A 144,179-nucleotide genomic window follows, 5' to 3' on the forward strand; every position below is an offset into this window, starting at 1 on the left:
AAGAAGCTTTGGCGAGTTACTGTAGTGCATCTTATAGATGATATACACTGCAGCCATGGTGCGCCAGTGGTGGAGGGAGTGAATATTTAAGGTGGTGGATGGGGTGCCAATCAAGTGTGTTGCTTCGTCTTGGATGGTGCTATGCTTCTTGAGTGTTGTTGAAGCTGCACTGATCCAGGCAAGTGGACAGCATTCCATCACACTCCTGACTTATGCCTTGTAAATGGTGGAAAGGCTTTTTGGAGTCAGGAGGTGGGACACTCACCGCAGAATACCCAGCCTTTGACCTACTCTTGTTGCCACAGTATTATGTGGCTCGTTCAGTTAAGTTTCTGGTCAAAGGTGACCCCCAGGATGTTGATGGTGGGGGATTTGGCAATGTTAATGCCGTTGAATATCAAGGGGTGATAGTTAGACTCTCTCTTGTTGGAGATAGTCATTGCCTGGCAGCTGTGTGATGCAAATGTTACTTGCCACTTATCAACCCAAGCCTGAATGTTGTCCAGATCTTGCTGTATGCGGGCATGGACTGCTTCATTATCTGAGGAGTTGCAAATGGAACTGAACACTGTGCAGTCATCAGCGAACATCCCTATATCTGACCTTATGATGGAGGGAAGGTCATTGATGAAGCAGCTGAAGATGGTTGGGTCTAGGACACTGCCCTGAGGAACTCCTGCAGCAATGTCCTGCGGCGGTAATGATTGACCTCCAACCACCACAACCACCTTCCTTTGTGCTAGGTATGACTCCAGCCAGTGGCCCTGATTCCCATTGACTTCGATTTTACTAGGGCTCTTTGATGCCACACTCGGCCAATTGCTGCTTTGATGTCAAGGGCAGTCACTCTCACCTCACAGCTGGAATCCAACCCTTTTGTCCATGTTTGGACCAAGGCTGTAATGAGGTCTGGAGCTGAGTGGTCCTAGTGGAACCCAAACAAGACATCGGTGAGCAGGTCACTGATAACATTTTAGATATGCTTGTTGCTGCTCTTGGCATACTCTTCTGCACACCTCATTGAACTGGGATTGGCCCCTGACTTGATTGTAATGGTAGAGTGAGGGATATGCCAGGCCATAAGGTTACAGATTGTGGTGGAATACAATTCTGCTGCTGCTGATGGCCCACAGCATGAATGCCCAGTTTTGAGCTGCTAGATCTGTTCTGAATCTATAATATTTAGCACGGCGGTAGTGCCACACAACATGATGGAGGATGTCCTCAGTATGAAAAGACGTGACTTCATCCCAATGCTGTCATGGACAGATGCATCTGCGACAGGTAGATTGGTGAGGACGAGACCAAGTAACTTTTTCCCTCATGTTGGTTCTCTCACCACCTGTTGCAGGCCCAGTCTGGCAGCTTTGTCCTTCAGGACTCAGCCAGCTCGGTCAGTAGTGATGCTATCGAGCCACTCTTGGTGATGGACATTGAAGTCCCCCACCCAGAGTACATTTAGTGCCCTTGCTACTCTCAGTGTTTCTTCCAAGTAGTGTTCAATCATGGGCATTTTATGCTGTAGATTGTATCTTCCCAGAACTGGACTAAGATTTTGCAAATCCATTCCATTTACAGAGTGACTCCTGCCAATGACCGGAAGCTGGGTAGAAGCATACTGCACATTAATCTGGAACCGGAAGCTTCTTTTTTTTTTTCCATAGAGCACTTTTCTTTCACTTAAGATTCTTATGATTGGAAGAAAAATGAGGCATTCATTCCATTAGTCTAGGTAGATTCAAAACAGGTTTCCTGAATTAAAAAGCTAATGTTGTAATTCAACTGGGGATTAAAATTTCTTTATTTGATTTAATTTTGGTAAAGGAAATTTAAAACAAAGCCTGAATCCATCCCAACGTGCTTAAAAACAAAAAAAATCCCATTTGCTAAAAGTATCGATTGGAGGAATTTCATTTCCTAGGTCAAGGGTTTCCAACCTGGGGGTCCCCAAGTCTTAGTAACCTGACTCTTAAACTCAGGCAACTTATTCCTATGTGTGTTTATGATGCATTTTTATGGGCCTAGGAAGTTTGCAAATGGCTGTTTTTAACACAGCTGCCTCATTGGTGACCAAATGTTCAGTTAGAACATCAAAATCAATTGGACTCAGCAACTTGAGGAATCTTCAAATTAATGGGAACATGAGAATAAATCATACGTAGCCCCAAGGCTCCCCAAGTCCCAAAATACAGTGGCTTGGACCCTAAATTACACGGCTCCTGAGAGTATGTTATACACATGTCTTCCACTTGAAAGTTTCTAAAATGTATTTAAATAAAAAACCCTGCAATTTCCTGCTTTTATTAACCTCGATAATCTCACCTGTCCCCAAGGGCACAAGTGGGTCGACAAACAGCTCCCAATTCCCTCAGCAATTAGTCTCTAATTGACCTTGTGATGTGTCTACTTGGATCGGGGGGCACGATTTAATGGTTAGTTTTTCCTCCCAAAAGAGTTGTGTCTACTTGGACGATTTTCCAACAGGAATTATCTAAGCCTTAAAGGGACAGACCATTTAAAACAGCTCCATCGTCGCACCTACCCAAAACAATGACACTCCAGACCCGACATTATTATGAGCAATGCCACAGGATATCAGTTCATATTTGGAAATAGTGGATTACCTAAGAAGTAAAATATATATATTTGACTACCATTGACATCCAACTCAACTTCAGAAGTACTAAAAGTACTAGTTATGTGTAATGTTGCAATTAAAACTACAGATATTATTGAGTATAAGGATAGTTTTTCTAGTCTCCCACACACCCAACACTGAACAGAATCACTGGACGTTCCTGTCCTAGGCCATTAACATGGAGATCAGCATCCAGGAGGTCCCAATTATATCCGAAATTCATTGGGCGGTGGGGGAGGGGAATTCCAAAGAATGAAAAGTAAAATAATCATTTACTTTCTGGTTTTTGGCCTGTTCTCCTTTGGTTGGCAGGGATCTAAGGCAGGAGTCAATATCCACCCTATTCCATCACCAGTGCACGGTGGCTACAGTATGTACTGCCTACAGGATGTAACGCATGGAAAGTGTGAGGTTATGAACTTTGGCAGAAAAAAAATCGAAGAGCAAGTTATTATTTAAATGGAGAAAAATTGAAAGTGCTGCAGTACAGCGGGACCTGGGGGTCCTGGTACATGAAACACAAACGGTTAATATGCAGGTACAGCATGTGATCAAGAAGGCCAATGGAATCTTGGTCTTTATTGCAAAGGGGATGGAGGATAAAAGCAGGGAAGCCTTGCTACAGTTGTACAGGGTATTGGTGAGGCCACACCTGGAATACTGCATGCAGTTTTGGTTTCCATATTTAAGAAAGGATATACTTGCTTTGGAGGCAGTTCAGAGAAGGTTCACTAGGTTGATTCCGGAGATGAGGGGGTTGATTTATGAGGAAAGGTTGAGTAGATTGGGCCTCTACTCATTGGAATTCAGAAGAATGAGAGGTGATCTTATCGAAACTTATAAGATTATGAGGGGGCTTGACAAGGTGGATGCAGAGAGGATGTTTCCTCTGATAGAGACTAGAACTCGGGAGCATGATCTTAGAATAAGGGACCGCCCATTTAAAACTGAGATAATGAGGAATTTCTTCTCTTAGAGGATTGTAACTCTGTGGAATTCACTGCCTCAGAGAGCTGTGGAAGCTGGGTCATTGAATAAATTTAATATAGACATAGACAGTTTCTTAACCGATAAGGGAATAAGAGGTTATGGGGAACGGACAGGGAAGTGGACCTGAGTCCATGATCGGATCAGCCATGATCGTATTCAATGGCGGAGCAGGCTCGAGGGGCCATATGGTATACTCCTGCTCCTATTTCTTATGTTGTTATGTAACATACCAAGCTTCCTTCAATAGCAACTTCCTCCCCTGAGACCTCTACTACTTAGAAGAACATGGGAAAAACTGTTGTGGAAACATCACCTCCAAGTCACATGCCACCTTGACTTAGACACATACCATCATTCCTTCATCAGCACTGGGTCAGTATCCTGGAATTCCCTAACAAATACTATCTTGGGGGCACCATCAGCATAAGGACTGCAGTGCTTTAAAGAGAAGGCACACCACCACCTTTTCAGGGTTTCTAGGGAAGGACAATAAATGCAGCTTGGTTACCCACATACAAAAACCATATAAAAAAGCAAAGCCTGCAGTGCCGTGTTTCATCGGTTGCCCCTGAACTGCGATGCTCAGTGAGGCAGGAGGCCAGGAATGCCCACTCCCACCTAATTTATATGGGATCGTCAGGCCTGCACCTACTGCAAGTGTGGGCACAGTGCCAATCTACAGGGAAGCCCTGGAAATCCTGGCAATACATAAAAGGACAAGAGACCTGGTGAAATGGGTCTCCATTTCTGCTCTTTTTTTATCTACCTGGTGTCTGGAGAAATGGCCATTCTCTGGGGGCACAGGTCAGGAAAAGTGGCCCTATAGTATTTAAACACGGCATCCTCACTTCACAAAATGTAAATGATAGTTTCACAAACAAGCTTAATTAGTTCATTATTTTTCAGGGAAAAACATTTTTAAGGTAATCTTTGTTTACAATTAAATGAAAGCATAACAAAATCAAACTGGATGGGTGGCGAGGGCAGGGGGTGGGGGGTGGATTAGAAAAATATATCAATATGCTATAGCCCTAAACAGGGCTGCTTCTGTCCCTTTTAACAAGCTACTACATTATTTCAGTATGCTGCCTGATGAAAGTTCAATTATATTTAAGAAATGGCTCATGAAAGTGAATAAATCACTTTCGTGTGTAGTGAGCAGTTTCAAAATGGGTTGTTTTGAGAAGGTTGTTTTTGGAGAACAAGCGGTCAAGAAATCTCTCATTTTTAAATAGCAGCTTAATGACTTTCCAAAAATGTTTCCCTGAGATGCATGAAACACAGCAGTGTGTCTGCATCAGGTAATTTGAATGACAATTTAATCACCGGAAAGGGACAGTGGTCTGTTGTATTACAAAGTGCAAAGCATTTTCTTACATGGCTCATGGTCTAACAACAATTCCATTATTAATTACAATAGAAAGATGAATCATAATCTTAAGTATGAGCTTAAGGCACAGTGTATGACTTGAGGTATTTGCAAACATCCCAGAAAATTAATATCATGTTAAGCATAGCCACTTTTGTACAAATCTCATATCATGCCCTTGCCTTTTGCCTCGGATCAAATGTGCTCCATTCAGAGGGAATTAATATTGCTACTCGGCTGGGATTTTGCATTGAACTCATGCAAGAAATAACATGAATTTTGGCACGAAAATAATAATATACAGTATCTGAATTGCCTTCTAATAGTATTTTATGATTTAACAGCTTCAACAAGGTCGCTTATATAAGTAATCTGACGATGGAGTATAACAACTACAGCCCGCGCATTGCCCCAGATGCGTATCATGGTGTCACAGTACCACAACATCCATCATGAAACAGTCAAATCTTACCCTTTGGTTAAGTAGATTCATGCTGGGAAGCAGGATCTTAAACCATATTGCTGTTTAAAGCATGCTGCGCACATTGGGTGATTTACTACACCTGAAACTAGGAGCACCCATGCGCACAGAGCCATATACACATAATATCCTGCATTAGGCACTGTGCTCAGTGGCCAGAACTAGAGTCAAATCTCTCCAGCACGATTGACGACATGAGGGCATTGGAGAAAAATCACCTTTCACGATCTCCCTCTCTCCACCCTCAGGAGATTATGCATGGCCTCCTTGGCTCTTGTGGTTCTTTCTCTTTCTCTCCAACCCCGCCTCCCCACCACTGTCCCCCACTCACAAAGTCCTTTTAAAATTACATAGGCAATATGGGGGAGCCACAGAGCTAATCAAGGCCACATAACAGGAAAGGGTGGACTGACCTGGGCAAAAAGGCTCTCTGCCAGGTTTCCCAAAACAGGTGACATCATGGAGGTTCAGGAGAGTATAAGGGTGACCTTTTTCATTTCTCCTCGTCCTGTGTAGTAGGGACACCTGGCTGTAAACAATAAAGAGCCCAGGAGATGGAAAGTGTCTCTTTGCCTGTCTTGATTTTGGGCTGGCCAATTTCCAGCAGAGGCACAGCTCCAAGAATGCAGGCCTAGCCATTTAGTGGCAACTAGTGAATGATGTGAGGTCATCTGCAGCAGTGCTTTGCTACCTTGGACAGAACAAGATTTTGATAAAGTTGTGCTTATGCTCTGGGCAGTGCTCCACTCCAACCGCTCACTAGGGGCAAGCCATATCGGATAAGGAGACCAGCAATTGATGATCAGAGGCACAACCTGGTAGCTTAAAAGGTTGCATAACCATCAGTAAGCTATACAAGTTGTGCAATAATCAACAATAGGTACGGTGTATGGTTATCACAAGAACGTTGATGTGGTCTGTGCCACGGAAGCAATAAATAGCTAATATTTTTCCATCACAGTTTCCTTCTTCACCTATTCTAAATAGTGAAACCTGATGAACAGATGGGAACTAATATGTCCTTACTATACAGTATAAATGCACGCGAGGCCCATACTTGAGAGAAGGTCACTCTTTGACCAGTTACCTTTATTAGCCAGCACTGAAGAGATGAAGGTGTGTGGAGCTTCCCCTTTTATACCTGTAAGTCCAGGTTAGGAGTGTCTCCCAAAAGTTCACACCTAGTGATCAATGTTCTCACGGTGTACAACTTAGGTCAATTTATACATGGGTTACAATGACAGTTAAATACATGACATCACCTCCCCACCAAAGTCTTATTGGGATCACAGGTTAAGTCTCTCTGATGGTTTACGCTCCCTTGCAGAGCGCCTAAGTTGGGGCTCCGGTTGTTGGGCGCTGGCCTGAGTGTCTGCTGTTTGCGGTGCCTCAGGCCTGTCCGGACTGCCCACAGTGACTGGGCTCTCCTCCACTTGGTTCCAGTGTTCGGTCACCTGTGGTGGAGTAAACTCTACATCGTGTTCTTCCTCTGCTTCTTCTATGGGGTTGCTGAACCTCCTTTTTGTTTGATCCATGTGTTTGCGGCAGATTTGTCCATTGGTAAGTTTAACTACCAGAATCCTATTCCCCTCTTTGGCAATCACAGTGCCTGCAAGCCATTTAGGCCCTGCAGCGTAGTTGAGGACAAAGACAGGGTCATTGACATCAATACATCGCGCCCTCACATTCCCGTCATGGTAGTCATATTGTGACTGGTGCCTGCTCTCAACAATTTCTTTCATGGTGGGGTGTATAAGGGATAACCTGGTTTTGAGCGTCCTTTTCTTTAGCAGTTCTGCGGGTGGGATCCCGGGTGTGAGCGAGTGTGGTCGGGATCTGTAGGCCAACAGGAGGCGTGATAAGCGGCATTGTAGGGAACCCCCTTGGATTCTGAGCATTTTGAGGCCGGCTTGAACGGTGCCGCTCTGACATGGTTGATACCATTTCCTGCCATGAAGTCCTGGAATTCAATGCTTGTAAAGCATGGACCATTGTCGCTGACCAAGACGTTCGGTAGACCATGGGCGGCGAACATTGCCCGTAGAATTTCTACTGTGGCAGAGGATGTGCTTGAATTAAGAATGTCACACTCGATCCATTTGGAGTAGGCGTCTACTACAACCAAAAACATTTTTCTCATGAAAGCACCTGCGTAGTCCACATGGATGTGTGACCATGGCTTGGTGGGCCAGGACCAGGGGCTAAGGGGGACTTCCTTGGGTGCATTGCCCAGCTGGGCACACGTGTTGCACCTGCGAAAGCAAAGTTCCAGGTCTGCATCTATCCCTGGCCACCAAATGTGTGACCTGGCAATTGCCTTCATCATGACAATGCCGGGTGCTCATTGTGGAGTTCTCTGATGAACATCTCTCTGCCCATCTGAGGCATGACTACTCGGTTTCCCCATAGTAGGCAATCGGCCTGAATCGAGAGTTCATCCTTGCGCTTGTGAAATGGTTTGAATTTCTCAGGGTACGCCCCGTACGTGGCTGCCCAGTCCCCATTCAGGACACATTTCTTGTCTAAAGACAGTAGCGGATCTCTATTTGTCCAGACTTTAATCTGACGGGCTGTCACGGGTGAGCCTTCGCTTCCGAAAGCTTCAACAGCCATAACCATTTCAGCAGCATGCTCGGTTGCCCCCTCGGTGGTGGCTAGTGGGAGCCTGCTGAGTGCATCGGAGCAGTTTTCAGTGCACGGTCTATGCCGAATTGTGTAGTAATGTGAGTGCCCACCTCTGTATGTGGGCCGATGCATTTGAATTTATGGCCTTGTTGTCGGCCAAAAGGGATGTTAGGGGTTTGTGATCTGTCTCCAGCTCAAATTTCCTGCCAAACAAGTACTGGTGCATTTTTTTTACAGCATATGCACATGCTAGCGCTTCCTTTTCTACCATCCCGTAGCCCCGTTCTGCCTGGGACATACTTCTGGAGGCATAAGCTACCGGCTGTAACTGACCCTTGGCATTAACATGCTGCAACACACACCCGACCCCATAGGACGACGCATCGCACGTTAAAACAAGTTTCTTACATGAGTCATATAGCGTTAACAGATTGTTGGAGCATAACAAATTTCTTGCTCTATCAAAAGCCCTTTCCTGGCTGTTCTCCCAGACCCATTCGCGACCTTTACGTAGGAACATGTGTAGCGGCTCTAACAGCATGCCCAATTTGGGAAGAAAGTTACCAAAATAGTTCAGGAGCCCCAGGAGCGAATGCAGCTCCGTTGTGTTACGGGGTCTGGGTGCTCTCTGGATCGCTTCTGTTTTGGATGCAGTAGGTCTGATCCCGTCTGCTGCTACCCTCATCCCCAGGAATTCTACCTCTGGAGCTAGGAAGACTCACTTCGCCTTATTCTGTCGCAGACCTACCTGATCCAGTCTGTGTAGCACCTCCTCCAGGTTTTGGAGGTGCTCTTCAGTATCACAACCCGTGATGAGGATGTCGTCTTGAAAAGCCACTGTCCTTGGAATCAACTTGAGGAGGCTTTCCATATTTCGTTGAAAGATTGCGACGGCCGAGCGGATCCCAAATGGACATCTGTTGTACTCAAACAACCCCTTGTGTGTCGTGATGGTGGTCAGCTTCTTCGACTCACTCGCCAGCTCCTGGGTCATGAAAACTGAGGTCAGGTCCAATTTTGAAAAAAGTTTGCCACCGGATAGTATCGCAAAGAGGTCCTCCGCTCTCGGTAGTGGGTACTGGTCTTGAAGTTTCACCCGATTGATGGTGGCCTTGTAATCACCACATATCCTGACCGACCCATCCGCCTTGAGCACTGGCACAATCGGGCTCGCCCAGTCACTGAATTCGACTGGTGAGATGATGCCTTCCCTCAGCAGGCGGTCCAATTCGCCTTTTATCTTTTCCCGCATCACGTACGGCACTACTCTGACCTTGTGGTGTACTGGCCTGGCGTCCGGGTTTATGTGAATCACTACCTTGGCCCCCATGAAAGTGCCAATACCGGGTTGAAATAATGAGTCAAATTTGTGCAGGACCTGTGAGCATGATATTCGCTCCACAGAAGAAATTGCATTGACATCGCCCCATTTCCAGTTCATGACAGCCAGCCAACTCCTCCGCAGCAATGTGGGACCGTCCCCTGGGACAATCCAGAGTGGCAACCTGTTCTTTGTGGGTCACGACTACCATGGCGCTGCCTAGCACCGGAATGATCTCCTTTGTATATGTCCGTAGCTGTGCATCAATTGGCAATAATTTTAGTCTCCTGGCCTTGGACAACCACAACTTGTCGAACTGTTTGATACTCATCAAGGACTGGCTGGCCCCTGTGTCTAGCTCCATTGATACTGGGATGCCATTGAGGAGCACTTTCATCATCATCGGTGGCATCCTGGTGTATGAACTGTATATTTGCTCCATATGAACTCGCTGAACTTCAGCTTCCAGCGATTTCCCCCAGTGTCCATTTGACCTCGTAGGGCTTACATTGTCCCCGTCCTCTTCGTATATCAACCTGGCTGCAGGCTTCCTGCACATGCATGCCAAGTGACAGCTAATGTTGCAATTTCTGCTGGTATATTGCTGATACCTGCAAACTCTGGCTGTGTGTTTGCCTCTACACCTCCAACATGAGCCGTTGTTGGAAACAAAAGGTTCTTTACCAGTTGATCGTCTCTGACTGTCTCTGTAACTGTCCTTAAGCACACCATTGACAGGTGTTGATGTCCCCATTACTGGCCACATTGTACCTTGCGATGGCATGAATCGCCGTTCAGCTAACCATTGTCTCTGTTGAATTCCCCCTTTGGGTTCGACTACATGCTCGGCATGTCCGATTGCCCCTGTCTGCCTGGAGAACTGTGTGCTGCGTTAACAATGTTGACTCCCTGTCCATTTGCTGCATTTAAACCAAGATTTTTGTCAAACCTCATTCTGGTCTCTTCCTCCCCTGAGATAAATGTCTGGGCCATCAAAGCCGCTGTTTCCAGGGTCAAGTCTTTGGTCTCAATCAGTTTCCTGAAAACCCCAGCGTGCACGATGCCCTCAATAAAAAAGCCTCGCAGCATCTCCGCTCTGCATGCATCTGGGAACTTACATAGGCTCGCCAGTTGCCAGAGGTCTGCCACGAAGTCTAGAACACTTTGCCCTTCTCGCCGCCGGTGCGTGTAAAACCGGTGTCTCGCCGTGTGCATGCTGCTCGCTGGTTTAAAGTGTTCCCCGATCAACTTACTGAGCTCTTCAAAAGTCTTGTCCGCCGGTTTCTCTGGCGCTAGAAGGTCCTTCATCAGGGAGTAAGTCCTGGATCCACAAACCATCAGGAGATGAGCCTTGCATTTGTCGGATGAATCCTGTCCCAGCCATTCCTTAGTGATGAAACTTTGCTGTAGTCTCTCAATAAAATCGTCCCAATCATCACCAACACAGTACCTCTCGTTTGTGCTGCTAGTGGCCATGCTCGCATGGTTTAAATCCCAGTTTCTCGTCGCCAATGATATGTCCTCACTATACAGTATAAATGCACACGAGGCCCATACTTGAGAGAAGGTCACTCTGTGACCAGTAACCTGTATTAGCCAGCACTGAAGTGAAGAAGGTGAGCGGAGCTTCCCCTTTTATACCTGAAAGTCCAGGTTAGGAGTGTCTCCCACAAGTTCACCACCTCGTGGTCAATGTTCTCACGGTGTACAACTTAGGTCAGTTTATACATGGGTTACAATGACAGTTAAATACATGACAGGAACTAACTCACAAGGATGGGCTGCAGCAGAACAGGAAAGGAATTAATAAATTGTTAAAATGGATAAATAGGGAAATGAAATGTCATTGAAAGTAGGAAAGTAGGGATAGGGGAAATAAAAGCAATCGGAAAATGCAAATAGAGATGATAGAATTAGAGAGGTTAATATATACAAATTAAAAAATTATAAAAAAGGATAACATAGAGAAGGGATAAAGGGAATAGAGGAAGAATTTCAAATTGACCAGTTTTAAGCAGGGAAAGTACTGAGATAAAAGAACAAGATGTTAGGTTAGACAGAGAAAAACAACGGAAAAGCAGTAGCTTTTAATATGAATTAAAAAAAAGAAACAGTGAATAAATTGCTATGTTCAGAGTGTGTTCAATAAACTGTGGGATTAGAAGCAATTATGTCACAGGAAGATACAGATTTAAATGAGCCCAAATTTGGCCAGGAGTTCCTCCATTTTTTTTGAGCAACTTGATTTTTCTAGAGTATCTTAAAAATCCCCATTCTGCACATTTAATTTGCGTGAGTTAGTTAGGATTTTTTTTAGTTTAGTTTTTTTTTCAGAAGGAGGCGTTGCCAGCCACCTTTGCCTGTTTTGGCCATTTAAGCCAGTTTGGACAGCTAATAGTTGCTCCAAACTAACTTAGGCCAGCATAGTTGGCCGCTTGTGGCCGCACAGAAAACCCTTGCGGAGAGTTAAGAAATCAGCGCAGGTAAGTAAAAACATAGAAACATAGAAAATATGCCCTTCGAGCCTGCAACATCATTTAATATGATCATGGCTGATCATGCAACTTCAGTACCCCATTCCTGCTTTCTCTCCATACCCTTTGCTCCCTTTAGCCGTAAGGGCCACATCTAACTCCCTTTTGAATATATCTAACGAACTGGCTTCAACAACTTTCTGTGGTAGAGAATTCCACAGGTTCACAATTCTCTAAGTGAAGGTTCTCCTCATCTCGGTCCTAAAGGGCTTACCCCTTATCCTGAGACTGTAAACCCCTGGTTCTGGACTTCCCCAACATCGGGAACATTCTTCCTGCATCTAACCTGTCCAATCCCATCAGAATTTTTTATATGTTTCTATGAGATCCCCTCTCATTCTTCTAAATTCCATGACTATAAGCCTAGTCGATCCAATCTTTCTTCATCGGTCTGTCCTGCCATTCCGGGAATCAGTCTGGTGAACATTCGCTGCACTCCCTCAATAGCAAGAATGTCCTTCCTCAAGTTAGGAGACCAAAACTGTACACAGTATTCAAGGTGTGGCCTCACCAAGGCCCTGTACAACTGCAGTAAGACCTCCGTACTCCTATACTCAAATCCACCCGCTATGAAGGCCAACATGCCATTTGCCTTCTTCACTGCCTGCTGTACCTGCATGCCAACTTTCAATGACTGATGTACCATGACACCCAGGTCTCATCGCACCTCCCCTTTTCCTATTCTGTCACCATTCAGATAATATTCTGCCTTCCTGCTTTTGTCACCAAAGTGGATAACCTCACATTTATCTACATTATACTGCATCTACCATGCAATTGCCCACTCACCTAACCTGTCCAAGTCACCCTGCAGCCTCTTAGCATTCTTCTTACAGCTCACACTGCCACCCAGATTAGTGTCATTTGCAAACATGGAGATATTACATTCAATTCCTTCGTCTAAATCATTAATGTATATTGTAAATAGCTGGGGTCCCAGCACTGAACCTTGCAGTACCCTACTAGTCATTCCATGCCATTCTGAAAAGGACTCGTTTATTCCCACTCTTTGCCTCCTGTCTGCCATCCAGTTCTCTATCCACGTTAATACATTACCACCAATACTATGGGCTTTAATTTTGCACACTAATCTCTTGTGTGGGACCTTGTCAAAAGCGTTTTGAAAGTTCAAATATACCACATCCACTGGTTCTCCCTTGTCCACTCCATTAGCTCCATCCTCAGAAAATTCTAGAAGATTTTTCAAGCATGATTTCCCTTTCATAAATCCATTTTGACTTGGACCGATCCTATCACTGCTTTCCAAATGCGCTATTATTACATCTTTAATAATTGATTCCAACATTTTCCCCACTACCGATGGCTAACTGGTCTATAATTCCTTGTTTTCTCTCTCCATCCTTTTTTAAAAAGTGGGGTTACATTAGCTACCCTCCAATCCATAGGAACTGATCCAGAGTCTATAGAATGTTGGAAAATGACCACCATTGCATCCACTATTTCTAGGGCCACTTCCTTAAGTACTCTGAGATGCAGACTATCAGGCCCGGGGATTTATTGGCCTTCAATCCCATCAATTTCCCTAACACAATTTCCTGACCAATAAGGATTTCCTTCAGTTCCTCCTTCTCGCTAGACCTTCGGTCCCCTAGTATTTCCGGAAGGTCATTTGTGTCTTCCTTAGTGAAGACAGAACCAAAGCATTTGTTCAACTGGTCTGTTATTTCTTTGTTCCTCATTATAAATTCACCTGAATCTGACTGCAGGGGACCTACATTTGTCTTCACTAATCTTTTTCTCTTCACATATCTATGGAAGCTTTTGCAGTCAGTTTTTATGTTCCCTGCAAGCTTACTCTCATACTCTATTTTCCCACTCCAAATTAAACCCTTTGTCCTCCTCTGCTGAATTCTAAATTTCTCCCAATCCTCAGGTTTGCTGCTTTTTCTGGCCAATTTATATGCCTCTTCCTTGGATTTAATGCTATCCCTAATTTCCCTTGTTAGCCATGGTTGAGCCACCTTCCCCATTTTATTTTTACGTCAAACAGGGATGTACAATTGTTGAAGTTCATCCATGTGATCTTTAAATGTCTGCCATTGCCGAGCCACCATCAATCCTCAGACCGTTGAAGTTACCTTTTTTTAAGTTCAGGATCCTAGACTCTGAATTAACTCACTCTCCATCTTAATGAAGAATTCTACCATATTATGGTCACTCCTCCCCAAGGGGCCTCGCATGACAAGATTGCTAATTAATCCTCTCTCATTACACAACACCCAGTCTAGGATGGCCAGCTTTCTAAAGCACCAAGCACTAAATAAAACACAAAAATAATCATTCAATAACAAATAAAAAATACAAGGAAGCTGAGAGGACCTGCATCAAGACTTACAAAGCATTAAACAAAGCACAAAAAGTAATAAGCAATTAATTGACAAATAAAAAATACAAGGAACCCTGCACCTAAAGCACCAAGACCAAAGTAATAAGCAATCAATCAATCAATAACAAATAAAAAATAGAAGTCCTACCTTTATGTGAAGGGAAGGTAGCGGGCCGCCGATGAGGGAGCCCGTTCGGCCAGGGATTGGGGCGGCGCGCTTCACCCCTCCCACATAGCCTGCAGTACACTCTCACAGATTCTGGGGGTGAGGAACTACTGCGCATGCGCGCACACTCTAGCGCACATGTGCAGAGGTCCCGACACTGTTTTCAGCGCCGGGACCTGGTTCCTTCCCCGAATCCAGCTACGCCAACGTCGAGGAGAGGCTGGGGAGCGGCCAAACTTGGCCTGAAGATTTTTGGTCCCCTTGGAGTTCTACAATAGCGGCGCACGTCTGGCGAGTGCACCAGAAATCTGTGCTGGCCAAATTTGGTCCCGTAAGAACTAATGGAAACGACTGCAACCTGGGCAGGAGTGGAAAATAAACAAATTGGATGATAATATTTTTTATAAAACAGAGATTCCGCTGCCTGGGCAGGTGTGGTGGGGTCTCTGCTGCATTCTCCACAAATCTACAGAGGAACCCTTGCAGCCACCTCAGGAGGGAGACGTGAAGGAGAAACATGACGAGGATGAGCAGGGAGAACAAGGTCCAGCAATGTTGCCAGCTGCCAGAGCTCTACAGCAGCAAATCATTGATGAACAGTCCCATTGAATCACCCTTTTGGTAACTTGAAGGATGAAGCTTACCGGCTATCGCTCCCAGGATTAGTTCTATCTTCTTTTGTTAAGATAGGAATTGTCATGTTTGTAACCTTCACACAACTGTAACCTTTATGTAACAATACTGTACACTGTATACACCTGAGTAATGCACACCTTGACCACAGGGGGTGAACTTGTGGGAGACACTCCTCACCTGGTCACCCAGGTATATAAAGGGAGGTCCCTCGGAGGGTGATCCCTCCTTGGTCCTGGGAATAAAGGTTCAGGTCACACAGTGACCTTGTCTGCAATACATGCCTTGTGTGATTCTATAGCAGGGTGTAAGGATACCACATTTGGCGACGAGAAACGGGAATGAACGACCCACGAGGATGACCACCAGTAGCACAGAGGAACGGTACTGTGTCGGTGAGGACTAGGATGACTTCATTGAGAGGCTCCAGCAGAGCTTTGTCACGAAGGACTGGCTGGGAGAGGAAGTGGCTGGCAAGCAGAGGGCACATCTACTGACCAGCTGTGGATCCAAGACGTATGTGCTGGTGATAGATCTGCTCGCATCCGAGAAGCCGGCGGACAAGTCCTTTGAAGAGCTCAGCACTTTGATCAGTGAGCACCTCAAACCGGCGAGCAGTATACACATGGCCCGGCACCGGTTCTACACACACTGGTGTCGGGAGGGCCAAAGCATATCGGACTTTGTTGCGGACCTTCGGTGTTTGGTCAGCCTCTGTAAGTTCACAGATGCCTGCAGGGGGGAGATGTTAAGGGATTTCTTCATTGAGGGCATTGGTCATGCCGGGATTTTCAGGAAGCTTATTGAGACCAAGGACTTGACTTTGGAAAGGGCAAAGTTGATGGCCCAGACTTTCATGGCAGGGGAAGAGGAGACCAAGATAACTTACGCGCACAGCCCTGGTTCCAATGTGGCGATGGACCAGGGAGTTAACATTGTTAACGAGACTCAAAACCCTACAGGCAGGCAAGGGCAATTCGACACCTCCCAGGCAGCAACAGACTTTAGGATGGGCCAGAACAGAGACAATGGCAGGGGGATCGGCAATTCACGCTATCACAAGGGACAATGCGTCCCGGGGTGGGACCATTGACACTCAGCAACAGAGTGCTCAGGAGTAATCAAAGAGACAATCAGAGAGGAATGCCTGTTAACAGTTCCTTTGTTCACAACAATCTCAGCTCATGCTGGCGGTGCGGTGGCAGACATACTGGGAAAACCCTGTAAGTTTTCAACAATTTATCTGTAGAAACTGTAACTTCAGTGGACATCTGGCCAGAATGTGCAGAAAGCCCGTAGCGAGGCTAGTTTACGAGGCAGAGGAACCAGACAAGGGGTCTGCAAGACAGGATGATGCTTGGGGCCAAGCTATGGACGCTGAAGTCCTGAGGGTTCATGTAGCAGACCTCCACAGCTCGTATACCAAAACGCCACCTAAGATGATGAAAGTTCTATTAAATGGCATCTCGGTACACATGGAGCTGGACACAGGAGCCAGCCAGTCACTTATGAGTGACCAACAATTTGAAAAACTATGGCCACACAAAGCTAACAGACCCAAATTGGAACGCATTGACACGCAGCTACGGACGTACACCAGAGAGATCATCCCAGTACTAGGCAGTGCAAACTTGGTGGTCACACACAATGGATCGGAGAACCGGCTGCCACTCTGGATTGTCCCGGGGAATGGTTCAGCGCTCTTGGGGAGGAGCTGGTTAGCCGAGATGAACTGGAAATGGGGGGATGTGCACGCCATTTCATCTGTGGTGCGAAGTTCATGCTCACAGGTCCTACAGAAATTCGAGCCACTTTTTCAACCAGGTGTCGGGACTTTTAAGGGCACCCAAGTAATGATACGCATCACCCCGGACACCAGACCAGTGCACCACAAAGCCAGAGCCGTGCCGTATGTGATGCGTGAGAGAATTGAGAGTGAGTTGGGCAGGCTGCTAAGAGGGAGCATAATTTCGCCCGTTGAATTCAGTGACTGGGCAAGCCCCATCGTTCCTGTCCTTAAAGCGGATGGCTTGGTCAGGATTTGTGGCGACTACAAGGCCACCATCAACCGAGTGTCACTACAGGACCAATACCCGCTTCCAAGAGCGGAGGATCTTTTTGCCACACTGGTAGGTGGCAAGTTGTTCACCAAGTTGGACCTCACTTCAGTCTACATGCCTCAGGAACTGACTGAAGAATCCAAGCTTCTGACCACCATCACTACGCACAAGGGGCTATTTGTTTACAACAGGTGTCCATTTGGCATTCATTCAATGACCACTATCTTCCAGTGGAATATGGAAAGCTTGCTTAAATCCATCCCTGGAACAATCGTATTCCAAGATAACATTCTAATCACGGGTCGCGACACCGAGGAACACCTCCGCAACCTGGAGGAGGTGCTACGCCGACTGGACCAGGTAGGCTTGCGACTAAAAAAGTCCAAGTGTGTGTTTTTGGCCCCAGAGGTCGAGTTTTTGGCAGGAGGGTTGCTGCAGATGGGATCCGGCCTCCGAATCCAAAACGGAGGCGATCCGTCGTGCGCCCAGGCCCGGCAACACCTCAGAGTTGCGTTCATTTCTGGGACTATTCAACTATTTCGGGAACTTTCTACTGAACTTAAGTACATTGCTGGAGCTGCTACATGTGCCCCTGCCTAAAGGTTAAGATTGGATTTGGGGGGACTTTCAGGAACGGGCTTTCAATCGGGCGTGGAACCTGCTTTGTTTTAATAAGTTATTGACCCTGTACGACCCTGTAAGAAATTGGTTTTGACATGTGATGCATCATCCTATGAGGTTGGGTGCGTGTTGCAGCAGAGTAATGGTGAGGGCCAACTCCAATCTGTGGCTTATGCCTCCAGGTCGCTCTCCCAAGTAGAAAGGGGATACGGGATGGCTGAAAAGGAAGCACTCGCATGTGTCTACGGGGTGAAAAAGATGCACCAGTACCTTTTTGGCAGAAGGTTCGAGTTAGAAATGGATGTTAACATCCCTTATGTCCGACAGCAAGGCTGTCAATGCCAATGCATCAGCCCGCATACAACGAATGGGCTCTCACGCTGGCTGCATATGACTACACCATACGGCACCGGCCAGGCACCGAAAATTGCGCTGACGCGCTCAGCAGGCTCCCACTGGCGATCACTGAGGGGGCGTCGGAGCAAAGCGCGGAGATGGACATGGCCGTTGAGGCTTTCGACACCGCAGGCTCCCCCATCACAGCCCACCAGATCAAAATCTGGACCAACAGAGACCCTCTCCTATCTCTGATAAAAGAATGTGTCCTGACTGGGGATTGGGCGCCCGCACACGAAGCATGCCCCGAGGAGGTCAGATCGTTTCACAGACAGGTGGATGAACTCTCCATCCAAGCTGACTGCCTGCTATGGGGCAGCCGGGTAGGCATGCTACAGAAGGGCAGGGAGGCATTCATCAGGGAGCTCCACAGCGAGCATCCAGGTATTGTACTAATGAAGGCCATTGCCTGGTCACATGTATGGTGGCCGGGAATTGACTCAGACCTGGAACACTGGATTCGCAGGTGCACGAAGTGTGCTCAGCAGGGTAATGCCCCCAGGGAGGCCCCACTCAGCCCGTGGCCCTGGTCCACCAGGCCTTGGTCATGTATTCACGTAGACTACGCGGGCCTGTTCATGGGAAAAATTTTCCTGATTCTTGTTGATGCATGCTCGAAATGGATCGAGTGCATCATATTGAATTCGAGCACGACATCCACCACCGTGGAGAGTCTGCGTACGGTCTTTGCGACCCACGACTTGCCGGACATCCTGGTTAGCGATAATGATCCGTGAATCACTAGCTATAAATTCAAGGAGTTTATGTCGGGTAATGGTATCAAACATGTCAGGACAGCACCGTTCAAGTCGGCTTCCAATGGCCAGGCGGAACGTGCGGTGCAAATCATAAAACAGAGCATGCTCCGGATTCAAGGACCCTCCCTTCAATGCCGCCTATCGCACCTCCTGCTGGCCTATAGGTCCCACCCGCTTTCGCTCACGGGAGTCCCGCTCATGGAACTACTCATGAAACGCACGCTTAAAACGCGGCTGTCCCTCATTCACCCAGCCCTGTCAGACATTGTTGAGGGCAAGCGCCAGTCCCAAATCGAGTGCCATGATCGCAACTCAGTGGGGAGATGCATAGAAATCGATGACCCTGCATTCATTCTCAATCATGCTTTGAGATCCAAGTGGCTTGAGGGTACTGTAATTGGCAAAGAGGGGAATAGGGTCATAGTGGTCAGACTTAACAATGGACAGATATGCTGCAAACATCTGGACCAAGTAAAGAAAAGGTTCAACATGGACACTGAGGAACCTGAGGAAGATCATGAGATGCCACCCACACCACTGCCAGAGAACGAGCAACAAGGACATTCATCAACATGCACAGTCCCTGCGGCCAGGCCGGAGAGGCCGGAATCACCTCAGGCGACAGAGATGCATGCCAAGGCCCAACCACCAGCGCCCCAACTGCGGCGCTCCACAAGAGAGCGTCGACCGCCTGAAAGACTCAACCTTTGACCCAAAGACGTTGGGGGGAGGTGATATCATGTTTGTAACCTTCACACAACTGTAACCTTTATGTAACAACACTGTACACTGTATAAAAAGGGAGGTCCCACGGAGGGTGATCACTCCTTGGTCCTGAGAATAAAAGTTCAGGTCACACAGTGACCTTGTCTGCAGTATATGCCTCGTGTGATTCTATAGCAGGGTGTAAGGACACCACAGGAATTACATTTGTTGTCTGCCAGTCCTCTGTCACTATTCTTTTTTTAATTTAATTTTTATAGATGGCTAATGGTGCCTCTGCTATCTCCTCCCTATTTTCTTAAAGAATCTGTAGGTGAAATCTATCTGGAATTGAGATTTTCTACTCCTTAAGATCAGTTCCTTTATTTCTATCTTGACCTCTGCAATAGAAACAATCAGCACTGGCAAGAACTTTTATGAGTTTTAACCATCATTTAGTAATTTATTTCTATCCAACTGGATCCATTTACATAAATACGCAAAATATCATTTAAGGATTTTAAAAAAACTGCATGTTACAAATGGTAAAGAGCAATTGGTATATATAAAATGAATGGACCAGGCAGCTTTTCAAAGAGGTTTCATCTCTGTTTACATTTTAGAAATGTAGGAACTGTCATGCTATCACTCTGCTTTCATACAAGTGTCAGCACATTTTACACTTGTCACTTTCCCCCTCTGGAGATGCTGAGCGTTTGCAATTTAATCTGACTTTTCATTACAGAAGACTATTTTCAACAGCGATCTTCTCTGATAGAATTGTGAGTTAATACTTAAATTTTACAGTTCTCATTACCTATCAGTTTTAAATGACAGGAAAGGCTGAAAGGTATTTTAGCTTCTAATAGATAGGGACATACGTGTCTTAAAAAGTTTATGTCATGACTTACGGTTTTAAAGCCACAAAGTTTGCTTCCAAAGGATAAAGCATACTGTCCGTGCTGAGTTGATCTCTGCTGAGGTGGTGGTAGGGATACACCTGGGCTAGTGAGGTAAAAATTAATGTGTGTATATTATGTATATAATACTAAATTTCCAGAATAAACTGCAGCTATAGAGAATCAACACTAGTATATAAGCGTAACTATACTAAACTTCTAAAGTCGTCTCTGACTTGTGCAGTATACAGCATGCATAATCTCATCAACAATTAAAAATATGGTGTTAGACAGTCACATTTTTCAATCAATTAATTCACAATATTGATGCTTTAGGTTGACAGGAAGTCTCTTGCTCTTCATTAGATAATGATTTTGAGGGGCCAAATTTCCCCTGTTGTGCACCTGCAGTTAGCGCCTCTATGGGGTGCTAACGGGGTGCGAAAGTGTTTTCACCTGGCGGGGGGGGGCGATTCCACAAAGTTACACAGGGGGTTAGCGGAGACGCAAATCCATTAGTGGCATGCCCCGCTGGGCCACTGTGCCGGCGATGATGACGTCATTGGCGTGCGTGGCGTGCCCAGCAGCAGAAATTGACCAGTGCCCTGTGAGGCTGTCGCAGGTGATGCCCACGCCAGCCTCGTGGGTCGCGAACCGGGCCACACATCCATCTCAGGGCGAAACTTAAAGGGGAGGTGCGCTGTGCTGCAGGCCGCCATTTTTGGTTCTTCCTGACTTATTGGTCGGGCCGCCGTACTATATTGTCGCAGGGTCCAGGCCGCGATCGTGCAGCCACGGCACTCCTTAGCCCTGGTGGCCCAGTGGAGGCCATCAAAGAGTCTATTGATCTCGCAGCATCCCTCCCCTTTAACTGAAGGGGAGGGGCATTGAAACGCATCAGTGCTATGTGGAGAAGCTGCGTAGTGTTCTACGCTGCGCCCGGGATGCACGGCCCGATCCCCCTCCCCCCCTGAAAGGAAGTGGAGCATGTGACATTGCGCTCCACTTCCGTAACTGCAATTTTATTTCTGGGTGGGACTTCTGTGCCGGGTGCAGAATGTCTGGCCCCGGAGAGGTTACCGTCCCCAATTGGGACGATAGCCAATTTCACCCGTGTCTCTCCAGTCTGTTGGCTCTATACTGTATTTTAACCTAACTCATCCCCATTTCTACTCGGATTCACTTAAGTCAATCGCATAAGACAATTTTCTTCCAATGGGACACAGTTCTTGTGAGTTTAGGGCCATCTTTCTCTGCAACTTGCAGCGGACCCCTTTTTGTGTGCCACGGTGTTTAGCAATAGATCTGGAAGGGACAGTTTTCCTTGCTCACAGCTTTTCATTATTCTCCTTCCTTGCCCTCCAAATTTTGAACATTGCTTCTCCGGTCAGCATATTCCTTCATTTTGTAGTTCGACTGTTTTTTCGATCATTCTGCTTTGCTTTGCTTTTCTGTGGTAAATTTGTTTCTCATTATCTGACTGAATGTGGCCGCAGAGAGTGCTTGAACTGTGCCCTGGTGTAGAGTTTTTTCATAAATTTGCACAATTTCCCTTCAGTTTGGACTATGGAGACTTTGGGGGTAAAAGTGGAGGTGGGTAGGGATGCAAAACAGACAGCAGCGTATTGGTTGCCCGTTATATGCTCTGCACAATATTCAGTTCCGTGGACTTCAATATAACTGAATATCAGGTACGTCCTATAACGGGCGTGATAAGTGATCCCGCCTGTTTTGCCTACCCGCCTGTGTCTAATCTCACCCCCCTATGTCTGTATGCGTTCTCATGTATCAGTTATCATATCTTTTTCTGAATACATATACAATCACCAAATCTAAATTTAAGCACAACAGCTGATACAACAACAAAAAATTGGTATTTATGTAGTACCTTTACTGTAGAAAATATGCCAAGGGGTTTTACAGGTGGGGGAAAGAGAGAATCAATAAATGGAATAAAGAAACGGGTGTCTAGGTTGAAAAGATAGGCTTTGAGAACTTTTTTAAAGGAGAGTGAAGTGGAGAGGAGGGGGTGGTGTATATAGACATTTTCAGAGAATAGGGAAGGGTGGAGGGGGAATACGTAGAAGGCTAGATTTGGAGAGGGCGTAAAGTTGGAAGTTACACAAGTTAGGTATGATGAGGCTGTGGACAGATTTGAAGATAAGGATAAGGATTTTAAGTGCAAAGTGCTGGGCGATAGTCATTGCAGGTCAGTGAGGACAAGGGTGGGAATTGATTCTCGGGAGGAGCAGTCAGTCTCGTGGAAGACCTGAGCCTGCAGTGGGGGGGTGGGGGGGGGCTGCGGTGATGTTGAGGAAACAACAATGCTATCACCTTGGTAAGGTATCATCATGTGACTGGCTTTTTTCTAAACAACCACAGCCTTCAGGAAGAGAGGTTAAAAACAAAAAATAAAGCACATTGTAAAAGGATTTAGAAATAAAAGTGGAACCTGAGCTAATTGTTCAATATACTTTATTGACAGAGGATGATTTTAATCCTACTCGCTCAAGCATAAACTTGGTGGGTGGGCAGTTAAAATCACCCTGGCTCCTACACGCCCAAAAGCCGCGATGAACACAACATCTACAATTTTATCCTGAGCAGGCAGCAAAGCCACGCACCTGGAGCCAACAGGGTCCCTGTTTAATAAAAACAGAAAATGCTGGAAATCTCAGCAGGTCAGGCAGCATCTGTGAAGAGAAACAGAGTTACTGTTTCAGGTCTGTGACTCTTCATCACAGACTCTTCAGGTCACAGACCTGAAACGGTAACTTTGTTTCTCTCCACAGATGCTGCCTGACCTCTGAGATTTCCAGCATTTTCTGTTTCTATTTCAGATTCCAGCATCCGCAGTATTTTGCTTTTGTATTAGGGTCCCTCTTTACATATGCATGTTGCGGCCCAATGATATCATTGAGACCTGACTGTAATTTTAACTCAGGCCTGAGCGGGGAATTGACCTGAAGTTAAAATTGGGGCCAAATTTATTTCTGTGAGCCGATAAGTATTTTCTTATATGTGTCATCCATCTTGAGGAAAATTAGAACCAATATTTGAATATTAGGTTATTAGATAAGGCTTAAAAAGAACTGTCTCAAGTTACAGTGCAAGGCAATCTAGACAAGCCAATTCTATCAGAAGTATTAGCTGGTTTCGAATTTTAAATGTTTCCATCCCAGTGCTACTGCCTTTGATTTGAGCCAAATCAGCTGCAGACACTTAAGGCCGCTCTTCAATTATATTTCTGCTATTATGTGTGAGCTTTCCACCACTGAGAAAGAAAACCAGCTCGCCCAGCCTTCCATAGTTTATGCTCGTCAACTGAAGCACACCGAATGCACGTGGTATTGAAAATCAAGCAGCAATCTGTCGACTCTTTGCTTGCTCACCTGGCCAAAGGAAGTCGTTGTTTGAAGAGAAATGACATAACAGAGAATGAAATGTTGAATAACACTGGAAGAAATCATGGTTACTGATGGCAGGAGAAGACTCCTATCTAATGTTTGAAGTATTGAATCTTTTGATTTAAGTTATGTCACTCAAGAAGGACTGGAATAAATTCTTTACTGACCAAACAACATATGAAATTTGCACACTGCCTTAACTGGGGATATTTTCTGAATTTACACTCCCAGTGGAAGCCTTGTCCACTAATAACAACAACAACAACAACTTACATTTATATAGCACCTTTAACGCAGTAAAATACCCCAGGGTGGTAGTAGGAATCCAGCTTACATCAGCCTTCCTACTGCTGACGATACCAATGGGAGGAAAAGAAATGTGTGAGGACACAAAAAATCTGCAAAAGGACATAGGCAGGCTAAGTGATTGGGCAAAAATTTGGCAGATGGAGTATAATTTTGGGAAGTGTGAGGTCATGCACTTTGTCAGAAAAAAAATCAAAGAGCAAGTTATTATTTAAATGTAGAAAGATTGCAAAGTGCTGCAGTACAGCGGGACCTGGGGATACTTGTGCACGAAACACAAAAGGATCGTATGCAGGTACAGCAAGTGATCAGGAAGGCCAATGGTCTTTATTGCAAAGGGGATGGAGTATAAAAGCCGGGAAATCTTGCTACAGCTATACAATGCATTGGTGAGGCCACACCTGGAATACTGCATGCAGTTTTGGTTTCCATATTTACGAAAGGATATATTTGCTTTGGAGGCAGTTCAGAGAAGATTCACTAGGCTTATTCCGGAAATGAGGGGGTTGACTTCTGAGGAAAGGTTGAGTAGGTTGAGCCTCTACTCATTGGAATTCAGAAGATTGAGAGGTGATCTTATCGAAACGTATAAGATTATGAGGGAGCTTGACAAGGTGAATGCAGAGAGGATATTTCCACTGATGGGGGAGACTAGAACTAGAGGGCATGATCTTAGAATAAGGGGTTGCCCATTTAAAACTGAGATGAGGAGAAATTTCTTTTCTCAGAGGGTTGTAAATCTGTGGAATTTGCTGCCTCAGAGAGCTGTGCAAGCTGGGACATTGAATAAATTTAAGACAGAAATAGACAGTTTCTTAAATGATAAGTGGATAAGGGGTTATGGGGAGCGGGCAGGGAAGTGGAGCTGAGTCCATGATCAGATCAACCATGATCTTATTGAATGGTGGAGCAGGCTCGAGGGGCCGTATAATTTACTCCTGTTCCTATTTCTTAAGTTGTTATTATGTGCTCTCAGTTCGCGAATTTTCCTGCTGGAAGCAAGAAATGAGTATATGATAAAAGGAACTAAAAGCAGATTGTCACTTTGAAAAAGCTAATTCCTGAGTCCAGCAAACAGACAAAAAATTGCATACTTCACAATGTTCCCCACTAACTAGTGCCTGCAGACAAACATGAAAGATTTGCATTTATTTCACCAATTTTTATTTTTTTAAGTATAATCCGTGAAGCACACCTCTCAATTCCCGACTAATTCACAGCTCTTCCATCTTGTTGGTCTTTTCCATTCCTTGACATAAAGAGAAGAGACGAATGCCTAGAAATTGGACATCGACAAAAAAACAGCTGATGTCACCGCGGTCTCGAGTTTTTGGCCGCTGCAAGTGGCTGCAGCACTACTGGGCAAAGATTTGCGTTAGCCCAGCGTTAAGTATCAGTGCAATGCCCTCCTGGGGGCGAAACTGGAGGCATCCGACCCAAAGTTCTCGGGGAGCGAGGCTGTGGCATTAGCAATGAATTGTGGGCAATTAAAACGGCTATGAATTAAAGGGACATTGTGTTCAGAGCTAATAAAAATTAAAATCAAGTGAAAAAATGCATTGTTCAGCCTTTGCTGCCTTTCAAAAAAGAAGTCACAAGTAGGAGTCTTCAGCGCTTAAAGTTGAATTCCTTTCCAAACCTCAAAAAATGGAAAACGTGTTTCAGCACCAACACAAATGTCTCAGCAAGCCAGGGAAGGGGTACCCAGGGTCTCGCACGCAGCACTCCAGCTTTATGCAGGGGGTCAACACTGCAAGACAGGTCCTATACCCATAGGGACCAGGAGGCTCTCCAGAAAGAACGATGTGGAACCACATCACTGAGGCTGTCACTGCCAGCAGTGTCGCCCTCACCACCTGGCTCCAGTGCCCTAAGAGGTTCATGACCACAGACCACTGGTCAAGGTCAGTGAATGCATCGTTGGAAGATGTCACCCACCAACTGAATCACTAGCCTCACACACAGCTCGATGCACGACCCCCGCCCCCCCCCCCAATCACTCATTTACCAACAGCCTGTACCAATCTCAAGGCACATCTCCCATTCCGAGGCTCACCTCATCCCCTTGGAAGAGACGGTGCAGGCCATTCTTTGCAGGGTCATGGCTGAGCCCTTGGCCAGCGATGGGCTGAAAGGATACAAGATGCTGGTATCCTCATGAGTTATGCTCCTTCTGGCATGCACCACTTGCTTTCCCACCCTCCCCTTACCACAACTCCACCCTTGTGTCTTCCTCATTTAACACACCCAGGAAATGCAGTCTGCCCAGCCAGTGGTTGGCCAAGATGAGGGAGAGGAGAGAGAAGAAGAAGATGTGAGAGAGGAGAGAGAAGAAGAAGGAGAAGGAGGAGGAGGAGGAGGAGGAGAAGAAGAAGAAAAAAAACACCGTCACTTGATTTGACACTTCCCTCCTCAAGCTCCTCAAGGTCGGCCAGCAAGGCCATTTGCAGTGACCTCCACAGAATGTCAGCAGCCTTCCACCAGCCATGCTACTGTCATTGGGGTAGCGCTGCCTGACATCAGTAGGATAGGCAAAGGCACACACAAGATAGTCACTAAGAGAATGCATAAGGGTGATGAGTTTATTTCATAATGTCATATTGGATAGATAGATGTATAAAGTTGGATTGGAAAGTTTGAGTTATGGTGGCTTTTATTTCAGCATTGTGGCCAAGAGAATGAACGCTGTGATGGTCAGTAATAGAGGGAAATGTTGAAAGGCGAATATGGGTTGTGGTCACCGCAGGAAGATGATTCCTCCCGGATATGCCGGCCAGATAGGGACTGTCTGGGTTGCTTCTGCTTCCTCCTCTTCTGCTTCCTTCTCTTTGGCTTCTTCCTCTTTTGTGTCTTCCTTTTCTCTCTGCGAGCGGATGCTGGAAATCTGAATTGACAGCATAAGATGCTGGAAATACTCAGCAGGTCAGGCAATATCTCAACCTGAAACATGAACTCTGGCCGGAACTTTCACCTTAACGCTGGGCTGGCCACGGCCGGGCCACGTATGGGCCAAAATGCAATGTTCTGAGCAACGCGCTGCTCAGAGCGACTTTCACTTAATGGCCCCAATTGAAAGAGTCATGTGCGATTCCTGGACCTATTAAATGCTGCGGGTCCAATGATGTCGTCGATGACTTGTTTCCAGCAGCCATATTTAAAACAGCCTTGCACTCAACTCACTTGATGATTTCCAGAGGAAGGTGAAAGGTTTGAAAGAAAGGCCACAGCAGAGATAAACATTTTGAAAGATGGATAGCCAAATGCAGAAGGCTGTATCCTGGCTCTCGGATTCTTCCTTGCATACTCTTGTGGAGGCTGTCAGAGCAGGCGGGGAGGTCTTCTTCCCTGATGACAGGCTAAGGAGACCTCCACAAGCAACAAAAAGAGCCTGGCTGGATATTGCTGAGGAGGTCAGCAGAAGGGATGTGGTCAGAAGGACCTGGATACAGTGCAGGAAGCACTTCAATGATCTCAAGAGGTCAGGAGATGTGAGTGCAACCCTCACCTTCATCCTGAAGTGCCTGTCAATGCATCCCCATCACTCTGCCTTCCCAAGCCTACCCCTGCACATCATTACTCACACCAACATTGCACATCCACCCATCCCCCTTTCTCTCCATGTACATACATCCCCATCTGACTGACACCCCTCACACTTATCGTCATCCTAATGCAATCATAGCAAGTAACACCACAGAAGGAGGCCATTTGTCATTCGCACCCCACTCCCTCATAGTCACCCTCTATAGATGTAACCCATCCATTCCTTACACTAATTCCATCACTCTCGCTCAAACTTCTTTTCTTTTCCCCCTAGCAGGAGAAAAGAGCCATAACAGGGAGAGAGCGATAACCAGAGGTAGCCCTCCAGTCCTTGCACATCTGACAGTAACAGGGGAGATGGCTCTGGAAATTTCAGAGAGATGCTGGCATTGGGAGATGGAGAGAGGGGGACATCTCAGCAACTTGATGACAGAATCACACCTCAAAAGCCACATGACATACAACAATCACCTATACGGTGGCTCATGTCAGCAGCCAGTGAACCTCAATCATCAGCAAAGTGTTGGAAGGTGTCGTCGACAGTGTTATCAAGTAGCATTTACTCACCAATAACCTGCTCAATTAATCCCAGTTTGGGTTCCACCAGGGCCACTCGGCTCCAGACCTCATTACAACCTTGGTCAAAACATGGAAAAAGAGCTGAATTCCAGAGGTGAGGTGAGAGTGACTGCCCTTGACTTCAAGGCAGCATTTGACCAAGTGTGGCAACAAAGAGCCCTAGTAAAACTGAAGTTAATGGAACTCCGTGGGAAAAGTCCCCACTGGCTAGAGTCATACCTAGCACAAAGGAAGATGGTTGTAGTGGTTGGAGGTCATTCATTTCAGCCCCAGGACCTCGCTGCAGGAGTTCCTCAGGGCGGTGTTCTAGGCCCAACCATCTTCAACTGCTTCATCAATGACCTTCCCTCCATCATAAGGTCAGATATGGAGATGTTCATTGATGACTGCACAGTGTTCAGTTCCATTCGCAACTTCCCAAATAATGAAGCAGTCCATGCCCGCATGCAACAAGACCTGGACGACATTCTGTCTTGGGTTGATAAGTGGCAAGTAAAATTCACGCCATCAAAGTGCCAGATAATGACTATCTCCAACAAGCGACAGTATAACCACCAGCCCTTGATGTTCAATGACATTACCATCACTGAATCCCCACCATCAACATCCTGGGTGTCACCATTGACCAAAAACTTAACTGGACCAGCCACATAAATACTTAGCTGCAAGAGCAGGTCAGAAGCTGGGTATTCTGTGACGAGTATTTAGATTTCCAAAAGGCATTCAATAAGGTGGCACACAGGAGGTTACTGCAGAAGATAAAGATACGTGGAGTCAGAGGAAATGTATTAGCATGGATAGAGAATTGGCTGGCTAACAGAAAGCAGAGAGTCAGGATAAATGGGTCCTTTTTGGGTTGGAAATCGGTGGTTAGTGGTGTGCCACAGGGATCAGTGCTGGGACGACAACTGTTTACAATATACATAGGTGACCTGGAAGAGGGGACAGAGTGTAGTGTAACAAAATTTGTAGATGACACTAAGTTTAGTGGTTAAGCTGGTTGTGTAGAGGACACAGAGAGGCTGCAAAGAGATTTAGATAGGTTAAGCGAATGGGCTAAGGTTTGGTAGATGGAATACAATGTCGGAAAATGTGAGGTCATCCACCTTGGAAAAAAAAACAGTAAAAGGGAATATTATTTGAATGGGGAGAAATTACAAAATGCTGCGGTGCAGAGGGACCTGGGGGTTCTTGTGCATGAAACTCTTTTTGGAGTTTATCTGCAAAACATAAAACATTAATCGGTGCCACCCGACCTGGATGACACACCAGACATTTACAAGGCCCCTTTTTTTTTTGTGTTTTTTTTTGTGTTTTTTTTTTGCCACTAAAATCACATTTTTTCCTCCAGTGCCCCCTATAAAAGGGGAGGGGGACACTAAAAGCACCGGCAATTAAAACAAATTAAACTTTAAAACGTAAAATCAAATTAAAATTTGGTTGCCGGGCGTGATGATGCACTCCAGTCCCTCCGGTGCCCACCTCTTTCTTGTGCATGAATCCCAAAAAGTTAGTTTGCAGGTGCAGCAGGTAATCAGGAAGGTGAATGGAATGTTGGCCTTCATTGCGAGAGGGATGGAGTACAAAAGCAGGGAGGTCCTGCTGCAAATGTACAGGGTATTGGTGAGGCCGCACCTGGAGTACTGTGTGCAGTTTTGGTCACCTTACTTAAGGAAGGATATACTAGCCTTGGAGGGGCTACAGAGACGATTCACTCGGCTGATTCCGGAGATGAGGGGGTTAACTTATGATGATAGATTGAGTAGACTGGGTCTTTACTCATTGGAGTTCAGAAGAATGAGGGGTGATCTTATAGAAACATTTAAAATAATGAAAGGGATAGACAAGATAGAGGCAGAGAGGTTGTTTCCACTTGTCCAGGAGACTAGAACTAGGGGGCACAGCCTCAAAATACAGGGGAGCCAATTTAAAACCGAGCTGAGAAGGAATTTCTTCTCCCAGAGGGTTGTGAATCTGTGGAATTCTCTGCCCAAGGAAGCAGTTGAGGCTAGCTCATTGAATGTATTCAAATCACAGATAGATAGATTTTTAACCAATAAGGGAATTAAGGGTTATGGGGAGCGGGCGGGTAAGTGGAGCTGAGTCCACGGCCAGATCAGCCATGATCTTGTTGAGTGACGGAGCAGGCTCGAGGGGCTAGATGGCCTACTCCTGTTCCTAATTCTTATGTTCTTATGTTCTTATGTTCTGATGTTCTTTTGAGTGTCTCACTTCTTAACTCCCAAAGCCTTTCCACCATCTACAAGGCACAGGTCAGGAGTGTGATGGAATACTCTCCACTTACCTGGATGAGTGTAGCTCCAGTAACCCTCAAGAAGTTCAACACCATCCAGGACAAAGCAGCCCACTTGATTGGCACCCCATTCACCACCTTAAACATTCATTCGCTGCACCACCGGTGTACTGTGGCTGCAGTGTGTACTATCCACAAGATGCACAGCAGCAACTTGCCAAGACTTCTTCGACTGCACTTCTCAAACCCGTGACCTCTACCACCTAGAAGAACAAGGGCAGCAGGTGCATGGGAACATCATCACCTGCAAGTTTTCCTCCAAGTCATACACCATCCTGACTTGGAAATATATCGCTATTCCTTCATCGTCGCTGGGTCAAAATTCTGGAACTCCCTCCCTAACTGCACTGTGGGAGTACCTTCACCACAAGGACAGCAGCGGTTTAAAAAGGTAGCTCACCACCACCTTCTCAAGGGCAATTAAGAATAGGCAATAAATGCTGACCTTGCCAACGATGCCCACAACCCAGGAATGAATAACTTAAAAAAAAATTTCATCATGTACAATAACGATAATGTTACCCATTCTTATTATAACAATTTGAATTCACCTCTGTACCCTCCCACCGATAAGGTAGGGAATGTTTTCCCCTTTAACTTGATGTGTGACAGCTTGTCAGTTGTTATGACATTATACCAGATGCTGCTTCCAAACCAATCGCTTTAAAATGACAAAACTGTCAATGAAAAATGATGAGGTATTTACTTTTGTTAAAATTCCTGTTCAAACGTAAAAGGGGTACTAAATTAATTATACTTGAAACTTACTTCTAAATCATTGCAGAACTCTAAACTATAAACCTATTTATGGAGGAATGTCTTTTAGTCTACAATAAAAAAACACATTTGCTTATTGGGAGCAGTAAGTGATCTGATATTTGGTATTGAAATTCCAGCTCAGTAAGTACTGTGATGGCCAACATTTTAATTTGTTTCGTTCTACATTGTGTGGCTTTTGAAAGTCTAAGGAGGTAACTTTAACTGAACCACTGGGGGTAAACGAGCACTTTTGGGTCGTATACCTATTTAACACTCCACCCAATTTTACTCTCTATTGACTTCAAAGGTGTCAGTGAAAATCAGGCCAGGTGTAAAACCGGCAGCCTTATAGAACTCGTCTGGGTTAAGTTCAAATGTCAGCTGTAAACTCAGCAAACTGTATAACCTGAGGAGCTCACATCTGAAAACAGCAGAATTATAGAATCTGGCAATTAATTATGAAAGATGTTAAGATATATTGATATTTTGTGGTTCATCTGAAAGATAATAAACTAAACTAGGCAAAATGAAATTTGTGGGACACGTGCAGCAGAACTAGTGTGAGCTGGCACCTGTGCTCTCCTTTCCCCTGGCCATGGCTGCAGTGCACTTGTGCCCGGTATCTCACCACGTGCAGATCTTGCCTCTATCCTGTCCTTTAAATTATGCGCAGTGTCAGTATCTGAGCTGGTGGCTGAAAGCGTGCAATCGAGTGACCGTGTGTCTTCATCTTCACTGTCTTCTTGCTCTTCCTCCACTGCCTGGGCAGGATGCAGTTCTTGTGTATCGGAAATGAAAAAGGGACAAGGTTTGGGTTGTAGTGAGGGGAGAGGACAAAGTAAGAAGTGTATGCGTACATCTTCAACAGCTTGTAAATCAGAAGAAATTGAGGGATGAGATGATGTGGGAAGGAGATTAGGTATGAGGATGCCATTATCTTCAATGTCTTCAGCCCCACTGGTGGCCACGGCCTCAGCAATGGCCCTTCCCATAATGGCCAGCACTGCCTCCTCCATGGGGGTTCAAACATGCAAGCGAGCCTCTGCCCCTGCTGCCTCGGTTGTGTTCCATATTCTCCTGCAAGAAAGAGGAAAGTGTGTCAGTGAGTGTTCTGCAATATGTTTGGCTGATATGGCTATCAAGGTTGAATTGCTGCCAGTGTGTGCAAGCTGTGAGATGTAGGTATGAGGCTTGCAACAATGCTAAGTGTGTGAGGATGAGGTGAAGCATATGAATGTTAGTTATGAGTCCTGATTGATAGAGATTGTTGGTAGGTGAGTGATGGGGGTGTGGTGAATTGAGCAGTGGCTGAGGCTGGTGGTGCAGTTGATAGGATATGAAGATACATTCACTGACTTTGACCACTTGTGAGCGTTGCATCCAGGTCCTTGGGGCTATACGCCTGGTATTGATCTCCACAGCTATCGTGGCAACTGCTTTCTCATCATGTGTCTGGACGACCACCTGCCCTCCTGAGGATACAGCACATCTCTCCTCCACCAAGCACGCCAGTGCAGCACTTGAAAACCTGGGAGCCCGCGCTCTCCCATGGTCAGCCATTCTTCACTCTTTCCCAGAATTACTCCCAGTACTTGCTCCAGCCACAATGCACCTCCCCTTTAAAAGGTGCAGGCTAGCTTTAATTATTGCAGACTAGCTTTAAGTAGTGCAAGTTAGTAACGATATTAGGCACCCCGCAGATGCATGCAGCCAATGAACGATGCGGGGATCATTGGCTGCATGTAGAAATCATTATAATGAACAGGCATCAAAAAGTTGGTGTGCTGCCTGCATTTCACTCAGAGGGCGGATTAATAGAAACATAGAAAATAGGTGCAGGAGTAGGCCATTCGGCCTTTCGAGCCTGCACCACCATTCAATGAGTTCATGGCTGAACATGCAACTTCAGTACCCCATTCCTGCTATACTCCCAGGTGTTGGTGGGTGTTGCATTTTACCAAGGAAGCTTTGAGGGTGTACTTGAAACATTTCCTCTGCCCACCTGGGACTCGGTTGCCATGAGTTTCGAGTAGAGTGCTTGTTTTGGGAGTCTTGTGTCAGACATGCGAACAATGTGGCCCGCCCAACGGAGCTGGTCGAGTGTGGTCGGTGCTTTGATGCCGGGGATGTTGGCCTGATTGAGGACACTAGCGTTGGTGCACCTGTCCTCCCAGGGGATTTGCAGGATCTTGCGGAGACATCGTTGGTGGTATTTCTCCAGCGATTTGAGGTGTCTACTGTATATGGTCCACGTCTCTGAGCCATACAGGAGGGCGGGTATTACTACAGTCCTGTAGACCATAAGCTTGGTGCTTGATTTGAGGGCTAATCTTCAAACACTCTCTTCCTCAGGCAGCTGAAGACTGCGCTGGCTCACTGGAGGCGGTGTTGAACCTCGATGTCGATATCTGCCCTTGCTGATAATAGGCTCCCAAGGTATGGAAAGTGGTCTACTTTGTCCAGGGCCATGGCATGTATCTTGATGACTGGGGAGCAGTGCTGTATGGCGGGGTCAGGTTGGTGGAGGACCTTTGTCTTACGGCTGTTTAGTGTAAGGCCTATGCTTTCGTACGCCTCGGTGAAGATGTTGACTATGACTTGGAGTTCAGCATCTGAATGTGAGCAGATGCAACACTCACACCCTCACACACACTCACACCCTGACACTCAGATGCACACTGTCATGTATATATGCTTGGAGATCGCATTGCGATCTCCACGCTCGTTTTCGGGGGGCTAACCAACTTAACCCCATGTATATCTATTTTTTTAAATAATGAAAATATTTCCTACTGTGTTGGTTTTTATACTCTGAGATTGATAGAACGACTATATGAATGGACGCATCTCTACATAAGTGGACTCACTGGCCGTACAGACAGCATATGCTGCAGATGCAAAAACATGCTTCCAGTAAGTCTTTCATCAAATGAGCAGAATTTTGTGCATCATGGGTTTGTCCAGGTTAAGGGCAGCAAAGTAAAACATTTGAATTGTAGTCCAGCAGTTAGGAAAGATCCGCTACTTGCCTTACTGACGCTTCATCCATCAAAACAGTAACGAGTCTGCTGGCGCTAAAAAGACATCCACTTTGAAGTCAGATCTAGTAATTGGAAATAATAAGTAAAAATTTGGGTCATTTGCACATTCCATTAGTGCCCTCTGGGTGCGGTGCCTGGGTGCGGTGCCGCTTCTGACTCCTGCAAAATTCTGCGTGAGTTTAGCGGCGATGGTCACCGGTAGCACCCCGCTCCGACCGTTAGTTCCCCATGCCGCTAGGCCAGCGATGATGGCGTCAACACCAGGCGCAGAGACCCGTTTTCACACCCGGAGTGAAATCTTGGTTGCACCCCATGAAGCTGCCACGGGCGATGGCTGCGACAGCTTTGCGGGATGCGTACCGCGGGCTGTAGGCCGCTCGCGGGGCGAACATTAAAGGGGAGGTGCGACCTTCATGTTTGCAGATCACGAGGTCTGTGTAGGATCCATTCCTCACCCCCACTATTGGACTATTAAAGATAAAAATCCAGAACTGCATTGCAGCCTGCAAAAAGAGCTGGGCAGGAAACATTGCAGCGAAACCATGACACATCATAAGAGGCGGTTGGATGGGCACTTAATGTGCAGCAACCTGCAGGGTTACGGACCTAGAGCTGGTAATTGGGATTAGCCTAGATGACTTTTTGTTGGACGAAGCAGATACAGAGAACTGCAGGGAATAGAATACGGCCAGGGTGATCGCCTGGACTAGTTTTGATCGCCTGGATGGGTCAGAGACGAATTTCCCAGATTTTTTTCTCCCTAAATTGGCCTGGGTTTTTATCTGGTTTTTGCCTCTCCCAGGAGATCACATGGCTCCGGTTGGGGTGGAGTGTAGAATGTTTTAGTATAAGGGGATGTCGCAGTTGTGGTATGGCGGATTGGTTGGACTGGGTGCTCTTTGCCTTTCCGTCATTGTTCATAGGTTTATATGTAATCTTTAGGGCTGCTGACCAAGGGCCATGTGGCTCTTTGTCGGCCGGCGCGGATACGATGGGCCGGAATGGCCTCCTTCTGCGCTGTAAATTTCTATGGATTCTATGTTTCTACAATGGTACAGGATATCTGCCATCGATCTAAATCACCAGACGATGGCCATTCACACATTCAATGGTCCCGGCCATTGCAGCAAAACTATGACTCATTGAGAGATTGGACATCATCAGAGCACCAGAAGAGAGACATCCGTCCCTTCAATGGTTTTCTGTCTGGGCCAGGGAGTGGAAGTCAGAGACAATGGCATCAAAAGAGAAACATTCACACCTTCAATGGTTTTCTGTCTGAAAAGATACAGGGTCATTCACACATTTCTCAACTATCGATATCAAGGAAGGTTCTGCATTGTGCTGCACAGCAGGAGAGCTGATATCACAGGCGGGAACAGGAAATCTGTTTTGAGATTGCAAGCCGGTTTTTGGAATAAAGAAGACCCATTTTCAAAGGCACGAGAGCAGTATCGGGAACGGAATTAAAACAGCAACAGAAGCCAGTGGTGTGTCTGTGGGACACAAACTGCAACTAAGAAAAGGGCCTACAGTCAACCTCAGAAGGCAGCCAGGGAATTGGTGATTGTTTGTTTGTTCCAGCCAAATCATAGAAGTGTTTTGTGATTGGGTCCAGTGAACTTTTTGTGTAGCAGTCAAATCGCAGATGGGTTTAACTGTGTCAAGTTGTGCCAATGCAAATGACCCTTTCATAGGGGTTTGTATTCTGGGGATTGTTGGTCCAATATAAATCGTAGTGATTTATACTGGGGAGGTAATTGTGTGCATGTTCAATAAAACAAACAAATCTTGGTTGAGCCAAAACCCTGTGCCAAGTGTATTTTGTTCTTATAAATCCTGATGTCAAAGAACTGTATAACGGGGTCCGGGTATTTAGAAACTCTTACACTTTTTGCCGCAATCTTGCAGCCTGGCACTCCACTTGTCTGCCGGGCTGCTGCCATGGCACCCCGCTCCCTGGTGGGCCAGCGATAGCCCCGTTTCCCGCTCACAGAGTCAGCAGCTTGGCCCTTCCCTTTAATAGAAGGGGAGGGTCCTGTCTATCCGTTGCGCTACGCGTCCCACTGCGTAGTGCTAGAAACTTTGCGTGCCTTTGCGACCCGGTCCCGCCCCTGACAGGAACTGCAGTGTGGGAACACCCGCCTCATGGCTGTTACTGCCCCCAAATAGGGCGGTACTGAATTTTGCTTCGTAGGTGCCTCAATAACTGGGTCACTTGAGTTGTGCAAATGACTTGCTTATCCACTCAATGGGGATAATTTTGACTTTGGCCACTAGAGTAAAATGTGTGATATTGGCTCGACCACCTGTTGAACACCTCTCCCGATTTTAGTTTCTATTGACTTGAGAAGTGTTTAATAGATAGCCATGCCGATATTGTGTGTTTTATACTATTGCCCAAAATCAAAATGACCTCCACTTTGTCTAATCATTTCACATGTACCCGAAATATGATTATTGAAAACCTCTGGAACCACTCGACTCTTCTTTTAAAAGTCATTTACCTATTAATTTTGTCTATCATTTCACAAATACATATATGCTTTTGTCAATACTTTTATATGAATGTTGTGTAAAGATATAGGGCCCAAAATTCAGTACCACTGGAAAGCTGGTGCTCCCCGCTCATTTTTGTGGCCATGAGCGCCAAAATTTCTTTGTGGCTGGACCACCCCATATTCAGCTCCAAAAGTGAACAAATGGGTTCCAGCACTAATGAACCCTTCCAAAGTGGATTTTTCAGCACTGTGGCTGTCTTAATTTGAGCGTTATCACCACTGAGAAATTCAGCATGCAGGTAAGGGTTTCTAATGAGCCAGCTGCTCCCTGGCCTTTTTAAAGGCCAGGGTTTGCAACAAGGCCGTGAGGGGGGAAGGAGTTTGGAAGGATGGCTGGTGTAAGAGGTGCAAGGAGAGCCAACAGGTTCAGTGATATGGAACTGGAGACACTGATGGACGGAGTGGAGGACAGAAGAAGAATATTGTTTCCTGACGTGGGGAGACCTGGCAGACCGCCAGTACATAATGCATGAGGGGAGATTGCAGGGGAGGTGTCATGTTCCTCCATAAATGTGAGGACGCACCCTCCCAGGAGGATGCTGGCCAGTCTTCGCCCGGCCCTTCCAGGGTCGATGTCTCCTAGCTCTGGGACAACGGGGATCCTCCTCCTCCTCCTGCTCCTCCTCCTCCTCCTCAGGTGTACTGCTGGCTTGACCTCCAGTGGCTGTCCCCTCATGAAGGCCAGGTTGTGCAGCATGCAGCAGACCACGATGATTATGGAGACCCATTGAGGAGAGTACTGCAAGGTGCCACTAGAGTGGTCCAGGCACAGGAACCTCTACTTAAGGATGCCGTGCACTGCTCAATGCTGCACCTGATGGCACAATGAGCACCATTGTATGCATGCTCTGTCGCTGTCCTGGGGTTCCGCAGAGGAGTGATCAGTCAAATGGATAGGAGATATCCTTTGTCCCCAAGCTACCAACCGCAATCCTGGTTCGGGCCAGTGAACACTGGTCTGGCGCGGAATGAACGGATCATGGCTGCTGACTCACTTACCCGCTGCCTGTCTGCATGGTGCTGATGGTGACGCCATCTCCTGCGTGCCACCCTGCTTCTGACCAGCTGTACCAGCTGTCGCCCTCCCAACACTCCTCCCATCCTCAGGGTGAACCCGGCCAAGCAGGTCTCTGCAGCCCACAGGCCTCCACTAAAAAGTCAGACCTGAAAGTTGTACAAAAGTACAAGGGTATGTGCAAACCTCTGAGCAGCACTCAGCAGCTTTAATGGAGCCAAAACAATGAATAAAATTATATCAAAAGTTAAATACTGCAGACCATGGAAAATGAAATAAAAACACTAATAACTAATAAAACTATATCAAAAGATAAACACTGTGGATGCTGGAAAATGAAATAAAAACACTAATAAGTAATAAATGATATCAAAAGATAAATACTGCAGATGCTGGAAAATGAACTAAAAACAATAATAAGTAATAAAACTTTTTACCTACCAAAGGGCCCCAGCGGTGTCGTGTTCGAGCACCACATCGAAAACCTTGCAGGGACACTGCCAAGAAATTCCTACCTTTTCCTCGGTGAATTCCGCTGTGGTAGTCCCTTTCCAGGGGCCCTCACGCTGCAGAGCTCAGCGCTGGAAACCTTCCTTTACTGCGGCTTCACCGCGCCATTTCCAGCGGAAGTGAACACCGCTGAAATCCTCCCCAAGCTGAATATGGCTCGGGGAGGGAAAAGCATCCGAACACGGTGGCCGATCGATTTTTCCGATCGACTGCCGAAATTCCGCAGTAGCCGTCCCTTCGGGACGGTGAATTTCAGGCCTGTAGTTTCCACATCAGGCAGTGCCCGAGTTATTATTAATATGAAGTTATTATTAATATGATTTCGTTTAGAAAATGTTAGGACTCCTGAACAATTTCTGAGTTTTTATTATTGATGCGTTCAGACTTGCTGTTAATGCTGTCGGGGTCAATGCACATAGCATGAATAAAATCTTTCTCATGAAAGGAGGAAACATTTCAATTATTAAAATAAAATCTATCTCTCACTTATAAGCCTAAATATACAGTTTTCATTTTGCCTGATTTCGTTTATTATCTTTTCGATGAACCACAAACTATCAATATATATTAATAACTTTCATAAGTAATTGCCAGATTCTATAATTCTGGTGCAATGGTGACACATTGCTAAATCATGTCTTTCAATATGCCGTTCATATTCTTGACATACAGCAAAAATTGCAATTTCTTTCAACAGGTACTAATTGACACAGTGACAGTTGTCTTCTAGTCCAATTTAACTAGCAAACTTTTGAGCGGACAAGTCTCCCATGTTTACAACTCATTAACCTTTTAAATTTATAACTGGGAAACTGATACCTGTCATGTGTAGTGAGCATTACCTTGTGTTCCCCATCCATTCTTTTCCCCACCATTCTTCACGCATGAGCCTAGATGGTGAGAATTGGCAACCTATCTGACGACATGGTATCCCATTACAGCTGAGCCTGGTGCTGCCTTCACCTGATGTGTTAATGCACACATGCTCAGTCTCTCTCTTTTCCGCAAGGGATGCTAATGAGTGACTAGGCCTTCCGTCTTTGGAAATGGAGTCCTAAAACAGGCCCTTATTAGCATATTCATGGGGCCCAACGCCTGTTTTGGGCAGGCTCCCTGGACACTTAGAAGTTGCCTCTGCCATTTCTGGGAGAGATCGGTCATGCAAGATCATGCCTGGAAATTTGTACTCCCAACGGTAATTTATCGCCCAAAGAAATTGGCGCAATGGGGACCATTTTCTTCACCAATTAATTTAATGTTTGCAGAAATACAGAAATATTTTTGTAACTTATGGGACTGTGCTAATGTTAAATCCCCAAGCACCAGTAAAAATCCCAGATTACAATGTAATAGACAAACAGAATTTGATTTATTCAGTCACTGTAAATCAGTGACACTGCATGTACACACCTGTCATCAAACAACATACCTACACAGTGAGGACTGCTATGAGAGATCTGCTACAATTCGAATATATTTTGGTTGCATGAAACTATCCCATTACAATAAATTGCAATCAAAGACTGGGATACTTTTCTAAATCTCTGCAAAACCTAATCATGGTGTTTACATTGTGGATAACAGGATGGATGCGGGGTACTGTAGCATAATGGTTATGTTACTACACTAGTATTCCAGAAGCCTGGACTGATGATCCAGAGACATGAGCTGAAATCCCATCACGACAGTTAGGGAATTTAAATTCAGTTACTTAAATACATATGGAATAAAAATCTTATATCAGTAATGGTGACCATGAAAATACTAGATTGTCGTAAAAACCCATCTATTCACTAATGTCCTTTAAGGAAGGAAATCTGCCGTCATTACCTGGTCTGGCTTATATTGCTCCAACAGCAATGTGGTTGACCTCCAACTGCCCTCTGATATGGCCTAGCAAGCCACTCAGTTGTTACAAACTGCTACTGCAGCAATTCAAGAAAACAGCTTCTTAAGGGCGATTAGGGATAGGCAATAAATGCTGGCCTTGCCACACACGCCAACATCCTGTGAACAAATCAAAAAAAAGGATGCACTTTATGGGTGATTTTCCAGTTGCTGTTATCGTGCAGCAAAGTTTTTCCGTGGACATTCAGCAGGTCTGCATGAGCAAAGTTGGTCAACGCATTGACCCTGGCACAAGTAAACCTACTGTCATTGTTCTGTGTGTTGGCGAGAATGATCATGTTGTCATTTTTGAATAAACGCTTCCTAAACACAACCTGTACCTGGTGTTCTTTACCTGTGTCTGATAGTGCAGGCCGCCTTATAATATGTACGCTTGCCAGGGCCAGTAGTATTCTTTTGATTGCCCTCATCAATCTTCTATACTCACCAGGCTTATTTGTCAGAAACAATAAATTGCTTTCTGAGGGAACTAGCGGCACAGTTGAGACAAAAGGTTCAGGTTGTAGTCTGGCACTCGATCACAAGGAGAATGTATTTTCAGTTGTTCTGAAAGGATCATACTCAGGCCACAGGACCAACGAGGGAGTTCACTTCACTCAAACATTCTAACAATCTTGCATGTGACCCAGCCAGCAGAAAATATTTTCACCTTGACAGGCGTATATCTGCAAGACAGCTTTCCAATTTAGATCTGTTATTTTATCACCAATGGTTTCTTCTGCAGCTGATCGACATGATGGAATACGCCATGATTGACTGATTTTTTTAACTTGACCCAGTCAAATCATCTGTGGATAAGAGAGGGATGAGCTAAATTGGAAATCCAAACAGCTCTGAGTTTTTAGTTGAACTGAAAACAGAAAATGCTGCAACAGGTCAGTCAGCAATTGAAAGGGAAAAAGACCTGGCCAGCATTTTATGTGTAAAGTTTTCAGTAGAATTTCTTTTATCTTGACAATGTTTATCTGAAGTCGTTTTACATAACAATTAGGACACCAGTTTTGCTTATGAGCAAGAGTCAATAAAACACCAGAAGATCATTCAAAATGCTATTCACACTTTGAATTTCAAAGTATTCTTCGTAACTCCAAGGATAAGATTCCAATCACATTGGCAGTAAAGACAGCGATGAATACATATTTGTTTCTTGACACTAGAGAATTCAATGTAGACCCTCCAATCTGATCATTCTGGCAGCATCACCAGGAGAAACCAATACACACCACCATAAAACTAAACATGCTGACCACTGGACCATGAGAAATCCATTGGCCCTCGGATACATTGGGCTCAATTTTCCCCAAGCCCGTTTTCTGGTGCATTGCCAGAGTTATGCCAGTTTTTCTAGGCCAGAAATGCGGCAGAAATATTTTACTAAAGTTTCCCCGATGTACAGTTTGAATTTGGCGCCGCGCAGCATGTCCAGTCGTCTCAGGTGGTGGAGCCTGCTGTCTGCACCAAAAAACAATGCCGCACCTTCTGCGCATGCTCGGGGGAGAAAAAAGTTACATTTTTGACGTTGTTCCAATGGATGCACATGCTCAGTACAGCTCGAATTTGGCAATCGGCCATTTTTAAAGAGCCAATTGTGTGTGTGAGAGAAGGAGTGCTGTGTGAGTGCATTGGAAAAATCGCAGCTACAGCTGTACAAGATGCAACGCAGTGCAAGGGCCAAGAATTTCTTACAGGAAGAAGTGGAGGCAGTAGTTACTGTGACTGAGAACACATGGCAGGAGCTGGACACATAAACGTTCCACCAAAAGAAATGAAGAAACGCTGGAACCAAGTTGCAGAAGATTACTGAGCATTGGTGAACACCAAGAGATATGGAGGCCAGTGTAAAAAGAAATGGCAGGACCTTGGTCAAGTAGTCAGTGTAAGTAATATTTTCATTTATTCAATGCAATTGTAAATGTGACCAGCTGTATATATCCCACCCAGCAGAAAGGCACCCTCTCTAAAAAGTTGCATTTTTATCTCTGCAGAGGAACGTGGCACACAACAAAAGGGAAATAATTCGAACAGGAGGAGGCCCGGCAAATCTGCAGCCACTGACACCCTTGGAAGAGAGGGTCACTGCTTTGATGGGTCCTGCCTGGAAAAAGGCAACCACCACTGCACAAGCTGGGCCCACACTCGAGGGAGATGGTAAGTCCTGCAAATTCATCATAACCCTTCAAATCAGCCTGCTGCCTGGCCTCCACTGTGTGAGCCTACTAATGCCACCCACCCTGCCCCCTCCTCTGCAGCTAACCATTTGACTGTCCTGTTATATTTTGCAGAACTTGAGGCCAACCCTGACAATGCAGAAGATGATTCAGATGCGGACAAGCCAAAAGAGGAGAACATGTTCCAATCCATCTTGGCAGTGAGGGGGAGGAGATGGAGATGGATGAAGCTCCCACTGCTGTACTGACTTTGGAGGAGGTGCTGCTCATGGAGGTGTCATCCCATTCTGTGACTAGTGGTTTGAGTGTTGGTGGGACAGTCCATGGTTTCACATCTTTCGAGGTTGCGGGTCCCAGTGGTGTGGTGCAGCAAGGCACACCCAGGGCCCCACCGTCCCAGGCTGCGGGTTCCAGTTGTGTGTTGCAGCAAGGCACACCCAGGGCCCCACCGTCCCAGGCTGTGGGTCCCAGTGGTGTGTTGCAGCAAGGCACACCCAGGGCCCCACCATCCCAGGCTGCGGGTTCCAGTGGTGTATTGCAGCAAGGCACACCCAGGGCCCCACAGTCCCAGGCTTTGGGTCCCAGTGGTGTGGTGTGAGCCACACCCAGGGTGAGGAGGGGAAGGAGAGCTCGACCACGCTCTCCTGAGCTGCAGGATCTATAAGATGTGATTCAGATGATGTCAATGAGTGCGGAGAGCATTGACCTTACTCGATCACTCCTGGACACCATCAGTGGGATGAGTGATGAGGTAGCAGGACTGTCGGTAAAAGTAACAACACGCTCATGAGAAATGGGAACGATATCCGGGACCATCAGTGAGGGAATAGTGGCCATGAGGGAGGGAATGTCAAAAGTAGTGCAAACCACGTCACTGGCCATGCGGGAGGGAATGTTGCAGACAATTGAGACACTGTCAGGGCGCATGAGGGAAGGCATGTTGGAGTTAGCTGCTGCAATAAGGAAACACTGACAGAATCAACTGTCACTCCCACTCCAATCCCTACACCAGCCTCCAAAGAGCCCAAAGCCGGGCCTTCCAACTTGCCACCTGACGCTGACCCCGAGATGTTAGAAAGAATAAGCTTGGTATCAAGCCCAGAAACACCATGCCACTGCCTACGGGCAGGGGTGGTGGAGTGTGCAAGACCAAGCGCAGCAAGCGGTCTTAGAATAGGGGCATGGGAGATGGGTGGATGCAGCCTTTCTTTGCTGCTGTTGTTGCTATTATTATTGTCACTATTGTAACTGTTCTCAAATTAAAAGATTTTTGTATGTTATGTTAATTTTTAAGTGATCTTAAAGAGTGACCAAAGTAAAGTTTAATACAAGAATCATTTTATTAAAGTTAAGTTATTGTAAATATATTTAACATTAAAACTGAACTTGTTCCATTTACACAACACAAGTTTACGGAATAGCTCCAAACAGTAAACATATCCATGTGGAATAGTTGTCGCTGAGCCCTCAGGGTCTCCTCTCTCTACCCCTCCCCCTTGAGTCTTGTGACTTCTCTCTCTCCCTCCCCCTCTCTGGGCTCCAAGCCTTCTGATTCGCATCTCTCTCTCTCTTTCTCGCTCCTCTCCTGCCCCCCTCCCCCAGCCTTTACTAATTGTTTGTTACTTCTCTCTCTCCCCCTCCCCGGGCTCCAAACCTTCCAATCGGCACCTCACTCGCTCTCTCTCTCTTTCTCCTCCACCCTCCCCCCCCCCACCCCCCCAAACCCCCAACGGCTTTTTTTGTAGCCAAACCCCGAGCTGCTGTGTCCGGGCACGAGGCCGATTCTGCCGGCCAAACCTACAACCCTCCAGGCCTTCTTCAAGATGTTTGCTGGTGGCGGGTGAATGGGTAAAAAAAAAGAGAAAATTTGTGAAATCTAACAAATTTACACTTCTACGTTGACAGGTTAAAAAAAAGTTGAACTTTATTATTGATTTTGACAGTGTTCTTGACTCCCTCCAAAATCTTCGATTTATAAACAATGGCGTCTTTCAGCGTAGATTTGTGAATGTGCGCTGGTTTTCTTAACTCACCAGAAGGTTTTTCGGGAGTGGCCAGATACGTCAACCTAAGAGAAAAAAATGTTGGCCAAACTGCGAACAATTGAAAAAACTGCGCAGACATGAGGGAACATGACATCAAAAAAAATTAGCCTAGAAAAACTAAGTCAGTTACGCCGGCGCAGATCGCAGGGGGAAAGTTTGAAAAAAAGAAATACACCAGAAAAAAAACGGTGCATGCCAAAAAAATGGCGCAAATGACTGGGGAAAGTTGAGCCCCAAATCAGTAATCAGATGCTACCCATCAGATTATTAGACCATGAGACAAAGTTAAGAGACACAACCTAGTTTCTTTCGCAATCACAGATAGCAGCAGTTCACTCAGAGTTCAACATGGTAGTAAGGAAACAAACTGCAGGATATGTAAAATGTCAGAGCACATATAGAATTTTTTTTTTCCTGCTTTGAAAATGACTAACAATTTTCAGATGACCCGCCAGATATTTGCTTGGGCTTAGTGTCACCAGTCACTCAGAGGTGGTTGGGAGCAAAAATAATGTGGCACAGATGTTTTGCCATGTTTTCTGAGTGGCCGGCAGTGGCCACTTTAAGGACCATTGGATAGCCAGTTCTATGCCTGGTACCAATGGGCATGGCACATGCTGCACCCATTATTACCTTAACATTGCATCAGGGTCCTACTCCGATTTGCATGTTGCATTTGGCTGCCGCCTAATACAGATGGGCGTTCAAGACACCCATTTCCACGATTGTTTGGAAATGGTGGCGGATGGATTGATAATGGGAATGGAGCTGTAAATTCAGCACTGTCATTTTCAGGCCCTGAAATGATCCCCATTTCAGGGACTTGTTCTGAAGTGATTTGGGCTTTTTTCTAAACATACAAAACCTGTAGTGTGTGATTCTACTGTTACAAAATTTAAGTTATCCTGCGAGTTTTAAAACTGTTTCATTCCTATGTACCAAGTGTATTGTGTTTCTCAACTTGCAAAACTATTATTTCATATTTAACTCCAAGCGTTGACAGCACATTACAGTCTAGTTAATTGGGGATCAGGGAATCCTATCCAGAATGGAAATATTCCCCTTGATGAACTCGTTTTAATACTTAAATATCCTCATTTGCAGCACTGTATAGGAGAAGTGATAGCTGCTATGCATCTCGCTTTAGATTTCCCTGAACAGCTTCTGAATTATTAAAGTCTGTAATGATCGCTTAGTATTTTGTTCATTAGCAAGGTTGCAGATGTTTTGGAAGGAAGAAAGTCTCAAGTCATTTTCATGTAAGACTGTGCTTCACAATGACAAGACTGTCTCTGTTGTCACAAAACATTCCTGCAGAACTGGACAAGATAGTTCTATTTTCCTGTTAACACCATGGAGGGAATTTTAACTCTCGATTTTAGCAGCATGGGCTTTGGCGGAGATAAGGCCCCCTGCTGGTCTCAGGTGGGAGCCTCATGCGTAAATGTTAATTGAGGTCCTATGGTGCCAATAAGACCCTGATTGTGTTTTAACCGAGGCCTGAGCAGGGGAGCGGCAGTCACTTTCCCACTAGGAAGAAGCAGGTGCTCAGCTGATCTGCAGAAAGAAGAGATAAACCGTGGTAGGTGTAAAACTTTCCTCTGTCGGGGCCAGGAGGAGCAGTCGCACTTCTCCGGGTCCCACAAGAAAAGTCTAGGATTCCAGTGCTGCAGACTCCCTCCACCCTAATCGTGAGACTGTGCCAACCAAACCCACCCGTGACTTACCTGTATGCTGGTGAACCTTCCCGAAGTGCCAGTGGACGACTTCTGGTCCGCCCAGACTTCCTCTCCCACCCACCGACCAGCTGCCACTTACTGCCCATTCTGAGCTGGCAATTAGCAGGTAGATGAGTCCTGGGAGTTAAAATACACTGGGTCTGCAATTTCTGACAGCAAATGCTCAGCCCACTCTCACCTGCCCGAAACCCACTCAGGGTTAAAACCTACCCGCATAACCTAAACTAAGCCACTGCCACTGATCGAGGCTATTATAACTCTCAATAACTTTTATAGTCTGGAAACTGTTGCCATAAATGTTTAGGTCTCACTGTAGACACTCCCATACTCCTGGAATCATGGTGTGCTCCCATCTTCCCATTCTTCACTCTCGATCCACCAAGATCCTGGATAGCAATCTGTGGTTTTGGTTCATTCTCTTTGCTAGGATACATAATCGACGATGGCATTTCAGCATAGCACTGAGGGAATTCTGCGTTATAAGAGGTGGATCCGTTCCTCCCCTCCCAATGGTAAAATTGGACTATTGAATATAAAAACTCAGAACTGTATAACAGCTTGCAAAAAGAGCTGGGCAGGAAAGAGTTAATTCTTACATTGTAGCCAAACCATCAGACATCATGAAGGACTATGATACAGGATATCTGCCATTGACCTGTAAGAATTGACGTAAACATCGACAGTATCAGCGTAAACATTTTGGACTTTAAGTTTTGGACATTGCTTTTTCATATTTCAAAAGCGCTGGCAACATGACTTGGGACAGGTCCAAACATGTTCCATAGGAATACACATTAGGTGGGCGGGGATAGTCTGGGATGGCTGAAGTGAGATGTAATGAGAACCCATCAGTGAGAGATCAGATAAACTGGTCAGTGGTCAAGCCATCGAAATGACTGAGAGCCCTGGAGCGCGGAAACCTCAGGACAAAGGAAGCTATTTTGCTACCCAGACTCATTGGAGCCTTTATCCCCAGGAAGAGCCCAGTAACAAAGGCACAGGTCGGAGATGTGATTCAGTGCTCTTTAGTTGGACTGCCTCAGGCAAAGGACTGGTTTTTGGTGTGAGAATTCAGAAGCATTTTTCAGGTATAAGAGAAAGACAGTTTGCAGCCATCTCTCTCTCTTTCCTTTGCTACGCTTGCTTGCTTCGTTCAATGCACTCAAGGACTGAGCACTCCATCTAGGACCACCATCTACGAGCAAGAAAGCCTCGCTCATCGGGAGAAGCAGCGAGTAAGCCAGAGGGGTAACTTGTGACCATTATCCCAGCTCACACATCCTGAAGACCACTGCTTCGTGTGCCCCAACCAAGCATTAGGGCTTTAGTGGGGAGGTTTCTGCACAGATCATAGGCGAACGCACAGTCCATTGGACAGATTCGGTGGTACCCTATTGAGCCAAGCAGGGGTGTTTTAGTCATGGGTACTTTGCGATAGGGGCCTATTCAGATGGACCAGTGTTGTGTCTTGTACTGTGTTTGTTTGTTTTACACCACCAGGGTGTGTTTTAACTTGAATAAAAGCATTGTGATGGTTGAGACCGAAAGATCTGTCTACAACTGTGCATTCTGTTCACTACTGTAATTCTCGGGTTTAGAACTGTAAGGGGGGGTGTGATTCGAAACCACCAAGGACAAAACCACTTACAGACTTAAATCATCAGACAATGGTAGAAGAAGAGAGACATTCACACTTTCAATGATTTCCTGTCTGAAAAGATACAGGAACATTCATATATTCATTTATGGTAAGTGGTGACATTGTTTGAAGAACGTACCCTGGACTGTGGCTCCAGAAAGGCTGGTATCAGGGTAGGCCTAGACAATGGACCGGACCCTGAGCCACGTGGATATGAATACTAATAGAAAACCAACCTTGTAAAGAACCTCACAACAGCATGAACAATGACTGTAGATGGGGAACAGTTAGCCATCAAGAGTTCACATTTGATGCGGCCATTGTGTTAAATTTGTTCCAAGATTGCAAGTTGGTTTTTGGTATAAAGAAGTCCCACTTTCAAAGGCTAGCAGCAGTACAGAAACGGAAGCCAGCCAGTCTTTGGGACACAAGCTGAAACCAAGGAAAAGGCCTACAGTCAACCTCAGAAGACAGCCGAGAAATTGGTGATTGTATGTTTTGTTTCAGCCAAATCATAGAAGGGTTTTGTAAGTGGGTTTGGGTAACTTTATGTGTAACAGCCAAATTGCAAACGAGTTTAACTTAGTCAAGTTGTGCCGATGCAAATGACCCTTTCGTAGGGATTTGTATTCTGGGTTTGTTAGTCCCACATAGACTGTAGTGATTTATACAGGGGAGGTAGTTGTGTGTCTGTTCAATAAAACGTACAAATCTTGGTTGAGCCAAAACCCTGTGCCGTGTGTAATTTTGTTCTTATAAAAACCTGACGTCAAGAACTGTGTAACAGGGGACGAGGTATTTAGTAACTCTTAGTCCTGTCCTCCAGAACAAATATTAAACTGAAGTCCTTGTGCCTTTTCTGGTGATCTATTCGACAGACATCAGAGGCTTCTCCCAACACCATGATCAACATTTCCCTTTTAACCAACACCATCTAAAACAGAATACCTGCCACATCATTACACATTATTAAAGTAATGTATTGTTTCTGAGATACTTTGAGAAGTTTCTAAGAAAATGTGACAAGAATTATATAAATCTTTCTTTCTCTTTTCTCCCTTCCCAATTTAAGGCACAATGCCTTTTAAGCCAATACTCAGGGCTTCTTTCATCGGGCATCTTCTATTTAAAGATTAATACACTGGTAAGTGTATTACACTCAATAATATTAATAAGCTGTACCATTTTGATGCAAAGGGTTTCTTCTTTAACTAATACTCCACATTCCCCACACTGGACCTGATCCATCTTTCTTTTCGAATAAATTTGGAGTGTGAATCCCATTTTGTTCTGAATCTGCACAAACCACACATTAAATTTAGATTGCAGGGTCAGTTCTGTTATATATTTAATCCTTTGTAACCTGCTTTATACCTGACCACCAGAGGGCCCACCTGTTGGAGTCCCAAGGGACCCCAGCATCCCTTGGGAGCACAGTATATGAGTAGGCCACCCACGAGGTACCTGCACTCTTGAATGTTATTAAAGGAGCTAAGGTCACACTTGCTCATTACACACAGTACTCAGTCTCACCATTTATTATGAGTGTAACAATTGGCGATGAGGTAACGAACAACCACGCGAAAATGCAAAGAACAGTCGGCATCCTGGAGAAGTTCTCAGAAGGGAACGATTGGGAGGCCTTCGTGGAGAGACTCGACCAATACTTTGTGGCCAATAAGCTGGAAGGGGACGAGAATGCTACCAAACGAAGGGCGATCCTCCTAACTTTCTGTGGGACATCAACCTAGTGCCTCATGAAGAATCTCCTGGCCCCGGCAAAACCACCAGAGAAATCCTACGAAGAATTGTATCCGGGGAACCTAAATCCTAAGAAAAGCATTTTGATGGCGAGACATCAATTCTACACGTGTCAACGATCGGAGGACCATGGAGTGGTGAGCTACGTCGCCGAACTAAGGCGCCTCGCAGGACATTGTGAGTTTGAGGGATTCTTAGAACAAATGCTCAGAGACTTTTTTGTACTGGGCATTGGACATGAGACAATCCTTCACAAACTGTTGACTGTAGAAACTCCGAATCTGAGTAAAGCCATAATGATAGCCCAGGCATTTATGTCCACCAGCGACAACACCAAACAGATTTCGCAGAAAAAGAAGTTTCGGCCAGTACTGTGCATAAAGTAATGTCGGTTTTGAGCAGAAATGTACAGGGCAGAACATACACGCCAGTTGCTGTGGCCCGACCTCAATTGACCCAGAGTCCGCCATCATTTGTTAATGTGAGGCAGTTAACACCCCGTTGGCGCTGCGGCGGTGATCATCGGTGTCATGTATTCAACCAACATTATAACCCATGTATAAACTGACCTAAGTTGTACACCGTGAGAACACTGACCACTAGGTGGGAGACACTCCTAACCTGGACCTTCAGGTATAAAAGGGGAAGCTCCACCCACCTTCATCACTTGAGTGCTAAGGAATAAAGGACAGGTCACAGACTGACCTTCTCTCAAGCATGGGCCTCGTGTGCATTTATACTGTATAGTAAGGACGTATCAATCGGCCCTATAATGCCGCTTTAAGCACTATGCGTGCAATGGTTGCAGAACAATGGGACACCTCCAACGAATGTGCAGGTGAGCTGCAAACCCTGCAAATCACCACGTTGCAAAAGAAGATCGATCAGTTTATCAGTCTGAATTGGAAACTCGTACTGAGGAGGCAGAAGTGTACGGGGTACACATGTTCATGACGAAATGCCCACCAATAATGTTGAAAGTTGAACTGAACGGCATTCCAGTATCTATGGAGCTGGACACGGGGACAAGTCAGTCCATAATGAGTAATAAGGTCTTCGTCAGGCTGTAAGGGCGTGGTCCCTGGGGTCAGGTTCACCTCTGACCTACATGAGCGGTTCGAATCCCCCCACTCCCTTGGGTTCTAGACTCTGGATTTATTTGGGGGATGGGATAAAGTGCAAAGGACAACTGCTTTGGTGCAAAAGAACTTTGATTTTATTACAGAATAAGAAAATACAATGTCAAACTTATAATCACTCTAATAAAGAATACATTACACATTCAAAGGGGATTACAGTAAAAATTACACCTCCCACCTCCGAATACCTAATTCGAGCTAGGTTAGACTCCAGGGCAGGCAGGGACTATGCTTACCAATCCTTTCTGGTCAGTTAGCGGTAGTTCATGATTTCGGGGTTCGTTGAATTCTGTAGGTTCTGCTTGTCGTACCCCGAATGTCGGAGAAGACTTCTTGCTGTGCAATCTTCAGTTGGGTTGAGTCCGCTAATGCGGTAAGGCGTGTTTTGGATCTATGGGGTAAGTACCCGGTTTTCTTCATTAGAAATAGGTTCAAAGTATCTTTAGGTAATGTTTTCACCTGTTGGTAGTCAGGCCTTAGATTGTAGAGTGGAAACTTTTTGATTCTTCGGTTTCTTCCTGTGGGAGTTTTGTTTCGCGTTTGATCGATCGCGGTGGTTTTTCGTTGGGACCACGTTGGCTGTGGTCAGTTGCTGCAGCGATGGTGATGCTCTTCCTTCCTTCAGGGCTTCAGGACTTCGATGCTGAAGAAGTTAGTTTACAACTGACGCATTGGTTTGTCTCCTTTCTTGATGACATCAGCGTGGTCTCGGTTGTATGGCAAAGTGTGTCATACCTTCTGTTGAAACAGGGGGCCATTTATATGGTTTGAGTTGTTCTAATCTTCACGCCAAATCAGCTCAAAATACTTTGTTTAAATTTGGCGAGCTTGACTTTTCTTTGTAATATTTTGGCGGGCTCGTTAAAAGTTAATATGTCTTGGGTGGGTTGCATTTCTAAATCTATTTCCTGATGGAAATATTAGCTTGCTAATCGCAATGTTCTTTTGTGCTTGGTTTTTCGCACACAGGCTGTAGTGGGCCCTTTGTTCTTATTCATGTTGAAGATGGCTTTTCTCAGTTTGGTTTGATGGCTGGCCATCTCTGAATTATTGTTGTAATATAAATGTCTCTTGTGGAGAAGGGTCTTTGAATGTCCATTCCTTCAGACAAGTTAACTTGGTCTCAACACCTAGACAGTTCCAATAATCAAGTGGGCTTCCTTAGTTCTTTTAAATTTGGCTCAAATTTGTCTTTTAAAATCCAAAATTCGATTAAAGTTCGTAGTTTCTTTCACAAGCACTTTAGGATTTCAAACTTTCTGGTAGCTAGTCCAAAATTTAATTTCCTTTCAAATGAGCCAAATTTTGCATCCTTCAGTTCCCCCTGTTGACACTCCACACTCTTCAGTGTCAATCAAAATTCCTGCTCACGAGAGTCAACCTTCCCTGCATTTATACTAGCTAAACATTAATGTGCATCCCCCGTTGAAATGCAATGCAATTTACAGGTGAAGACAGTCATTACAATTCGGTTACAGCATAGAGTGGGTACGATGCCCCTCTTTTACTCGAGTTTCACAGTAAAATACTGCATACAATCAAACACAACTTTAAGTAAAGTAAAAAAAAAAGCACATAGTCAAACATATTTTATGTTCAGTAAAAATAAAGGTACATAGTCAAACACATTTTAAGTAACACTCTTACAACACTTGATATTTTGCAGTTTCCAACAGGTAAAATCAAACACAAATTAAACATGGTAGTATGGTGTCACTCCTCCCTAAGCGATTCCCAAGTTCGGCCAAGGAGTCTATAGCACCCTTTGGAGCCTCACTGATGGCCTCTGCGTTTCACTCAGCAAGTGAGACACCACAAGTAAAGAATAATCGCGAGTTGACAGATAACTAAAGTGTGGGAAGCGATTCGAATCCAGACTGGGACTTCTATATTTCTGAAAAGGTTATACCACGGCGGAATTGTGATCTGAGAATCTTTTTCCCTATCTCAATTGTTTTCTGTTCTTGAGTGTAGAAGTGTTTTTGTGAGATAATTACAGCTTTTAGCAGAGCGGAGAGATGTTCAGGTAGAGGGGGAATTGCATAGCCAAAACGTACAACATAATCCTGCAGGTTTGTAATGTTTTCTCTCACAGTAAGGTGGACAGTGGAGGGTTCAGGAATGGGGACAATCCGTTCCTGGGCCACTTGAACTGATGCCTCAGGTTTGAAGCAAAAACTGCTGTCACTTACCGGACACCAGAAGTGCCCATGTTGGTAGTGGGGCGCACTGGTGGTGACACAATATGTCCCACCCTCTATGTATGTTACCTGTGGAGGGACATGGTCTTGTGTCATCACCTCCATGGTGCAGTTAATAGGCTGTGCACCAGCAGCTTTAAACCCACACTGTGACTTTGAATGGGCACTCAAGTACTGGGAACACAGTATTACGTGTGCACCCCGGCTCCGGCACCCGGAGAGGTCAGTACCTGTTACAGCGTGCTCCCACTTTATGACATAGGGTGGGACCGCTGCGAAACGAATGTGTGCACCTCCCTGAACAACTCCAATGTTCTCCACCCGGTATACCGGTGCGGGTCGGGCTGTCCCACACGTGACTGGCATCCTTAGTACGATTCCCATAATGGTGTGGTTAGATTTCCCACAGTCTACTGGGACAGAGTAGGCTTCAGAGGCTCAGTGGAACTGGCATGGGCTTAGTGAACTGCTGTACGGGTGGAGGGCTGTGAGGTGCTTGTTCCTGATCCAAGAGGGGACTAAACCTTGTTTTAAATCCTCCAGGTTGTTGCGGTCCTCGCCCAACAACCATGCCCCATACAGTACACACACCTCGTTCTGTGCAGCCTGGTCCGAAGTGTTTCTATCCTCCTGTATGAGTGCATTCACTGTCTGTGCATGTTTTTCTAGCTCAGCCACTATTTCTTTTAAATGGACAGTCATAGCCTGGTCCTCGTGTAGTTCTGAGCCTACTACTGTGTTCTCTTGTTTCAGGATTTTCCTCAATTGGTTCTTTAAACCGTTTATCTGTGTTTGCAGTTCTATGTCATCTAGGCTATTTATTAAAGAGGATCCTGTATTGTAGGCAGTGAAAACGTCGTTTATGATTTCCCTTCTAGGTCTCCCCGAGCCCATGGTGTCCCTAGCATTTAGGGTGGAGAGGTCTGCTTTATCCACATTTCCAAAGTCTAACTCATAAAACTTCTTGAACATTTCTCTAAGAGGGCCTGGTATAGGAGCTCTGTTTCCTTCGGGCATCATGCAAGTAGGTGTACCTCGGTAAGTTTTAAAATTACTGAAGCTACTGCATAACGTACTCGCTGCTCGCTGGTATAACACCTTTTCGGTCTGGATGAATAATAATCCGTTTCCAGGTCCCTTGGTGGTGGTAGGACACCTTTCTATTACTGTGTGTATTGGTGGGGTTGTGTGCTCTTAATTTGGTGGCGTTAATTGGGAGTGGGGAGTGTGGGACCGCGCACCCGTTTAGGCTAGAATCCCACCCCATCCCTTCCCCTTCATCTTGCCATTGCCTGGCGAAGGCGATCGATATGCCTGCGGGACAAATACTCTCTGATCCCCTCATGCAAATGTAAATTCCTTGTTTGGATTCCCACCATTTGTCCCAACACACTGTTACTCCTCCCCGTGTCCCCGTGATGGTGCGGTACATATCATTACCGAGTCTTTCCCAGTCCGATTCCTGGTCCCATGCGTCCCTGCTGAGTTTCCTGAGCCACCACCATCTTCCCAGGGGAATGTTTCCTTTGCAAGTCAAACATATACTTCTGTAACACTGACTCGGACAGCGATGATTCGCATCCGGGGGCATGGAACTGAGGCCTCCCCGTAGGTAAAACCTTCCTGGTTGGAGTAGCGGGTAGAATTAGATCCCAGCCACCCTGGCCATCTTCCCTCGTGGGTGTAAACGGCGAGTTCTTCCACGCCTGGGGTTCCACGCCTGGGGTGCCACCCCCGGCAGTTATGATCGGTGCTCTTTCTCCTGATCACCCGTAAATGAGGGGTTCTTCCATGTCTCCTTGGTCGCCGCTGCTCATCGCTATCAGGGCGAGCAGGAACAGGATCCTTTCCATACTGTTCTCTTTCCTGTAGGGGCACATAAAACAGATTGTCGAGCCCTGAGAAAGCTCTCTGGCTTGACCAAGGTGATCGAGTTCCAATTTGGGCTCATAGTCTTTAATTGACTGTCTGTCTTAATCAGTTCCTTGTGGACTGATGTCTGCTTCTATCTTTTATCTCACAGCCGCTTCCCTTAATAGTTATACCGGTAGATTCTTTTTACTCCCGGGTATTACCCGGCCTCTGCCTCTTTTAAGAGCTGCACAGGTTGATTCTTTTCCTCACCCCAGTAACTAATACGTATATACTTATCATTACACAGATAATCTCAAACTACTCTAAATTATTCACTAAACATTCTTAAATCCATATCGTACTATATATGTACATCTGCCACTCGTCTCCGGGTGGCCAGGTTAATTCCTGCCTTCTTTCTTTCTTCTTCTTCCGCTGGGTGTCCAGAGAGGTCGGTAATAGGTCGGCCTGCACCGCCGGACCCGGAGTGTCCTGACCGGAGATGGGTTTGAATCCCACACTATCGGCGGAACGTCCCCTCCGGTGCTACAGCACACTGCTCCTTTGGGGGTGGCTGCCTGGTTCGTTTCTTCCCCTGGGGGTTCTGCCTGGTCGAGGGCTACGGGCTGGAGACTCTTACTTGGTGGCTGGTCCACCGCTAACTCTTCTGAGGGTCCCTCGTTGTCCGAGGCTACTGGCTGGGTGTCCCTGCTCATGGGCTGGTCTCTGACCTTAGGTGCCCTTTTGCTGCTGGTCCCTTTCCCGGGGCTGAACCATTCAAATTGGAGCGCTGGTGACCACGGTGTTTTTGGCCGTGGTGTGCGGGGAGTCCTTCTTAAGGCTCTGGCTGCTGGGGGTGTGTCCGGGTCCCAAATGATTGGGGGGATAGCTCCTCCAATAACACAGTCCATCGCCCTTCTAGGTGCAGTCTGTGGGTCTGCCACGTCCCCTGTGGGATTTCCACAGTCGGGGGCTGCTGGCTGGGGGTCCCGGTCTTTAGTACGGTTTACAGTTTTGGGCTGTCCCTTACATTTAGCTGCTGCCCCTGGATTGAAAAGTTTGCACTGATTTATGTGGAACCACTTTGTTCGGCGGGGCAATTTTCTGGCATAGACCATGGGGCTTGCGTTGTCGACAATGTGGTATGGTCCCATGTACAGTGCCACAAAGACCCCTACTCTAGCGTAGTTCCTCACCATAACCTGCTCCCCTATCTCCCACTCATGGTGCTTGCGGGGTTCTAGCAGCAGTCGGTTGCTCCGATGCTGTTTTCCCATGTTGTTAGCAGCCTGCCAGTGAATCTGTTTAAGGCGTTCAAACAGATTCCTGACAAAGCTGTCCCGGTTCACTTCCCTAAGCTGACCTTTCGTGAGTACCGAGGCTAACACATGGGTGTGGGTTCACATGGCTCTGCCGGTCATGAGCTCGTATGGGGAGTACCCCGTGCTCTTTGACTGGCTGGCCCGGATCCCCATGAGGACCAGTGGTAGGACCTCTACACACCCTTTGGGTGAGTCCCCAGTCTCTTTGCGCAGACTTTCTTTGATGGTCCGGTATAAATGCTCCACAAGCCCGGATGACTGCGGGTTGTGGGCGACATGCCATTTCCCTTTGATGCTGAGTACCTTAAGGGTCTCCTGCATCACCTGCCTGGTTGAGTGACTCCCTTGGTCGGACTCCACATATTGTGGCAGTCCCCATCGGGAGAACACTTCTCTGACCAGGATCCTAGCTGTTCCCAGGGCAGTGGCAGTTCGGCATGGGAAGGCTTCCACCCATTTGGTGAATACATCCACCAAGACTAGCAGTACTTGTAGCCTCCCTGGGTAGTGGGTAGGGGCCCTATGTAGTCGAGTTGGATTGACTGCCAGGGTCCCTCTACCCTCCTGATATGTCCCATAGACACCTTTCTTTTCTGGGGGTCGGGGTTGTTGGCCGCGCACACCAGACAGCTAGCACAGAACTCGCGGACATCTTCCCTGAGTCTTGGCCACCACCCTGCCTGTTCCACCCATTGCCAAGTGGTCTCAGTTCCGGGGTGTCCTGCTCCTGGACCCTCGTGGGCCAGCTGGAGGAATTCTCTCCGGTGTTGTTGCAGTACTACCCATTGCTCCCCCCTGAACAACATGCCTTCTTTAATGGCAATTGCTGCGGTGCCGTACGGGCTGTCTATCCTTTCCCCTTTAGCTAGCGTGTTCAGGACAATTTTGAGGACAGGGTCTTGGGTCTGAACCGTTTTTAGGTCCGGGGGCAAAGCAATCCTTGCTGTCCTCATCCTGTCCCTAACTGTTGCAATGGGTCCTGGATTGTACGGATCCCAGAGCTTGCCCGTGCGGGCACCTTGCTTGGCAAACATGTCAGCCTGCTGGTTTCCCTTGCTATGGGGTTCAGTGGTGGAATGTGCCTTCACCTTACATATATAGATGTTCCCTTCCTCCCCAACGGCTGTCATAATCTTTTCCAGTCGGGGCTTAATCATCAGGGGTCTCCCGTCTGCGGATGTGTATCCGTGGCGGGACCAGATAGCTAGGTACTCCGTACACGAATTGCATGTGAACATATTGTCCGAGCAAATCGTGTATGGGGTAGGGAATTCTTCGGGGTGTGTGACTACGTACACCACCGCAGACAGTTCAGCGAGCTGGCCGATCATGGTACTGGGGAGCTTAATCGCCAGGGCAATGCCTGCCTCGGGGTCATAAACTCCGCAACCTGTGAGTCGTTCACCCGCAGATATCGTGCTTGAACCGTCCACATAGATCTCTCGGCCTGTGGGGTGTAACCCAGCTCGAAAAGCGATGTTAATTTCCCATACCCCTTCTACGGAACACTGGTGGGCTGTCCCTGGATAAATCATGTTGGCTGCGAGTCTTGGCTAGCAGAGACTCTTTACCCTTCGGTCCATTTGAGAGAGGAGCAGGGTCCAGCAAGCAATGCGGGCGCTGCTCACTGTCCTTTCCTTGATTCTTCCGTCCAGGAGAATTTGGTTGGGCGTATGGTGGGTAAGGAGTGTGATAGGGGACACCCCTGTGAAGATCAGTGATCTTTTCACAGCTCAGTGAGTGGCTAGGAGGTGCCGCTCACAGTTGAAGTATCCCTTCCCCACATCCGTGAGTATCCTGGAGGAGTAGACCACTGGTCTCAGCCGGCCGTGTCGCTCTTGGAGCAGTACTGTGCTCAGGCTGTCCCCACTCGCTGCTACCTCCAGGAAAAACTCTTTACCCCCATCGATGGCCCCTAGAGCTGGCGCGGTCTGCAGGTCTTTCTTGAGTTGGATAAATGCTGCCTCGCATCCTTTGTCCCATTCCCACTCCACTCCCTTGTGTAGGAGTCGGAGCAGAGGTGGCTGCAGTGGCTGCGTAATCCTCAATGAAATCTCTGCAGTACCCGGTTAGCCCTAGAAAAGATCTTACTCCTGTTACTGTGTTGGGGGCTGGTAATGTCTGCACTGCTTCCCTTCTAGCTTTGTCAATGGCCCTTTCCCCAAAGCGCACAGCCTGTCCAGGAACTTTAATTCCTTCAGGCCGATCTGTGCCTTCTTGGGGTTTACTTTAAATCCCTCTTCTTTCAGCAGCTCCAGCAGTTCAGCCAGCAGTGGGCCATGCTCCTCGCCCTCATCGGTGAACAGGAGCAGGTCATCCACATACTGTACGAGCTGCTGGGGTCTGCTGAAGCTCTTTAAACAGTTGGCCATACACTGATGAATAATACTGGGGCTGTTGTGGAAGCCCTGAGGGAGACAGTACCAAATGTATTGCTGTCCTTTAAAGGTAAAAGCAAACTTGTACTGATTTTCCCTTCTTAAAGGTATGGACCAGAACTCGTTGGAAATATCCAGCACCGTGAAGGTGGTCGTGGAGGCTGGGATACTTCCAATGAGGTCGGCAACAGCAACAACGGTGTGTGCACAGGCGGAGATGTTATGGTTGAGTACTTGATAGTCCACTGTGGCTCTCCAGGAGTTGTCCGATTTCTTAACCGGCCACAATGGAGAGTTCACATGGGTAGCAATTGGTCTCAATACCCCCTGTTTAACCAGCGAACCCAAGGCTGTTTCCATGTCTGCCTCCTCCTCCCTGGGGAAGTTGTACTGTTTCTGTGGTCGGGTCCCCATCTATGCTAAACTCGACCCTGTTTATGAGTCGTGTTTGTGAGTTGCAAAAGCTGCAAGGTTTTTCCTCACATATCCTTGGTATTCTATCGGAGTGTTACTGACCAGTAATTCAATGTCGTAACCCTCATTTGGCTTCATGGTGGCCACTGTCCCTTTTCCATGTTTTCCCGGGATAACCATCACCTCACTCTCCTGTCCCGTGCAGATTGACCCCCAAAGACAGTGGTTTCTTAAATCCAATAGGATCCCGTGGCCTAGGATGAAGTCAGCCCCCAGGATCCCTCTCCCATCCTGTTCCCATTTCATCAGGACACAAGTGTGGAGTGTACCTAAATGAATGGAGAGCGGAACGGAGAATGAGCCAGTCTGTTCAGTGCCTGTGAAACCCACCAAGCTGTAGGGGACCCCGTTAGACAGAGGTGAGGTGGTGGGGTTAGCTGCATAGACAAGGGTGCTTGAGATACCGGTGTCCAGCAAGTAAGTCCCTTTTTCCTTTTACATTTCCATCTTCACGGTTGGTCTCCCCCATGCATCATACTCGAGGGAACACAAGTGGACAGGCTGTGCCTGTCCTAGTCACGGTTTTGGTTGGGAGGGGGCAGATGGGATTTCGATACCGGTGGCTAACTTCCCAGGGCCATCTAACATGGTCCGGAGCGCGGTTAGGAAGGTATCGAATGGGTGGGGAGGGACTGGCTTATCTGTCGCGGCCCTTTTGGCCGGGGCTGGAGAACTCTTTCCTATGCTAGTCTTCCAAGGATTTCTGCAATTCTGTCTCCAGTGCCCACTTTTTCCACACCCGAAGCAGGTACGTATTGTATCGGAGGGGTTGCCCCCCTCGTGGCACCATTCGCTCTTATCTTGGCTAGGTCGGATTTCGTGAACCCTTCCCTTTTGTGGGAACTCTTCCGTCCCTCTGCCGTTTCTGTAAGCTAGGGTCAGTTGCCTAAGCACTCCCTGTTCGGTGGTTTAGGGATCTCTTGGGTCAAACCAGGCCTCAGCCTTGGTTCTTATTTGGGGTAAACTGTTAGCTACTAGGCTTCGGAGCCAGTGTGCTAACTCGTCTAGGCTTAAGTGATCTCTGTTTATGTCCCCACTACAGGCGCTCTGGTACACAGGCCACAGTAGGTCTGCGAACGCCTGTGGGGTTTCCCCTGCGAGCTGCACCGTTTTCTCTACCCTGGAGAAGGGACTCCCTTCATTGCAGCCCATGGCTTCTAAAATATCTTTCTGGATGGCAGCAAGTGTTCTCTGCCTCCTTTTGTTCTCAGTAGAGAGAGACTGGTACAGCTTGCTGTCCAGGGTAAGGAGGAGCATCTTTGCCATTTCTTCATCATTGCACCCATTAATATCCCCCGCCTGTTCCACCTCCATAAAGTGAACCGATGGGTCTCCCTTTGGAGTTAGCTTTCCCAGATGGCTTATCATAGCCCTAAGCTGTTGGGGAGTGTGGGGGTCCACAAACTGACTTTCCAGGTGCCCTGGACCCCCGTTAAGGGTGGGCGGGCCAAACTTCTGTTGCTGGACCAGGCACATTGGCCCTGGTTCTGGCTCTCCCTGTTCTGGTTCGCCTACCTCTCCTCCCTGTTGCCAAGCCGAGCTGAAACTCGGTGCCACAGGTGGTGGTGGTTCACTATCCCTGTCCGCCCCGCAACAGATTTGCCCCTCCTGCTGCTGAACCGGTGTAGTCACCGGTGCCACAGGTGGTGGCCAGGTAGTTTCCTCCTTCTCTTCCAGGTTTACCTGGGGTGCACCTGGGCTTATTAGGCATACCATGCCTTTTGCCTTGGACAGAGCAAGGTTTAGACTTTTAATTTGTTGCTGGCAGGGACCGTGGTGTTCTGATTCAAACCCATTAGTGCTAGCTACTTTATACTCTGCCTGCACATTTTTGTATTTTTCCTGGAGCTCTTTTACTTGTAGGGTGAGGCAAGAGCTTTACTCCCTCAGTGACTTTTCGTTACTTTTTGCCTCGGTACCCTGACATTGAAAATAGTCCTGACTGTTTTTAAACTTTTCCATTATCTGGGTCCTTTCCTGTTTTAGCTTACGGTGTTCTCCCCATAACCTTTCTTCTGCCATAACCCTTCCCTGATAGTTCGCTGCACATTCCCATAACTCTGCCTGTAGGGTCTTATTGATTTTATCTAGGAGTTGGACCTGTTGCTGTAGACAGACCAACCAAATTGCCTTCTCTACTGTTTCTTTGTGATCCTTTCTTGCTGTCCACTGGGCTGCAGCGTCAGCTGGACGCTCAGCGTGCAATTGACCAAGCACCAATTCCTTAGTGACAGTTACCTTTTATACACATAGGAGGAAATCCTCTCTTCTATTTTGGTTCTTTGCCCCAAACCAGCACTCTCCGCATCACATTCCTTGGACCAGAGTCCTGCCGCAGTCGCCATTTTGTAAGGGTGTGGTCCCGGGGGTCAGATTCACCTTTGACCTATTTGAGCGGTTTGAATCCCTCCCACTCCCTTGGGTTCTAGACTCCGGAATAAAGTGCAAAGGACAACTGCTTTGGTGCAAAAGAACTTTGATTTTATTACAGACAAGAAAAATTTCAAACTTATAATCATTCTAATAAAGAACAATACATTACATATTCAAAGGGGGTTACAGTAAAAACTACACCTTCCACCTCTGAATATCTAATTTGAGCTAGGTTAGACTCCAGGGCAGGCAGGGACTATGCTTACCAATCCTTTCTGGTCAGTTAGCGGTAGTCCACGATTTCAGGGTTCGTTGAATTCTGTAGGTTCTGCTTGCCGTATCCCGAACGTCGGAGAAGACGTCTTGCTGCGCAATCTTCAGTTGGGTTGAGTCCGCTAATGTGGTAAGGCGCGTTTTGGATCTATGGGGTAAGTTCCCGGTTTACTTTATTAGAAATAGGTTCAAAGTCTCTTTAGGTAATGTTTTCACCTGTTGGTAGTCAGGACTTAGATTGTAGAGTGGAAACTTTTCGATTCTTCGGTTTCTTCCCGTTGGAGTTTTGTTTTGAGTTTGGTCAATCGCGGTGGTTTTTCGTTGGGACCACGTTGGCTGTGGTCGGTTGCTGCCACAATGGTGATGTTCTTCCTTCAGGACTTCAGGACTTCAATGCTGGAGAAGTTAGTTTACAACTGTCGCATTGGTTTGTCTCCTTTCTTGATGACATCAGCGTGGTCTCGGTTGTATGGTAAAGTGTGTCATACCCTCTGTTGAAATAAGGGGTCAGTTATATGGTTTGAGTTGTTCTAATCTTCACGCCAAATCGGTTCAGAAAACTTTGTTTAAATTTGCTGAGCTTGACTTTCCTTTGTAATATTTTGGCGGGCTCGTTAAAAGTTAATATGTCTTGGGTGGGTTGCATTTCTAAATCTATTTCCTGATGGAAATATTAGCTTGCTAATCGCAATGTTCTTTTGTGCTTGGTTTTTCGCACACAGGCTGTAGTGGGCCCTTTGTTCTTATTCATGTTGAAGATGGCTTTTCTCAGTTTGGTTTGATGGCTGGCCATTTCTTAATTATTGTTGTAATGTAAATGTCTCCTGTGGAGAAGGGTTTTCGAATGTCCATTCCTCCAGACTAGTTAACTTAGTCTCAACACCTAGGTAGTTCCAATAATCAAGTGGGCTTCCTTAGTTCTTTAGGCCTGCCCACAGGCTTGAATTTGTCTTGTCAAATCCAAAATTCGATTAAAGTTCATAGTTTCTTCTACAAGCACTTCAGGATTTCAAATTTTCCAGTAGATAGTCCCAAATTAAATTTCCTTTCGAATGAGCCCAAACACTGGTGGGGGGGGGGGGGGGGGCGGGGGGGGGGGGGGTTCTTGTGAATTTTGCATCCTTGAAGGCTGTGGGGAAAGAAAGCACACAAGCCCAAGCTCAGCCCCATTCACACCAAACTAAGGACTTACACCAAGGAACTGATCCCTGTAATTGGCAGTGCAGAAGTCAAAGTCTCCTATGACAGAGCAGTACATGAACTTCCGCTGTGAATTATACCAGGGGATGCCCCCACTTTGTTTGGCAGAAGCTGGCTGGAAAAAATCCGCTGGAACTGGGACGACATCTGAGCGCTTTCATCCGTCGACGACGCCTCATGTACCCAGGTTTTAAGCAAGTTCCCATCATTATTCGAGCCAGGCATTGGAAGCTTCTCAGGGTCAAAAGTGCAGATCCATTTGGTTCCCGGTACACGACCCATTCACCACAAGTCTCGGGTGGTACCATACATGCGTGAAAAAGTGGAACTTGAGCTGAACAGGCTGCAACGTGAAGGCTTCATCGCGCCGGTGGAATTCAATGACTGGGCCAGTCTGATTGTCCCAGTATTCAAGGAGGACAATACGGTTAGTATTTGCGGGGACCATAATGTAACGATTAATTGTTTTTCGCTACAGGACCAGTACCCGCTACCCAAGGCAGACAACCTATCTGCGACCCTGGCTGGAGGGAAGAAATTCACCAAGCTGGACCTGACCTCGGTCTACATGATGCAGGAGCTGGAGGAGTCTTCGAAAAGCCTCACCTGCATTGACATGCACAAAGGTCTGTTTATCTACAACGAGTGCCCGTTCGGGATTCGGTCGGCCGCGGCGATCTTCCAGCGGAAAATGGAGAGCCTGCTAAAGTCGGTTCCTTGCACAGTGGTCTTCCAGGATGAACTACTGGTCACAGGTCGGGACACCATCGAACACTTGCAGAACCTGGAAGTGCTTCTAAGTCGGCTAGATCGCATGGGATTCAGGTTGAAATGCTTGAAGTGTGTTTTCCTGGCACAGGACGTCGAATTCTTAGGAAGGAGAATCGCAGCAGAGGGCATCAGACCCACCGACGCCAAGACGGAGGCCATCAAGAACGCACCGCGACCACAGAACGTGACAGAGCTGCGGTCATTCCTGGGACTCCTCAACTATTTCGGCAATTTCCTACCTGGGTTAAGCACTCTGCTAGAACCCTTACATGCGCTACTGTGCAAGGGAGATGTCTGGGTATGGGGGAATTAACAAGAGGCTGCCTTTAAGAAAGCCAGAAATTTATTGTGTTCTAACAAACTGCTTGTCCTGTATAACCCATGTAAATGATTAGTGCTAGCTTGCGATGCGTCGTCATACGGGGTTGGATGTGTATTACAACAGGCTAACGAATCGAGGATTTTGCAACCGGTTGCATATGCATCCAGGAGTTTGTCCAAGGCCAAAAGGGCCTACAGCATGGTTGAAAAAGAGGCTCTGGCGTGTGTTTATGGGGTAAAAAAAATGCACCAGTACTTATTTGGCCTCAAGTTCGAGCATGAAACTAACCACAAGCCGCTCATATAAATTTCTCGGAGAGCAAAGGGATTAACACCAATGCCTCTGCCTGCATCCAAAGATGGGCGCTCACGCTGTTGGCATACAACTATGCAATCCGTGACAGACCGGGCACAGAGAATTGCGCAGATGCTCTCAGTCGGCTACCATTGCCCACCACCGGGGTGGAAATGGCACAGCCAGTGGACTTGCTCATGGTCATGGAGGCATTTGAGAACGAGAAGTCTCACGTTATGGTCCTCCAGATCAGGACCTGGACCAGCCAGGATTCTTTACTGTCCTTGGTAAAAAACTGTGTCCTCCATGGGAGCTGGTCCAGTGTCCCAGTGGAGATGTAGAAGGCGATTAAACCATTCCACAGACACAAAGACGAGTTGTCCTTGTAGGCGGACTGTCTTTTGTGGGGCAATCGCGTGGTCTTGCCCAAGAAAGGCAGAGACACATTTATTTGCGAACTGCACAACATCCACCCAGGTATTGTAATGATGAAAGCCATAGCCAGATTTCACGTGTGGTGGCCCGGCATCGACTCAGATTTAGAGTCATGCATGCACCAGTGCAACACTTGCTCACAGTTGAGCAATGCACTCAGAGAGGCACCGCTAAGTTTGTGGTCACGGCCATCCAAACTGTGGTTGAGGATCCATGTAGACTATGCGGGCCCATTCATCGGCAAAATGTTGTCGTGGATGCTTACGCAAAATGGATTGAAAATGCAATAATGTCTGTAAGCACATCCACGGCCACCATTGAAAGCCTACGAACCATGTTTGTCACGCATGGCTTGCCTGATATCCTAGTCAGCAACAATGAGCCGTGTTTCACCAGTGCTGAATTCAAGGAATTCATGACCCGCAATGGGATCAAACACATCACATCTGCCCCGTTCAAGCCCGCATCCAATGGCCAGGCAGAATGGGCAGCTCAGACCATCAAGCAAAGCTTGAAACGTGTGTCGGAAGGCTCCCTACAGACCCGGTTGTCCCGAGTGCTGCTCAGCTACCGCACCAGACCCCACTCACTCACCGGGGTTCCCCCAGCTGAGCTGCTCATGAAAAGGATGCTTAAAACAAGGCTCTCTCTTGTCCACCCTGATCTAAATGATCACGTGGAGGACAAGCGGCATCAACAAAGTGTGTGCCATGACCGCGCAAATTTTTCACGCGATATTGAGATCAATGATCCTGTGTTTGTGCTCAATTATCGACATGGTCCTAAATGGCTCACTGGCATGGCCACAGCCAAAGTAGAGTGTTTCAGGTCAAACTGATCAATGGACAAACGAACAGAAAACATTTGGACCAAATCAAATTGCAGTTCACCAACAGCTACGAACAACCTGAAGGGGACACCACCAACTTTGACCTTCCAACACACACACAAGTGGCAACTGACATCATTGTTGACCATGAAACCGAACTCAACATCCCCAGCAGCCCGGCAAGGCCGGCTACCCAACAGCCCAGTGAAGAACTGATCAACTCACCCACACCAGCATTTGCACCGAGATGATCGACAAGGGAACGCAAAGCCCCAGATCGTCTCACCTTGTAAATAAGTGTACTGTTGACTTCATGGGGGAAGTGATGTTATGTATTTAACCCTTTGTAACCTGCATCACACCCGACCACCAGAGGACCTACCCGTTGGAGTCCCACGGGATCCCAGTATCCCTTGGAAGCACAGTATATAAGCAGGCCACCCACGAGGTACCTGCATTCTGGAATCTTATTTTAAAGGAGCTAAGGTCACACTTGCTCATTACACAGAGTACTCAGTCTCACCATTTATTATGAGTGTAATAGATTCTGCACTTGATCATAATTTCTATTTGATGCAAATTGTCCTTTAAGATTTTTTTTGCAATTTATGCTGAATTTGAGGCTGTTTTCTGCTGTGAATTTTTGTCCACTTAAATCTAGTTTGAGATTGTACAGCTTACTTAATTTGAAACCTTTATCAGCTGCCAAGTGAGGAAGCACCTTTGCCCCATCTGTCTAGGCTGGAATCAAACCAAGATTTTAAAGAGCAAGATTTAAACATATTGTCCCAGCCATTCCCGGGATGAATGGATGTCTAACAGTCGATGTATGCTCCAGAATGGCTACCTTTAATCATTAAGTAGATCGCTTGTTAAAAACGTCTGGTAACATATCTCCAACCAAATTACTTGAATAATTATACTTCAGAAATTCACCTTTTAAGTCACTAGGAAGTTTTTAAATAGGAAATTTACCATGTCAGCATATATTAACATCACAAATAACTTTGGTTTACTTCCACTGTTGTATCATTTTTCTCAGAACTACTTTCAATTACAAAATATGATACTCATTAAGTGAGTTCTAAGCAGATCTACTTCCAGCTTCGTTCTTGTAAGGTAAATAAATTCCACACCAAGTCCGAGTACGGTGAAGGAAAACATCACAGTTTATTCGTACAGAGCGCTCTGGGAGACGTGGGAAACTCCGCAGCTTCGCCACGCCTTCTCTCCAAGTGAAGTTTCCAAGTTACAATTATACCTTTGGAGGCGGTCCCACCCCCTTACACCATTGTCCAATTATCTAACATTTTTGTAACGTCTTACCCTATATGGTAATGCTATGACAATCTATCTTTACATTGTGGTAAGTCAAAGGTTAACTAGCATACGCACACACAAGTGGGGTTATTTTCCTCGCATCAGCAGAAAAACAAGGAACCACCTTCCTGTTATTAGTACAAGCGATATACATCTGTTTGCCTTTTCAACCGCCCATTGCCTTACTTCCCCTATCTCCATGACTCAGGGTCAACGAACGTTGGGGTCTAAGTGTGTCTTTTGTTTTAAGCAGGCAATTTGTTGCTTGAACGTTTACATGGTACAGTACCAAAAACAAGAGTATTATAAACTAAGAGATAATTCTTCCACAACAATTCTCACCAGATCTTTGATCACCATTTTGAAAAAAGTTCTGAGAAATGAAGCGTTGAACTGTTAGAAGTCTGGAATATCAGCTTAGTCGGTTGTAGAGCTGATTGCATATGCTAGCAGTTTAGAGTCAGGTGCAGAGATATGTTTTTTTTAAATGACTTCTTGTGATAATTTTAAGTACTCTTCAATTGTGGAGTTAAGTTTACAGTTACTTTTTTCTTAATTGATAGGCTATGTAACAATGATGACAACAAATCCCCACTTAGAAAACAATTGACATGACATCCAACTCTTGTGGAGGTAGATGAAACAACACTTCACATGCCTTGCCAAGTAGTAAGTAATTCCCCACAACGTTAAAATAAATATTCAATTTTAAGCTCAAAAGAATAATCAGTGAATTGTTGTAATTATTTGCAAATGGAACAACAGCAACTACATTTCAAAAAGCAATTCATTTGTGGCAAAATGCCTTGTGGTGTCTGGAGGATGTGAAAGGCACTATAGAAATACAAGTTTTTCTTCCTTTCGAGCACTACTTTATCCCACCGAACAGGGAGAGTTTATTAACTAACAACTTTGTGATCTTCCTCAATTAGGGAATACAAATGATATCCCCACAACTACTCCTTGAGTCTTTTAATATCATTTTGTGTGTATAAATGTTTTTTAATTGTATTTACAGTCGACCATTTTCTGCATTTTAAATGTGAAGACCAATTAAAATGAATGTACTTAGAACATACGAAGATAAGAATTAGGAGCAGGAGTGGGCCATTTGGCCATCCAATAGGGCTGTGGTTGATCTTTCACCTCCCCCACCATCCCCACATCCCTTGACTCCCTTGTACAATTTGTTTTGCTTGTAGCTTTTATCCTGATTAATGGCATTTTAATGATTACCTATAACAATAGACAATAGAAATGTCATTTCTAACTGGAATATTACAGTGACAATAGAATCGCTGCCAATGTTATTTGTCTGCTGATAGGAAGGCAAGCAAATTAAAGTGAATCATTGTGCTACACTCATTGTAATGATGTAGATTTACAATGCAGGAATACAGTCATTCAAATATGAAAAAGAAAACTCGGAAAGTCAAAAATCTTACTTGATTTTAACTTTTATATTTAAAATTTATACCGTTGAACAAAAGACAACCCGATCATAGATGTACAGAATTGAGGTTTGGACCTCTTCTGAGAAATGAATATTATGTTTCTTTTTTTTTCCCCCTCTAAATTTTAGCGAAAATACAATCCTAAAAATGATCAAACTCAAGTGGAAAATAAACTAGGTCAGCCATGTAGGCTAACAGTTGTGAAGAGGATTAAAATCCCAGGGTTTCCTTTCACTCAAATTTACCTGCCACAGCTGCCAGGAGTTTTGTCAGTTCTGAGCCATTTTTCAGACTGGAACACCTTGCGATACCAGATTGTGTCACCTCGAGGGAAGAGAAATGAATACTGTTTACCTCACCTAGCCACTAATCACAGAACTGTGGATTGGTACTCCTCCTGCTCTCTCAGCAAAAGAACATATGGAAACAAGAGAAATTTAGGCAATAACAAGAAGCAAAATGGAACATGTACAATTTGTTGTAATAACCATGTATTATGTTTTGCTCTGAGGACTATTAATAGCTATCCAATTTAACAACTAGTTTATTTTCTTTGTGTACAAATGTGCTGGTAATTATAAAGCTGAGTTCTGATTGCACAAGTCAACAATTAAAATTCTGATGTGTTTCATTTTTTGTTGACCTGTGGCCGATTAGATAGGATCCACCATAGTACAATTGTTCATTTGAGACTCATGGGTCCTTACATGTAATTTAATATTGAAGAATATAAGCTAAGTATACTTGTTTGTGTGTGTGTGGTTCTGCAACCGTGCAGGTGATGTGTGAGTGAGTTGGGGACTGAAGACATTTGTCAACTGGTGAAAAAGCAACTGAAAATTTAAATCCTGTACTTAAACATTAAAAATGCTTGAAAATGACATGAAGGATCTGACCTCAGGTTTTGCTCTTAATGGCCCAGAAATCCCTGTTTCTTCTTCCCGTGGGCGTTTGCCTAAAACTAGGAGAGAAGATGCGCACCTACCTTTTCGTCGAATGCCCGCCAGAGATCCCAGACTCGAGGCCTCCTCTTCTTGCATAATGGAGCGTGTTCACATTGGGACGTTCGCAGGAGTCATGTGGGCCTGGACATCCAATTGCAGGTAAGTATTTTCTCATTCATAGTAATAGGAGTTTTGTAACTCTGAAACTCCTATTACTGTGAATGAGAACCCTCCAAACACACAAACACTACCTGAAACATTAAAAAAACACCTCACATAAATACACTGATAGAAATTAAAGTTGTTAGAAATGATTTTTAAAGAAAAAAATTTGGCAATTAAAAATGTTTTTTTAAATTATGGTTAAAAATAAATATAACATATTGGGCAGGGTTTTTAAAAATAATGTATTTTTACTTTAATTTACTTATATTTTTGTATTTTTTACAACTCTTATGCCTGTAAAAGTAGGCTATGCGCTTGCTTTTATCAGGCGCAAGAGTTTTGAGGACATTTGTTGGGCAAGATATGCATAAATACCACAATCTTGCCCGTGCAAATGTCCTCGCTCCCGAGATATGGAGGATCTGTCAAGCCGGAAACTTGACAGATAGGAAAAGCCGGTTTTCAGCGCATGTGCATTGCGCGCTGAAAACCGGCTTTTCCGATGCCTTCCAGGGTCCGTAGACACTCTGTACGGACCTGGGAGGCAGGAATATCTGGGCCAATGACTTACTGGCATTTTCAGTCAGAGAGTAAATAGCATTTGGTAACTTAGTAACCAACCGGTCTGAAATTCCACATTTCAACATCATTTTATTTCAGATTGCAAGTTATACTTGGTACTTCCTTTGCACACTTTTTGAAACAAGCCTTCAATATCAATGTACCTCCTTATAATTAGTGCTCGCTTTTAAATAATCGTCGGGTATTGTACAATGAATTTGCAGTGACTTTTCACCATTAATTCTTCAGTACAGATTTCATCAAGCGTGAACTACATGGAGTGTCCTGATCAGTAATGTCTGTCATGATACCTGATGCTGACAAAAAGCACCGACTGAATAGAACTGTCAATCAACTCCTCAGTATTTTTCCCACAGTTCACAACATCTGATATTCTCAGTGAAATTCTTGCTTTTCATCATTCCCACATATTGATTTTTCTTCATACAGTATACATACTACCATTGTTTAATCATGGACTCCATAAAACTCTTGGCACAATTCCAATCACTTTAGTACCATAGCTAAATGTTAGCAGAATGATGTATTGTGTAGTATTAATGCTATTAGCAGTGCTCAAGATACTGAACTATTCCAGGATCTTTGTACTTGCTGCTACAGATGGCAATAGGACAGACCGTGTTCAGTAAATGCAATGGGAAAGCACCTGCTGATGACTTTTTAAAAATGTATTCATTCGCTCATAGTTTGGGAACATTAACAATAACACCCTAGGGAAAGAAAGAAAGACTTGCATTTATATAGCGCCTTTCACGACCACCGGATGTTTCAAAGCGATTTACAGCCAATGTAAAGACAGGAAAGACAGCAGTGATATAGTACTAAAGCAAAATACTGTGGATGCTGGAATCTGGAATAAAAGCAGAGTTAATGTTTTGGGTAGATGATATTTCGAGGGTCATTGACCTGAAATGTTAACTCTGTTTTCTCTCCACAGATGCTGCCTGATCCGTGGATATATAATACTGCCATGTAATAAATTCATAACCTGTATTTAAAGTAGAATGAATGGATCCCTGGATTGATTGGGCTGTTAGTATCAGGTATTTCCTGTGCAATTGCCTGCTATTTTGTTTGCTTCTCTATTTAACACTGCAGGAGAACACTAGACTGCATATTTTACAGCATGCAGGAGGAATGGCCACTGTAATGGTAATTGCCGGTGGTGGCCATTCTTCCTTGATTTGGTGGGAGACTGACTGACTGACTGAAGCATTGCAAAATAATTTTGAAATTAGAATTTTAATATTCATTCAGCATCCCGGAAACTCACTGCTGCTGCTGAATAAAATATATATTTTTTACATTTGTCCCTTTACTATTAGCATCAACACAATTGGACAATGATGATAAAGGGCATAACCTCTGCCGTCATGTTACAGAGCTATAATTCTTCACTCCTAACTTTTTGTGTTTCTTTTCCTGGTATGTTACATGGGATTACATAAGATATATGACACAGAAACAGGCCATTCGGCCCAACCAGTCCATGCCGGCGTTTATGCTCCACTTGAGCCTCCTCCCATCTTTCCTCATCTAAATCTATCAACATAATCCTCTACTTTCTTATCGCTCATATGCTTGTCTAGCCTCCCCTTAAATGCATCTGTACTATTTGCTTCAACCACTCCCTGTGGTAGCGAGTTCCACATTCTCACCACTCTTTGGGTAAATAAGTTTCTTCTAAATTCCATATTAGATTTCTTGGTAAGTTATGATCTTCCCCACAAGTGGAAACATTCTCTCTGTATCCTGTGATGTGTTTGCAGCCATGCTCTGTACCATGCATTGTAGCATGTAATTACATGTAACAGCCAACAGATGGGGAAAGCCAGGGAGGCACACATTACTGCACCTCGTGCTGCCTCCCTATATAAAGCAGGCTCCCCCTGCAGGTCTCACTCTTGGAGTTTACATTAAACCTAAAGGTCACAAGGTGATCAGCTCCAGCAATGGGCCACGTGTGATTTATTATAGTGTTAAGCATATGTATCATATCCATTTTACCATAACCTTTCAGAATTTTAAAGACTTCTATTAGGTCACCCCTCAGCCTTCTTTTTTCAAGAGAAAAGAGACCCAGCCTGTTCATCCTTTCCTGATATATATACCCTCGCATTTATGGTATTATCTTTGTAAATCTTCTCTGCATCCTCTTCAGTGCTTCTATATCCTTTTTATAATATGGCAATCAGAATTCTAAGTGTGGTCTAACCAAGGTTCTATATCGGTTTAGCATAACTTACCTACTTTTCAATTCTATACCTCTAGAAATAAACCGTCGTGCTTGGTTTGCTTTTCTATGGACTTGCTCACCTGCATTGTAACTTTTAGTGATTTGTGTATTTGTACTCTGAGATCCCTTTGTTCCTCTACCCCACCGAGACTCGCAAAAGTAATAAGTGACCTCCCTATTTTTCCTATCAAAATGTAATACTTCACATTTATCTATATTGAACTTAATTTGCCAATTATATGCCCATTCTGCAAGTTTATTAATGTTATTCATGAGACAAGTCACTGTAGAATACCTCTGGCTAAAACCCACAATATGCTTGGTTCTTGAGTCTTGTATTATGATAAAGGTTGGCATATTTTATAAGCAGCTGTGAAGTACCGCACTTGTGCTTTTTGGGCACATTGCTAATGATACTTCAGATCTGTAGGGTTAAACACATTGGCCCAGATAATAATGGTGAGGCTAATAGTGCTCACCATTATAATGGAGTAAATTGGACAGCAACTTCTGGTGTCTGCACATGCGCAGTTAAATGTGGAAATCTGGAAGTGACTGTCAGAGATGCCATGCTCCTCCACAGGGTGCACTGCAACAGTCCTCGCCGATAGATGCAGCACTGAAATCAATGCAATGGTGTGAACTTGGGGTACTTGCCCACTAGTTCCCGCTAAAGACACCAGAAAAGGTTAGGGCTGGTGTATTCAGGAGTAAGTGAATTTTTAACGATGTGATAAGTGATAATAACTGCCAAACAACCTATCTGGCCCTGAAAATTTAATTTTATAAGTGTGAAGTCTCATTCCTTCAGAGGTTAATTAGTGTTGGAGGTTTTTAAAAAGTATATATATTTTTACTTTTTCTGTCCATCTCTTTTATCTCTCTCTCTTAATCACATCTGTCTTTTCCAACCTTTATATCACTTTCTGCACATGATTTAAATCTAATTTATACTTCCTGCTTTATACGTCTGCATGTCTCAGTGAGGATTTTTAAATCCGATTGGTTGAAGGGCCTTGCTGTTTTTTCTTTGCTCACAGATTCCACAGATCCCCTGTAGAGGGTGCCGCACTGGCACTCAAAAGCACAAGGGTTGGATTTTCAGTTCGTTGCCCCACCTCTGTTTTCGCCCCGGAGGGGTGGTAATAGCAGCAGAGAGCATTTCCGGACAGGCGGACAACTTCCAGCGCCCCGCAGGGACATTTGGTGCTGGGTTTGCGGGGACATGGAGCAGTACCACCTGGGAGAGTTGAGCCCAAGTGCAACGTCCCTGATTGTGACACTGGCTCGAAATTTGAAACTCGCCCGATCCTTAGCGGTCCGCAGCGCCCGAGTGGGACCACCTGTGAAAGCCACAGTGAGGGAAGGAATGTCAACCCAAGGTAAGTGTGATTGTTTTTTTTTTGCACTTCCTGTGCATGTGGCGTTAGTATTGGGAATGTTTTTGGTGTTTTTTTCAGATTTTTTTTTCACGGTAGCATCTCTTAGGGTGGTCCAAGGCCAACTGTTTAACTCAGGATTATCATTTGCTCAGCCGGTCTTGCACCCTAAAAGAGGGGTGGAAAGCCTCCCTTAGCGCTCCTCTCCACACTCAGTGCCCAGCTGGTGAATTTTGCAAAATTTACCGCTCCGCCCGGGTTAACACTGCAACAGAGACTCGACAGAATTTCCACCCCAACAAAAACTTTGTGGGTAGCGACCAGCGAGGTGAATGGTGAGAGCCATTCACTCATTGCTGACTGCAAAATCTAGGCCAAAGAGTCTTTTTGCAATAAGTTAAGAAAAAATGATAAGCGTAATTTGCAAGAATTTGCTTTGATAGACCCACTGCATCCCCGGGAAAAGGGCCTCCGCAGGCGGTGAGTTGGGCTATTTGCCCAACTTCTGACCAGCGAATGCCCGTGAAGTTCTTACGCCTGGAAAAAGCCTGCTTTTACCAGCATAAGAGTTTTAAAATACCTAAAAGTAAAATTGTATCAATCATTTATACTTTAAAAACCTGTGCAATAAAGTACAATTATTTTTAGCCCCGTTAAAACATGTAAATTTATTATTCAAAACATTTTAATTTTTTTTTGAATATTTAATTCAATGTCATTTTAATTAATTTTAAATATGTAATTTTTATTTTTATTTATTGAATGTCTGGATGTATTTGTGGGTATATTCCCATTCATACTTATGGGGCTTTACGGAATCCCCATAAGCATGAATGGGGATTCCTTTCTTTGATTGGTTGGGCCAGCCCACGTGATCCCAGGAACCACATGCGCCCCTGCGATACGTGGACCTTTACGCAGGCCTACACATAGACGCCCAGAAGCGCAAATCTCCATGGATCCCGAGGCAGAAGGTAAGTACGTCGATTTTTTGCTGGTCGGAGGCATCCGTCTCCACAAATTCAGCCCTGATATTTGTTCTAGAGAAGGCTGTGTTCTCTGCATGGGCTATGAATGTCGAAAGACTACCGTTAGCGCCCCGCGTAAAGGAAAGCACCTGACAGTCGATTGACCTTGCAATCTCTTCTCCATTACAGTATAATTTTCTGCGTTACGTTTCCACACTCCAGCCAGGAAGTGAGAGGCAGACAGAGTGCTTGGTGCTTCATGATATTGCAGAGACTGTCCTAATCGGCAGTTAGAGGCTGACTGCTCTTGCTGCTGTAGACAGCGCTGGAGAGGAGATGACAGACAGCATGCTGATGAAGACATGCCGTGCGCGATGGAGCTGGCGCGTCCAATTTGTCACCAGCAGAATGCTCCACGGAGCCCTGTTGTCATGTCATTCTGTAACATCGAGAGAGGGAGGGTGGGAATTTAAGATAGTTCAGTAGAAGAAAAACTGTTGCCAATTCAAGGATGTTGTGACAGCAAATTTATTTTGTGCATATTACCAGCATAAAAAGAGCATCATGTGTGACCAGTAGAGGAGCTTCTTATGCTTCTGAAAATTAGGGGTAATTTTACTGGGTCTGCGCCCAGATCCACTGGATTTACTAGAAAATGGAAAGAGAATCGAGTGGGTCCTTTGTATATGGTCTGTCATGTATAAATTTTACATATTTGCTGTGTCCAGGCGATCCAGCTTAATTAATTAATTATTTGAAAAAACTTATTTTACTTAAAAGCCTTTCGGTTTGAATTAACTTTGCTTTCCTGCCACTTTCAACATTCAATCCAATTACTGACTCCACCTTGTATGGCTCCTTTAAGCTGAACACCTTTTTGAGCACATTTCAGACAGTTTACAAGACAATTTCCCTACAAATCTTGAAGGCACACTTCAGGCAATGTACAGGACACATTTCCTACAACAGACACTCATGCTTCGAGTAGAATTTGTGATATAGCAGTCAGGAGCAGGAACTATTTCTTAACTCATGGCCAATATAGCACCCCTACTGCCACACTAGAAGAGATCAGCTAACTCAACAGGGTCTGGTGTGTACAACTCGGAGAAAGAGAGCCAGAGGTTCCACAGATGGCCACGGTTGGAACCAGGCAGCTCTCTGGTTTGGGGAGCAGAAAACAGAGGAGAACCCAGTTCTATTTGGATTCTGTCCCATTTCTTTGGTCCTGTCATTTCCTGCCCATTCCTCCCTTATAGGCAACAGCAGAAGTCTTGCCAGCTGTGTTATGTATGTATGTAGACCTTACCCAAATGTAAGACTTGCCACCAGAAGGCACACCTGAGGGAGACCTAAGGGTCACCCTGGTGCAAGCAGGTATAAAAGGTGACTCACCATGCTGCTTCCTCAATCTAGAGTCTGAAATAAGGAGACCAAGGTCAGAACAGTTTGAGCTTGCGATATAGTCATGTGGATTTATTCTGAACATAACAAATCAGCAATGAGTAACAGATCACGAACTTTCACGCAGTAATGGCTGCCGTTGGTATTCTTGAGAGATTTGTTGAGGGTGATGATCGGGAAGCCTTCATTGAGCACCTCGACCAGTACTTTGTGGCCAACGAATTGGACAAGGCTGAGACGGCGGTCAAGCGCAGGGCGATTCTCCTCACCGTATGTGGGTCATCGGTATATGGCCTCCTAAAAAATTTGCTGGCACCGGTCAAAATAACGGACACATCTTATGCAGAGCTGTGTACGCTGGCTAAGGAACATCTCAAACCAAAGGAGAGCATCCTGATGGCCAGATACCGCTTTTACACGCACCGTCGCTCTGAGTGCCAGAACGTGGCGAGTTTTGTCGCCGACCTAAGACACCTTGCGGGGCACTGCGACTTTGCAGGAACCTTGGGGGAAATGTTGCGGGACTTTTTCGTGCTTGGAATTGGCCACGAGGTCATCCTTCGCAATCTGCTGTCTGCCGAGTCCCTAGATCTGAGCAAAGCCATCATGATAGCCCAAGCTTTCATATCCATGAGCGATAACACGAAACAGATATCTTCACAGAATCAAAGCTCACCGGCGAACACCGTGCACAAAATAATGTTTGCAGCAGACAGAATGGCACAGGGCAGGGCCCAACCGATTGCAGAGGCCAGACCTAGGCCTAGAGTGACTCAGAGTCCGACGTGGGGCGTGAATGCGTATCAATTAGCACCATGTTGGCGCTGCGGGGGCAGCCACAGAGCTCATCAATGTCGATTCAAGCTCTATGTGTGCAAGGCCTGTGGAACAATGGGGCACCTCCAGCGAGTGTGCAAATGACCTCTGACTCACCACGTGGCAGAGTCGGGAGAGGACGACCGATCCAGCGAGGATCAGGATGAACGAGCAGGAGAGGCAACTGAACCTGAGGATGAAGAAGTATATGGGATACACACCTTCACCAGCAAAAGCCCTCCGTTAATGTTAAAAGTTGAACTTAACGGCACTCCAGTCTCCATGGAACTAGACACCAAGCGAGTCAATTAGTCATTAGCCAGAAGGCTTTCGAGAGGCTGTGAGCGACGAAGCACAGCGATCCAAGCTGATCCCAATTCAGGCAAAGCTCTGCACCTACACCAGTGAACTGATACCAGTTATTGGTAGTGCGGACATAAGAATATTCCATGAGGGAGCAGTGCACGAATTACCACTGTGGATTGTCTCAGGTGATGGGCCAATGCTGCTTGGCAGGAGGTGGATGGGGAAGATTCAATGGAACTGGGAAGACCTCTGTGTACCTTCTCTGGCGAACGAGGCCTCCCTTTCCCAAAGGCTGAGCAAACCCCTACTTCCAGCTGAAACAGGCATCGAAGTACAGATCCATTTGCAGATCCCTGAGGCACAGGCCGCTCATCACAATCACGAGGAGGTAAAATTCAACCGAGCAGAGGTACAGGCGCGGTACCCACCACCCGAAGCCGATGACCCCTTCGCCACGATGGAAGAGGCTCCAAGTCGACCATGCGGAGTGGGACTCCGGCCGAAACGATCTGAATGCGTCTTCCCGAGGCCAGAGGCAAAATACCTGGGGAGGAAGATCACGGCAGTCGGCATCACGGACACGGGTGAGAGTGCGTCCAGACCACAGGACGAGAAGGCGTCCAGACCACGGGACGAAGGTGCATCCAGACCACGAACGAGAGTGCGTCCAGGCCATGGGATGAGAGAACATCCAGACCACGGGACGAGAGAGCGTCCAGACCACGGAAGGTCGCCACAATGGAACGGAAGAATGTGTCGCCCAGCAAGGAAGACGACTGGGTTTGGGGCAAAGGTAAAGGGGCGGCCGCGGAGATGGCCAGGAACCCATCACGCTCAAATAAATCGTGTGCGCCATGTAACCCGTGCGAGAGGTCTTTTGCAGCCAATGATGTACCATTGTATGGAGTTTGGGGGACTCGACAACAAGCCAAAGTATCAGGCGAACACCAACCGGTCGTATACGTATCTGACAAGTGAGGTGTTATCACGTGGGTCGGGTGTGTAGTACAGCAAGCCAAAGTGGCGAACCCCGACCAGTTGTATATGTATCTAACAAAGCATTTGTAGCAAGTGAGATGTTACTGCATGGGGTCGGGAGTGTTGTGCAGCAAGCAAAAGTAGCGGGTGAGCCCCAAACTATTGAACATGTATCAAATAAGTTAAACAAAGCAGCAGCCTGTGTTCACGGGACTAAAGATACATACCAAAGAGTGTCCCAATATGTGCTCGCATCAGACAAGCTGTTCATCCCACAAGCTTGGGAGAGCAGAGGCACCATTACCGATGCATTGTTTCGAGAATGTCAAACACTGCCTGTGAACTGTAACATGATCCGCCATGGGCCAGGCACAGAGAACGGCACCCATGCTCTCAGTTGGCCACCGTTGCCCACCCCTGGGGTGGAAACTATTGTGTTCCTAACACAGATGAGGCTGCATGCAGGGAGGTTAAAGTAACAGTGACCTATCTTCAAGAAGACACTCCAGAGTGAGGAACAGGCCTTAGGGGCCGGCTCATATACAGTGCTCCCAAGGGATGCTGGGATCCCTTGGGACTTCAGGGGATGAGCTCCCTGGTGGCGGAACATGGGAGTGCATGCTTTACAGATACACAACATCACTCACCCCCCCAAAGTCAAAGTGAAAACTATTTACAAGGTGAGGCGGTCGGGAGTCTTTCTTTCCCTGGCGGACCGCCTCGGTACAAATGACTGTTCTGGTGTGTTGGCTGTGCTCTCGCTGGGCTGGCGTGTTGTTGGCCCTGCAGGGCTGCTAGGTGAGCCTGGCCTTGCTGGGCTGTTGGGCGTGATGGGTTCGATTTCCTGGTCCGGCGTGGTGTCGTTGATCCTTTGGGTGTGTGTTGTGGGCTCGAAAAAGGTGGTATCTGCTGTGGCTTGTTCAGGGCAGTCTGTGAACCGCAGCCTCGTTTGGTCCAGGTGCTTTCTGCAAATTTGTCCATTGTTTAGTTTGACTACAAACACACTACTCCCTTCTTTAGCTATCACTGTGCCTGCGATCCACTTGGGATCATGTCCATAGTTTAGCACATACACGGGGTCATTCAGATCAATTTCCCGTGACACAGTGGCGTGACCATCGTTTACATTTTGTTGCTGCCGCCTACTCTCTACCTGATCATGTAGGTTGGGGTGCACCAACAAGAGTCTGGTTTTAAGTGTCCTTTTCATGAGTAGCTCAGCCGGAGGCACCCCTGTGAGCGAGTGGGGTCTCGTGCGATAGCTGAGCAGTACTCGGGACAGGCGGGTTTAGAGTGAGCCTTCTGTGACTCATTTAAGGCTCTGTTTGATGGTTTGTATTGCCCGCTCTGCCTGCCCATTGGAGGCTGGTATAAAGGGGGCCGAGGTGACATGTTTGATCCCATTGCGGGTCATGAATTCTTTCAATTCGGCACTGGTGAAACATGGCCCGTTGTCACTGACCAGTATGTCAGGCAGGCAGTGGGTGGCAAACATGGCCCTCAGGCATTCAATGGCGGCGGTGGCAGTGCTTCCTGACATTATTTCACATTCAATCCATTTTGAAAAAGCATCCACCACCACCAGGAACATTTTACCGAGAAATGGGCCTGCATAGTCGACATGGATCCTCGACCATGGTCTGGAGGGCCAGGACCACCAACTTAATGGTACCTCTCTGGGCGCGTTGCTCAACTGAACACATACGCTGCATTGACACTACACAGGACACTAAGTCAGAGTCGATACCGGGCCACCACACGTGGGATCTGGCTATCGCGTTCATCATTACTATACCTGGGTGTGTGCTGTGGCGATCCGAGATGAACGTCTCCCTGCCCTTTTTTGGTAGCACTACGCGGTTACCCCATAACAGGCAGTCTGCCTGAATGGACAGTTCGTCCTTTCGCCGCTGGAACGGCTTGATTGGCTCTTGAATTTCAACGGGGATGCTGGCCCAGCTCCCATGCAGTACACAGTTTTTTACTAGGGACAGCAGAGGATCTTGACTGGTCCAAGTCCTAATCTGGCAGGCCGTGACAGGTGATTTATCATTTTCAAACGCTTCCATGACCATCAACAAGTCTCCGGGCTGTACCACCATCAACAAGTTTGCAGGCTGCGCCATTTCCAACCCCATGGTGAGCAATGGTAGCCGACTGAGACCATCCGCACAGTTCTCGGTGCCTGGCCTGTGGCGGATGGTATAGTTATACGCTGATAGCGCGAGTGCCCACCTTTGTATGCGGGCTGAATCATTAGTATTTATCCCTTTGTTGTCAGCGAACAGGGACATGAGAGGCTTGTGATCGGTTTCCAGCTCAAATATGAGGCCAAACAGGTACTGATGCATTTTCTTTACCCTGAACACACACGCTAATGCCGCTTTCTCAATCATGCTGTAGGCCCTCTCGGCCTTAGACAAGCTCCTGGAAGCATAGGTGACAGGTTGCAACATCCCCGCAACATTAGCTTGTTGTAATACACACCCGATGACGCGTCACATGCTAGTACAAGTCTTTTACATGGGTTATACTATAGAAGCAGCTTGTTGGAGCATAAAATGTTTCTGGCTTTCTCAAAAGCAATTACTTGGTTTTTTCCCCATACCCAGTTTTCACCTTTGCGCAATAACACATGTAGGGGCTCTAAAAGGGTGCTTAACCCCAGTAGGAAGTTACCAAAATAGTTGAGGAGTCCCAGGAACGACCGCAGCTCCGTGACTTTCTGTAGCCTGGGCGTGTTCCTGATAGCCTCTGTCTTGGCGTCTGTTGGCCGAATGCCATCCGTCGCGATCTTTCTCCCCAAAAATTCCACTTCTGTTGCCATGAAGACGCATTTCGACCTCTTCAGCCGCAGCCGTATGCGATCCAGTCGCTGGAGGACCTCCTCCAGGGTTTGTAGGTGCTCGGCGGTGTCCCGACCCATGACCAATATGTCATCCTGAAAGGCCACCGTGTGTGGTACCGACTTGAGTAGGCTCTCCATGTTTCTCTGGAAGATCGCTGTAGCCGATCGAATTCCAAACAGGCATCTGTTGTAGATGGACAGTCCCTTGTGCATGTTGATGCAGGTGAGGCCCTTCGAAGACTCCTCCAGCTCCTGCACCATGTAGGCCAAAGACAGGTCGAGCTTGGTGAACGTCTTGACTCCTTCCAGCATCGCATATAGGCCATCTGCCTTAGGTAGCGGGTATTGGTCCTGTAGCGAGAAACAATTAATAATGACTTTATAATTGCCGCAAATCATGACCGTGCCATCACTTTTGAGTACTGGATCAATCCGGCTGGCACACTCGCTGAATTCCACTGGGGAGATGATGTCCTCGCGTTGCAGTCTGTCGAACTCGATTTCCACTCTTTCCCTCATCATGTGAGGTACCGCTCGCACCTTGTAGTGAATGGGTCATGCCCCTGGGACCAAGTGGATCAGCTGCTTCACCCTGGAAAAGTTTCCAATGCCTGGCTCAAAAAGTGAAGGAAATTTGTTCAGAACCTGGGTACATGAGGCTTCATCGACATGTGATAGCGCTCGGATGTCATCCCAGTTCCAACGGATTTTACCCAACCAACTCCTTCCAAGCAGTGTGGGGCCATCGCCCGGGACAATCTAGAGTGGCAGTTCGTGCACCGTGCCCTCGTAGGTGACCTTGACCATGGCGCTGCCCAGGACAGTGATAAGCTCTTTGGTGTACGTTCTCAGTTTCGTGTGGATGGGGCTCAGGGCTGGTCTGAGTGCCTTGTTGCACCACAGTCTCTCAAACATCTTTTTACTCATGATGGATTGGCTAGTGCCAGTGTCCAGTTCCATGGCTATGGGTAAACCATTCAATTTTAGCATTATAGATGGACATTTCGTCCAAAATGTGTGCACCCCGTTTACTTCAGCATCTGCCTCCTCTCTCTGAGGCTCGAAATTGCTTTGATCCACCATGGACTAATCTTCCTCTGCCACATGGTGGTTAGCAGGTTTTGCAGAGCTTGCAGCTCATTATCAAGCTCGTTGGACGTGCCCCATTGTTCTACAGCTCTTGTAAGCATACTCTTTGAAGCGGCATGAATAGGCTGAATGAAAGCCTACACAACACCAACAAGGTGTGAATTGCCTTGCATTCATCCTTTGTTGGGGACTCTGAGTCATCTGGGTCACCTGAGGCCTGCTGGCAGTTGCAGACTCGTTGGTTCTGCCCTGTACATTTCTGCTTGCAAACTGAGTTCCAGTTAATTTATGAACATTGCTAGCACTTGTGTGCTGAGAGATTTGTTTGCTGTTATCACTGGTGGATGGTCTCGTGGCCAATGCCCAGTACAAAAAAGTCTCTGAGCATTTGTTCCAGGTAGCCATCAAACTCAGATTGTCCTGCAAGTTGCCTTAGCTCGGCGACGTAGCTTACCACTTCCTGACCTTCAGATCGCTGGCACGTGTAGAACCGATACCTCGTCATCAGCACGCTCTCCCTTTGGTTAAGGTGCTCCTGAACCAGTGTACACAGCTCCTCATATGACTTACCTGTGGGTTTCACCAAAGCCAGAAGATTCTTCATGAGGCTGTAGGGCAGTGCCCCGCAGACTGTGAGGAGGACCGCTCTCCTTTTTGCAGCGCTTCCTTCTCCGTCCAGCTCGTTGGCTACAAAGTACTGGTCTAGCTGTTCAACATAGGCTTCCCAGTCCTCATCTTCCGAGAACTTCTCCAGATGCCCACAGTTGGCTACATCTTTGCGTTGGATTCGTATACTTGTCACCAGTTATTGTGTTCCTAACACAGATGAGGCTGCACACAGGGAGGTTAAAGTAACAGTGACCTCAGTCTTTAATAAGACACTCCAGAGTGAGGAACAGGCCTTAGGGGCTGGCTTATATACAGTGTTCCCAAGGGATGTTGGGATCTGTTGGGACTTCAGGGGATGAGCTCCCTGGTGGCGAAACATGGGAGTGCATGCTTTACTGATATACAACAGAAACGGCGCAGCCTTCAGACCCACTCGCGGTCGTGGAAGTGCTAGAAAGCGAGGGGTCAACTGTAACGGCCCCGCAACTTAAGACCTGGACCAGCCAGGATCCCATATTACCGCCTGCCAAAGGTGAACTGCTAGACGGGATGTGGCAACCTATCAACCAAAAAGACGATAGACCCATCCCAACGTTGCAAAGTAAGACAGGGTAGCTACATGCAGTCGGTGGTCCGGTGCCCTCATACCTTGGCCCAATGTCCTCGGGGACCACTAGGCCTCCCGCCACTACCGAAAGTTTCAAGGCCATTGCGGCCATCCTGGGCTTGCCAGACCTCAGGGTCGGCACCGAAATGACTAAACCTAGCGCCACGGATGCCACGGTAGACTCCCTACAGACCTGGCTATCCTGGGTGTTATGCAATCACCAGACAGAATCACTCAGAACCGAACCTTCCGCATGCCATCAGTAGAGAATGCACCATAAGTGCACGGCCCCTCCACGCGACATCAGAATTAGTGATGTAGACCATGTTCTGGGCCCCAGTTGGGCCGCTAGCACCGCATTAGTCAAGGGGGGAATTGAGTGTATGTGATGAAAACGGAGTGTTTAATTGTGAAACCGTGTAGCGGGCTAACGAGTAAAGCAGTGGGACAAGACCAAACTGCGAACGACAGATAACCAGGAACCACACTGAAAGGACCTGGCCCCCAGCGACCCACTAACACGATCCACTTCGCCGCCAAACACAAGGATGAACCCACCATGTCAGGACTTCAATCCAGGTGATCGACCTGGGGGCGCGGGGCGCCAGATCACCTCAACTTGCAAATAACTTGCACAATAAGACTTTGGGGGGTGAATGATGTTATGTATGTATGTAGACCTTGCCCAAATGTAAGACTTTTCACCGGGGGCACACCTATGGGAGATCTAAGGGTCACCTGTGCACCCTGGGGCAAGCAAGTATAAAAGGCGACTCACCATGCTGCTTGCTCATTCTAGACTCTGAAATAAAGAGACCAAGGTCACAACAGTTTGAGCTTACGATATAGTGCTGTGGATTTATTCTGAACATAACAAGCTGAGATCTGATGAGAGTTCTGTTAAAGCCTTTGGAAAGGTCCCACAAACATGGCAGGCAAGGGTAACCAATCCTGGAGATGATTGGTTACCTCTACTATGCCTGCAGTTGGCTTCCTTCAGAGCAAAGGATTTTGTTGAAGAAACTTTGACTTAATATGGGCCAACTATGGACATATTGGTAAATAAATGAGCAAGCATAAATTTAGCATAAGAACTAATCACACAAAGGCAAATATCCCTCTTAATAAACTGTTGGATGAGATGGAATGCAAAACGGGTTTGTGAAAAGATCTGGATAAGACAAAAATATGTGAATGTATCGAAACTTTGAGATCAGGATCCATCTGCCAATAAAACAGTTATTATCATCCAATGTTATGAAATTCTGAAGCATGTCAGAAATCCTGGCCTCCTGTTCCATCTTTATCCGAAGTTACTGTCAAGTTGGCATCACAAAGGGGAGAATCTTTTCAAGCTAAGTATGTACAAGACATAGAGGGTGAAATTGGTCTTTGGCGTTTGTACAAAATGGACAATAACAAATCATCAGCTCTTTTTACATCTTGCCTGGTTTTCTTCTCCATTGTCTCCAAGGCTTCCGGACTTTACATGCAGCCAAAAGCTGACTAAATAGAAAGAGGATAAGTAGTCTCTGAAACCTCATGAGATGCAATAACTGGTAACATTTGAGGGTAGTCCACTGTCAGATGGGAATGAATGGTCAAAGGAGGTTGAAAGGAAAGATATCGATAATCCAGTGTAATAAATAGGACTGCCTACAAAGTATAGCTGAACCATTCCTATCCCAGTGTTGCAGAAGCCCGAAGCTGACTGAAGACACCTGCTAACGCTAGTAGTGATGTAATATGAAGCAAAATCTTAATTGCAATAAAAGTTGCCTTTCAGTTTAATCAAAATTCTAATGGAGGGTTGTACTGCTCACTCAAAAAAATGAATGGATCATTTAACACAAATTACATTTTAAAGTGTAATTATTTTTCATATTATTACTTGAAGATCTGTTACTTGAACTGAATTTAGAGGTAAGTGAAGAGAAGTCTTCAAACTGTAAACTCATTAAATTCCTTCAGGTCGTTTATAATTTCAGTAGTGTTGTAGGAAAATGTCATGAGTATCATTCTTATTTGGAATTAAATTTCATTACGTTTTGTTAATATGGGTGAAAATACATGTTGGACACGACACATTCCATTTGTATTAATACAAACATCTTCTAATTAGAAAAGGCTACACTTCAGTCTTTATGTAGTGTGCACTATCTATTCATACCTCATAACTGTCTGCTGATGTTTTAGAAGTACTGCCCAAATATTAGGCTTAATGTTCTTGTCCATTTTCTTCTTTTCTTTTTCGAGGATTGTAAAATGTTCACATGTTAATTCCAGCAATCATCGCTTAAAAGCATGAAGCTAGTACATTCTTCTTCTACTTTCTTAAACTTGTTCCCTTTCGCCCAATGTTGTTTAATAGATGATCTGGAATATAGGCATTCTAGGCAGTGTAGGTGAAAGCATGAAATTACAAAGGGATATTAATAGATTAAGTGAATGAGCAAAACTGTGGCAAATGAATTTCAATGTAAGCAAATGTGAGGTCATCCGCTTTGGACCAAAAAGTATCGAACAAGTTACTTTCTAAATGGTAAAAAGCTAAAAAAACAGTGGAGGTTCAAAAAGATTTGGGGGTTCAGCTGCATAGATTGTTAAAATGTCATGGAGAGGTACAGAAAATAATCAAAAACGCTAATGGCATGCTGGCCTTTATATCTATAGGACTAGAGTACAAGGGGGCAGAAGTTTTGCTGCAGCTGTACAATACCCTGGTTAGACCACATCTGGAGTACTGTGAGCAATTCTGGGCACCACACCTTCGGAAGGACATATTGGCCATGGAGGGAGTGCAATGTAGGTTTACTCGAATGATACTTGGATTTCAAAGGTTAAGTTACGAGGAGAGACTCCACAAATTAGGGTTGTATTCCTTAGAATTTAGACGGTTAAGGGGTGATCTGATTGAAGTTTTCAGGATATTAAAGGGAACTGATAGGATAGATAGAGAGAAACTATTTCCGTTGGTTGGGGAGTCTAGGACTAGGGGGCATAGTCTAAAAATTAGAGCCAGATCTGTCAGGAGTGAAATTAGGAAATACTTCTACCCACAAAGGGTGGTAGATGTTTGGAACTCTCTTTCACAAATAGCAATTGATGCTAGATCAATTGTTAATTTTAAAATGGAGATTGATAGCTTTTTGTTAACCTAAGGAATTACGGGATATGGGCCAAAGGCAAGTATATGGATTTAGGTCGCAGATCAGCCATGATCTCATTGAATGGCAGAACAGGCTTGTTAGTGAAATAACTTATTCCCCGGAATACGGAGTGAGCTTTGCGAATCATAAACGGTCTATTAAACAGAGCGCTCTGGGAGAGAAGCTGTGTACTCCGCAGTCACAGCAGCCGACTTCTCGTTTAAGCAGAGCGGAGCACAATCATTTATACATTGAAGTAAACAAGTATAGAAAATCTCATTATTGTACAGAAAATCTCATTATTGATAAGAAATCGCCTGACCCATGAGTCATATAACTGCCACCGCCTTTGTCTGTTTACATGACGTCGGTATATGATTATACGGTTAAATGGTTTATGCTAGAGTGTGACCTCATCCCTAGTTGTGCAACTGGGGATTTTCCACCCCCTGCTGCCAAGCTGCCACTTATCTGATTTCCCAGCAAGCTCTATTAACTCCAACAGCCCCTCCTGTGGTTCATGGGGACAGGAGGAAGCTCCCACCCCTCTGAACCATTATGCCCTGGACCCTTCTGCTGATGTAGTTCCTCTTCTGGTGTTTTGCTTGATGTTCAACATGTATGGGGTTCGCCAATCCTGCGATCCCCTGCTCTCAGGCTGTGGTGGTCCTACAGCCAAATTCCTTTCTTGTGAGTGTTAGCAATGTTGGAGTAATCGGATCCGCACTGGATCACTTGTTGATATTCCGCGGCAGCGGCTGGGACTATTGTTTCTCCCATTCTGGCACAACAGCACTTTACCAGCATAACCAAGAGATACAGCACTATTATGACAATAACAATTGTAACAAATCCCTGCATCAGGGTGGTTCCTATTGATCCCAACCAGCTAGTTGGCCATCCCCACAGGGAGGAATCCGGCGTTTGTCGAGCCTTTGCTGCCTCTGTTTGGATGTGGCTAACTAAATCGTGGATAGTCTCCGAGCTATCTGGGATGTAAGTGCAACACTCTCTTCCAATTATCACACATGTGCCTCCCTTCTCGGCTAAGATAAAGTCTAGGGCCATCCTGTTTTGTAAAACCATTGTGTGTATTGCCACGGTTTCGGCGCTTATGCCTTCCAGCGCTTCAGCCATATCATTGACAACTTCTTCGAGTAGGGAGGCCAGGAGCTTTATTGCTCGGGCAACACCATAGGAGGGTGCTATGATAGCAAAGAATCGGGCGGTCTCACTTATGTGTCTTTTTGCCAAATGAAGGTGTTGTGTCAAAGACCTCAGATGGTGTACGTATGGGACCACGTAAGCCAGGTAGCAAGATCCAGTCCACTTCATTGGTAGCCAGGGGTACGCCTTATGGCCACAGACAAAATATGTCCCATTATATGGGCTGTATCGTGTTACCACCACAGGGGCCCATGCGTCAGTCAGGTTGCTACCATCCGTAAGGTTCTGGAATATTATGCGACTATTATCAGCGTCATCAGTTACGTTAAAATACTGGGAGCCCTTACTAAGCCCCATTGTTTGCCCTCCAGTCTGGTTTCTAATGAAACAAACCGACCCGAGTGGTTCCCCTATTGCTGAGGTATTAGTAAGAACCAGGAACGGGGGCTGACAACTTGTACTGTACTTGGGCTGGTCCCATCCTGTGAAGGTTAGAAATGGGTGGCCTGCTTGTTCCCATTCTGCTGCACTTCCCTTCATACTAACGATATACCTTCCACCCCCGGTGGCTAGACTTCTTTCTCTTGTCTCATCCGCGGAGAAGGCGTTCTGGTTGATGTACCATTCCGCCACCTCCGACAGGTTGAGCAGGACGGATCTCAGTGGAATACCTCCCTTAGCGTGACTTGGGACATATGCACATACCCAGCAGCTTGACAAATGTTTATCTTTAGCATACGTATATGACATATACAAGAACATGTTAACCTGTAATTCCCGTTTTCTCCGGAGGGCTGTACCTTCTCCCCATTGGCTAATGCCGAGGAAGCAAAACACAGATAAAGCGGACAGCACTTTCATTTTCATCGTTACTTATTACTCTTCACTTTAACAATCTCCCAAACCCACAACCCGCACGCAACGTGTTGATAGAAGATGTGTCAGGGCCTTCCTGTCAATGGTAATAACGAGGTTTGTTAAGTGTTAGGGCTCATATACTTTAAGCTGGGACTAATGTTTCCATTGTCCCGTTCCCTTAATGTCCACACAAGCACAAGTATCACTGCTAAGCACGACCTCATAGGGTCCTATCCATTTCGGGATGAAGCCCGGTTTTCCCGGTATAACCTTGACCATTACCCTTATTCCCACCGGGGGTACTTCAGGGAGAGTGGTCAACTTAAGGTTATGATCTCTTTCCTTTTGGTCAGAACAAACCGTTTTCCTCATATCTGCCAATTGCTGACTCAATTCGATGAGGTAGGTTCGTATTCTATCTTTCAATGGGCCCACCTCCGTTCCTCCCGTGGCGATGCCCTTGGGCAGCAACATTGCCCGTCCAGTCATCAGTTCATTCGGGGTAAATCTGGTAGTGCGATTGGGGGTTGCTCTTAATTTCATTAGGATTATAGGCAACACATCTACCCATGTTTGTCCGGTGTCCCAGATGGCCTTCCCCAAAGCCAATTTTAATGTTCTATTTATTCGTTCTACCATACCCGAGCTCTGAGGATGGTAGGGAATGTGCAACCTTTGTCTGATTCCCAATAATTTACAGACCGTTTTCATTACCGATCCCGTAAAGTGTGTGCCCTGGTACGAATCTATTTGCAATGGTACCCCCCATCGCGGAATTACCTCCTCTACCAAGATTCGTGCCACGGTAGTTGCTGTGCATTTCCTCGTTGGAAAGGCTTCTACCCAACGGGTGAATTGATCTATCACCACCAAACAGTATTGTTTTCCCCGGGAAGCTGGGAGGGGCCCAGTGAAGTCTATCTGGACGTTTTCCCAAGGTCCCCGCGGGCGTGGCTGATGTGCCATCCGAACCTGTACCGGTTTTCCACTATTGTGCTGTGCGCATATGATACACCTATGGCAATATCGGCCGATGTCCGGCCTCAACCCCGGCCACCACCAGTCTTTCATAATCGCAATTGCCATTGGGACTCGTGCGGTATGGCTCGCGCCATGGTGTAATTCCATTAACATCTGCCTTATACAAGATGGGGCTACTACTCTCCCGTCTTTCCTCCACACAAGGTCCGCTTCCATTTTTGCTCCCTTCTGTGCTCATTCCCCTTTCTCGGCGGCGGGGATGTCAGCATGAAGCTGTACTATATTTATCCTTTCCTGTTCTACTCTTGCAGCCGCCACTTGTTCCACCCATTCCGACTCTAAGGCCGTCTGCGCGGCCTTGTCAGCCGCTTAGTTACCCTCCTGTTCTTTCGTCTTAACCTTTTGGTGTGCCTTAACCTTTATAACTGCTGCCTGTGTCGGTTTACTTGAGGCTTCCAATCGGTTCCTAACTCTTACTTGATGCTTAACGGGCTCTCCCCCTGTGGTGATAAAGCCCCTGTGTCCCCATGCGGTCATATAGTCATGCACTACCCCAAATGCGTACCGACTGTCCATATAAATGTTTACGGTTTTTCCTTCTACTAGCTTCAATGCTTCCGTGAGGGCCACCAATTCGGCTACCTGAGCCGACAGGCTCCCAATTATTCGTCCCGATCTCTCAACGTCTAAGTGCTCATTCACCACAGCCCACCCAGTCCGCGGGGCCCCATCTATATATTTACGTGACCCATCTACGTAGAAGGTGAGCTGCGGGTCCTCCAACTGTACATCCTTCAGCCTTCCCATGTTCACTTCCTCATCTACTTCCTCACATTCATGGGGACTACCTTCCCCCATCATCCCCTCTGCTGGATTCTCCCCTGTGTCTCTGATTATCTTGACTGACTGATCGGCGGGTAGTAACACTGCCTCCCACCTTGCCCGGTGCATGTTCGAGACAGACCTCAGCTTTCCAGTGTTTAACATTTCCACAATGGTATGTTTGATATGTAGGATAATATCTCCTGTCATTACCACTGGTTCACTGACTTTTACCGCCCATGCAGCACAGTCCAAGATGGCTACACATCGCGATAGTCCCTCTTCTACCGGCGACATCTTAGTAGAGTAATATATGCCACCGGCCTCTTTCTATCCCCATGATCTTGTGCCACTACTGCTGTGTAAAATCCTGCATGATTGTTACAGAATATATGTAATGGCTTTCGCATATCTGGCATCCCCAGTCCGGGTGCTGTAATGAGGGCCCGTTTTAACTCCATATAGGCTTCCTGTTGTTTCGGGCCCCATTCTACCTCCGACGTGGCCGGAGGGGAGCCCCTCACTAATGCCTGTATAGGTTCAACTATTTCTGCAAAATCGGGAATAAAGCTCCGGCTGTAATTAAAAAGACCGAGGACCTTCCTCACCCCCCTTACGGACACCGGACGAGGCATTCGTTCTATGGCACTCCGCCGGTCTCCGGGCATGGTTCGTTGTCCCTGCGACAACTGTTGTCCGAGGTACGTGACCTGGGCCAACCCTACCTGTGATTTCTTTGGATTTACCTTAAACCCGCCCTCTAGCAGTGCTTGCAATACCACGACCAGCGGCATGCCGCCTTTCATCCTCTGAAGCGATTAGGAGGTCGTCTACATATTGTAAAACCGTAATGTGGTACGGTATCAGGTCTACTTTTTCTAATAACACGCTCATGGCCTGGTGGGAGATGACTGGACTATTGTGAAATCCCTGTGGGAGTCTTGTCCAGGTATATTGCTTTGTCCCGACTGTGAAGGCTAATTTGTCCTGGGACACCTGGTCGAGGGGGATAGACCAGAACCCATTTGCTATATCTAAAACCATAAAAACCTTGTGAGTGGGGCTGAGCTGGTTAAATATTGTGGCCGGGTTGGCCACAATCGGGTATACCTTCGAGGTGACCTTATTTAGGGCCGTGTAGTCGATCGTAAGGCGGTAAGACCCGTCTGGTTTAGACACTGGCCACACAGGGGAATTAGTAGTGCTTTCAGCGTGTCTCACTATTCCTCTTTTCTCCAGCTCCTTAACTATCTCTTTAACCGCCTGTTCTGCTTCCGTTTTAATGGGGTACTGTCTGTGGGCGGTATGGGCTGGTCCCTCGACTGTAATGGGCGGCACAACCACCTCTCCGGTATCTTGCTTGTTCTTAGCCCAAACTGCGGACAAGGCACTACATACCGCTTGATAGATTCCCTTAATCTTTATCCAATCTTGTGCCAAAACTTGCGCACTTCCTACCTTGGCCGTATGGCAGGTATATTTGGTGAGAGGTGTCCTGGCCCCATTTGCTTCCGGCCAGTGCAAATTAGACTGTCGGGCATTTATCAAGAGGTTAAGGTCCCTCATGAAGTCGAGCCCCATGATGGTATCCTCGTTATTCTTACACACATAGAACTGTGCGGGTATCATTTTCCCATCTATTTCTACCACCTGCACTGTGCTTTTGTACGCGTGGACTCGTTCTCCTCCTAAGCCCACTATCACTATTTTATCCTTGGTTACCGGGAGGGGTATGTTGGTTATAGAGACCGAGCATCCTGTGTCCACTAACATTTCACACTGTCGGCCCCCTATTAGTGCAGACACATACATTCGTTCATCTGACCCCACTTCCCTGGGGGCCGCAGACCCTCAATAGCTGCTCCCTGACTTCTTGAGATATTCCAGGTATTTGCGGTACTCGTTGCTCCCTATTTGTTGTTCGAGGGTCCCAGAGGCCGAGGTTATACTGGCCTCGGCCTGTCCTGCCCAACATTTCTCCGTTAGGTGTCCCACCTTGCCACAATTCTTGCAGACAGGTTTCGGGGCTTTACAGGCCTTTGCCAAGTGCCCGGCCTTACCACAATTAAAACAGGTTCGAGGTCGGGTACCCTGCGCCTATCCCACCGCCCCCTCTCTCTTGTTTTATATTTGGGCCCCCATGTTCTCGCTTTGCCTCTTGGGCATCTACGTAGAGTCCACCAATTGTTTCTCTAATTCTCTGATTCTTTTTGTTTTATATCTATCGTTTTCTTCCGCTATTTCCTGCAACTGTGTATATGCTTGGGCCAACATTATCCCTGCCTTTTTTATTCTATCTTTCTTCTGTTTTTCCCACCAGTCCCGTTGCCCCCGGAGCGGATTGGACGGGTCCCACCCGTCCCGATTCATTTTCTCTCTCACTGTCTTTCTTTCCTCCATAAACCATCTGGTCAAGGATCCTGACGGCCCCGAACTAAATGTAGAGTCCTTACCTGCCATCGTAGTATTTCTACTACCTCACTTATGTCCGAGTGGGTCCCGCTTATCCAGCTTGGACGCCTACTATAATCCGTCGTCAGAGGTGTCTCACTTGTAAACCCACACTTTCCAGGTCTCTCAGAGGTGTCTCACTTGTGACTAATATGTGGCATATCACGGGCCTATGTAACATTTAGTCTTCTGTAAATAAGAAACAATACAGTTACGGAACCGCGGGTCATGACCTATATAAGCCGTTTAAGTCACAAACCCACTCCCTTAGTTCGTTGGATCCGTCCGAGGAACCTACTCACCAGTCCCACGGTGTCAATTTATGGACGGTCAGAAATGTGACTCATCGCCCGGTACCGCGGGCCTAGGTAGAGAGAGTCCTCGACACGGATCCTGTCGACTATGCCAAATTGTTAGTGAAATAACTTATTCCCCAGAATATGGAGTGAGCTTTGCGAATCATAAACGGTTTATTAAACAGAGCGCTCTAGGAGAGACGCCATGGACTCCGCAGTCACAGCAGCCGACTTCTCATTTAAGCAGAGCGGAGCACAATCATTTATACATTGAAGTAAACAAGTATAGAAAATCTCATTATTGTACAGAAAATCTCATTGATAAGAAATCGCCTGGCCCATGAGTCATATAACTGCCACCACCTTTGTCTGTTTACATGGCGTCTGTATATGATTATACGGTTAAATGGTTTATGCTAGAGTGTGACCTCATCCCTAGTTGTGCAACTTGGGATTTTCCACCCCCTGCTGCCAAGCTGCCACTTGTCTGATTTCCCAGCAAGCTCTATTTACTCCAACAAGGTTCCAGGGGCTGAATGGCCTGCCCTTGTTCCTATGTTTCTATTAAAATTGGGCCCAGAAAATCTGGAGCTTTCTCCACTGTTGTTCAAAGGAAAGAACCTTGTAGTTCTTTTGGCCATGTTATGCTTTCTGTCTCTGCATTTCACTATTTATTAAAACAGCAGGGTTTAGAATCTCTTGCCAGATGTTAGAGTTGTTCTACATTTTAATTTGTACGGTATGCATTCAACACATTTTAATCACTTTTCCATTACTCAGGATCTGCTATGATATACAATTAGTAATAATATGTCCACGTAGTTTGAACAAAAGTGGAATATTCTGAGATGCCAGTTATCTTGAGGATAAGACAAATTGCTTTCTAATAGCAAACAGCATACTTCGATGTTTTTTTGTTTGTTTCATACATGTGGAAATACATCACCATGTTTAAGAGTCTCCAAGCCAAGCTACTGAGAAATTAACACATAGGATTTCTGATTGTCTGATATGGACTGCACACAATCTTCCCATTGTGAGACATCCCATTTACCTAAGCCCAGAAAGCTTAGACGCAGGTTGACAAGAGTTACTGCTTTGGGTCCCACCCCATTCCATTTGTGCTGCAATTCTATCAGCTAAACCTGAACAGCTTACAACCAAGGAACACTAGTAAGCTAATCCATCTGGGAAATATCTGGTGTTCAGTGGGAAGACTCCCAGCTCCCACTTATTGCCCTTGCCCTCCATGTTCTATTAATCAGCTAGGCTGGCTGGTCAATTATCAACAGTAACTACAGTATTATGGACATGGCTTGTGGCTCGTGATTAATGAGCCTGCCACAGAGGATTGACATGGTTCCGAACTTCCATCAGCAAGCATGATATTTTGGAGCCACCACAACCCCAAAAATACCTTGATTACCTTGCAGTCAAGAAGGATAGTCATTAGACCGCTAAAGAGCTGGATTTGGGCCCTTGCTATGTGGACAGCAAGTACCAGGATCTCCTCACACACGGGATAGTGAGCAGCACAACTCACCACAAAATGTGTGACTGAGTACATTGCCACACACTATACCCTGTTGAACAGCTGCTCCACCAATTGGAGTTTGGAAATTTAGCAATACCTGCTTGTCTCTCTGTAACCAAATTATACTAGGCACGAAACCCTGAAAAAATGAGCACACATTCTCATATTTCCAATAACAGTTTCCAGCAGCTGCCATCCCAATTCAATGTAAATGTGCGATTGTAAGTTGCAGGATCTAATGGACCCATTATCCTATTTTCCTCAAGGTGCATGAGTATCGCCATGGTAATGCAATGTCATTTCCTGTCGCATAAAAGTCAAAAAAATTATTCTGTTTCTTTTAAAAACTAGTAAATAGGCAGTTTTGGGGTGAGCTGGGTCATAAATATAAAATGGTTTTGTGTACTATATTGATTGTTAATGTATCGATCTTGCCTTGAAGGTACAGCAATGTAAAACTCTGTTTAAATCTTGCTTAATCTTACAAACTGCTATAGTTATATCAGTTTCTGCTAGTTTTTTGGTGTAGGCATTAATATTATTAAAAGCAACATTATAAAAGCAACTTTCATTAGTATTATTGAATATCTCTATTGAAACAGTAAGGGGTGGAGTTTAGGCTTTGGATGCAATCAGCGGTTCCGGCGCAAATTGCGCCCAAAATTACACAAGTTTCCAAATGTTTTTTTCCCCAAAATTTCCACTCAAACTCGTTTGCATATCACCAAGCACAAAATCTACCATGAACCAGCGCAATCGGGCAGCGTTTTGAAATGGAATAAAATTTTGCTTTAAAAATAATTCCTTCGTATATTTAAAAGTGGTAACTTGGTACAGTTTGATTAAAACAGCTGAAAATGGGTTTATCAAAAAGGATATACATTTTTAATCACAATGTTAATCCAACACTGCTGAATAAGCTAATTTTAAATTACTGAAATTTATTTTTAAAAATATATAAAAGTATTTTCTAGTTATATTGGGGTACATTACTCAGTTTATAAGTAAATTTAAATAAAAATGATATTCAAAACTTTCAAAACTTAACTATTAAATGTCCGTGCACCTAAAAGTTCCAGTTTAATTTTTGGAGCCTCCTCGAAGATCTGAAAATGAGTGCAATTAGCGGAAACTCCCAATGTGATGAATTCACCCTGGGGGTGTGGACAGGGCCTGCTTCTAGTGCGATGTTTTTAAAATTAGTGCAAAAGATCACTAAAACTCGAGCAGTGCTGAACACAAATTTCGCATAAAATTCTGCGATCTTTTGCGTTGATACGCCTCTATCGGGGGGATTTCACAAAAAAACTAACGCAATCGAACGAAAACTCCAAGTCTGGATGTTCAATCCGAAAGTCTTGAATTTGGCTCAGTTGACCTTGAGTTTTAGTCTATAATCTGACATTAAAATAAAGCTTTTAGGATTCAGATGTCCACACATCATCTACGTATAAATAAATCATTAATTCCTTTTACTACACACAAAAGTCTTTCTGGTATTGTCTCCTGACTACAATAATCAAGAATTGTAGTCCTGTTATGAAGACAGAAATCAGCCATACCTCATCCTTCTATCTAAACTGGAATGAAAGCAAAATGCTATCGTTTCAAGTAACTGAGATTCAAGCAATTGAGTAAAGTGCCTTTATGGGTAAAATTGAGAGTGAATGCAAACTTATCATACTTGTAGAACAAGCATTTTCATTTGACCACATTGAATGCCTTCAGCACTATTATGGATGTACTTCTTTTAACTAGTGGATTATGCATGCTATGAAATATGTATCTTTTAGCTGACACTAAGATATTTATTAACTATACAGATGTGAATGAAGGACCGAGATAAGAGTTATTTTAAAATGTGCTTTTAAGCTAAAACTTGTTTAAAGGGTGTTAAATTCATGGGGCAACAGTGTTGGAGGTACGTATTGGCTTTCAGGCAGGGCATCAAAAACCAACATTTCGAAGCATTGAGGAATATTTTCACATTCCAGTGCCCGTTCATACTCATTGCTGTGTTGAGAATAGAGTTGCCAGCTCTCCAGGATTGTCTTGGGGTCTCCTGGAATTAAAACGAATCTCCCAAACACCACTGCAAGCGACACTGGAGAAAGATCTTAGGGAATTCTGACAATTAGTATTGAATGGTAAATCAAATTGATCTTGTTACCAGTTTCTCCTTAGTTTCATGTGTTCCTGAAAAATCTATTGTCCAGCTGGTGCTTAAAATGTCAAGGCAACGCGTGTCTGCTCTCTCTCTCAGCCATCATATTGGTGTACTGGCATTGCAACTTGCAATACTGTAAAGCCATTGCTGTCTTGTGATAAAACCTCAGAGAATACATCCAACCAGAGTTGGCAACCCCAGCGACAATCCTATTCATTTGAAATTATTATGGGTCACTGACAAGTTAAACTGATGGACTCTACTCTTAGGGGAGGAACATAGGAACAGGAGTAGGCCATTGAGCCCCTTGAGCCTGTTCTGTCATTCAATGAGATCATGGCTGATCTGTGACCAAATCCATATACCCAACTTTGCCTCATACCCCTTAATACCTTTGGTTAGCAAAAATCGATCAATCTCAGATTTAAAATTAACAATTGACCTAACATCAATTGCTGTTATGGAGGAGAGGTCTAAATTTCTGCCACCCTTTGTGTGTAGAAGTGTTTCCTAATTTCACTCCTGAAAGGCTTGGCTCTAACTATTAGGCTATGTCCCCTCGTCCTAGACTCTCCAACCAGCAGAAATAGTTTATTTCTATCTACCCTATCTGTTCCCCTTAATATCTTGAAAACTTTGATCAAATCACCCCTCAATCTTCTAAATTCCAAGGAATACGGTCCTGGTTTGTGTAATCTGTCCTCGTAATTTAACCCTTGGAGTCCAGGTAGTATTCTGGTAAATCTAGTAAACCTACGCTGCACACCCTCCAAGGCCAACATATCCTTCTGAAGGTGTGGTGCCCAGAACTGCTCACAGTACTCCAGCGGTGGTCTAACCAGAGCTTTTTATAGCTTTAGCATAATTTCTACCCCGTTGTATTCTAGTCCTCTAGATATAATGCCCAGCATTCCATTAGCATTTTTGATTATTTTCTGTACCTGTCCATGACATTTTAACGATCTATGTACATGGACCCCTAAGTCTCGTTTGACCTCCACTGTTTCTAGCTTTTCACCATTTAGAAATTACTCTGATTTATCCCTTTTAGATCCAAAGTGGATGACATCACAAATGCCGATATTGAAATCCATTTGCCACTGTTTTGCCCATTTGCTTAATCTATTAATATCTCTTTGAAATGTTATGCTTCCATCTACACTAGTTAGACTGCCGCCTATCGTGTGTCATTGGCAAACCTGGATACGTGGCTCTCTATCCCATCATATAAGCCGTTAATAAATATGGTGAATAGTTAAGGCCCCAACACAGATCCGTGTGGGACACCACTGGTCATTTCCTGCCCATTATCCCTACTCTCTGTCACCTGCCGCTTAGCCATTTTCCCAACCAGGCCAATAATTTGCCTTCAATTCCATGAGCTTCAACTTTAACTAACAGTCTCTTATGAGGGACTTTATCACATGCCTTCTGGAAGTCCATATACATAACATCCATAGACATTCCCCTATCCACTACTTTAGTCATCTCTTTAAAATATTCAATCAGGCTCGTCAGGCATGTCCTACCCATTACAACTCCTCCGTAAGGCTCTCTCTGATCAGCTGAAAATGTTCACGGTGTTCATGCACTCTATCCTTAGTTTATGAACTCTAATAATTTCCTGACAGCGGATGTTAGGCTAACTGGTCTATAATTCCCTGGTTTCCCTCTCCCACCTTTCTTAAATAGCAGAGTGACATGCGCAATTTTCCAACCTAATGCAACAGTTTCTGAATTGGAGATTATACTTAGAACATTTGCAATGTTCTCACCTACTTCCTTTAAAACCCTAGGATTGAAACCATCAGGTCTTGGGGACTTGTCACTCTTCAGTGCCATCATTGTTATTTTGCTTACGTTAATTTTAATGAGTCACAGTTCCAGATTCAGTAATAGTTTCTTTGGGATGTCCGGGATGCTTCCTTTACTGTAAATACTGACAAAGTAATTACTCATCAGTTCCGCCATTTCCTTATTTTCATTTACAATATCAAGGGGCCCGAATTGCTCTTGATGTCATGTATGTAACCATCATGCAACAGTAATCTTTATGTAACTGTAACCTTCATGCAACTCCTGTACACTGTACTTATACCCTAGAAATGCACACCCTGACCACAGGGGTGAACTTGTGGGAGACACTCCTCACCTGGCTTTCCAGGTATAAAATGGGAGGTCCCACCCAGGGTCAGCACTCCATAGTCCTGGGAATAAAGGTTAAGGTCACGTAGTGACTGTGTCTGCAGTACATGCCTCATGTGAGTTTGTAGTACGGTGCAGGGACACCACTCTTGACCACCCCCTTTTTCCTAAAATTATTGTAAGAAGGTGTTATTAGTTTTGTGTAAAAGCTAACACAGTAGTCCAGCTTTTTTTAAAGAATGTCCAAATGTCAGTTTGGAAACAGGACTGCACAAGTAGGCAGGAAAAACTATGAAAACATGGGACTGCACGGGGAAAAGGCTTTGCTCTGGGCCTCTAGCGATAGGATGGAGAGGGGTTATTTTGTATAAATTACATAAAAGGATCCAGCAAAGTAGGATAGATAGTGTTTTGATTATTTTTTTGTATAATTTCATGAAATCAAGTTGTATGGATTCAGTGAATAAAGTTGGCCTGAGTATCAAGTAACCTTACCACAAACTATGCCACACACCTCTCCCCACAGCAGTTGCAGCACAAAGGGAAACTGATTGTGGTGGCCAATCCACTCCTCATCCATATATTAAAAAAGCAGCCCACACATAGCGTCTGTAAGTGTCAAAATAATAAAACAAATTTGTCTTCAATGCCCTTACAAATTTACTACACGTGGCAACCAGAACAATTCTCCTCATTGACGTTCAACTGTAGAGAGTGCACAAAAGCATCTGCACCAAAGGATGAGTAATGCAGCCAACAATAGTCATGCTACCTTAGTCCACTTTAGATAAACAAGCACATAGAGGAAAAATTGCCCTGAACCATATCATAAACACATTCGTTTTCAATGCCTTTACAAATTTACGACACATGGTAACTGGAGCAATTCTTCCTCCCCCGCCCCCCACCGTGGCATTCAAGCCATCGTTCTCTTCCACCACCATAAGCTTTTGTCATTTACTGTAATTTTTCAGTTAAAAAGAATGCTGAAATGCTGTTGTTTTTAAAGGATTCAGTCCATCTATTTATTTTAGTGTCACTTAGCTTGCCAGTTCAAATACATTGTGATCGTGAAACCTTCTGCCATGGCACTCTGAGAAGGTTTCAGCTGTACTTCATTACCTTTTTTGTTACTGCTGGCATCTCCAGAGACAATCAGATTCCAGCTCTTAATCAGGTATGAAAGAATTTGGAAAATACGGGAGCTGAACAGTGTGTGTACCGACATGCCAAACTGAGCAAGCATATGCTGAGTCGTTAAAGAACAATACCAAAGTCTAATGGCTTCAGTCTTTCTGTTTGTCTTCATTTGGCAATACAGGACATAAAGTCCATCAGGCAGCATGTCCTTTTGAAAAAGGAAATGTCCCTTTGTTGTGAAGTGGTAAGAGGTTAAACAAAACCTACTCAGACACTGCAAGACGTAAGAGTATGCATACAAAGCAGCGATGATGGTGATATAAATTATTCCTTTAAGACAAGCTTTCCCCATAGAATTCATACAGAATGAATCTGCAAACGAATTGCTTTTAAATGAACATTCCAGTTAGTAAGGTATTCATTAATCAATGTACACTGTATAAAAATGTGATCAGCTTTCTTTGTCCGTAACACATCAAAAAGTATGAAGCAGAGAGGTGCTGGAGATGCGCTCGCAATGACGTAGGCAGCCATTGGCCACGTGCAAATGAGATGTCTTCTTGCTGATCCCATCAACTCCAGTGGGGTTAATAGTGGATGGCACCGGAGCGCATGATCCTGGCTCATAGACTTCTGGTAGTTGGGCAACCAATGGAAAATGCTCTGACTGGGAAAAAGATAACCCGTGAAGTCCCATTGGCATCTGTTCTGGGATCTCTGCTATTAAGAACATAAGAACATAAGAACATAAGAAACAAGAGCAGGAGTAGGCCATTTGGCCGCTCAAGCCTGCTCCACCATTCAATAAGATTATGGCTGTCTTCTGCCTCAACTCCATTTTCCTGCACTATCCCCATATCCCTTGATTCCCTTAATATCCAAAAATCTATCGATCTCTGTCTTGAATATACTCAACGACTGAGCCTCCAAAGCCCTCTGGGGTAGAAAATTCCAAAGATTCGCCACCCTCTGAGTGAAGAAATTTCTCCTTAGCTCAGTCCTAAAGGGCCGACAGCTTATTCTGAGACTGTGACCCCTGGTTCTAGACTCCCCAGCCAGGGGAAACGTCTTCCTTGCATCTACCCTGCCACGCTCTCTGAGAATGTTGTATGTTTCAATGAGATTACCTCTCAATCTTCTAAACTCTAGAGAATATATGCCTAGTCTACTCAATCTCGCCTCATAGGACAATCCCCCCATCCCAGGATATGCCATTAATATTGGTGAATGCGTGGAACAGAGTGTCATAATGGTATTAAATGTGCTATCGGGCACCTCGACACACAGCAGGCTGGGGCCATTGGAGGGAGCAGCGTGCGACAGCCCAGCCAGGAAATTGGCGAGGTCTCGGCCTGCAAGACATTCAGCAAGCCGTGGCTATTGGAGGGAGTAGCGTGCGGTAGCATATCACTGCAGGGAGCAGCGCGTGCTGCTGCAGGAGGGCGACAGCTATGAAGCCAGGTCGCTGATTGTAGGCACAGCAGGAAGGGTGAAGGAGCGGCAAGAATCCATAGAGGGAAGTGACCGGGGCCCAGGAGAGGCATGAATCTGGGGCCCAGAAGAGGCGAGGGCCCAGGGGCAGCATGGGCCAGCCCACACTGCGATATGTGTGCGCGCTTGGTCTGTGCAACAGAGCTGGTCTCCAGTTAGTCTTGGGTAATCCTTGCCACTGGACCAAGACCTAGCTCTGTCAAGCCCATGTGGTGGCTGGTGTGCAACGGCCACCACACGTTAAAAAAATCCAAGCACAGGCATCTTCCACCCTCCAAGATGTAGTTCGGGATCTGGAATATTAGATTCTTCATTGAAACACCTGTGAACTCATCCCTTTTTGGTGTGGAAGCAAGTCATCCTCATTTTGAGGGACTGCCTATGATGATGATGATTAGATGTGCTGATGACACAAAGTTCTATGGGTAAGTAACAAGTAGAAAGGAGATTGATTAACTTCAGAGACATGGACCAATTATGTAGATTTACTGATATGGCTGATGGTTCAATGTAAAATGACTTATTTAGGAAAAGCTAACAGTAAACAAGTGTATAACAGGCAAGGGTTTGATTTTAATTAGAATTGTGGGATGGAGCAGGGCCCAATACCCTCAGGATATAACATGAAGGGTCATACCTTCTTATTTTCTGTCAGCCAATAGGAAGGTGGAGCTAGGTTTACAGTAAAATTATCGTTATTGACTTTGGTTGAGAGAAGAATGCTGGCGAGGATACTAAGAGGAACACCCTACTCTTCTTTCAATAGTGCCATGGGACCTTTCGAGTTTTTCTGAACAGACAAACGGCCTTAATTTCATCTGAAATATGACATATCCAATAATGCAGTACTCCCTCACTACTGCATTGAAGTATCAGCCTAGATTAAAGGCTCACATACATCATGGGGCTTAAACCCACAATCTTCTAACTCAAAGGTGGAAAAGCTACAGAGACAAACTGATGTATGGGGAACATACCCCTAGAAAATGTCATTGGCTCAGGGTCAATTGTCACCTTTAAAAGAAAATATCTGTTGAAAGCTGGACTGAGGGTTACACAGATAATTAACAATGCTGCTTGTAGGGTAGATTGAGTAAGAAAATAAATATTCGCAGAAGTAAGAGATCAATATGTGGTTTGGGAAGAAAGCCCATGGAATCTGGATGGAGTGGACTTGATGGGCTCAATGGTTTTTTTGGTTACTCTTTATTCTAAAGATAATTTCCTCAAGATTGCTGCAGCCACAACTCACTCCTGATCAGTTAGGCTCAGTGGTAAAGAAAGAAAGTCGAATTTATATAGTGCCATTCATGTCCTCAGGATGTCCCAAAGTGCTTCACAGCCAATGAAGTACTTTTTGAAATGCAGTCACTGTAGGGAAATACAGCCGAGAAACTGCATACAGCAAGACCCTACAAACAGCAATGGAATTAATGGCCAGCTGATCTGTTTTAGGTGATGTTGATTGATGGATAAATGTTGGCCAAGACAACATACCTGCTTTTGGTCAAATGGTGCCATGAGATCTTTTATATTAACCCAAGAGGTAGACAGAGCCTTGGATTAATGTCTTATCCTAATGAAGTCAACTCCAACTCTGCAACACTCCATCACTACTGCACCGAAATGTCAGCCTAGATTTTGTGATCATTTCCAGAGTAGGGCTTAAACATGCCACATTGACTGAGAGTCAAGATTGCTACAGCTGATACCTAGCATCCATACTTCTGAGTCAAAAATTTGTGGGTTTAAGCTACACTCCAGGACAGTACATAAATCTAGACAGACCCGTCAGTACAGTAATGCGTGAGTGCTGCATTGTCGCAGTCGCTGTCTTGCAGAAGAGATGTTGAGCCAAGGTTCTGTTTGAGTGGATGTAAAAGATTTCATACACCTTATTTGAAGGTGAGCAGGGAGCTCTCTTGATGTCTTGTCCAACCTTCAGCTAACACACCCAAACTGGTCATTCATCTCATTACCGTTTGCAGGTCCTTGCTGTTCGCAAATTGACTGCTGCACTTAAAGAATAATTCACTGGGAGCTTTTGGTGCACGGGAAATGTGAAAGGTGCCATTTAAATGACATTTCTTTCTTTTGATCTATATTTCCTGGTCCCCAATCTGGTTAAATCCATCAGAAACTGCTGCAGAAGGCGACACACAACAGTCTGTCTTCCTGCATAAAGTACAGGTAAAAGTCCCTTTATCCGGGACTCCCTTATCCAGCACTACCCCTCGTCTGGCACCATTCCTGGCCACAGAGTGGCGCATGCACAGAACTCCGACATGAACAAATTGAAGTCCTTCCTCGCTACTGCAATCGCTGACCTGACCCCACGATCCACCACCCCTGCCCCCTCCACCCTGCCACGATCTCTTTGCCGCACTCCCAGCCCCAAGCCAACCAGCCCCAACATCCCCCTGCTCAGTACCTGTATCATCCAATTTAACGAGACCTTCCCTCGTCCGGCAAAATCCCTTATCCGACACAGGCCAGGTCCCGAGGGTGCCGGATAAGAGAGTTTCAACCTGTATCAACAAGGAATTGGTTTTGGAGCTTTATAGTAAGCTATTTTTTTCAATGTGGGCACCCTGAAATAAATGTTGCTAGACAGAGAGTAGACTTTGAGTCCAGAAAATTGTAGCAAGGTTTAACTTCAATAAGTTGTACTCTTTGAGAACAAAAACAAACTTTAAGAGGACAATTATATCCTAGGTGCTGATCTAAGTATTTTATAATTACCTGCTCCGTCAGTCATCTATATGTTTGGATGTAATTATTTTTTGCACCACCAACAGCTTTTTAAAACATTTAATAGCTCAACCTATCTTGCAAATAATTTATTCTTAGATGAATATGAAAGAAGGCACTGCCCTTGTGAAAGGTAAGCATTTATTCTTTAATAGCTACACATGCTTTTTTTGCTGTGTAAATAACCGTCAATGAACTTTGGTCATTAATAAGATCCTAAAATAAGCAGGAGCTTAAACAACAATCCCATAAGGAATCAGCATTATTCAAGTTGGAATAATTGAATGTAAAATTAGCAATAAATCACAGATGTTGCACCATCCTTCAGGTGAAACTAAAAGCTATATAATATGATACATAGAGAAAGAAATGCTGATTTAATGGGAAATAATACGCGGAAATAATCTCAGCTAAAAAATCCTTTCTGGTCAAAATTACTATTTACATATTTTTATCAGCTCATCAATATGCCTTAACTAAGCCCACATAAATTTAAATAAATCAGTGATAAGTATGAGAATTTGGGTTTCTTGGCAATCAGTTTCTGGCTGAGCTTTGGAAATGCTAACATGTGGATATTTATATAATTGAACCAGGCCCAATTTTAATTCCAGGTGGATTCCCTGCTAATGCCCGAGTTGAAATTACAGTCAGGACTCAATCAATGTTCCCTGGAAACTGCGTGGCGAATCGGATGTACAGTGTCTGTGAGGTGGCTGTGAGGCTTTTGCATTGTAAAAACTGCACATACACAAAATTTGAATGAGCTGTACAGCAATTTAAAGGGACCGTGCGCGGAATAAAAAATTAGAGGTAACATTGGTCTCAATTATGTCATTGGCTCCAGACGCATATCCTTGCTGCCTGCTCAGGAGAGCAGGTTAAAATTGCAGATGTTGTGATCATGGCGGCTTTCGTACAGATAAGAGGCAGAGCGATTTTAACTGCCCCTCCGCCAGGTTTCTGGTGAGCGAGTAGGGTTAAAATCATCCCCTTAAATGTCAGATCTTGATTTTATTATTCATACACAAATTTCCCTAGAACACCATGAAATACAAATGCAATCCCTAAAGAAAAAAAATACATATGTTCAGCTATGGTTGGGTGCAGACTTCTCATTGCAAATACCTTTGGAAAAATACATATATAGCTACCAGTCCATTGTGTTTGATTTTCTGTGGGAAACTCAGGTTTGAGTTGCCTGGAATCTGAGGGTGGATTGATAGGGCTTGGGTACCACATGCTGCCCTAGGGATGTATGTTGTATACCCCTGCAGTAGGCCACTGAGGAAGTTGGATGCATACTCCACCGATCAGTCTCAGTGCAGCCCTAATGGTGTGCTCCATTGTTGGAGGTGCCGTCTTTCGAATACAATGTCAAATTGAAGCTTTGACACTAGTCAAAGAACAGCAGGCGAGTTCTCCCCAGTATCCTGGCCAATATTTATCAGAGTGATTATTTGCACTAGTTTTTTGTGTGTCCTTCTGTGCATGCTCGTAATGGATCTGCCCCCTTTTTGCACAAGGGCCCTTGATTCAGTTGGACATGCACGGGCCAAACCACGACCCGCATGGAGCTCATCACTGCTCGAGCCTGGAGCTGGAGCTGCTTCTAGCTTTCGGATTATCTTCAGGACTTTTGTCTAGAATATCACCGTGATTATCTACATGAACATGTTTGCAGCCTTCTGTGGGAGAGAAAGCATTGGAGGTAGAGAGAATGACTCGAGAGGGGGGGTGAGGAGAGAGAGGGAGAGAGGGGGGGGGCAGAGGGAGAGAGGGGGGGAGGGAGAGGGAGAGAGGGGGGGAGGGAGAGGGAGGGGAGGGAGAGGGAGAGGGGAGGGAGAGGGAGAGAGGGGGGTGGGGGGGGAAGAGAGAGGGAGAGAGGGGGGTGGGGGGGGAAGAGAGAGGGAGAGGGGGGGAGGGAAAGAGGGGAGGGAGGGGGGGAGGGAGCGGGTGAGAGGGGGGGGAGGGAGAGGGAGAGAGCGGGGGGGAGAGGGAGAGAGGGGGGGAGGGAGAGGGAGAGAGGGGGGGAGAGAGAGAGAGTCGAGGGGGAGAGAGAAACTGGGGCGGGGAGAGAGAGACTGGGAGGTGGAGAGAGAAACTGGGGGAGAAAGAGACTGGGGGGCGGAGGTAGAAACTGGGGGCGGGGGAGGGAGAGAGACTGGGGATGGGAGAGAGAGACGGGGGGGAGACGGAGACTGTGGAGGGGGAGAGAGAGACTAGGGAGAGGGGAGAGAGAGAGACTGGGGAGTGGGGGGAGAGAAAGAGAGACTGGGGAGGGGGGAGAGAGAGACTCGGGAGTGGGGAGGGGGGGAGAGAAAGAGAGATGGGGGGGCGAAAGAGAGAGACTGGGAGGGGAAGAGAGAGACTGGGGGGAGAGAGAGAAACGGGGGAGAGAGAGCGAATGAGGCAGAGAGAGAGAGAGACTGGGGGGGAGTGAGAGAGTGGGGCAGAGAGAGAGAGAGAGAGACTGGGGGGGAAAGAGAGAGAGATTGAGGGAGTGAGAAAGACTGGGGAGAGACAGAATGGAGCAGAAAAAGAGACTGGGGGAAGAGTGAGAGAGAGAGACTGAGGGGACAGAGAGAGAGACTGGGGAGAGAGAGGAGATGCGGGAGAGGGGATCAGAGGGGAGAGAGAGAGCTCATGGAAGATGGACCACATTCTTCCAACCCTACTCCTTTATACACCCTCACCCGATTTCTCAAAAAACTTGGTACGAGTGTGACAAGGGACATCATTGGAGTGGCTGAAATCTGAAAGTCATGATACCGTCAGTATTCACTTCATACCCAATAAACCTGTTAACAATCCATGACCTAAACACAATGCCCCATCTGTGGCATGGCGGGTGGAGCGGGGAGGTGGGGGGGGTAAGGTCAGGAACCTGTGCTGCGATGGAGCAGGAACTTGGGCTGGGCCGGTCATGAACTTGGGCTGGGGGGGCCAAGACTTGGGCTGGGATGGGACAGGAACTTGGTCTTGGGGTGGGTGGGAGGGTGGTCAGGAGCTCAGGAACTTGGGCTGGGAGGGGGGAGCTCTCTCCTGTCTGGAGTCTGCAGTCTGAATGGCTCGAATTGCAATTTGCAAAGTCACTGAGAACTTGGGCTGGACAGTTCTAATTACACATTCCAGAGAAACTGCTGGGTGTGTCTTATCCTCCAATCAGCAATCAGGTCACGTGATCACGGCGACCCAATCAGAGCATTTTTCTAGTGCAAATATCTGCATCCAATATTTATCCCTCCACCAACATGGCTAAAACAGATTATCTGGCCATTATCACTTTGATGTTTGTAGGATCTTGCTGTGTGCAAATTTTTCGCTGCATTTCCTACATTAAAACAGTGACTATATTTCAAAAGTACTTCATTGGCAGTAAAATGCTCTGAGACGTTTTGAGGTCGTGAAAGGTGCTATAGAAATCTAAGTCTTTCTTTTTTCCTTCTGTCTCAGCAGGAATCAGACACATTTCACTAGAGTGACATAGACTGGATATTCTTAGGTTGCCAGGCAAATCTAATTCATCCTCATCCCTCGAGCATAAGAAATCAGATTTATTTTTCAATAGACCAAAAGACCCTGCTTTAGATTGTCAGCAATCAGATATCGCCATGGGACTCTCAGGTTAGAAATATATTGTTAGAGCAGCATAATGGGATAATTATATTCACTCTCAGGTTATAGGCATCGCTAGCAAGGCCAGCATTCATTGCCTATCTATTGTTGCCTTGAGAAAGTGGTGGTGAGCCTTCTTCTGAGCCACTGCAGTCTATGTCGTGAAATAATTCCCACAGTGCTATTAGGTAGGGAGTTCAAGGACTTTAACCCCTGCAATGATGAAGAAACGGTGATATATGTCCAAGTCAGGATCGTGTGTGACTTGGATGGGAGCTATATAATATATATAAATTTAGATAAAGCAAAAATAATAATTGAAATCTACCTTTTTTTGCAAATTAAGTATCTCAAGTGCTTTAGGGGAGAAATACGCCTGGTTTGTGCCTCCCATTAGCACCTGCGAGGGACGGTAACGGGTCGCTAAGGCGTAACCGATGGGGCACAATAAATTCACCGATGCCCGTGAACTTCCCTGGTGGTTTTGTGCTAGCGCTAACACTTACCGCTTTGCACACTTGTGCCAAGTAGATCGTGATGTCGTCCGGTGTTCAGCGCCCTGTTAGCGCTCCAGATGCGATATTCGTTCCTGCCTCCGACAGCATCACCAGGTGTCAACAACGGCAGCTGCAGGAGGTGTTGTCAACTCGGCTGGCCACTTGGGGAGCGATATTTAAAGTCAGTGGTGGTGAGGTAGGGCAACATTTATTTCTCTCCCTGTTCTGGTGCCTCCTGATTTCTTTTGACCCTGCAATTGCTCAACCCTGCACTCTATTAGAAACATAGAAGCATAGAAAATCGGTAGAGGAGTAGGCCATTCGGCCTTCGAGCCTGCACCAGCATTCAATATGATCATGGCTGATCATGCATTTCAATACCCCTTTCCTGCTTTCTCTCCATACCCCTTGATCCCTTTAGCCATAAGGGCCATATCTAACTCCCTTTTGAATACATTTAACGAACTGGCCTCAACAACTTTCTGTGGTAGAGAACTCCACGGGTTAACAACTCTCTGGGTGAAAAAGTTTCTCCTCATCTCAGTCCTAAATGGCTTACCCCTTATCCTTAGACTGTGATCCCTGGTTCTGGACTTCCCCAACATCGGGAACATTCTTCCTGCATCTAACCTGTCCAGTCCTGTCAGAATTTTATATGTTTCTATGAGATCCCCTCTCATTCTTCTAAACTCCACTGAATACAAGCCTAGTCGATCCAATCTTTCTTCATATGTAAGAGTGAATATAATTCTGGAAAAGTGGAAAATTCTGTAAAAACACCGATCAGATCCCGAAGTAAACAGGTTAACATTTCAAGTGAGACCCTTCCATCAGATGGAAGTTGGGCTGGGGAGGAGGGAATCTCTACACAGAAACATCAGCCTGTCCTTGCTCATTCACTGATCTGTAGCCAGTGCTTAAAAAAAATCTGAGTCTTAATATTGTGAAACTGCTTATCTTGATCAAGTCCAAAAGGATGAAGAATTCCTAACAAGCCCCAGGCCGGGAGAGAAGCTGAAGAGGGCAGAGGCACTGAATACTCTCCCACCGCGGTTGTGGTTGGGGCTTTGTGTTGGTTGTAAACCCTCCAGTGCTGCACAGGGTGCCGAGTACCAACGCTGGAAGTGATTTAGTCTGAAGCCAGGCCCTGGCAGTATAAAGGTCCATTTCCCCTTCCTTCTCCTCACAACTACTCGAGAAGCTCGACTACCAGGCCGCAGTCAGGCGCGAACTCGTCAGCGAACCCTCCCTGAGAAATAAAACCCGAACCCTGCCGGCTGTAGGAGCCGGCTTTGTGTGAAATATACACTTGCCATGACTCATTGGGGCCCCGGGCTGGGGTATCAAGCCTCCTTAGAGTGCTTGGGGCTGCTATGCACATAGCACAAGTCCCATGGCACAACAGAGACAGCATGAAGTTTCATTCAACCCATCATTGGCTCTTTAACCGAGGGAAGTAGTCTGTAAAGAAGGCAGCGCTGTACTGAACACTGCTCAGCGCCCTGCCTCTACCACCCTTCTCACACCCTTTAGTGCTCTAAGGGAAGTGGTCGCGCTTGATTTAGTGCGCCACTTCCCTCTTGGAGCGCTATAGCAGAAGTTACCAGGAGCAGTAAATCTTTGTCACCTGGCGATACCTTTGTGCTCCTTCAAAAGTTATCGCCCCAAATGGTGCACTACGCAATTTCTAGCCCTATATATTATGACAGGAAAAGTATGTTAAAATACAACAGCACTTAGATGCAGGAAGATATTTGGTTCCTGTATAAATTTACATGGCAACATTTTTAAAAGGACTTTACTAATCTGAACCCAGAACTTATTTGAATTCTGCACAATTAGATTATTTGTGAATTACTGCAACCTTCTTCTTAGGCGGTCCCTTGTATCGAGGATGACTTGCTTCCACACAAAAAGGAATGAGTTCACAGGTGTTTCAATGAAGGACCTGATGTTCCAGGTCTTGAACTACATGTTGAAGGGTGGAATATGCCTATGCGTGGATTTCTTTAACGTGTGGTGGCCGTTGCACACCAGCCAGTACACGGGCTTGACAGAGCTAGGCCTTTATCCAGTGGCAAGGATTAACCAAGATGACTGGAGACCAGCTCTGCTGCACAGACGTAGTGCGCACACATATTGCAGTGTGGGCTGGCCCGTGCTGCCCCTGGGCCCTCGCCTCTTCTGGGCCCCGAACTCACGCCTCTCCTGGGCCCTGATCACGTCGCTCCACGATCACTCGCCGCTCCTTCTCCGCGACCTCACCGCTCCTCTGTTGCTTGCCGGCTCTCCTGCTGTACCTGCCCATGCTCCAATCAGTGACCTGGATTTTGGTGACGTCCAATTCAGTTGCCCTTCTCCAAGTCATCACTCTCCTGCACCAGCTTGTGCTGCACCCTGAAGTGGCATGCCTCCACGCTGCTCCCGGGTTGCAGGTCAAGGCCTTCGTGCTGCTCCCGGGCCACAGCTCGGGTCGTCCGTGCTGCTCCCGGGCCACAGATGCCTGCCTACAAGCGTGTGTGCGCCATTATAATACTAAGGGTCGCTTTACATCTGAATTTATTTTTACTATCATCTCAATTAAACAACTTACGTGATTTCAGTTTTATAAATTGCTGAAGACCTATTACACACTTTAATTTTAAAGCTGAGGTTTGTGTCTGTAAAATTTTAATTTGGTAATTATTCTAAGCAGGACTAGCGTACCTGGCCCCAATTCTATCAAATTATAAGAGAAGCACAGTGCTTGAACTAGTCAGAATAAACATTGGGACGGAAGTTACTGGAGCAGCACATCTCACAGCATGTCCAGTTTGTTAGAACTTTTCCTGTGCACTCCAGCTCAAAAATGTTTTTCTCTTTGAGTTGCTGGAAGTGGACCATTTCCCATATCTCGGGAGCCTCTTATCAACAAAGGCAGACATTGATGCGGAGTTTCAACATCGCCTCTAGTGCGCCAGTGCAGCCTTCAGCCGTCTGAGGAAAAGAGTGTTTGAAGACCAGGCCCTCAAATCTACCACCAAGCTCATGGTCTACAGGGCTGTAGTAATACCCGCCCTCCTGTATGGATCTGAGGCATGGACGATGTATAGAAGGCACCTCAAGTCGCTGGAGATATATCACCAACGATGTCTCTGCAAGGTCCTGCAAATCCCCTGGGAGGACAGGCGCACCAACATCAGTGTCCTCGACCAGGCTAACATCCCCAGTATTGAAGCACTGACCACACTCGATCAGCTTCGCTGGGCAGGCCACATAATTCGCATGCCAGATACGAGACTCACAAAGAAAATGCTTTATGTGGAGCTCCTTTGTGGTAAACGAGCCAAAGGAGGACAGCAGAAACGTTATAAGCACACCCTCAAAGCCTCCCTGGTGAAGTGCGACATCACCACTGACACCTGGGAGACCCTGGCCGAAGATGGCCCGAGGTGGAGAAGTACATCCAGGAGGGCGTTGAGCTCTTCAAGTCTCAACGCAAAGAATGTGAAGAGGCCAAGCGCAGGCAGTGGAAGGAGCGCGCGGCAAACTAGGCCCACCGACCCCTTCCCTCGACGAATGTCTGTCCCACCTGTGACAGGGTCTGTGCCTCTTGTATCGGACTGTTCAGCCATCACAGAACTCGCTTTGGGAGTGGAAGCAAATCTTCCTCGATTCCAAGGGACTGCCTATGGTGATGATGCTGGAAGTGTGAGCTGATAAGGAATGGAGAGGGCAACGGGGCATCAGGGACCTTGGTGAATAATGGGACGAACCCGTGTATCTACTTAACCAATAAAATTTAAGAATTTAGAAATAAACAGAGCAAGGACTGGAAAGGAGGGTAAATTTGAGTGGGTAAATTCAACATCAAATCAGGTCGAGAAAGAGAAATAAAGAGAGGGAAAGAAAAATTGGATTAAGAGAGTGAGAAAAAAAGACAAAGGAAAAGTAAGAAAAAAATTCAAAATTTGACAATTATAAGAACAATTCACTCCACACTTTTAATTGTTCACTTTCTGAGCCAGAGAGGTTGATTGACAATCATTAACAATTATCACATCTTTATAAGGGTCCTTACGCTATTAATTACTAGACTTAACTTTCTGTGGCGAGTTTAATGGACAATAAGTGTGCAAACACAGCAACTTCATAAAACTCACAGGGCTAGACTTTCCATTATTGTGCAGATTGCCCAAAAGTGGGCATTATTTCCAGCATTGGTGTTTATTATGAGTTTTGAGATCGCTGGATTATCGCCCATTTTCAAAACTCCTAGTTTCCATTTTATAAAATGTGCGTTAACGGGAGCAATGTGAAATGGGCGTCAGCGGTAATTTTTTTTTTCTGCCGTAAAATGTCGGCGTCCATAGCAACAGCATGGCAATGGTCTTTTCCCGCATTTCAGGAGGTCAGGAGTCATCAATACATGCGCAGAAGAGGAGAGAGAGAGAGAGAGAGCAGAGAGAAGATAAAAGCATGTATGGGTGTGTTGTCTGGTTGTTTCGCTGTTGTGGGAGGTAGGAAAGATATTTTGGAGGAATAAGAAGAATTGAGAGCATTATTTAGTTTGTTTACACCGAAATTTGGGGGGAAAAAATAATTTACATGGAAGGCATGGAGGAGGCTGGTGAGAGCAGTGAAGTAGGAGAGGGAGATGAAGTGGGAGGACGAAAACAAACTTGGAGATTCTCCAATGAGGCAAATGCTGCCCTCCTGCAGGAGGTGGAGTCATGCTGGGGTCAATTGACCCAGGGTGGGCGTGGGAAGCCCACCATGAAGGTTTACCAGAAAATTTAGGCTGACATAGCTGAGGTGATCTCGTCGGTGACACACGAGGTGCATGAGGGAAACCAGTGTCGCAAGCGCTGGAACGACTTTGTCGGATCCGCCAGAGTAGGTATTACATTTATTGACAATTACTTATAAGTTTATATAATTGGAATTGTAAGTGTAATAAGTAAATAAATTCAGATCTGATGCATTGCACTTAGACTGGGAATGTTTAACTCAAAGCGAATGTTTACGGTGTATGTGTTTAGGTTAATAATGATAATAATAATAATTATAACATTTTCCATTATGTGTTGTATAAGTATCTGTGACAGTACTTAGCAATGATCCTACGCAATGATCTGATGCGATGTCGTGCTGTTGTTATCTTTTGCAGAAGAAGCTTTCAAAGAATAGGGCCGAGCAGCGGCACACGGGTGTCGGCCCACCAGTCATCAGCGAGCTTACAGACCTTGAGGAGCGGGCACTGGCACGAGTGGGGAGCCACCCCCGGTCGTCCACGCAAGCAGCAGCAGAACCTGATGTGATGCCACGTGAATAAAGTATACACCATTGTGTGATGTAAAGTCAATAGATGCCACACCCACTCATATCCGAACAATATATGATAGATGATTGATGAAAGTGTTATCTAATTAATGATGGGCTCATGAAAATCATTGTAATGCAAAATCTGGTTATGTTCATTAAATGTGATGCCTGTGATTATTTTGATAGCAGTAGTGCTGTTGTCGTGCATATGCTGTGTGTAGCGTTTGAATCAGCCTGTGACCCGAGCACCCTCTTCTCCTCTACTAACCTCACTTATGTTTTGTAGCTCAGCCAACAACGCAGTCACAGGCAACACCACCGAGGCAAGGTGCGGATTCGGCGTCGGCGTTAGCGGGGGATGGTCAGTCTGGTGGTGAGGAGCCCCGAATCTCGCCCGTGGAGCTGCAGGGTGCCTTGTCCAGTGCGGAGTTTGAGGAGCCTGCAGCAACAAGCTCCATCATGTCTTACAACTCCGATGACATTTAATGCTCCTGCGGCCATGTCCTCCTCCACCATGGAGGTAGCGGGCCCAAGCACTTTTCCGCAGGGCACCCCAAGTGTTCCCATGCTGGCGACGACCCCACGGAGGTTGGTTCGATGCTGCAGGACTGCTCCACGATCGGTAGATCTAAGCGGGGTCATGGTTCATTTGTCCAGGACGAGTGTTGACATAGGTCAGCAGATCCTCCAGACAATGGGGGGCATGTCCCATCAGTTGGCCACCATATCTGCCACCATGACAGAGTACGTGCCGCGGATAGTGGTGGACCTGGAGATGATAACCAGGAACACTGGTGCCACAGGACTACCAGTGTTCCCAGAATGCGGCACTGCACCCCAAGGTGCCGCACCCCCATTGCCAACAACACATGCGAGCCAAGAGGAAGCTCTTGCTTCTGGCTCGGAGGACATTTCATCTTTGGGACCGTCCTCTCCAGCATCCGGCCAACCAGCGGATCTGCCGTCATCCCCCCTAATGAAGCAGCGCTGGAGGAGCACTTCGGCAAGGTGCTTGGAGTCGGGAGGGGAAGGGGAAGAGGTGGGAGGAAAAGCGGGGGGGAAAGGAAAGTGAGGTGTATGGCCACAGGAGTTGTAGTTGTGACAGTTGCTATTGAATAAATGTTGGGAGGTTTGGGGGGGGGGTACCTTGTTTTTTTGTATTTGTGTTCTCTGTGTTTGAAGTCTTGTTGGAAGTGTTAAAAATGCAATCGATGATATAAATGTTTTAATTTTGTTGTGGGGTGGGATGTTTTGCACAGTTCCCAGTATTAATTAATACACATATTAAAATTTATTTTATTTAACATAACATTGTTGCGCATTTTCTCAGATAAGACCGCTTCTCCTTGCAGGTGCGTGGGGTGTAAGTTCTCGTCCTCCTCCTCCTCAGTCTGCCACCTCTTTGATTGGGCACATAATGCTCCTCAATATACCTTCTGCCATCTCTAGTCTGCAGCATGTGCGTAGTCATCAAGACAGGCTGAGAAATTACAGGCCCCATTACGATAACTATCAGTATTATACCTATTGTTCACAAACAATAAATTTACCTACTAAAACTAATAAAATAAATTCAATTCGTCCAAAGTATGATAAGATGTTTGTTCAGATGTTCAAATCACCTTAAAATAACTCAAGATTACATCAAAACTCCCTAGAAGGTGAAAAAGCGTTTGTTATGAAAACTCCTCCGATTTACATCATGGCTTCCGTACCGCTGGGTTTAATTCAGGTGAGAGCAACTTTTTCTCAGCGTTTGTTTCGGTGAGCGATATTTTCGGTGATTTGTGTCCGAGATGCCGAAAGTAACGCTCGCTGATATTATGGGCGTTAGTTTCGGCTATTGTGACCTTTACGGCAGAAAAAAATGGGCAGACGATAATTAATTCTCGGTGTTAACTAAATGCCGAAAGAAACATTGGCCGAAAAGTGAGCGATAAATGGGCATAAGTTTCCATTTTTTTGCTAAATGGGCGCAATCTGAGCGTTATACCTCATCTCAGCATTAAAATGGATGTTAAGTGGGTGGCAGCGATGCAAAACTAATGGAAAGTCTAGCCCACAGGGAGGTTAAGTGCGAAATGCTGTTTTCGTGAAGCTATTGGCAGAGTGGTGCAAATTGTCCAGCAGCTTGTGGTGATTCGCAATTCACGGGCTATCTCTTCCTCACCACAAGTTGCTGGCCACTTTGCACATTATTAACGGTGTGCATTGTTCATACTCCATTATTTTTTTCAGCAAATTGCGACCCATTAAATAATAGTTGCATCAGCTGGATTGTATAGTAATGAACCTGGATATTACTGAAAGTTGAAGAAGCAGTAACTCAAAGCCTTCAAAATGACATATTGAAAAATATTTTCTTTGGTGGAGTATAAATAAAAAGGTAATTAAAAGATGAGAATGAATAAATATAACATTCATATTGATACAACACTTTATCACGTTGGAACATATGGAAGCACTCCACTCAATTAATTACTTTTTGGAGTGCAGTGATTATTGTTATACAAGCAAAATAAGGTAGCTATTTTACACCAGCAACATGCCACACACAAGCCATGAGAAGTATGATCAGCCAATCTGTGCTGTGACAGTATTGGTTGCTGGATAACTGTTGGCCAGACCATCTGGAGAACTCTCTAGTCTTTGAATAGTGGCAATATATTATTTAACTGGGAGACAGAGTCTCAATTTGATGTCTCATTTAAAAAACAACATCTCTTAAAGTCTAAGATTCCATCAATACTGCATTGGGACGTGAGCCTAGATTATGTGCTCAAAGCCCAGTATGGTGCACAAACGCAAGGCTGGTAATACTACTAACTGAGTCAATCTGACACACAAAAGATCCCAAAGTAATTGTGTCAAGTGGCTGAAACTTGTTAAACATTTGCCGATACAAAGGATCAAGCATATATGCTGTGGAGGATGGAGAATGCTGTCAAGAATAGAGAATGGATAACTAAATAACTGGTGAAAATAAGTGTGGAAGGAGGGGAGAGGGATAAACCCAGTAATTACAGGCCAGTCAACCTAACATCGGTGGTGAGAAACTTAGAGACAATAATCTGGGACAAATTTAATTGGCACTTGGAAAAGTATGGGCTAATAAATGAAAGTCAGTACAGATTTGTTAAAGGCAAATTTTATTTGACTAACTTAATTGAGTTCTTTGGTGAAGTAGCAGAGAAGGTTGCTGAAGGTAATGTGGTTGATGTGTATTTGGATTTTCAAAAGGCGTTGATAAAATACCAGATAATAGACTTGTTAGCAAAATTAAACCCCAAGGGATTAAAGGGACAGTGGCAGCATCTATATGAAATTGGTTAAGAGACCGAAAGTAGAGAATAGCGGTGAACGGTTGTTTTACAGAGAGGGAAGTATACAGTGGCGTCCCCCAGTAGTCGGTATTAGAACCACTGCTCTTTTTGATCGATATTAATGACCTGTACTTGGGTAAACAGGACATAATTTCAAAGTTTGCAGATGACACAAAACTCGGAAATGTAATTTACAATGAGGAGGATAGTAACAGACCAGGAGGATATAGACAGGCTGGTGAAATGGGAAGCCACATGGCATTTAATGTAGAGAAGTGTAAAGTGATATATTTTGGTAGAAAGAATGAGGAGAGGCAAGATGAACCAAATGCTGCAATTTTAAAGGGAGTGCAGGAACAGAGAGACATGGGATTGCATGTACACAAATCTTCAAAGGTGGCAAGATAAGTTGAGAAAGCTGTATTTTATAGTCTCTTGAACACGCTTAGTTCAACTTAACTCTATTTATTTGGGCGATTTCAGACAGCCATGTGGTGCTTTAAAATGACATTCTTTCACAAACCATCTCTCTCAATACAGCCCCCTATACCTCCTAGCTAGAGGGTGCTATACATGATCTTATTACACATTTCCTTTCATAAGAAAAAAAAATTAATTAAAGTCAGCTTCAATATAAACTGGTAATTAACCTCTTATGGGTAAATGTAGTAAACAACTAAAAGTTTAACAAGCAACAACAAAACTTTGTCTTATTGATTCTTTAGCCAAGTGTTGCATGTTTCACACTTTGAAACATAGTCTTTTATATCAGTCCTGGCCAGTAAACGTGTTGTGTATCTGTAAAGCATGCACTCCCATGTTCCGCCACCAGGGAGTTCACCCCCTGAAGTCCCAAGGAATTCCAGCATCCCTTGGGAGCACTGTGTATAAGCCGGCCCCGAAGGCCTGTTCCTCACTCTGGAGTGTCTTATTAAAGACTGAGGTCACTGTTACTTTAACCTCCCTGTGTGCAGTCTCATCTGTGTTAGGAACACAATAACTGGCGACGACAATACGAATCCAATGAAAGATGCAGCAAACTGTGGGCATCCTGGAGAAGTTCTCAGAGGGTGAGGACTGGGAAGCCAATGTCAAACGGCTAGACGAGTACTTTGTAGCCAACGAGCTGGACTGAGAAGGAAGCGCTGCAAAAAGGAGAGCGGTCCTCCTCACAGTCTGCGGGGCACTTACCTACAGCCTCATGAAGAATCTTCTGGCTCCAGTGAAATCCACAGATAAGTCATATGAGGAGCTGTGTACACTGGTTCGGGAGCATTTTAACCCGAGGGAGAGTGTGCTGATGGCGAGGTATCGGTTCTACACGTACCAGCGATCTGAACGTCAGGAAGTGGCGAGTTACGTCGCCGAGCTAAGGCGACTTGCAGGACAATGTGAGTTTGATGGCTATCTAGAACAAATGCTCAGAGACTTTTTTGTACTAGGCATTGGCCATGAGACCATCCTACGAAAACTTTTGACTGTAGAGACACCAGCCCTCAGTAAGGCCATTGCGATAGCGCAGGCATTTATGTGCACTAGTGATAACACCAAACAAATCTTTCAGCACACAAGTGCTAGCAATGTTCATAAATTAACTGGAACTGTGTTTGCGAGCAGAAATGTACAGGGCAGAACCCATGAGTCTGCAACTGCCAGCAGGCCTCAGGTGACCCATTTGACTCAGAGTCCCAACAAAGGATGAATGCAAGGCAATTCACACCTTGTTGGCATTGTGGAGGCTTCCATTCAGCCTATTCATGCCGCTTCAAAGGGTATGTTTGCAAGAGCTGTGGAACAATGGGGCACCGCCAACGAGCTTGCAAACGATCTGTAAGCTCTGCAAAACCTGCTAACCACCACGTGGCAGAGGAAGATCGGTCCATGGTGGATCAAAGCAATTTCGAGCCTCAGAGAGAGGAGGCAGATGCTGAAGTACACGGGGTGCACACATTTTCGATGAAATGTCCACCTATAATGCTAAATGTAAAATTGAATGGATTACCCGTAGCCATGGAACTGGACACTGGCGCTAGCCAATCCATCATGAGTAAAATGATGTTTGAGAGACTGTGGTGCAACAAGGCATTTAGACCAGCCCTAAGCCCCATCCACATGAAACTGAGAACGTACACTAAAGAGCTTATCACTGTCCTGGGCAGCGCCATGGTCAAGGTCACCTATGAGGGCACGGTGCACAAACTGCCACTCTGGATTGTCCCAGGCGATGGCCCCACACTGCTTGGAAAGAGCTGGCTGGGCAAAATCCGCTGGAACTGGGATGACATCCAAAAGCTATCACATGTTGATGAGGCCTCATGTACCCAGGTTTTTAACAAATTTCCTTCCCTTTTTGAGCCAGGCATTGGAAACTTTTCCGGGGCAAAGGTGCGGATCCACTTGGTCCCAAAGGCACGACTCATTCACCACAAGGCGCGAGCGGTAACTTACATGATGAGGGAGAGATTGGAAATCGAGCTGGACAGGCTGCAACGCGATTCAGCGAGTGGGCTAGCCCGATTGTTCTAGTACTCAAAAGTGATGGCACGGTCAGGATTTGCGGCGATTATAAAGTAACTATTAATCGTTTCTCGCTACAGGACCAATACCCGCTACCGAAGTCAGACGACCTATTTGCGACGCTGGCAGGAGGCAAGACGTTCACCAAACTCGACCTGACTTCGGCCTACATGACACAGTTGCTGGAGGAGTCTTCGAAGGGCCTCACCTGCATCAACACGCACAAGGGACTGTTCATCTACAACAGATGCCCGTTTGGAATTCAATCGGCTGTAGCGATCTTCCAGAGAAACATGGAGAGCCTACTCAAATCGGTGCCACACACGGTGGTCTTTCAGGACAACATATTGGTCACGGGTCGGGAGGAGGTCCTCCAGTGACTGGATTGCGTAGGGCTGTGGCTGAAGAGGTCGAAATGCGTCTTCATGGCAACAGAAGTGGAGTTTTTGGGGAGAAAGATCGCGGCGGATGGCATTCGGCCCACAGAGGCTATCAGGTACCCGCCCAGGCCACAGAACGTCACGGAGCTGCGGTCGTTCTTGGGACTCCTCAACTATTTTGGTAACTTCCTACCGGGGTTAAGCACCCTTTTAGAGTGCTTACATGTGTTATTGCGCAAAGGTGAGAACTGGGTATGGGGAAAAAACCAATTGCTTTTGAGAAAGCCAGAAACATTTTATGCTTCAACAAGATGCTTGTATTGTATAACCCGTGTAAAAGACTTGTGCTAGCATGTGACGTGTCGTCGTACGGAGTTGGGTGTGTATTACAACAAACTAACGTTGCGGGGAAGTTGCAACCTGTCGCCTATGCTTCCAGGAGTTGTCGAAGGCCGAGAGGGCCTACAGCATGATTGAGAAAGAGGCATCAGCGTGTGTGTTCATGGTAAAGAAAATGCATCAGTACCTGTTTGTCCTCAAATTTGAGCTGGAAACCGATCACAAGCCCCTCATATTCCTGTTTGCTGAAAACAAGGGGATAAATACGAATGCCTCAGCCCGCATACAAAAGTGGGCACTCCGGCTATCAGCATATAACTATACCATCCGCCACAGGGCAGGCAACGAGAACTGTGCGGATGGTCTCAGTCGGCTACCATTGCCCACCATGGGGGTGGAAATGGCGCAGCCTGCAAACTTGTTGATGGTCGTGGAAGCGTTTGAAAATGATAAATCACCTGTCACGGCCTGCCAGATTAGGACTTGGACCAGTCAAGATCCTCTGCTGTCCCTAGTAAAAAACTGTGTACTGCATGGGAGCTGGGCCAGCATCCCCGTTGAAATGCAAGAGCTAATCAAGCTGTTCCAGCGGCGAAAGGGCGAGCTGTCCATTTAGACAGACTGCCTGTAGTGGGGTAACCGCGTAGTGCTACCAAAAAAGGGCAGGAATACGTTCATCTCGGATCTCCACAGCACACACCTGGGTATAGTAATGATGAAAGCGATAGCCAGATCCCACGTGTGGTGGCCCGGTATCGACTCTGACTTAGAGTCCTGTGTACGGCAATGCAACGTATGTGTTCAGTTGAGCAACGCGCCCAGAGAGGCACCACTAAGTTTGTGGTCCTGGCCTTCCAGACCATGGTCGAGGATCCATTTCGACTATGCAGGCCCGTTTCTCGGTAAAATGTTCCTGGTGGTGGTGGATGCTTTTTCAAAATGGATTGAATGTGAAATAATGTTGGGAAGCACCGCCACCGCCACCAGTGAAAGCCTGAGGGCCATGTTTGCCACCCACGGCCTGCCTGACATACTGGTCAGTGACAACGGGCCATGTTTCACCAGTGCCGAATTTAAAGAATTCATGACCCGCAATGCGATCAAACATGTCACCTCAGCCCCGTTTAAACCAGCCTCCAATGTGCAGGCAGAGTGGGCAATACAAACCATCAAACAGAGCCTTAAACAAGTCGCAGAAGGCTCACTCCAAACCCGCCTGTCCCGAGTACTGCTCAGCTATCGCAGGAGACCCCAGTCGCTCACAGGGGTGCTCCCGGCTGAGCTACTCATGAAAAGGACACTTAAAACCAGACTCTCGCTGGTTCACCCCAACCTGCATGATCAGGTAGAGAGCAGGCAGCAGCAACAAAATGTAAACGATGGTCGCGCCACTGTGTCACGGGAAATTGATCTGAATGACCCTATGTATGTGCTAAACTACAGACATGGTCCCAAATGGATCGCGGGCACAGTGATAGCTAAAGAAGGGAATAGGGTGTTCGTAATCAAACTGGACAATGGACAAATCTGCAGAAAGCACCTGGACCAAACAAGGCTGCAGTTCACAGACTGCCCTGAACAACCCACAGCAGACACCACCTTTTTCGAGCCCACAACACACAGCCAGCATGCCCAACAGCCCAGCAAGGCCAGGCTCACCCAGCAGCCCTGCAGGGCCAACAACACGCCAGCCCAGCGAGGGCACAGCCAACACACCAGAACAGACATTTGTTCCGAGGCGGTCCACCAGGGAAAGAAAGGCTCCCGACCGCCTCACCTTGTAAATAGTTTTCACTTTGACTTTGGGAGGGGAGTGATGTTGTGTATCTGTAAAGCATGCACTCCCATGTTCCTCCACCAGGGAGCTCACCCCCTGAAGTCCCAAGGGATCCCAGCATCCCTTGGGAGTACTGTATATAAGCCGGCCCCTAAGGCCTGTTCCTCACTCTGGAATGTCTTATTAAAGACTGAGGTCATTGTTACTTTAATCTCCCTGTGTGCAGTCTCATCTGTGTTCGGAACACAATAAAACGGATTCTCTGGAACATCGAAGAGTGCTGTGAGCAGCAAGAAGTCGCTGATGATTGTCGAATCTCAGGGATTTTGGTATTACACAGCGATAGCCCTTTGAAGACTATGCCATCTTGTGTTGTAAGTTCATCATGAACTTTGAAGTTCGCATGTGTTTCAGGCGGGCATTCATGTGTGGTTTCTGGCCATCCCGTTGTGATTTGTTGTATGACCAGTTGTAGTCTGAAGTCGCTTGTAGCTGCATGTTGTATGGTAGTCAGTCCTTGTTTGGAGAGTGGGAGAAAGTCCACCATGTGATTACGTGTGCGGGAAGTGTATCCGCCTCCAGCTCCTGACAGACCGCGTTGCGGAGTTGGAGCTGAGGGTGGATTCACTCTGGAGCATCCACGATGCTGAGAATGACGTGAGTATCACGTGTAGCGAGTTGGTCGTACCACAGGGAAAGGGTCCACAGCCAGATAGGGAATGGAAGACCAACAGGAAGAGCAGTGCAAGGAAGGTAGTGCAGGAGTCCCCTGTGGTCATCCCCCTGCAAAACAGATACACTGCTTTGGGTACTGTTGAGGGGGATGACTCATCAGGGGAGGGCAGCAGCAGCCAAGTTCATGGCACCGTGGCTGGCTCTGCTGCACAGGAGGGCATGAAAAAGAGTGGGAGAGTGATAGTGATTGGGGATTCAATGGTGAGGGGAATAGATAGGCGTTTCTGCGGCCGCAACCGAGACTCCAGGATGGTATGTTGCCTCCCTGGTGCAAGGGTCAAGGATGTCTCGGAGCGGGTGCAGGACATTCTAAAAAGGGAGGGAGAACAGCCAGTTGTCGTGGTGCACATTGGTACCAACGACATAGGTAAAAAGAGGGATGAGGTCCTACGAAACGAATTTAAGGAGCTAGGAGCTAAATTAAAAAGTAGGACCTCAAAAGTAGTAATCTCGGGATTGCTACCAGTGCCACGTGATAGTCAGAGTAGGAATCGCAGGATAGTGCAGATGAATACGTGGCTTGAGCAGTGGTGCAACAGGGAGGGATTCAAATTCCTGGGGCATTGGAACCGGTTCTGGGGGAGGTGGGACCAGTACAAACTGGACGGTCTGCACCTGGGCAGGACCGGAACCAATGTCCTAGGGGGAGTGTTTGCTAGTGCTGTTGGGGAGGATTTAAATTGATATGGCAGGGGGATGGGAACCAATGCAGGGAGACAGAGGGAAACAAAAAGGAGGCAAAAGCAAAAGACAGAAAGGAGATGAGGAAAAGTGGAGGGCAGAGAAACCCAAGGCAAAGAACAAAAAGGGCCACTGTACAGCAAAATTCTAAAAGGACAAAGGGTGTTAAAAGAACAAGCCTGAAGGCTTTGTGTCTTAATGCAAGGAGTATCCGCAATAAAGTGGATGAATTAACTGTGCAAATAGATGTTAACAAATATGATGTGATTGGGATTACGGAGACGTGGCTCCAGGATGATCAGGGCTGGGAACTCAACATCCAGGGATATTCAACATTCAGGAAAGATAGAATAAAAGGAAAAGGAGGTGGGGTAGCATTGCTGGTTAAGGAGCAAATTAAGGCAATAGTTCGGAAGGACATCAGCTTGGATGATGTGGAATCTATATGGGTAGAGCTGCAGAATACCAAAGGACAAAAAACGTTAGTGGGAGTTGTGTACAGACCTCCAAACAGTAGTTGTGATGTTGGGGAGGGCATCAAACATGAAATTAGGGGTGCGTGCAATAAAGGTGCAGCAGTTATAATGGGTGACTTTAATATGCACATAGATTGGGTTAACCAAACTGGAAGCAATACGGTAGAGGAGGATTTCCTGGAGTGCATAAGGGATGGTTTTTTAGACCAATATGTCGAGGAACCAACTAGGGGGGAGGCCATCTTAGACTGGGTGTTGTGTAATGAGAGAGGATTAATTAGCAATCTCGTTGTGCGAGGCCCCTTGGGGAAGAGTGACCATAATATGGTGGAATTCTGCATTAGGATGGAGAATGAAACAGTTAATTCAGATACCATGGTCCAGAACTTAAAGAAGGATAACTTTGAAGGTATGAGGCGTGAATTGGCTAGGATAGATTGGCGAATGATACTGAAGGGGTTGACTGTGGATGGGCAATGGCAGACATTTAGAGACCGCATGGATGAACTACAACAATTGTACATCCCTGTCTGTCGTAAAAATAAAAAAGTTAAGGTGGCTCAACCGTGGCTATCAAGGGAAATCAGGGATAGCATTAAAGCCAAGGAAGTGGCATACAAATTGGCCAGAAATAGCAGAGAACCCGGGGACTGGGAGAAATTTAGAACTCAGCAGAGGAGGACAAAGGGTTTGATTAGGGCAGGGAAAATGGAGTACGAGAAGAAGCTTGCAGGGAACATTAAGACGGATTGCAAAAGTTTCTATAGATATGTAAAGAGAAAAAGGTTAGTAAAGACAAACGTAGGTCCCCTGCAGTCAGAATCAGGGGAAGTCATAACGGGGAACAAAGAAATGGCGGACCAATTGAACAAGTACTTTGGTTCGGTATTCACTGAGGAGGACACAAACAACCTTCCGGATATAAAAGGGGTCGGAGGGTCTAGTAAGGAGGAGGAACTGAGGGAAATCCTTATTAGTCGGGAAATTGTGTTGGGGAAATTGATGGGATTGAAGACCGATAAATCCCCAGGGCCTGATGGACTGCATCCCAGAGTACTTAAGGAGGTGGCCTTGGAAATAGTGGATGCATTGACAGTCATTTTCCAACATTCCATTGACTCTGGATCAGTTCCTATGGAGTGGAGGGTAGCCAATGTAACCCCACTTTTTAAAAAAGGAGCGAGAGAGAAAACAGGGAATTACAGACCGGTCAGCCTGACATCGGTAGTGGGTAAAATGATGGAATCAATTATTAAGGATGTCATCGCAGTGCATTTGGAAAGAGGTAATATGATAGGTCCAAGTCAGCATGGATTTGTGAAAGGGAAATCATGCTTGACAAATCTTCTGGAATTTTTTGAGGATGTTTCCAGTAGAGTGGACAAGGGAGAACCAGTTGATGTGGTATATTTGGACTTTCAGAAGGCTTTCGACAAGGTCCCACACAAGAGATTAATGTGCACATGGGATTGGGGGTAGTGTGCTGACATGGATTGAGAACTGGTTGTCAGACAGGAAGCAAAGAGTAGGAGTAAATGGGGACTTTTCAGAATGGCAGACAGTGACTAGTGGGGTACCGCAAGGTTCTGTGCTGGGGCCCCAGCTGTTTACACTGTACATTAATGATTTAGACGAGGGGATTAAATGTAGTATCTCCAAATTTGCGGATGACACTAAGTTGGGTGGCAGTGTGAGCTGCAAGGAGGATTCTATGAGGCTGCAGAGCGACTTGGATAGGTTAGGTGAGTGGGCAAATGCATGGCAGATGAAGTATAATGTGGATAAATGTGAGGTTATCCACTTTGGTGGTAAAAACAGAGAGACAGACTATTATCTGAATGGTGACAGATTAGGAAAAGGGGAGGTGCAAAGAGACCTGGGTGTCATGGTACATCAGTCATTGAAGGTTGGCATGCAGGTACAGCAGGCGGTTAAGAAAGCAAATGGCATGTTGGCCTTCATAGCGAGGGGATTTGAGTACAAGGGCAGGGAGGTGTTGCTACAATTGTACAGGGCCTTGGTGAGGCCACACCTGGAGTATTGTGTACAGTTTTGGTCTCCTAACCTGAGGAAGGACATTCTTGCTATTGAGGGAGTGCAGCGAAGGTTCACCAGACTGATTCCCGGGATGGCGGGACTGACCTATCAAGAAAGACTGGATCAACTGGGCTTGTATTCACTGCAGTTCAGAAGAATGAGAGGCGACCTCATAGAAACGTTTAAAATTCTGACGGGGTTAGACAGGTTAGATGCAGGAAGAATGTTCCCAATGTTGGGGAAGTCCAGAACCAGGGGACACAGTCTAAGGATAAGGGGGAAGCCATTTAGGACCGAGATGAGGAGGAATCTCTTCACCCAGAGTGTGGTGAACCTGTGGAATTCTCTACCACAGAAAGTTGTTGAGGCCAATTCACTAAATATATTCAAAAAGGAGTTAGATGAAGTCCTTACTACTAGGGGAATCAAGGGGTATGGTGAGAAAGCAGGAATGGGGTACTGAAGTTGCATGTTCAGCCATGAACTCATTGAATGGCGGTGCAGGCTAGAAGGGCCGAATGGCCTACTCCTGCACCTATTTTCTATGTTTCTATGTTTCTATTCCACTGCAATTTCTGTTGGTGATCTCTCCATGTTTTTGAGGTATGTGCACGAGAGAGTGTCTGCTAGGTACATTTCTTTTCCTGGTTGATACTTTATATTGACGTCATATTGGTTGAACCGAATGAGCAGACATTGCAGTTGCTTGGGTGCTGCAGATAACGGCTTGTGTCGTATAGCAACCAAAGGCTTATAGTCTGTCCATAGTGTGATATTGTGACCATATTCATAGTGATGTTTTCGTTCCATTCCGAAGACTTGAGCAAGCAGCTCCTTTTTGATTTGAGAGTATCGCGTTTCTGCTGGAGTGAGCGCTCGGCTCACGTATGCAATTGGTTGTCCCTGTTGAAGAAGGACAAACCCAAGACCCTTGCTCGAAGCATCTCCTTGACCTTCGGTTGCAAGTTTGTGGTCAAAGTCCCTGAGCACCGGAGAATCTGTCATGCTTTGTTTGATAGCTTCAAATGCTTTGTCTTGTTCTTCAGTCCATTTCCAGACTGAGTAAGCTGTCGCAGAGGGTCACTGAGGTCTGAAAGATCTGGCAAGAATTTTGCGAGGTATTTTGTCATGCCGACAAATCATTGTACACCTGTGACATCCTGCGGTTTCTACATTTTGTTGATTGCGACCACTTTGCTTGGGCCTGCTTTGAGTCCATCACTCGACAATATGTGTCCCATGTATTTCACTTGGGAGCTCTTGTATTTGAACTTATCGAAGTTAATTTGATGTTTCGCTCTCTGCATCTCTGCATGAACTTGTGTTAGTTTGCTTCATGATCGTGATTGGCCTCTTTAAGTGTCTCACCGCATCCAGTGATTGAGATAACATACAATCATGTAGACTTCATCTAGACCCTCGAGGTTCTGGTTTAGCTTCTGCTGGAAGATTTCCAGGGCAGGATTGATGCCAAATGGCATTCTATTATATCGATATCGTCCCCATGGAGTCTGGAAGGTTGTGAGGTAGGCGGCCTCTGTGTCGAGTTCAAATTGCAAGAAACCTCCCTTGCAGTCTGCTTTAGTGAAGACTTTTACATTTGACATCTGTGGCAAGATGTCATCGATCACAGGAAGTGGATTGTGTCCACGTTTCAGGGCATTGTTCAGATATTGAGCGTCGATACATACTAGTATCTTGCCATTTTGTTTTTGTACAGCCACTAGACTGGATACCCAGTCCATCGGTTCAACAACTTTCGTGATGATTTGTCGATTTTTCAAACGATCGAGATTCTCTTTTAGCGATTGTTTGATCGCTATTGGCACCCATCTGGGTGGCATTACAGCTGGTGTCGCAGATTCGTTAAGTTCAAGGTGAACTGTCCCTGGCATGTGTCCAAGTCCCTTAAACACATCCGGATATGTATTGTTGACATCAGTTTTTGACGCTAGGGAGATGTTTGCCTTGTTCGTAGTTTGCGATTCGCGTGGTTCATTTACCACCACGATATTCTGATGCTGCACTTTTATCAGTTGTAGCTGTTGAGCATTGCGTGAGCCAATCAGTGGTGCACTTTGGCCCTCAATGATCACAAAGGGCACAACATACTTTTGCTTGTTCTTTGTATTTTCCAGTGGCACATTTCAAGTCCCTACCACTGGAATGGTTGCATGGTTGTCATATCGTGACAGTATTGTCTTAGATTCTTTTATCTTTAAGCCTTTAGCTAAGTATCTAAGAGGTAGCACATTGCATGTGGCCCTACAATCTATTTGCATTTTTAACATTTGACCTTTAATGGAGAAGGTAGCCATAATCTTGTTTGGATACTTTCTGTTAGCGTTGTCCTTGATTGTGCGATCAACTTTACCAAGCATCTATGGGGCTCAAATTTCGGCCTCAGTTGCTCCTGATTTTTTGGAGCAACTGGTGTAGAACGAAATATCTTAGAAATTCAAATTCTCGGCATTTAGTTTGCTCCAGTTCTAGTCAGTTGGAACAGTTTCACTTTAGAACAGAATTTGTTTTTCAAAAGGGGGCGTGTCCGGCCACTTACGCCTGTTTTCAAAGTTTCGGCAGTGAAAACTTACTCCAAACTAACTTAGAATGGAGTAAGTGAAGATTTTTGTACATGCGAAAAAACCTTGTCTACACTTTAGAAAATCAGGCGTAGGGAATTGGGGGTGTGGGTGGGGAGAGTTTAAAGGGAAGTTTACAAACATAAAAACACTTCATTTTTACAAATAAAGAGCCATCATCAATAATAAATAATAAAAACATCAATAAATCAACCAATAACTCAATCAAAAAAATTAATAAGAAATAATTTTTTTTTAATTAATAAGAAATAATTTTTAAAAAATCAATAAATCAAACATTTTCTACTTACCAACTGCAGCACCAAGAGCCCTTCAACAGCGTGTTGGGATGCCCCCCCCCCCCCCCCCCCCAGTGTGTCTCTGTCAGTGTCTCTATCTCTTTGTCTGTCTGTCTGTGTCTCTCACTCTCTGTCTGTCAGTGTCTGTGTTTCTGACAGCGAGGGGAGGGTGAGGAGGGGGGTAGAGGGGGGGGGGGCAGGGGGAGGGAAGGGAGGGAGGCAGAGGGGGAGGGAGGGATGGGGAAAAACATGGAGGGAAGGGGGAGAAGTGGGAGGGGGGGAGAAGGGGGAGGGGGGAAGAGAAGAGGGGGAGGAGAAGGGGAAGGGGAGAGGAGAAGGGGAAAGGGGGGGACAGGACAAGGGGAAAGGGAGGGAGAGGAGAAGGGGAAAGAGAGGGGGGAGAGGAGAAGGGGAGAAAGGAGAAGAGGGGAGAGGGAAAGGAGAAGAGGGGGGAGGGAAAGGAGAAGGGCGGGGGAAAGGAGAAGGGGGGAAAAGAAGAAGGGGTGAAAGGAGAAGGGGGGGAAGGAGAAGGGGGAGGGAGGCTGAACCGGCCGGGCCCAAGACTTCGTGCAGGGCCTGTCCCCAGCACCAGATTTACAGGCATTGGGTGGGTCCGGGGTCTGGGGTCGGGAGCGCGGGTTGGGGTCGGGAGCACGGGTCGGGTTGGGGGGGCCGAGGGAGGTCGGGTCGGGAAAGGTCGGGTCGGGGGGGGAGGAGGGAGGTCGGGTTGGTTCGGGTTGGGGGGGGAGGGAGCGCAGGTCGGGTCGGTTCGGTTTGGGTCGGGGGTGGGGGGGGAGGCAGAGGGAGGTCGGTTCGTGTCGGAGGTGGGGGGAGGGAGGTCAGGTTGGATCCGGACCGGGTTGGGGGGGGGCGTCGGGAGCGCGGGTTGGGTCGGGGGGGGTGGTGGGAGGGAGGTCAGTTTGGTTCGGGTCGGGGGGGGCGGGGGAGGGAGGGGAGCGCGGGTCGGGTCCAGTCCGGGGTCAGGTCCGGTCCAGGGGGCGGGGGGTGGGGGAAGCGGGAGTCGAGTCGGGTCGGGAGGAAGCAGGAGCTGGGCATGGGAGGCAGCCTTATGCACGCAGCCCCAGTGAGGCCATTCGGCCAGGGCTAGGGACTGCGTGCTTCGGGCCCCTCCCACACAGTTTTGGGCGCCTGGAGCTACTGCACATGCGCGCCCAGCATGTGCAGAGGTCCTGGCACTGTTTTCGGACGCGGCTCGAATCTTGGGTCCTTAGAGTCATGACTTCAAAATCAGAATCATAACTCTCTTCACATAGTGCATGAACTTTTGGCTTGCCTTTATATTTCGGGTTGTGTGTAGACTTCTGCCTCGATCCATTCTGCCTACACTTTTGAGAAAAGTGATTTAGTTTGCTGCAACTTGTGCAGGTCTTCCCATATGCTGGGCATTTAGTTTTTAACAGCTCATGTCTTTTGCCACAATATCTGCAATTGTTCATGAACTCTTTGCCTGTGAATTCTTTCTTTGTGGATCAGAGTTTCTGTCTGACAGCTTTGACATCTTCAGAGTCTGTTTTAGTGAGCTTCATGGAGTTCACTTGTGCAACTGTGGCATCTGTAGCTTTACAGAGCATCGCACATTTATCGAGTGTTAGGCTTGATTCTTGCAACAGCCTCTTATGCAGAGTGTTATCAGATATTCTGCAGATATGCGATCTCTGATGAAATCATCCCTCAAATTGCTGAAATCATATGACGATGCTAGCTGTCTCACTTTCACGAGATATCTGTCAAACCGCTCGTCCCCTTGTACACAGTTGTTAAACTGGTACCATTCATAGATGATGTTACTTTTACCTTTATGGTGTTCTTCCCAGAGCTTTAAAATAATCTTAATTTCCTGCATATCTTCCTCTGATTTGTAGGGAAGATTATTGTGGATATCTAGGGCATTGCTGCCAGTGTCAGTGATATACATTGCAACCCTGACTCTATTTATTTTTTCCACAATATTCATGATAATTTCATAGCTGTCCCACAGCTGTTTGAATTTTTTCCAGTTGGCTTTCAAATGACCAGTCACCTGCAATGGAGGTGAGAGAGGAATGTCCGCGGGAGTTGGCATCGTGGTGGTCATGATAGCTTGCTACAATTTAGGACATTGAGTTTGTCACATACATGTATACAGCTCAAATAGCCAGAGGACTAGAACAAGTCTAATAGCAAAATATCTTGGCCCTATAATTGTAGAAATACTATTTCAATTGAGGCTCTACAATAATTTATGCCACTTTAAGTTACTTTACTAATGCCTCTAGATTATTTTATAAGCTTATGACTATTTATCGCCCTTCACGGATCCACGCACAATGTGTAGGAAACACGCTTTGCACTGCACTTCTTAACGTCGATTTCGATCGGCTCGAAAAGGTCTTACATTTCCAATATTTCGGTCATAGATGCGTTCGACGAAAAATCAGAAGTCTTGACTTCTGACACTATGTATTTTATAATCTTTTGAACACTCCTGAACACTCTTAACACTATTTATTTGGGAGATTTCAGACAGCCATGTGGAGATTTAAAATGGTGTTCCTTCACAGACTCTCTCAATACAGCCCCCTATATCTCCTAGCTAGAGGGCACTATACATTGTCTTGTTACAGTACCCTTGGTTTTATTAATAGAGGCATAGAATACAAAATAAAAGAAGCTATACGAAACCTTTATAAAATGTTGGTTAGGTCCTAGCTGGAGTATTGTACCCAGGGTGCAGAAGAGATTTACTAGAATGGTAGCAGGGATGAGGGACTTCAGTTATGTGTAGAGACTGGAGAAGCTGGGATTGTCCTCCTTTGAGCAGGGAAGCTTAAAAAGAGATTTGATAGAGGTTTTCAAACTCAATAATAGTTTTGATAGAGTAAATAAGGAGAAATTGTTTCCAGTGGCAGAAGGGTTGGTAACCAAAGGACAAAGATTTCAGGTAATTGGCAAAAGAACCAGATGTGACATGAGAAAAAGAGCATTTATGCAGCAAGTGGTTGTGATCTGGAACGCACTGTTTGAAAGGGTGGTGGAAGCAGATTCAATAGTAACTTTCAAAAGAGAATTAGATAAATACATGAAGGAAAAATGTTTTTTTCAGGACTATGGGGAAAGAACAGGGGAGTGGGACTTCTTGCATAACTCTACCAAAGAGCCAGCACAGAAATGATGGGCTCAAAAGCCTCTTTCTGGGCTGTATAATTCTATGATCCTATGATTCTAAGAAGCATTGGCAAACAATATATGACAAACATTGAAGAAAGTGCATTGCAGATCTTCACCATTTACATTATCTTTAGGCCAGAGATATCAAAGAAATGTTGTAATATATCTCCTCCTTCGAGCCAATAAACCGCGCCCCCCCCCCCCCTTTCCCGGTATGCCACCTTGACTTGATTGTCCTCCCTTCCTGGTCACCCCCTAGTCTGATCGTACCCTGCCCGATCTTCCCCCCGCCCCCCCCCGCCCCCACCTTCCAGGTTCTCCCTTTCCCACTTACCTTAGGTCTGCTGCTGGTATTGCCTGTTAAAGTACACAGCTAGTCGGCCCAATGGAAATGGGGCCCAATGTCGGGTGTACTTTGGGCCTCACTATTCAGACTTAGGGATTGTTCCCTGTGCCACTGCTTGAATTTCTAGGCTCATGTGTACAATCACTTCATGACACATTGTACTACAACACTATGCAATTGGATCGCCAAACAAACTACATTTTTTAGGACTTGTTTACTTCATAAGAACATAACATAAGAACATAAGAATTAGGAACAGGAGTAGGCCATCTAGCCCCTCGAGCCTGCTCCGCCATTCAACAAGATCATGGCTGATCTGGCCGTGGACTCAGCTCCACTTACCCGCCCGCTCCCCATAACCCTTAATTCCCTTATTGGTTAAAAATCTATCTATCTGTGATTTGAATACATTCAATGAGCTAGCCTCAACTGCTTCCTTAGGCAGAGAATTCCACAGATTCACAACCCTCTGGGAGAAGAAATTCCTTCTGAACTCGGTTTTAAATTGACTCCCCCGTATTTTGAGGCTGTGCCCCCTAGTTCTAGTCTCCCCGACCAGTGGAAACAACCTCTCTGCCTCTATCTTGTCTATCCCTTTCATTATTTTAAATGTTTCTATAAGATCACCCCTCATCCTTCTGAACTCCAACGAGTAAAAACCTTCACCTTAATGTACATTGAAAAGTAAGTTTATGGCCAAACTAGCTGCACATTATTCCATCTCTTGTGTAGAATCGAGAGTTCAACTTTTCTGAAATTCACTTCTAACCTTGGGCTGTTTCTCTCTCCTTGGCTTTGGCTGTTATACAAGATCTAGCATAGAAATAATTGAATCATATAAGCATTGAGCATTAAAGATGCTTCAGGTCAGGCAGAAAGTCAGTTGTGTCATTACATCATTATTATTTTATATGTGTAAAGTATTTACCTTCGCCCTCCAGCAAGCAATAAAACACCATTAATTCTGTCTCACAGAGTAAATTGTCCCTGATATTCCAGAGAAAATGCTCTGTAGCTATTAATGTAAACCACTATAACATAATAAGTAATGGTGAAAAAAAAAATTGCTCTTTAAGAGTGGCCCTGCTTGATTTTATTTCAAACAACTCTCGCATGTTCCCAATGCTATGCGCCCATGTATGCTGTTATAAAGGAATAACTATAGCCCCAATTCTAACATAGGATATACAGCACAGAAACAAGCCATTCAGCCCAACCAGTCCATGCCGGTGTTTATGCGGGCATATTACTCAGGGTGGAAATCTGGGGAGCAAGGGCCAAAACAGATGGTGATTCATCTGGAAACACCCCGCACCCTGCGGAGTGTGAAGCCAGGGTGATTTGGATTAGTACACTCAGGCATCATTTACATGTATTCATTTACATTTACACTCGTTTACAGTGACTCTACTCAAAGCACACTCATCTGAGCCAGGCAGCTTTCCCATGGCGGATTGTGAGTGAGTTCAGATGGCATGGGGCCAGAATGCATCGAGAACATGTCACCTTAAACCCCTGCCCAATGGATATCAAAGCTTACATGTACACTGATTGTGGTTACAATATGGTTAACCCTTGCCCTTGAGTGCAAAAATAAGGGAATCTCCTGATTGTAAAAGTTCCAACGGTACTTAAAAGGGAAGAGATTAGCGAAAGTAAATGTGGGTCCCTTTTAGGCAGAAACAGGAAAAATTATAATGGGGAATAAGGAAATAGCAGAGATTTTAAACAAATACTATGGCCAGAATTTTGCAGGGGTTCAGCGGGCACGATCGCTGGATAGTTGGGTAGGAAAGTGTTTTTTTTTCACAGCGGGTCAGGACACCGCTGTGAACCTGACGCCACATGCCTTTCCCAATGTCGGGTCTGTCAGTGCTGAGCAGACCTGACACGCAGTGGCAGGAGTCCCATTTAAGCTCATTATGACCTTGTTTAGACATCATTAAGAATACACTTTAGCTTATCGTTTCACTTTTCACCCAGAGAGTGGTGAACCTGTGGAATTCTCGACCACAGAAAGTTGTTGAGGCCAATTCACTAAATATATTCAAAAAGGAGTTAGATGTAGTCCTTACTACTAGGGGGATTAAGGGGTATGGCGAGAAAGCAGGAATGGGGTACTGAAGTTGCATGTTCAGCCATGAACTCATTGAATGGCGGTGCAGGCTCGAAGGGCCGAATGGCCGACTCCTGCACCTATTTTCTATGTTTCTATGTTTACGTGCTCACCGACAGCGTCCTCGCAGCTTAGGGATCATAGGCTAGAATCTTCATTTTCTTTGCATGCTTAACACCCACTTAATGCCCACTTTACTGTTGAAATGACTTATAGCACCCAGATATTGCCCATTTAGCCAATAAATGGAAACTGATGCCCATTTTTAGGAAACTTATCGACGAGCATTACTTTCCCCATGTGCTTAACATTGCGAAAAAATATTACCGCCTGCCCACTTTTTTGGGGCGGAATTATCAAAATGGGTGAAATCAAAGCCCATAATATCGCCCAGCGTTAATTTCCGCACCGATTTAACGCAGAGATTCAATAATACCGCCCGCCCACTTTTTTTTTGTTGTGAAGAGCGTATTTACCAAAACTAGCACCCAGCAGATCGGCCAGCGTCAATTTCACCACCTCACACACACATCGCCCACAATATCGCTCGCCCAAAAACCGCCCACAAAAAGTGGTACTGTTCTGAACAAAAGCCAGCGGTGTGGCTGGCATTTTTAAAAACCCACTCTTACGTGAGGAGCTGATATCTGAACGATTTGCCTGAAAGAGTGTTGATGTGAGTGATAATGCTGACACACTGCTGTGTGTGTGCAGCTCAGACATAAATGGTGCCCATCATCTTGGTGCCAGTTAAAGTTTACGTTGATTGATGTTAAGTTGTATTTAACGCTTTCAAGTTAAGAAATCCCAATGTCTAATGGTGCAGCTTTTGAGACAATGCGCAACAAGGTTATGTTCAATAACAAAATTTTTATACCAACGTTGGTCTGAAATCATAAGTATCACAGCCAATAACACCCAACCCCCACCCACACCTCACTTTTTCCACCATTGACATAAATCACATGTTCAATATGTCCAGCAATACAGAATACAAAGGCAAAGCAGGAGCATGGTCCCCAGTCCCCATACATTGCAACAAATTGCATACACCTAGATGGAGATATAACACAGCCAACACTTGCGGACACACACCTTACTTTCTTTCCCCCTCCCCTTCTTCTCCCCACCTCTACCCCTTCCCCTCCTCACTCCATGACACCTGGACGAGGAGCTCCTCGGGTGAGGCCTCATTGGGGGGGATGAAGGCAGATGTGGTCGTTGGATGAGTACGGCAGCTGTGGGTGCTGAGGGGGCAACATTCTCTGATGCAGAAGCAGGATCTTGGTCCTTGCTGTCATCTGTTGCTCACAGTGGTGGTGCGGATCCTAGGGGTAGAGTGCCACACTAGGGGACCACTGGGAGGCCTGTGGCAAAAGTGTTCCTGGCTAACACATCCAGGGACTCCGCCATCCGCGGAATGTACTCGGTCATGGTGCCGGAGATGGTGGCCAGCTGTCGGGATATGTCCCCCAATGCTTTGATGAGCTAGTCACCAATGTCTACAGTCCTCCTGGACAACTGTACCATCTCTCCGTTCTCATGTGGCGCTCATGGAACAGACCTCCATGGGGTCGGCGCCGTCCTGGGGACAAATGGGGTGCCCTGTGGTGAGGTGTTTGGAGCTAGTACCTCCAGAGTGGAGGCAGGAATGACTGAAGGACCACTAGGTGGCCTTGGGGTGGAATGGCTTCTGGAGCGTGGCGATGCAAGTTCCTCAAAGTCCGCGCTCTCATCCGTGGAGAACAGACCCAGCGGATTGACGGGCGAGAATCGGGCGAGAATCGGATCTCCTCAGCACCAGATGTTGGATCGTCCACCGACTCCTGTCCCACGGCCCCACCTTCTGGCCTCTATGGTCTTTCCTTGGGACGTGCTGCTGGCTAAGCTGCAAAACACAAATGTGATTATTAGAGGAGAAGGGGGTGCTAGGATAATAAGGGAAATAACTCACTGATGGACATAGTTTCCAGGCCCCCTAACAGTAGCTACACTGTAGGACAGAGTATATGTCAAGAAATAATGAAAGGCTTGTAAGAAAGGTATGGCAATAATCATGTGCAATTTTAATCTTCATATTGATTGGACAAATCAAATTGGCAAAGGTAGCCTTGAGGAAGATTTGATAGAATGTATTCGGGATGGTTTCTTAGAACCAACCAGGGAGTAGACTACAACAAAAGCAAAATACTGCAAATGCAAGAATCTAAAATAAAAACAGAAAATGCTGGAAATCTCAGCTGGCCAGACAGCATCTGTGGAGAGAAAAACAGAGTTAACGTTTCAGGTCAATGACCCTTCGTCAGAACTGGCGAATGTTCAAAAAGGACAGATCTTAAGGAGCATTGAAAGGTGGAGGTGAAGGGGGAAAGGAAGAAAGGGGGAGAGGGAGGGGAAGAAAGAACAAAAGGGAAAGTCTGTCATAGGGTGAAAGGCAGGAGAGATTAAAGAGACCAAAGGGAAGATGGGACTATTTTAGATCTGTTAATGTGTAATGAGACTGGAGTAATCAATTATCTCATAGTAAAGGATCCTCTTGGGAAGAATGATCATAGCTTGGTAGAATTTCAAATTCAGTTTGAGGGTGAGATAGTTAGGTTTCCAACTGGTGTCTTGAACTTAAATAAAGGCATTGACAAAGGTATGAAGGCAGAGTTGGCTAATGTGGACTAGAAAAACAAATTAATGGGTATGACGGTATATAAGCAGTGGCAAACATATCAGGAGATATTTCATAACTCTCAGCAAAGATATAGAAACATAGAAACATAGAAAATAGGTGCAGGAGTAGGCCATTCGGCCCTTCTAGCCTGCACCGCCATTCAATGAGTTCATGGCTGAACATTCAACTTCAGTACCCCATTCCTGCTTTCTCGCCATACCCCTTGATCCCCCTAGCAGTAAGGACCTCATCTAACTCCTTTTTGAATATATTTAGTGAATTGGCCTCAACAACTTTCTGTGGTAGAGAATTCCACAGGTTCACCACTCTCTGGGTGAAGAAGTTCCTCCGCATCTCGGTCCTAAATGGCTTACCCCTTATCCTTAGACTGTGACCCCTGGTTCTGGACTTCCCCAACATTGGGAACATTCTTCCTGCATCTAACCTGTCTAACCCCGTCAGAATTTTATATGTTTCTATGAGGTCCCCTCTCATTCTTCTGAACTCCAGTGAATACAAGCCCAGTTGATCCAGTCTTTCTTGATAGGTCAGTCCCGCCATCCCGGGAATCAGTCTGGTGAACCTTCGCTGCACTCCCTCAATAGCAAGAATGTCCTTCCTCAGGTTAGGAGACCAAAACTGTACACAATACTCCAGGTGTGGCCTCACCAATGCCCTGTACAACTGTAGCAACACCTCCCTGCCCCTGTACTCAAATCCCCTTGCTATGAAGGCCAACATGCCATTTGCTTTCTTAACCGCCTGCTGCACCTGCATGCCAACCTTCAATGACTGATGTACCATGACACCCAGGTCTCTTTGCACCTCCCCTTTTCCTAATCTGTCACCATTCAGATAATAGTCTGTCTCTCTGTTTTTACCACCAAAGTGGATAACCTCACATTTATCCACATTATACTTCATCTGCCATGCATTTGCCCACTCACCTAACCTATCCAAGTCGCTCTGCAGCCTCACAGCATCCTCCTCGCAGCTCACACTGCCACCCAACTTAGTGTCATCCGCAAATTTGGAGATACTACATTTAATCCCCTCATCTAAATCATTAATGTACAGTGTAAACAGCTGGGGCCCCAGCACAGAACCTTGCGGTACCCCACTAGTCACTGCCTGCCATTCTGAAAAGTACCCATTTACTCCTACTCTTTGCTTCCTGTCTGACAACCAGTTCTCAATCCATGTCAGTACACTACCCCCAATCCCATGTGCTCTAACTTTGCACATCAATCTCTTGCGTGGGACCTTGTCGAACGCCTTCTGAAAGTCCAAATATACCACATCAACTGGTTCTCCCTTGTCCACTCGACTGGAAACATCCTCAAAAAATTCCAGAAGATTTGTCAAGCATGATTTCCCTTTCACAAATCCATGCTGACTTGGACCTATCATGTCACCTCTTTCCAAATGCACTGCTATGACATCCTTAATAATTGATTCCATCATTTTACCCACTACCGATGTCAGGCTGACCGGTCTATAATTCCCTGTTTTCTCTCTCCCTCCTTTTTTAAAAAGTGGGGTTACATTGGCTACCCTCCACTCCATAGGAACTGATCCAGAGTCAATGGAATGTTGGAAAATGACTGTCAACGCATCCACTATTTCCAAGGCCACCTCCTTAAGTACTCTGGGATGCAGTCCATCAGGCCCTGGGGATTTATCGGCCTTCAATCCCATCAATTTCCCCAACACAATTTCCCGGCTAATAAGGATTTCCCTCAGTTCCTCCTCCTTACTAGACCCCCCGACCCCTTTTATAACCGGAAGGTTGTTCGTGTCCTCCTTCGTGAATACCGAACAAAGTACTTGTTCAATTGGTCCGCCATTTCTTTGTTCCCCGTTATGACTTCCCCTGATTCTGACTGCAGGGGACCTACATTTGTCTTTACTAACCTTTTTCTCTTTACATATCTATAGAAACTTTTGCAATCCGTCTTAATGTTCCCTGCAAGCTTCTTCTCATACTCCATTTTCCCTGCCCTAATCAAACCCTTTGTCCTCCTCTGCTGAGTTCTAAATTTCTCCCAGTCCCCAGGTTCGCTGCTATTTCTGGCCAATTTGTATGCCACTTCCTTGGCTTTAATACTATCCCTGATTTCCCTTGATAGCCACGGTTGAGCCACCTTCCCTTTTTTATTTCTATGCCAGACAGGAATGTACAATTGTTGTAGTTCATCCATGCGGTCTCTAAATGTCTGCCATTGCCCATCCACAGTCAACCCCTTAAGTATCATTCGCCAATCCATCTCAGCCAATTCACGCCTCATACCTTCAAAGTTAGCCTTCTTTAAGTTCTGGACCATGGTCTCTGAGTTAACTGTTTCATTCTCCATCCTAATGCAGAATTCCACCATATTATGGTCACTCTTCCCCAAGGGGCCTCGCACAACGAGATTGCTAATTAATCCTTTCTCATTACATAACACCCAGTCTAAGATGGCCTCCCCCCAAGTTGGTTCCTCGACATATTGGTCTAAAAAACCATCCCTTATGCACTCCAGAAAATCCTCCTCCACCGTATTGCTTCCAGTTTGGTTAGCCCAATCTATGTGCATATTAAAGTCACCCATTATAACTGCTGCACCTTTATTGCACGCACCCCTAATTTCCTGTTTGATGCCCTCCCCAACATCACAACTACTGTTTGGAGGTCTGTACACAACTCCCACTAACGTTTTTTGCCCTTTGGTGTTCTGCAGCTCTACCCATATAGATTCCACATCATCCAAGCTAATGTCCTTCCTAACTATTGCCTTAATCTCCTCCTTAACCAGCAATGCTACCCCACCTCCTTTTCCTTTTATTCTATCCTTCCTGAATGTTGAATACCCCTGGATGTTGAGTTCCCAGCCCTGCTCATCCTGGAGCCACGTCTCCGTAATCCCAATCACATCATATTTGTTAACATCTATTTGCACAGTTAATTCATCCACCTTATTGCGGATACTCCTTGCATTAAGACACAAAGCCTTCAGGCTTGTTTTTTTAACACCCTCTGTCCTTTTAGAATTTTGCTGTACAATGGCCCTTTTTGTTCTTTGCCTTGGGTTTCTCTGCCCTCCACTTTTCCTCATCTCCTTTCTGTCTTTTGTTTTTGCCTCCTTTTTGTTTCCCTCTATCTCCCTGCATTGGTTCCCATCCCCCTGCCATATTAGTTTAACTCCTCCCCAACAGCACTAGCAAACACTCCCCCGAGGACATTGGTTCCGATTCTGCCCAGGTGCAGACCGTCCGGATTGTACTGGTCCCACCTCCCCCAGAACCGGTTCCAATGCCCCAGGAATTTGAATCCCTCCCTGCTGCACCATTGCTCAAGCCACGTATTCATCTGAGCTATCCTGCGATTCCTACTCTGACTAGCACGTGGCACTGGTAGCAATCCCGAGATTACTACTTTTGAGGTCCTACTTTTTAATTTAGCTCCTAGCTCCTTAAATTCATTTCGTAGGAACTCATCCCTTTTTTTACCTATGTCATTGGTACCAACGTGCACCACGACAACTGGCTGTTCTCCCTCCCTTTTTAGAATGTCCTCCACCCGCTCCGAGTGAGAAAGAAAGACTCTACAGGAAGGATGAACCATCCGCTGCTAACGATGGAAGTAAAGGATGGTATCAAATTGAAAACAAAGGCATACAATGTTGCGAAGATTAGTGGAAAACCATAGGATTGGGAAATTTTTAGAAACCAGCAAAGGACTAATAAAAAAATAAAGAGAGAGAAGATGGATTATGAGAGTAAACTAGCAAGAAATATAAAAACAGACAGTAAGAGCTTCTACAGGTATATAAAAAGGAAGAGAATAGCTAAAGTAAACATTGGTCCCTTAGAGGATGAGACTGGAGAATTAATAATGGGAATCAGGGAAATGGCAGAATCTTTGAACAAATATTTTGTACAGGTCTTCACAGTAGAGGACACTAAAAGCCTCCCACTCGTGGATAATCAAGGGGATATTGGGAGGAGGGGGTCTTAAAACAATCACTATCACTAGAGAAAAAGTACTAGGAAAACTAATGGGACTAATGGTGGACAAGTCCCCTGGACCTGATGGCTTGCATCCTAGGGTTGTAAAAGAAGTGGCTGCAGAGATAATGGATGCATTGGTTGTAATCTACCAAAATTCCCTGGATTCTGGAGAGGTCCCAGCAGATTGGAAAACAGCAAATGTAGCAATCCTATTTAAGAAAGGAGGGAGACAGAAAACAGGAAGCTGTAGACCAGTTAGCCTAACCTCTGTCATTGGGAAATGCTGGAATCCATTGTTAAGGAAGTAGTGGCAGGACATTGAGAAAATCATAATATAGTCAAGCATAGTCAGCATGGTTTTATGAAAGGGAAATCATGTTTGCCCATTCACTTAGCTTATCTATATCCCTTTGCAGATTCTTTGCATCCTCCTCACAACTTGCTTTCCCACCTATCTTTGTATCATCAGCAAATTTGGCTACATTACACTCAGTCCCTTCATCCAAGTCATTAATATAGATTGTAAATAGTTGAGGCCCCAGCACTGATCCCTATGGCACCCCATGGTTACAGTTTGCCAAGGTTGAGTTGAAGGGGTTATCTTATGAAGAAAGGTTGAGCAGGTTGGGTCAATACTCATTGGAGTTTAGAAGAATGAGATATGATCTTATTGAAATGTATAAGATTCTGAGGGGGGCTTGACAGGGTAGATGCAGAGAGGATGTTTCCCCTTGAGGGGGAATCTAGAACTAGGGGGCATAGTTTCCGAATAAGGGGTTGCCTATTTAAAACAGAGATGAGGAGGAATTTCTTCTCTTAGAGGGTCGTGAATCTTTGAAATTCCCTACCCCAGAGAGCTGTAGAGGCTGGGTCATTGAATATATTTAAGGTGGAGATAGACAGATTTGTGAACGATAAGCGAGTCAAGGGTTATGGGGAGCGGGCAGGGAAGTGGAATTGAAGCCCAGTCAAGTAAAATTCTTCAGGGAAGAGGACACAAAAAATATTTTGGAAATAGTGGGGAACCAAGGGTGTAGTGGGAATGACGAAATTGAAGAAAGTAGTGTTAGTAAATAAATATTACTGGATAAATTAATGAGTAGAATTCAATAAATCCCTTTAATTTGATGGCCTACATCCTAGGGTTTTAAGAGAGGTGGCTACAGAGGTAAACAAATAAATGGGCGATTTTTGGGTTGGCAGGCTGTAACTAGTGGAGTGCTGCAAGGATCAATGCCTTGGGCCTCAGCTTTTTACAAACTATATCAATGATTTAGATGAGCGGACCGAGTGTAATGTATCAAAGTTTGCTGATGATACAAAGCTAGGTGGGAAAGTAATTTGTGAGGAAGATGCAAAAAGGCTTCAAAGAGATTAAGTGAGTGGGCAAGAACATGGCATAGAATATAATGTGGAGAAATGTAAAATTATTCACTTTGATAGGAAAAATAGAAAAACAGAGTAATTTTTAAATGGTGAGAGATTGGGAAATGGTGGTGTTCAGAGGGACCTGGGTCTCCTTGTACACAAATCATAAAAAGTTAACATGCAGGTACAGCAAACAATTAGGAAAACAAATTATATGTTAGCATTTATTACAAAAGGATTGGAGTACAAGAATTAAAGGGGAAAAAGTTGGCTGGGTTTACACCTCCGGTTAGCGCCTGTGGGAGCCGGTAACGTGATGCTAAGGGGATACCGACCGGGCGTGATGAAATCACCGTTGCCCGCGAACTTCCCTGGTGGTTTTGTGCTGGCGCTAACACTTACCACCTCGCTCTCTTGCGCCCTGGAGATCGGGATGTCATCCGGTGCGCAGTGCCTCGTTAATGCCCCGGATGCAATATTCGTTCCCGCCCTCTGCAGCATCGCCGAGTGTCAACTGCAGCTGGTGGAGGTGTTGTCACCTCGGCTGGCTGCTTGGGGAGTGCAAATTAAAGACAGTGGTGGTCAGGTAGGGTAAAGTTTATTTCTCTCCCAATTCTGGTGCCTCCTGATTTCCTTTGCCCCTGTGATTGCTCAGCCTTGCCTCGCACTTAGCGTCCCATGGCCCAACACAGACAGCATGAAAGCTCATTCACCCCAGCATCGGCACTTCCCTTTAAGCGAGGGAAGGAGCCTGTACAGACGGCAGTGCTGCACTGAACATTGCTCAGCGTTCTGCCGAAAGTACCCCTCTCACTCCCTTTAGCGCACTAAGGGAAGTGGTAGCACTTGATTTACTGCTTCATATTCCTCTTGGAGTGCTAAAGCAGAAGTTCTCATCAGCTGCAAACATTTTTCGCCTGGCGATACTTTTGCGCTCGCTGAAAAGTTATTGCCTCAAACGGGGCACTATGCAATTTCTAGCCCAGAAAGTCTTATTGCAATTATATAGGGCCTTGGTGAGGCCACACCTGGAGTACTGTGTACAGTTCTGTTTCCCTTTCCTAAGACAGGATATGCTTGCCTTGGAAAGAATGCATCATAGGTGTACTAGACTGATCCCTGGAATGAGGGGATTGTCCTATGAGGAGAGATTGAGACTACGCCTATATTCCCTAGACTTTAGAAGAATTCTTACAGGGCTTGAGAGGATAGATGGGAGGATGTTTCCCATGGCTGGGGCGTCTAGAACTAGGGGGTCACAGTCTCAGAATAAGGGGTCGGCCATTTCGGACTGAGTTGAGGAGAAATGTCTTCACACAAAAGGTTGTGAACCTTTGGAATTCTCTACCCCAGAGGGTTGTGGATAATCAATCATTGGTTATATTCAAGACTGAGAGAGATAGATTTTTGGATATTAGGGAAAGGGATACGGGGATAGTGCAGGCAAATGGAGTTGAGGAAGAAGATCTGCCATGAACTTAATGAATGCTGGAGCAGGCTCGAATGACCGAATGGCCTACTCCTGCTGCTATTTCTTATGTTCTTGTACAAAAGCAAAATATTGTGGATGCTGAAATCTGGAATAAAAACAGAAAATGCTGGAAATC

General features: G+C 45.8%; 1 long non-coding RNA gene across 1 annotated transcript; it reads left to right on the forward strand.

Annotated features, from left to right (window-relative positions):
- The first annotated feature begins 33,810 nt into the window (after positions 1-33,810).
- LOC139262367 (uncharacterized) lies at positions 33,811-71,196 on the forward strand. The gene is made up of 3 exons (XR_011592956.1): positions 33,811-33,884; positions 67,584-67,689; positions 71,103-71,196. It is a non-coding gene; the product is annotated as an uncharacterized lncRNA (long non-coding RNA).
- The last annotated feature ends 72,983 nt before the right edge of the window (positions 71,197-144,179 follow it).

This window comes from Pristiophorus japonicus, chromosome 4, assembly GCF_044704955.1.
Source record: "Pristiophorus japonicus isolate sPriJap1 chromosome 4, sPriJap1.hap1, whole genome shotgun sequence".
NCBI lineage: Eukaryota > Metazoa > Chordata > Chondrichthyes > Pristiophoridae > Pristiophorus > Pristiophorus japonicus.